The sequence below is a fragment of the Eucyclogobius newberryi genome, unplaced genomic scaffold (genome assembly GCF_026437365.1).
Source record: "Eucyclogobius newberryi isolate DKJ021-1_F unplaced genomic scaffold, fEucNew1.0.hap1 SCAF_13, whole genome shotgun sequence".
In the NCBI taxonomy this organism is placed as follows: Eukaryota; Metazoa; Chordata; class Actinopteri; order Gobiiformes; family Gobiidae; genus Eucyclogobius; species Eucyclogobius newberryi.
Window position 1 is genome coordinate 23,096,728 of NW_027315757.1, and position 106,553 is coordinate 23,203,280.

At 39.8% G+C, this 106,553-nt stretch overlaps 8 protein-coding genes across 15 annotated transcripts; 3 read left to right on the forward strand and 5 right to left on the reverse strand.

Moving 5' to 3' along the window:
• Positions 1–34,934: 34,934 nt before the first annotated feature.
• On the reverse strand, positions 34,935–37,746 carry ndufa4a (NDUFA4 mitochondrial complex associated a). The gene is made up of 4 exons (XM_072442162.1): positions 37,584–37,746; positions 35,531–35,619; positions 35,366–35,426; positions 34,935–35,191 (listed from the first exon to the last, which is right to left on the reverse strand). Exons 1-4 carry the CDS (start codon positions 37,623–37,625, stop codon positions 35,135–35,137), a joined length of 249 nt encoding a protein of 82 aa, XP_072298263.1. The 5' UTR covers positions 37,626–37,746; the 3' UTR covers positions 34,935–35,134.
• Positions 37,747–39,586: 1,840 nt separating this feature from the next.
• slc35b1 (solute carrier family 35 member B1) lies at positions 39,587–47,643 on the reverse strand. Its single transcript, XM_072442956.1, has 9 exons — positions 47,352–47,643; positions 45,958–46,052; positions 45,698–45,828; positions 45,589–45,619; positions 44,142–44,302; positions 42,912–43,038; positions 41,549–41,655; positions 40,890–41,043; positions 39,587–40,001 (listed from the first exon to the last, which is right to left on the reverse strand). Exons 1-9 carry the CDS (start codon positions 47,474–47,476, stop codon positions 39,955–39,957), a joined length of 978 nt encoding a protein of 325 aa, XP_072299057.1. The 5' UTR covers positions 47,477–47,643; the 3' UTR covers positions 39,587–39,954.
• Positions 47,644–48,630: 987 nt separating this feature from the next.
• fam117aa (family with sequence similarity 117 member Aa) lies at positions 48,631–63,179 on the reverse strand. 2 transcript variants are annotated; one of them, XM_072442957.1, is made up of 8 exons: positions 62,804–63,179; positions 58,239–58,384; positions 53,708–53,803; positions 52,874–52,987; positions 52,674–52,802; positions 51,427–51,661; positions 50,406–50,577; positions 48,631–49,685 (listed from the first exon to the last, which is right to left on the reverse strand). In XM_072442957.1, exons 1-8 carry the CDS (start codon positions 62,958–62,960, stop codon positions 49,472–49,474), a joined length of 1,263 nt encoding a protein of 420 aa, XP_072299058.1. In that variant the 5' UTR covers positions 62,961–63,179; the 3' UTR covers positions 48,631–49,471. The 2 variants fall into 2 exon arrangements, with proteins under 2 accessions (XP_072299058.1, XP_072299059.1); XM_072442958.1 differs by lacking the exons at positions 58,239–58,384; positions 62,804–63,179 and adding an exon at positions 54,465–54,823 and having other exon boundaries at positions 48,634–49,685.
• Positions 63,180–65,289: 2,110 nt separating this feature from the next.
• On the reverse strand, positions 65,290–79,889 carry rundc3aa (RUN domain containing 3Aa). Of its 2 annotated transcripts, none has more exons than XM_072442962.1 (11): positions 79,639–79,889; positions 72,778–72,893; positions 72,421–72,554; positions 72,004–72,089; positions 71,302–71,391; positions 70,186–70,266; positions 68,938–69,103; positions 68,055–68,212; positions 66,877–66,990; positions 66,692–66,792; positions 65,290–65,584 (listed from the first exon to the last, which is right to left on the reverse strand). In XM_072442962.1, the coding sequence occupies exons 1-11, from the start codon at positions 79,743–79,745 to the stop codon at positions 65,442–65,444; spliced, it is 1,296 nt and encodes a 431-aa protein (XP_072299063.1). In that variant the 5' UTR covers positions 79,746–79,889; the 3' UTR covers positions 65,290–65,441. The 2 variants fall into 2 exon arrangements, with proteins under 2 accessions (XP_072299063.1, XP_072299062.1); XM_072442961.1 differs by having other exon boundaries at positions 72,766–72,893.
• zwi (zwilling) lies at positions 74,602–78,029 on the forward strand. The gene is made up of 2 exons (XM_072442960.1): positions 74,602–75,451; positions 76,837–78,029. The coding sequence occupies exon 1, from the start codon at positions 75,058–75,060 to the stop codon at positions 75,304–75,306; it is 249 nt and encodes an 82-aa protein (XP_072299061.1). The 5' UTR covers positions 74,602–75,057; the 3' UTR covers positions 75,307–75,451; positions 76,837–78,029.
• Positions 79,890–81,164: 1,275 nt separating the features above from the next.
• On the forward strand, positions 81,165–84,031 carry rnf113a (ring finger protein 113A). Its single transcript, XM_072442971.1, has 10 exons — positions 81,165–81,312; positions 82,064–82,143; positions 82,219–82,314; positions 82,391–82,498; positions 82,601–82,710; positions 82,817–82,923; positions 83,016–83,105; positions 83,543–83,636; positions 83,710–83,816; positions 83,891–84,031. Exons 1-10 carry the CDS (start codon positions 81,204–81,206, stop codon positions 83,959–83,961), a joined length of 972 nt encoding a protein of 323 aa, XP_072299072.1. The 5' UTR covers positions 81,165–81,203; the 3' UTR covers positions 83,962–84,031.
• On the reverse strand, positions 84,030–90,922 carry strada (STE20 related adaptor alpha). 4 transcript variants are annotated; one of them, XM_072442966.1, is made up of 13 exons: positions 90,764–90,913; positions 90,385–90,445; positions 90,210–90,267; positions 89,445–89,473; positions 88,282–88,384; positions 87,286–87,407; positions 87,048–87,156; positions 86,860–86,983; positions 86,291–86,462; positions 86,048–86,152; positions 85,712–85,962; positions 85,602–85,644; positions 84,030–85,057 (listed from the first exon to the last, which is right to left on the reverse strand). In XM_072442966.1, the coding sequence occupies exons 2-13, from the start codon at positions 90,394–90,396 to the stop codon at positions 84,902–84,904; spliced, it is 1,284 nt and encodes a 427-aa protein (XP_072299067.1). In that variant the 5' UTR covers positions 90,397–90,445; positions 90,764–90,913; the 3' UTR covers positions 84,030–84,901. The 4 variants fall into 4 exon arrangements, with proteins under 4 accessions (XP_072299067.1, XP_072299071.1, XP_072299069.1 ...); XM_072442970.1 differs by lacking the exon at positions 89,445–89,473 and having other exon boundaries at positions 90,764–90,881; XM_072442968.1 differs by lacking the exons at positions 89,445–89,473; positions 90,210–90,267 and having other exon boundaries at positions 90,764–90,922.
• ddx42 (DEAD (Asp-Glu-Ala-Asp) box helicase 42) lies at positions 90,918–104,717 on the forward strand. Of its 3 annotated transcripts, none has more exons than XM_072442963.1 (18): positions 90,918–91,012; positions 91,846–92,061; positions 92,139–92,289; positions 92,384–92,442; positions 92,620–92,656; positions 93,302–93,454; positions 93,535–93,639; positions 93,727–93,846; positions 93,943–94,119; positions 94,743–94,871; positions 94,948–95,047; positions 95,125–95,172; positions 95,253–95,350; positions 95,654–95,930; positions 101,775–102,001; positions 102,079–102,197; positions 102,285–102,384; positions 102,731–104,717. In XM_072442963.1, exons 1-18 carry the CDS (start codon positions 90,951–90,953, stop codon positions 103,316–103,318), a joined length of 2,766 nt encoding a protein of 921 aa, XP_072299064.1. In that variant the 5' UTR covers positions 90,918–90,950; the 3' UTR covers positions 103,319–104,717. The 3 variants fall into 3 exon arrangements, with proteins under 3 accessions (XP_072299064.1, XP_072299065.1, XP_072299066.1); XM_072442964.1 differs by having other exon boundaries at positions 90,923–91,012; positions 91,844–92,061; positions 102,079–102,189; positions 102,271–102,384; XM_072442965.1 differs by lacking the exons at positions 90,918–91,012; positions 91,846–92,061; positions 92,620–92,656 and having other exon boundaries at positions 102,079–102,189; positions 102,271–102,384.
• The last annotated feature ends 1,836 nt before the right edge of the window (positions 104,718–106,553 follow it).

Sequence of the window (106,553 nt, forward strand, 5' to 3'; positions counted from 1 at the left end):
AGCCAACGTTTAATCGTTATTTCCAATAGGATGGACTGTTCATAACAGATTGTCAGAATGTATTCAGAATCTTTTTAGGCTTTTGTCTGCTATTTAATTGAATTCAGCTGATTTCTGGTTGAAAAATGTGATGATGTGTGGAGGAAGAATGCATGGTGTCTAAGGTATTTTTAAGCAAAGAAAATATCTGTAATTGAATAAATAAGAGACAGATAATGAAGGCCAGACAGTGGAACATTGCACTCCTCCATGAAAATTGAATAGGGCACCTTTTAAATGTACTGTATGGGCTAAATATCACTTGTTCACTGTAATTTTGAGGATGCCGAGTAACACGCATTTTAGTGGGACCTTTATGTAGTGTGTAGATTGTATGTAGAGAATCTTTTAACCAGGTTAGACATACACGTGAGTTGCAAACATATGCATTCACCGTTTGAGGAGATGGAGAGGCTGAGGTGGTATATGATTGAGGCTGAGATGAATTCTTCCTGTTTGAAATTATTCTACAACGTTGTATTTTCATAATATTTAGCAATAGTTGTGGCTGTGATGCGCTACATTGTATTGGTGTGCTCATATTGTTGCCTATATTTGTGTGTGGGAGTGCAATTTCAGGTTTAATTAAACTTTCTCTAGTTTCTCTCAGCATGTTCCCACAGGGTTCTGCTTCCTCCCGACCACATGCTTATTTATTTATAATTGCATTTAACTTTACTACAGCTTAGTGGTGGCTAAGCACAGTGGCAGACCCGGAGTCAGGCTGGATTGTCACTATGAACCCTTCTAGTCTTGCGCTATTCATATCACATAGGATGGAAGATGATAACGGTGGGGGGCGGCTTAAGGGAGACCGTGGGGGGTGGATTGTGTTTAAATGCATTCAGACACCTCTGTACCATCTTCTCCTTGTGCAAGTAAAACCCGCCTGACTCCTCATCCCCGTTATTTAAGATTTATGTTACAACAGCGTGAAAATCCAAACAGTTGCACCCAACAGAGAGCGTGTACACACCTTGGACTTATATAAAGACAGTGTGCGAGCGAGCGATGGGCACGGATTGGCAGCCTCGCTTCCATTCGTCTACCCCAGGGCTGCTGTGGCTACAGAAGTGTCTTACTACCAAGTGTCAAGTGATTATTAACTACCGCGGCTTTAAGTGGCTTGTCAAGCGTGTTAAACATAATACAAATGTTAGTATTGTGATTATTTTCCGAAAAGGGAGAGAGAAACAGGACTTTCGTTATATCGTCATAGTAAAAAAGGATTCAAACACTTCAAAAATGTGTAAAGCAAATAAAGTATAGTTCTAGAGGAACCGAAATCGACGTTGTCATATGGTGGCAAGCAGTTATTGTTCGACCTCTCACTGACCTGTATGAGCATCGACCAGAGTTATACACAAAGGATCATTTTGCCCAAGAAAGTTTTACCTGCAAAGTGTTTGAACAGCATCAAGTTTGCCTGCAGCACAAGGCACCTCCAGAGATCAGACATCACAAAGGAGAAAAGTACTCGAGTGTCAAACCAACTTCCCTCTATTGAAGTGCCAAATTCTGTTTATCTTTCTCATTTGCTTTGCCTGAAAAGGATCCCAGCAGACAACCTTTTGGATCGGCATCACAGCCAATCTCGACAGTTCATCCAGCACCTTTTGTTAAGAGTTGGACAGATGTGGTGTGCGAATCTTCAAAAACAAAATCGCATTATTTTTTATGGGGTTGCAAATCACCACGATCCCCCTCCCCGCATACGGCTGCTACCCACGAGCCATGACACAATATCTGCATGTCTTCCCACTCGGATCAGCGGTGTCTTCTCAGAGCTAATTAAGACTGAAGCATCAAGATCTTAATCGTGTTACAGCAAATCTTTTCACATTGTCAGCCCAGTGCATCTCCAAATCTGTGCAAAGCCACTGTACCCCTATTTATAACCATTGTCATTTTAATTGCCTGTTACGTTACTTCCTGTATGTGCTCGCAATGACCCACTTTATTTTTCCTACACAAAACAAAGTATGGCAGTAGTTCTTTGTTTGGGGATAGCACTGGGAAGAGAATGGCACTAGTGTCATTGTGATGTTTAAAAAGTACTAATTCATAGTCAATGCATGGGTTCTTTTTTTTACTTTAAAACAGGACAGTTTTGGAAAAAAGATTTCTCTCTCTTTCTCGGTATGGCATAAAATACAACTACAGTAGGTGGCGGTAATGTAACACTTCTGGGACAATTAGTTAAGCGAAAGTTAAATCTAGGGAGGGGGCAGATGAGACTGGGTCCGTCGTTAAAGATACAAAAGCGCCACACAAGAGGGAGTCGTTGTAAAAGATACATACGCTCAGCACAGACGGTCAAACATGGGAAAGAATCAATCGAAAAGCGATGTGTCCATCCCGGAGACGCCTGTCATGCTGACAATGTCAAATAAATATGGGAAAGAGTGTCTGGAGTGTCTGCCAGTGTGTGGTCCAATAGATTTGGTTTCGCTAAGCACGGACAAAATGTATGATTCATATCAGCAAAAATGTGAAATTGAATTAATAGAATTCAAAGCTTAATGATTAAAACTGTAAAAAATGGATGAAATTTTTTTTTCGTATCTAGTTTACTCACACAAAAACTGTACCTTCAGTAAAACATTGTTGTATCTAATATATGAACAAGTAAGAAATGTTTCAGATATGAAGGTCCCAAATACCGGGTCTATGACATTTTTTTGACATTTTTACACATCAAATACCTTACAAATGAAAACATGACGACATTGTTGTCTTACTTTTATGTGTGTAAACTACACAAGACATTTCAAATATCTCTAAAATAAAGATTTCTTCCTATTCACGAGCAGTATCTCGTCTTAAGTATGTTTATTTGATTTTAACATATTTTACATACATTTGTTATGTTTATATATTGTCACTGTTGTTACTTTGCAAATATGTCTTTTCCCTGTTGTGGCAAAATAACTGTTGATAATAAACTACCACTGGTGGAAATTGCGTTCTTGTAAATAAATGTGAAATGTCTGGTCTCTTTTTGAAAACCACAGCTGAGTAAATCTCAATCCCTGAATATTGTGGTTCAAGCCTGACTCGGAGCTGTGTTCACAAGTGCAGCTTTCCTCTTCTCGTCAGTGTTGTGATCTGGCCTGCAGCTCGGCGCCTCGGTCCCAGTGGACATGCAGCTCTAAACAGGCCGGTCTGAAGTGATTATGTGAGAGCCGTGTGAGAGATGCCTTCAGGGCAGCGGGGAAATCTGACGTTCCTGTGTGGACCTTAGTGAAGAGGAAGAGAGAGTCCGACCGACAGTCACGTGTGAGGCAGGATCCGAGCAGACAAGTGCTGGACAGGTGCATCGGTTTTTGCTGTGAAACGAAATGACTGAAGATGCATGTTAACTGAGCGAAAATACAAAACACACAGGTCAAAGGTCAGGGCGTGCTCTGGGACAGTTATCCATTTGCTTAATTTCTGTGAACGTTGGTTAATCTGCCTCTCTATTATTGACTATTGACATGGTTTGTAAAAAAAAAAATTGTCAAGTATAAGTAGCACATACAAAAATCAACAATAAGTTTTGAAGTACACTTTTAATTTTTTAATTTTTTTCAATACTTAAAGAGTAAATATTTCACAGATATTTTGAGAACTGTTAAAGTTTAAATGTTGTACTGCTGCTCTCAAATGTAGTGACGTAAAAGAAAAAAGGATCCACTGTAGAGATGATTTATAAGTACTGATACCTCTAATTACTTTTCCATTTGTACTTCCCACCACTGTATTATCAAAATTACAATTTGTCCACACCATGACTGAAGGTGATGAAGAAGAATAAAGATGAGCTCCAAAGATGAGTGCAGACTGCAAAAGCCGGTTTTCCCAGAAGATGCAAAGCCAAAGATGAGTGCTTACAATTTTCACAAAAATAGCTTCATTATTTTCTTTCTCCCCCATTTTTTTGTATTAACAAATGACTCAAAGATTTTAAAAGAATCTAATTTAATCCTGGAGCCGTCTGTGATGCCCACTATTCAGCAAGGTCCTACTTTGCAGAACTGAAATACTTAATACACATTATTAAGACCTTCTGTAAGTAAACTCTGAAACTGACATTACTAACAAAATTACTGAATCAGACAGGAAACTCTTACCTTTTTATTTTGTGTTGTTGTGTATAAGTCTATTACTGCGTTACTGGCTCGTGTAAGACTTTCAGCTGACTCATAAATCTATGTTACATTACGTTCAATGTAACAGTCATTGTTGAAGCACTGTTTTAGGTGAATTCAAATAGAGACATAACCCTGGTCATTTTGTTTTGGCTGAAAAGGCTGTTACGAACTTTCACTACGGAAAGCCAAATGGGTCAAAAATGTCTTTATTTTTATTTATTTTTTAGAATATAGAACAAAAAATAACAACATATTAATAATAATACTAGTAGTACAAATAAGAATAAGAATAAAAATGAAAATAAGAATAAAAAAAGAATAAAAAAAAGAATAAAAATAAGAATAAAAATAAGAATAAAAATAAGAATAAAAATAAGAATAAAAATAAAGAATAAAAATAAAGATAAATAGAGGAATAAGATTTTTAAAAATAATATTAATAAGAGAGTGGCATCAAAAAGAGAGCATATTAAGTCCAAAATTACTTTGTCCCATTTTGTCCTTTTTTTTTTTTTTTAATTGTCTGGCCAGACATTTTTTTCCCTTTGTGTTTATGTCCGTTACAACATGAGTCCAGTCCTTAATCGTCAGAGCGGTTTGAGTCATCCATTTTTTTGTGAGGGCCTTCTTCCCAGCTGCCAGAAGTATGGTCCAAAGATAGCCGTCCCCTCTGTCCATGGAGGGGGTTTTGAGGCCCAAGAATATTATTCCGTAATTTAGTGGGATGGTGGTGTCAAAAATTACCCCCAAAATAGCTTAAATCCTGTTAAAAAGTCTCTCTTAAGACCATAGGATCTGGACCTGTGTGTATCTAAGAGTCATGCAGAGATTAATGGCACGTTTAATTATTATGTATTACCATTCTTTATTTGAAATGTGCAGCTCTGTTTGAAATGAGTCTTTCCTCTGCAATTAAAGGCATGCTTTGGAAGACTCGCAACATGAGGGATAAGGGAAGCTGCTGATAGTTAAAGGCCTAGAGAGATGTGTTAAAAAATATACAAATATATATCTTACAGTACATGGATTGAATCAAACTTAACACACAATGTAATTTAAACACAAGGCAGGAGAAAATAAAAATAAAGGAGTGATTCAGTTCATTTTATTTGAGCAATTTGAGTTAGCGCCAGTATTTTTAGCGCTCAAAATAGAGTGGGACAAAGTATAATCGTATGTACTGCTATATCGCCTTTCAAGTGACATTTACAAACAGGCATTTTTCTTTTTCGTCTGGTTTTACACTTTGTTGAATTAGTAATGATGAATAGGCGTACACACTGCATTTGTAAACACTGCAATTTGTCCTGTTGAGAACACAATGAAGAATGATTTAACCTGTTATTGCCGAAAGCCACACGTTTTATAGGGAATCAAATATGGGTTAAACATAATGTCATTGTAAATACTTTGATATCTGACATGTTTTACAAATCCTTGAAGCCTCTTGCCTCAGTGAACCAGCTCGAGCACGTAGCTGACATGAAAGACGTGGTTTTGCATCAAGATGTCAGGGGTGAGCACTTCTGTAAAATTTGACTGACTAAAAAAGGCTCATTTGCCTCCGGCGATGACATGGACAGGAATATTTGCATAGTAAAGGGGAGTACAGAAGCTACTGTGTTTGGCTGGGGTTTCTGTAAAATTACAAATGTATTTGATTGGAAACGCTGCATCAGGTCAAAGGAAAATGTATTTCTCTTTCCTAGAATACAATGTTCAGATGATCATACAAAGAAAAGCTTTCGACTTTCTAGTGAATTGTTAAAGATGCATATGTATTATGTATATGTATATGTGACCTTTTATGGTGGAGGGTCCGCCACCTGCTTGTGTCCTTCAGGGTTGTCAGAAGCATTGAAGATCAGATACTAAACAATACTAAAACTAATATTGAAACTAGATACACATTTGATCAAGTAACGATTAAAAAAAAAAAAAGAATGAAATCATATAAGTAGGAAAAAACTGTTTTCGAATGATCTTGAGCTTTATTATTTATTATTTAACTAGTAAAAAAACACAAAGTTGAATAAAGAAATAATTATTATTGTGTTGCAAATTGTCTATTGTCTTTGACCCTGATTAAAAAGAAAAGAGCATTTTTTTCTGGTATTTATTGCTGAAGAAATACTTTTTATACAGAACAGGTATTTTTTCAAACGTTCTAACCTACAACACGGCCTGGTGGCGTCACCTGCTGGTTTCCATGAAGATAGGTATACTTAAAGCTATACTGTGGAACATGCAGAACAAAGCAATAGCAAACTCCACGCCTGAAAAGTTACATAGTGCGCATTTACAAAAGGTAAATATAGGTCATGTTTGCTCAATAATTCTATACAAAAGCCAAATGTCAACTGAAAAGCTTATGATATTTTCAAAAATCACTTCAACAATGCGACCAATGTATGAAGTTTATTATGTTCGCGTTCAAACGTGAGCAAAAAATCAATCATTGCCTGCAAAAAAGGAAAATGTGGTGTGTGGTGACCTCTAAAGGGCAAAGTCAAAACACAAGAAGACGCATTCATGAACAAGGCCACAACCTCAACTCAAACTGGTGATAAGAAGTATTAATAAGACGTAATATGACCATTTAGGATACGACGTACGTGAAAATGGTAGCGATGTGTGCAGCGGTGATTCATTACACTGTCCTATTGTTCCCAAGCGTGGATCATTGCGGTCTTTGGAGTTCTACAGTCATTAACTCCCACTGCAGCAGCCCTTGAAAGCCGTCTTTCAAGGGTCTGACAAGCTCGGCTCAGTCTCCAACACATTTTATATTCAGCACAAGGACATGAAAACCAAGCGTATGCCACAGGTCAGAGGCATGATAGAAAAGCGTTTATGTCTGTCGTTGTTATTTATGCGGTTATCTGAGGTTATCCATGAGATTTGCACAACTTATGTCTTTCTCTTCATCAAATAATATAGAAATGAAACGTTTTTTGTTTAAATATCTCTTTCTCACGCTCTTCTAGTCCTCAAAAATCACATTTCGCCATGTTTTTCTTGAACTCTCGGCAGGTTGGCGAGTCTTTGAGCAATTTAAACCGTCTAAAATATCAAATGTACACAACAAAAATGCATTATTAGCCTCTCCACACATCTGACCCACAACTTGGAGTTTCGTTTAGTGTATAATTTATTTGCCAAGGACCATGTCGAAACACATTAAACACTTCTTAGCTCCATGGAGACAAGAAGGTAGAGGTCACTCCGCTGGAAATGTTGCATCGTACACTTAAACTGTAGTACTTTACAAAACAGTAATAATATGATATGAAGATCAAAATAGCATGGTAACTATTTAAGCAGAAATACTTAGCTGGTAATTATGAGACATGTCTGTCTTTGTCCTTTTTATATCATTAATTACCCTTTTTCCCAGTTGCCATACTATTTTCACCCGCCGCAACACTATATTTCATTGGTCGTCTTGTTTTTTCCAATCTAATTAATTAGTGATAACTTTAATTTTTCATCTTTTATTATGTGTTGCATAATAAAAACCTGTCCTGTATCTGTCCTCGCATGTTGTATAAAATGAGCTTGTACTTTCTTCCATTGAAATGACAACAACTGTTGTATTATTAATCTAACCTGGTACACTCTATTTCTTTTTTATATTTTGTACACTGTCCCTGCTTTTTGTATTCGGAACTGTATTATTTGTGTTTGATCGGTGAAAGAAAATTTATTTTAATGGCAAAAAATTGTCCTAATTTTTCCGCAAGGACTTTTGAAAAACAACCGAGTCCGTTTTCCTGACAGAGCAGCTGCAGCGCGACCTCAAAGCTACAGGTCGTATTCTTCCCTCTCCTCCGTTCGCGCAAATGAGACTGCCTTTGGTCATTAGCGAAACCCGCGTTTACAAAACACAGAAAAACCAGGAGGCCATTAAAGATGCCATCGACTTTTTAATTAAGTCTTATAAAGGAGCCATCAGCGCGAGGGAGGTAATGTACGGCACCGAAAGCCAATTCAAATCCAGTGTTCTTTAACTGATCTGTTCTCATTTCACAGTATTAGGGAAGGTCTCGAACGCTTAACATCTCAAAGCCGTCGTGGCTCCCATCATGCCCCATAATCCAATCTCCATTTTATACTGCCCCTTTTTGTGCATTAATCAGCCTAAAGGAACTCGGAAATGAGGTTTATGCGGTTAGTTTAAAGTAGTTTGAATTAATAAGGGTTACGCCGGAGTCATCAAGGCCTAAATTCGCCACTTAAAAGACGATAAAGCGACATATTGACTGTGTTACTGTGAGTGTGAATGGCAGATGGAGGAAATGTTGCCGTGTTACAGGTAAGAAACTGTAGTAGATAGAGCACACATGTTGAATCTATGTAAGCAGTTGTTGATTTTGCAAGCTGGTGCGGTTTTGTCTACGGATAAGTGCACGCCCTACGGTTACACATCAATAACTTCTACCACATGCAGTACTTTGCTTTCCATTTAACAAAATAAAATCCTATGTTGTGCTAAATTGTAAACACTTGGTTTAACTGCCTTATGCCACTTGATCGATGTAATCCTGAATCTTGATTTGTCAAACAGTTTACATATGACTTCCTTTGAAACCTTTTCTACATTGGTGTCGCAGGGATTTTACGACTTCCAAACACCTTCATCATTCACCTCCAATACAAATTAGAAGTTTGTGTTGCATATATTCTATTATTTCAACATTCTCCAAGGCAACAGGCACCAAATCCAAGCTTTCAAATGAAAAAAAAAGACGATTTTCCGGACTATAAGTTGCACTGGAGTATAAGTCGCACCAGCCAAAAATGCATAATAGAGAAGAAAAAAACATGTATAAGTCGCACTGGAGTATGAAATGCGGTTGCAAGTGTGAAAATAACAAATAATATCACATATAAGTCGCTCCGGAGTATAAGTATATAAGTATAAATATAAGTACAAGTCGCACCCCGGCCAAAACTATGAAAAAAGGTGTGACTTATAGTTGGGAAAATACGGTAATCCATCCAACAATTAAATAAACGAATGAAAATGTGACAGCTCTGCCTGGAATGTTGCACAATATGGTATAAATCTAGCTTTTTCATTCATTCAAGCGTTTTTATTGCCCAAAACAAAAAAAAACAAAAAAATGTCTTTGGTGCCATCGTCCCGTGAGTTTTGCGATGCACTAAAATGATAAAATTGCCATGGAAAATGTTTCGGACCCCCCCCCACATGAAACGTACATACCAAAAGTGCCCCTTGAAACACATTGTGCCTTGTAATAACCATGACAGAAAGGATAAGTGTGTAATTACGACGGAGTATAAGGGCCAACCAAGAAAAAAAAAATGCGCTGCACTACGAGAATAAAGTCATTAATTAATGAGAAAAAAGACGTTAATTAATGAGAAAAAAGTCGAAGTCAGAAAAAAGTTGTAAATTAACGACTATAAACTCATTAAATAATGAGAAAAAAGTCATTAAATAACGAGAAAAAAGTCAATAATTAATGAGAAAAAAGTCGTTAATTAATGAGAATAAAGTCGAAATTTTTCGTATTAAGTCAAAATCAAACCATCGTGGGAGACGACAATCACCTGAGATGGTTCCAGAGCTTTATATTCCATCGGAGGATAAACAAAACAGTGCTGTTTCTACATTTGATGTTGATGATTCTTTCACTCTGAATAGTTCAGATTATGCTGAGAGTCTTTCTCTTTTAAATGCAAACAACTCTGACCTGGAGATTGCATTTGGCCCAGACCAAACTTACAATGAGGATTCTCTCAGCGACACAGTCGTTTACCAGCCTGATACAATGCCACCACTCAGTCCACAAGGCATCATTCCAGAGATAACTGTGGTCTCAAACCAAGCAAACAGCTTCAGTGACATGATAGGGGCTTTTTCAGACGATAATATGCTTAACAAAACAATAAAAATGAGGAGAAGGGCAGTGGTACAGGTTTACTTAAAGATGTCTATACTAGCTTCTGGGGAGAGTTTTATGAACGGTGTACCCTGGGAACCACATACAAAGTTTCTTAGACATGACTTTACTGAAGTAACATGGAAGGCTATTGGTAGGATCTTTGTGAAGGGGTTTCAAGATTGTGGATACCTGCCTCTTAAACTTGCCCCTCCTTTTCTTGAGGAAATGCTTTTCGGGGAGATTTACAGTGACCTGAAGACAAGTTTTCTCCGGCTTTTCAGCTCACATGAACCGGAAATAATCAGCAAAGCACTTGTTAAGTTTGATTCTGTGGAAGCTGATGAGATAATAAATCTTCTCGCCAACTACGAATGCCGCAAACATATCAGCCCTGAAACCCTACCGGAAATATTGCTTGAGTTGGCGCACAAAGAAATTATTCAAAAACCAAAGTTTGTCATTGACTGTTGGCGGAACGTTTCACAGCCACATATGTTTGCACTGGACCCTGAGCGGCTGAAAACAATGTAAAGTGAGTCGAAGCCTACTACAAAAAGAGTAACAGAAAAGTTAACTTTTCCGGACAGCATGACACCAAAAGAAGCAGAAGTGGCACGATACTTAAAAAAATATGTGAAGGAACTTAATGAAGAAAGACTAGAGAAATTTCTGAGGTTTTGTACAGGATCTGACTTGCTGGTATCTAGTTGTATTATGGTAGAGTTTGTTGTTCAAACTGCATTTACCCGCAGACCAATCGGCCGTACCTGTGCATCCCTTTTGCATTTGCCTGACAGCTATGACAACTTCCCAGACTTCCGCAGTGAGTTCAATTCTATCCTTGATGCTAATATCTGGATAATGGATATTGTTTAGACATGGCCATGTTATTTTTTCACTGTTCAGTTGGCTAATTATTATAGACCGTATTTTCAATTATAGGCTGCTTTAATGTTTATGTATTTTATTTTATTTTTATAACAATTGTTTAATACATATCTCGTTTTACATTTTCACATTTTATTCAAACAGTTACACCAAGTGTTCAAAAAGTGGAGTGTGTTCAAACCAAGTGTCTTTGCATTGCCTCTGGTTGGCTGCCTTACTTGTGTCTGTTCAAAGTCACACATTTGCAGCAGTTTGCACTGTTCATAAAACATTGAGCAATAAATTCAAAGTTGAAAAAAACAAAACAAACAAAAACATTTTGTTTTCTATATTTGTTTCAAAATGCACACTTGATAACACCCTGTGCACTTGCCCCATAATGAATATAAACAGTATGTCCAACAGTTTCATTTCTTAAATGGATGTAAAGTTCTGCAGCTGTGGACCCATCCACTGGAGCATCCCAACCATTTTTATCCATGAGGACAGTACAGAGTTCAAAGATGGTTGGATCACATGGATACTGCCCTTTAGGCGTGCACTCTTCTTTGCATATCACTACCTCTTCTGGTATGACTGGCTGCAACCTGTCCTCACCCCCATGAAGTTGTGGCATGGTGTACATGAGCACTGGTCTTCCTCCAAGCACCTCAAAGCCAGGTCTTGTCATTATGCGGTGTGAGTTCCAGGTTCTTACCACACCATCCACTTCATCCTAAATACAAAATTGAGACAGGTTTAAATAACAATGTGTCAATTCAAATTTTACAGTAGACCATGTGAGAAATATCGAATAAAAAGAGAACGGCTTTTGTTTCTTCCCCGCTTCCTGCATTTTAATAAAAATACGTGTATGACTTTCTTTGTGTTTCCATTCTAGTCCAAATACCCCTTTATTTGCAGGAGGGGGGGAAGAAACAAAAGCAGTTCTCTTTAGCTTTTTTAATATTTCTCTACATTGTTGGCTGATTTAGGGATCTAGTCCTCTCTTTCGCCACAGATTCTCACTTTTCTGGTTACCGAGGTCACACGGTGAATCCCCTTTTCTTGAGCCTTCTTTGGCCATTTAAAAAGAAACTTAGCTTGGTGCTTGTGTATAAAAGTTGTACGCGATAGTCACTGCGTTGCAAAAAGCGCACATTTGTGATTGCGTGCTTGGAGAGTTTACGCACTCGCAAACCACCTCCACAAGGTCACCGAACAGCCAACTTGAAACCTTGTGAATGTAAAAGTGATCTCCAAGTGAGCATGCAAAAGTTATAGTGCCTGTCGCGCACCTAGCCAACCTGTGTCAGACTCTCCGCTGCACCTTGGTCCCGTGCGTGTGTGTGTGTGTGTGTGTGCGCGCTTTTTCATGGGAGTAACACGTTACTTTTAAAAGCTATAGCCAACACTGATAATTGCCTACCTGTATAATGTTGAGAAAAGAAAGCTGTGCCAAGTTTTTGTCCACAAAGTCACCAGTGAAATGTCCATCTTCTTTTAGAGTTTGAAAGATGTCCATCCAAAACTGAATGCATTGTTTACGCAGGATTCCCCACCAAGACTCTATTTGTTGATTGGCGGTGCTGCATCCATAGATGAACCTTTGATCTCCAGCATATGCATCGGTGTGGTTTCTCCGCAGGAAACGTTGCATGTCTCGGACATGTGCATTTTCTGTACCTGGATCTGCCCGGAGCCTCTGCGGACACCCCCCAACGCGAGTCACGGTGTTGATATAATAATCCGCAATTACCTTTGGATTGCTGTTGGTAACGTACGCTTCCATCCACATAATGTGGCGGCTGAAGCCATCAATACAGCCATTTATAGCAATGCCGTACGGCTTCAGTTTATCGTATGAATCCAAATGCCACAATGCGTTTGGCCCTTACACTGTACCGTCTACGCCGAAGACGCCATCTTCTTCGCAAATCCACTCCATTTGGATCCAAAATTCCCAGCAAAATCCGCACAGTTTCTTGTTATACAACAAATCCTCTCTGGATAGCTCTGTGGTGTAACCACCGATAGCCCTGTAGCCGACCACTTCCAGTCAGTTCCTCCTCCACAAAATAAGCGATTTCTTCTAAATTCGTTTGGTTCTTCCGACGAAACAAACCCAAACGGCTGCAATGTCGCTTCAAAGTCCTTAAACTGATGATATGGTGGTGAATATGTGCTAGAAGGCACAGTATTTCACCGTGCGTAAACCCTAGTTGAAAGTATACCTGCACAAAATGTTCGATATTCTCCATAACGTAAGAGAGGTACCACTGACTGGCTTCATTTAAAATTTCGACTTTATTCTCGTTAATTAACGAGAAAAAAAGTCATTATTTAATGACTTTTTTTCTCATTAATTAACAACTTTTTTTCTCATTAATTAACGACTTTTTTTCTCATTAATTAACGACTTTTTTCTCATTAATTAATGACTTTATTCTCGTAGTGCAGCGCTTTTTTTTTTCTTGCGTATGTAATCAAACAAAACCAATTCAATTTGTAATACTAGTTTTACCAAATGTATCTCCTTGACCTGAAAAGAGTTCACAAACTTCGCCTCTCAATCTTTCAAAGTTTCATGATCTGGCCGGAGCGTCGAGAGCAGACTTCAGTCCGAGTGAGTCCTTTGAATCCCGCTCTAAAGAAACCTGGAGAATTTGGAGGTCCTTCACTCCTCGGCCACACGGGGCAGGACACACTGACCCAAAAACAGGAGTTATGATGAGCAGAAAGAAGCCCAGCATTATATTTACGTCATTTTCCGGCAGATGTTAGTCTAGTGCCCTCTGCTGGCTTTTTTCACTGAAGCCCGAGACACAAATAAGTTATAACACATGAATGAAATAGTAAACTAACTCTGAAAACTAAGTAATTGAGGTAAAAATGCAGCAGGCGGATAAAGTTCGAGGTGGAAGCGCTGAACGACTGGCGATAGGTGCGGATGTGTTTTTGTGACAATTTTTATAAAAAGTGAAGCCGAACTACATTGTTATCAGAGTGTCAGCAGCTGTCCCGCACCTTCACGACAGATTTGAGACAGGTTGCACTAACGTTGTTGAAGGAGAGACTGTGACTTCACTGTGGAAAAGTTTGGTGAATAAACATGACCTTAATCCACATTAAATGACAGGAGTGTGAAGGAAAAAGGTAACTTGAAAACCACTGGAATTTTTTACCTAATTTGGTGGGTTTAATGACAAAGACTTAAACTGACACATGTAAATTCAATTATCTGGGTAATTATCTGAATAAGGAGAACTTGTGTTGATTGTGTTGGATTTACGTTTTTACCCTTTTGTGTTGTAAAAACTTGTTTTGAACGTAGCTCACCACAGTCCCGCTCACCTAAAATTGACATTCCAATAGAATTTTTGATGTGAAAACAGCTTTCTGGGGGGTAATCAGCGAGGAACATAATATTTACGCATTTCAGATTTTTAAATACGTTTTATTTTCATTTTTATTACTAAACTGTGGTTAGTTTTCGCTCTGCCTTTAAATTCATCATAACTTTTTCAAAAAGTCTATGGGAAAAATTGAAGCAGAATGTACTTGCAGAACCCTATAAATAGAATCCTATAAAAATGACATGGGATTTTAGATGCTCACTCTGTTCTCGTTTGCTTTAAATTGGGTATTTGTTTTTGTGATTTGTGTGCTGACATATTTTTGTCCTTGAAATAGAGGCCTTGATCTCAATGGGTTCTTATAAAGGTTAATAAAGGTTAATAAATTACCCTGCACTACATCTGTAAATTCAACTGTAAATTTTGTGTGCATAGAAAGCCTATTATTTATTTTATTTTTATCCTATAGCAGATTTAAATTGTTTTTTTTTTTCTTTTTGATTCATATAGGTTGTTTTATCATTGTTCATTGTTTTATGTTGCACCAAATCGCCAGAACAAGTTCCTATGTTTGTGAATTCTGTTCATTAGCAATGGCAATAAACCTTTTCTGATTCTGATTCTAAATTAATAAATACAAATCCGTGGGTGTTTCGATACCCGATCCCGTCAGATCTCAGAAGCTAAGCAGAGTTGAGCCTGGTTAAAACTTGTATGGGAGAAGAGGGGGGGCAGAGCTGTAGAACTAACTGCTGTTGTGTCATTGGACATGACACTTCCTCCACCTTGTGTCCATGTACACTGTGTGAATGAAGTGTGTTTGTGCAAACGAATGTGTTACAATGAATGGAAATAAACCCATGGCTACAATCCAGCATGTATTATGTTGATCATGTTCCTCTCAAACAAACAAACAAGCAAACAAAATATATATAATAATCACTCTGAAACCCAGACACAGTAGCTGGTCACCTTATAATGAGCTTGTTTTTCCTTGTTTTCTGGAAAAATGCGATTCACACAAATAACCTGTAGATCACTGGTCTCCTTCCTGTTACTCTTTAATGAATGCTAATACACTCTCGCCATGTAAATACAGATTTATGACATGCATCACTTTGCATATGATCCACATGTATGTGGGTTACTATGTAGAATGCATCATTTTCAAAAGCATAAATTTGCAAACTCGCTCATGACTTTTTACCTCTCTGCTTCTAATTAATTGTATTTTTTTAATTTTATTTATTTATTTTTGCAAAACACTGTGCAATTACTATGCAAATTACATGCGCAGCGCTGTGATAGCTACGTGGTGCTTTTAACCTGAAACCAAGAACATTGTTGATGTGTTTAAAGAGACGTAGAGGTTCCTTTTTGAACAATTTGTGTTCCCATCAAAGACTTCCAAGTTATTATCTCTAACCAATTGCGAAAAAGGCCCAAGAAAGAAGGTAATGAGGTTAGCAATATAAATCAGTGCACAAGAAACTCTATTATTGGTAAAGTAATGGCGAACGACGTTGTTTGTAAGCTTCAGCTGTTTGCCTAATTGCAGATCTACTAGCAACATTGCTTCTCATTTAAATATGCAAATTTGATGCGGGCCGACAGAGCTGTTCTTGGCAATGCTTGTGTTTGCCTGCAGCGGGAGCGAGGAAAAAAAAGCGTGGCAAGAGGAAGACGGAGAAAAGATAAACAAACAGATGGAAGCTGAAATGGAAAAAGGGAGATGGTTTAAGGAGAAGTGATGAGCTGAAACACAAGGATGACGCCGGGGTGAAGTGGAGCCCCGGTCGGTGGCAACAAGAGGGCGAAACGCTAATGCCAAAATGGAGCTGGTGCCAAAAGCCAAACAAAGAGGAGGCGTTCGAGGAGCAGTTGATAGATAGGTAAAGTGGTTAGAGCTGTCACCTCACAGCTACACGGGGTCCACATACTCCAGACGAAGATCCCGGCTGAGATCGGGAGATGGATCCTTTCACGCTGCACTGCTGGTGTTACAGTTCGAACTGAAGAATGGGTCCAGCAAATCCAGCAAATCCAGCCTCAGGGCCCGGTCACCTTCTGGTGCCGAGAGTCAAGACCAAACACATTCCAGTTCTATGGGCAAAGGTCTGGAATAGCCTTCCTGAGGTTGTGTTTAAATCTAGGCTAAAGACTGTTTTGTTTAGCCGTGCATATGACTGAGACACTTTGGTTTTTACTATTCTAAATACTATTTAAATGTATGTTTTTGTTGATTTATTGTGATTTATATGGTATTGTGTTTTTGACATCGTAAAGCACTTTTAATTGCACTTGTGTACAAATTGCGCTCTACAAATAACAATGTATTGATTGGTTGATTGATTGATTGATAATAGAACTAGTAGAACATTTGAACATTTATGCCATTTTTTTATCATTCTGAACATATTTCAACTGCATATGATCGTGAAGTGATAATATTAGTGGCTTTTCCTCACACAAAGACTACAATAAAGACAATGCTGCAGGATATAACCCACAAATATACTGCAGAAATACGACAATTATATTTTTGTGACTGACCAAAGTTTGGCCCATCCTTGTTTGCTGGGATTTGTATGAAGTAGCTTACAGATTTTTATTCAAATTTGCAATGAATAATCCATTTATTTGGAAGAACTAGATCCCAAAACAGTAATAACTACATCCAATAAAATCACACATTTCTTGAAATATAAACCCTCTACATGGATAATATTGCTGTTTGGTCCGCTACAGAAAAAATGGTTTTAATGGGAAAGAATCATACAGTCATAGTGTCATAGATTTCTCTTTTAGTTTTAATTTTTGTGAGTTTCTTTCTTGTGTTTGCAGAGCTGCTGAACAAAAAGCAAAAATGTAGGAACAGATCTTGAATAAACTGTAACAAATGACTGGTTGTCAAGCTATTTTCCTTCACTATATAGATGATTTATTAAACAATTATTCTTCAATGACTTTCTTTCTTTCTTTCTTTCTTTGTTTTTCTTTCCAAATTAAGAAAACATTGTGTTGACATAAGACTAGTGTAGAGCATTGATGGATGACTACGTCACAATCATTTATGTCATTCATGATAAAAACCGCCTGTAAAGAATCTTGGGATATTTTTTTTACAGCAATTTAACATTTTTTAAATAAATTGGAGCAAGTTTGTATCAATTACGTCTTTTAGCTAAAGTAAAGCCTTTTTCAAACCGACCACACCGACTTTGAAAGGAGTATTCATGCTTTCATCAGCTCAAGAATAGACTATTGCAGTGCACTTTATGTCGATGTCTCCCAGTCTGCCCTCAGCCGCCTTCAGCTTGTACAGAACGCATCATAACCAACACACCCAGACGTCACCCGAGTTCTTTTTGCTCTCCATTGGCTTCCCGTTTTTTTAGAATAGATTTTAAAATTATACTTTTCGTTTTTAAACCTCTAAATAGAAAAGTCCCCAGAGCCAGACTCAAACACTGGGGGGATCTAGGCTTCTCTGTCGCTGGTCCCAGACTCTGGAACAAATTGCCCCCGGACATGTGCCCCCCGACATGTGCCCCCCGACATGTGCCCCCGACATATGCCCCCCGACATGTGCCCCCGACATGTGCCCCCGACATATGCCCCCCGACATGTGCCCCCGACATGCGCCCCCGACATGCGCCCCCGACATGCACCATCACAGAATTTAACCTTTTTAAATCTAGGCTTAAAACGTATTTATTCAAACTGGCTTTTAACACACTTCATCTTGTACAATTTGTTTTTACCTAGTTTTATGTTTCCTTTTGCTTTGATTTTTATTGTGAAGCACTTTGGTCACTTTGAGGGTTGTAAAGGGCTCTACAAATAATGATTGATTGATTGATTGATTGATTGAATAAATACTCAGTAAGTCACACGATCGCTGCGGGCCCACCAGGGAGATACCGGTGGGTTGAACCAGTTTGCTCTCGGACAGGTGCGCGTGTCCTCAGGGTCCATTCCCGCTGCTTTCAAGGACTCGCGCAGCCTCCGCAATCTACTCCGAGGAGCACAGATGTTCCCGAGCCAGAGACGGTAATGTGCTGGCATTAGCGGCACGGCGTGTTACTAATTCACACGGACAGGTAGAGACGGGAGGAGCATTTCCCCAGTGCTTTGGCTGCTCCGAGACGGTCATGTCATGAGCTCGCACACAAACCAGGAACAGGCTGAAGATCTAGATGAGCGTAAAGTACTTGAATCTTGTGTACCGTATTTTCCGGAGTATAAGTCGCACCGGAGTATGAATCGCATCAGCCAAAAAATGCATAATAGAGAAGAAAAAACGTATATAAGTTGCACTGGAGTATGAAATGCGGTTGCAAGTGTGAAAATAACAAATAATATCACATATAAGTCACTCCGGAGTATAAGTATATAAGTATAGATATAATTATAAGTTACACCCCGGCCAAAACTATGAAAAAATATATGAACCTGAATTTCTGATGTTTTGACTTGATTTTATTACTTGATACCATTTACGCAATGTTTCTTATTTGCTTCAATACATGTAGAGCTACATTTTGGGCAAATTACCACATCCACAAATGTATTTTTATCTTCAAAGCAAAATTAGAAATGTCACAAAATTGGTGAAGAATTCTGTGTAAGCATAAGCAATTTAAAGGTGCGCTATGTAATGTTTCTGTCCGTCTCCGTGGTAGATATTGCATTGAACATTCCGCACCATAGCACTAATAGCGACTGTACCCAATTTTGTTCATGTATTACAGTATAATCTGTTTTGCCACATGTACGATACATCTGAGTGAAAAGGAGTCCATTTTGTGCTCTCTGCATCTAATTATAGAGCATTTCTTTTCACTCTGGGCTCAAAGTGTTATGAAAGGTACTTAATAAACTCATTGTAGTAATTATTAGGAAGCTCAAAAGGCATTAGGTAACTGAGTAATACATGTGCGCCGCTGTAAAAGAGTTTAATATGAATTAGCTCTGTTTTTCCTGTTTTTGAGACACGTAAAATCGGGTACAGCGCCTTCAGCATTTGTCTGTCCCGCATTTTTATCAAAAACTTGTGTTTTTGTTGCTTGGAATTACATTTACCAATGTGCATTCTCCACAGATTTCTTATGCCACAGTTGAACATTCCAAGCAAAAGCAATAACACCTCCAAACAGACATAAAGCCAGCGTACTCTCCATCAGAAATGTTACATATACATATAACCTTGTCAAAACTACTCTATAATAGATTTTTGCAGCGCTCTGGCTCTAGAGTCCACAACGAGAGAGCAGAAGGGATTAAAGCCGGACATGGTTTGATCTTCGTTTTCCCACCGAGAGACAGTAAACAGCAGAACATGTCAACGCGGGAACAGGTAGAAAAGAAAAGGGCCAGAGTTCAGACTAACCGCCTGGAAATATTGTCGAGAGAAACGCGCACACGAGAAGGGATTTTTGAGTCTCCGTTCGTGACGATGAGCAGCAATCTTCACAGCTGATTATATCAATCACAGCGTGCGATGATACAACAAATAAGTGAGTCAGCCGAGTCCCAGGCCATGAATATACATTAGCTTGAGAAATCATCCACAGCCTGCTTTAGAGGCACCACTCCGGGGCTTATTCTGTTCAAATTTACCGCACAGATAATAAAGCAAGAAAATAATGAGCTGCGTCAACAATGAATGAAAGATAAATAGCGGAGTGAATGAAGACACCGCCTAAGTGTGTTTAAAATGATGTGCAAAAGAATGTTAATCTCACAGCACAATGCAGTGAGTGGAGATTTGATGCATGTTTGCCCAAGATGGACAGATGTTGTGTCATTTTCAGTTACTCTTCATCCGGATTTGGCTTATCTGGAATTTAGGACAGTTTGTGACACTTGGAGATCAATATTGAGTGTCTGCGTGATGTCACGCAGGCACTATATGTGAGAGGGAGAGAGAGTGAGAGAGTGAGAGAGTGAGAGAGAGTGTGAGAGAGAGTGAGAGTGAGAGTGAGAGAGACTTTATTCTTTAGGCTTTAGATCACTCATTTACATATTAAAAATAACATTGATTCAAACAAAAATGGACTGTTAGTATTTCTTGATGTTGATCTAGGACAATCGCGGGATGCAGGATTTCAGCTCTGATGTAAGCTCTGGAATGGTGTGTGTCTGACCCCTGAGTTGTTGACCCCTTGCAGAGTCCCAGATGCTGATGTCACCGTGAAAAGACCTGAAAGAGTTATAAAACAGGATCTGAACCATAATTGTGTTTAGAGTTTAATCAGTGTATGCCACACAATGCTAACATAGCCTGGAAGCTAACACATTTTGAATGGCTGTCATTATTATTATTACCATCACCAGGAAGTCAGGTAAAATTTTGAAAAGTATTGTACTAAATAAGTCCAGGTTCCTCTATGGCATTGTTCACCTGCTTACTGGGCTTGCCCAATTGGTCACTTAGATCAAGTTCCATCGTGGCATTGGCTGGCTCCTCTGTGTCATGGACATGAGCCTGTGAAGTACTTGATCTGTTTTCACTTGTTACAGAGGTTTGACCACGATCTCGAGAGAGAAAGAGAGAGAGGGAGGGAGTGAGAGAGAGGGGGAGAAGGAGGGAGTGAGAGGGAGATGGGGGGAGAGGGAGAGACGCAGACAATTTTTTTTTTTTTTTTTTAAGTTGATCTGAAAATAACTTCTGGTCCAAAAGCACAGGATTGATTCCTTTTAATGGGGCAAATGTAATGTCAGTCAGACGATGCTGCTGTTCCTGGTATTTTACAGTGGTAAACAGAAGAATTATGTCTGTGAGCAATGACATGTGCGTCATTGGAGTCTCAATCTTTCAAAAAAACACAGTAAGTGCAGGGCAGTGATGGGCTGGCAAAGGAGAACAGAAATCTTTCCAAGCACTTGTATCTCAAACGCAGGACACATTGAATATGCTTCTCTCAAAAATACATCTTTGTGTAAGATAATTACAACATGGTGAAAGCTCTTGAAAGTCTATATTGCATAATATTGCTTTTAGGATGGCTTTACTATCCAGGCCAGTTTTCTCATTCTACTGCAAACAGAGAAATTCAGTCCGGCACTGTTTGAATGTAATTTCAAGGCAGTAGAACAAATCTTACTTCCAAATTCAGGAAGTCTTGTCAATCAATCACAGCAGTACGGCAAAAAGTCCATGTGATGTAGAAGCTATTCTCATATTTTTCATTTTTCCTTTTGATTTAAGAAAATCAGATGCTGAAAATGCTCTACATGGAGTACATGCCTAACTCTGCGCACACACACACACACAGGGCCGGCCCAAGCCTTCAGGGGGCCCTAAGCGAAAACATTTTTGGGGGCCCCTCACCACGTCATCAGATTCAGTTTTATTGCCATTGTCAGTAAACAATTCACATATGGGAATTTATTCAACGCAAACAAAGTTCACCAAAACTCCAGGGCATCCGTTTGCCAGTTAGTTTATTCTCAGCACCTCACAAGCTCAAATATTGATAACTTAAATCCCACAATGCAACTTGGTATTCCGCTGACATCACCTCTACTCCCTGTACAAATAACACACGTCCCAGATATGTTTTTGGGCGTATTTGTGGGCGTTAAGGGTCTTCAGCCACATTAGCACATTAGTTTAAATTAATGAACAGGGGGGGCCTGGGGGCCCTCCCCCAGAGATTTTCAGACCTTTTTTGGGTCTTCTGCTGCATTTTAATGTGGTCCAGCCGGCTAAAGTAAGAGTAAAATGTTGAGGTTGTAATGCTATAAAATGATGATGTGATGAAACTGTGCCAGGAGAAAATGACTAAAGCCAGTTATTAATACATTAGTGTACTTAATTACTCAATACAATATTGGCTATGAAAAATAATTATGGTCAAATTGATTCATTTTAACTGAAAATGTAAAAGTAATAGTTATCCTTACTAATTTATCTTTTACAGCTCCCAACTGTTCCTGCTTGCCAAAGTGACAAAACAAGTTATATTAAATTAAACAAATGGCATAAGCATTGCTTGATTAACAATTAACACTGATAAAACAGTGCAAACATGTTATTCCCAGAGAATGAACAGAACTAAAAGTGAAGGTCCAAACCTTGCTATAGTGAAGAGACTGCGTTTCTGCAACTTTGCCACTTTTATATAAAAATATATAGTATTATTCTATAACAGACGTAATCATAATATGTCTGGTTATTTTTCACTATCAATTTATTATAATTTATAACAAATAGTCTAATGGTGCTTTTTAAATAAATTGAAATGTTTTATTGCTCTATTAAAAGTGAATTACAATATAAATGTTCTGATCAGAACACCACACACTGGACTCCTGCACCTTTACGTTCCTCTCATTGCACTTTAAGAAGTCAAAGTAAAACAGACATCACGAGTCACGATTGATCTCACACATGGTGATGTGAGAGAGAGCAAACTCAAACCGCTCATCTCTAACTGAGGCTTGAAAGCAGCCCGGGACAGGGGCCCGGGACAGGGGCCGCACACTGTTCACTCCAAAGTCTCACATCAGAGGTTCTGGACGAGACGGCGCTCGTCCGGACCGGCTCTCCGCCTCTTAGTGACCGAGGCATAGACGCCCCTCACCGGCCTCACCTGCAGCTCACACGGGCTGGTGTAAATGTTAAGCTTATTATCTTTCATTCAGACACATATTATGCGCGGGGCAGAGCTCTCGTCGCCTCCAGCCTGAGCGAACTAACGTGACAGACTCGTGTTGTTTCAAACAGCAGCATTAACCGTCTCTTTGTAAGAGAAGTTCAATACCTGGAGAGTGTTGTTGAGTTTGCAGTTTCTTTACATTGTCAAGAAGTTTCTTCTTTCGTTTTTCGGCATCGGGGGGGATATATTCCTCTGGACATGAGGACCACGTTGTGTTGTGTTTATGTTTTGCTCTCGTTCTGCTCGCGCACAATGAAGTTGCCCAATCAGCGCAGGTTTGGTGCCTTGGTTGCCAGATTGTCATTACAAATAAATGCGGTTTGTGCGTTATATGTTCCCGCTGTGTGCGCTGCCGCGCCAGCAGCACTACTACACTAGTGGTGCACGCTGCGCTTGCACTTCTCATACGACGGGTTGCCAGATTGGGGGCCCTATTAACGCCTCGGGGCCCTACGCGGCTGCTTAGTTCGCTTATAGGTTGGGCCGGCCCTGCACACACACACACACACACACACACACACCGGCACACACACACACCGGCACACACACACACACACACACACACACCGGCACACACACACACACACCGGCACACACACACACACACACAGGCACACACACACATACACACACAGACACACCGGCACACACACAAACACTCACACGCAGACACACACGCGCACACATAGGCAAACACACACACCTACACACACACACGCACACATCTACATACACGCACACACACACACGCACAGACACATCTACACACAAACGCACGCACACATACACACACACGCGGACACATACACACACACGCAGACACATACACACACACACACACGCACAGACACACCTACACACAAACGCACGCACACATACACACACACACACACACACACGCAGACACACACACAAACACCTACACGCAAACACACACACACACACACACATCTTGAGACTCCCAGTGGCTTGATACCCAGTGGATTACTGTATCTATATATACTATAATACTGTATGTTTACAGTACTGTATCTCAATGTTAACAGACATTAGGAGCCTGACTATGTGATCAATGCAATCTCGCTGTACTTCTGGCGAATACAAACACATTCACATGAATTGCACATGGATTTACAGTAAAATATGAACCTGAGGGTATGTTAATTCGATTTGATCAGTTGCAGAGAGTTCATTATAAGCCTTAAACCTGCTGTGTGGGCTCAATGTGAAAAACTGCATTTGTAATTCAACAGCAAAAGAGACACTTTAACTGGTATTTAATAAGGAATATAATATATGAGAGGTGATCGTGCTACTACTTATTTTGGCAGTGATATACACCTATTTTAAGTAATCTATTGATCTTACACTTTTATAGGTGAGAATATTTTTTTTTTCCCCTTTATAGACCTGATTCTGAGTAAACATCCGCATTTAGACCTGTTTTAGGTTTAATTATTGTCATTTTAGAGCATGTTTAAGGCTTGTATAGTTCTGCGCAGGTCTGTGATCATTTGAGGCTTCTCTGGCCTAGTATCAGCTGTAAAATGTATGCGACGCTGTCTGTCTGTCTGTCAGAGCGCTCCCCGCCATATTTGAGGAAAATGTCCCTCACTCTCTCTGTTAGAGGAGGCCTAATCCCATTGCTGCTTATTACCTTCATTTATCTCCAGTTTTATCATTACCAGTGGGTGATTGACAGTCCCGCAAGATATTTTTGGCAAGGTCCTCAGTTTTTTACTCAAGAAAAGCGTGAAGCTATTCCTTGTCAGCACCTACACCTTCTGATCATCTGTTATCTCTGCAGTAAACATATTTGATTTTTGATTAAGTGCAAATGTGGTTTTCACGCATTCAAAGACAACGACAGGCAAAGCATTGTGTATTTACTGTCATATAAAAAATGACCCTACATTTTTGGATTAAAAGGGTTTAAAGCAATGGGAAGATATGGATGAAGCAAGGGTCTGAAACGTCATGTAAAATGTACTTTTTCTTTTCTTTTTTCTAACGTTTCTAACTGCTGCCTACAGGGTGCGCCAGAATCACGCTGTGGCAGGTTTATTGACCGAAGATACAGAAACCGCTTTGTTATTCTTTAGCCTATGCTTAGATATGTCTACGATTTGGTTGAGACCTGATCTATCCCAAGTTTAGTTTAGTTTATTTAAGATTAAACTGATTTAAGTCCTGGTTATGAATTGGTTCGGTTCAGTCAAACCTTATCAGGAATATGTTTTATTTTGTCCTAATTATTTTCTAATGAATGAGCATTTAGCATCACTAAATCTTCTTGATCAAGAAACTATAAATGTCACTATAACATCCCAATTTAAATTTAAATTAAGAGAAACATGAGGTGTAATGCTGCCAGCAACGCCTTGATGGGTCCTGGACCAAGAATCTATGGCGATCTCTACAGACCAACTGCAGAAACACACTTTACTTATGTATTTTATCTGTATTTTATTATTCTTACAGGATTTGTCCAGCACTGAGGCATACGCTTCCTCCATGACGACTTGACAAAGTGAAGAAGTGAAGAAGCGTCAGAGACAGACTGAATTTCGATTATGGGCTTGAAATGTGATTGGTTGAGAGGGAAAAGTGGAAAGTTATAATTAGCTGAAGAGCAAGGATTTATGACTACGTATGTTCACAACATTATACAATATAATATGTAATAAATCAACAAAATGAGTGCTGCAGGATTGTACGAAGCAAATCACCATGTTTTTGTTTTCAGGTTCCCATTACCTCGTTCATCTTAATTCGCATTTCCCTTAATCAAAAATGCCTTCCACTTGCCTCTTTGAAAGCCTCTTTTAATCCAGTCTACAATCCATACGCCTGTTAAATCTGTGCCCTGTGTGTGGCAGAAGAATGAGTCGATTGGCTGTACACTGTCACTAATTAGACTTAGTGCATTGCCTTGTTTTGCATTACATTGTCATCAACAGAATGAATTAGAACAGTATGGCAAAAAATAACTACTACTACAATTACTTTTGTCATTTTAAATAATTGCGTTTTTTTATTCGAGGGAAACAAATATAAACTGCAAGGATGTCAAAGCCGGTGACATATGACATACGGTTTATCGTGCACGGGGAATTCATTTGTACCCGAGTTGTAATGGAAGCGTGGCTTTTACAAACCCGAATGTACACGCTTTGATTAGCAAACTATAACTCTCACCATAATCGCGGCGCGCACTCGAAACATCTGTTCGGATCACTTCCATTGGTCCTGAGGGGCCTCTTCGCTGTCGTCTGTGAACGCTTCGGCAGAACGATAAGGAACCTTTTGTGATCTATGGACCGCAGTCGAAGGGTCACGTCGAAAAAAAACCTGGGCTCTGGGGCCCATCACTGCTGACCTTTACTTCATCATTTCAGTGATAAATCAATTTCTGCTTGTAAGGAGCCACCAGGATCTCATTAAGGATGTTTATAACGGCTTAAGTCACCCACTCCACTCTAGTCCTGCCTATTAACCTGTGGCTCACTGGTTTATTACTGCGCTCCGGTTCAACTGAATGACTGAATTTAACTCACCGGAAAATGAGTTTTATTGTTGTTATCGGGTAAATTATTCTCCTGTTTCCAAATTGAGCATTGTGTTGTGATATCAGCTTGTGCCTATAAGTGCAATAACTGGTATTTGCGTTTATTATATAATTTCCCCAAAGGTACGTTCAGACACACAGTAATGGACCGTTTCCTTTTTGCAGTGCATAGTAGACAATAATTATAATTGTAGAGGAAGCGCAGCCTGTTTTATGTCATAAGAAAATCAAAGTCTATTCTCGCAGTGGCTATCGATTTCAATAAGAGACGGTTGTAAAATGTGATATTGGCCTGGAAACAAGTGGATTGTTATTGCCGCTTTTAAACTGTGAGATTAAAAATGAATTAGTACGGGGACATTAAGTTGTATAGTAGTCGATTAGTTACAGTATTTTGTTAAAAGACTGTGAATTTGCATTTGGAGGAGAAATAAACTAAAAATCAGTCATGAAAATGTTGAAAAAGGCCCGTCTCATTCATACCAATGCATTTTACCATTATTAATCACCACAGTTGTGTAAATATGGTCTCGCCTTGTGTTTTGGCCCTGTTTTTGTACAAAGAGTTGTACATTTGCTCACAGCTGAGACAGACAGAACTCTCCCATTATGACCAAACATGAAATGAATCCATTGGGACCCATTGTTTTTGCCAAATAATCAAGGCATTTTCATTCATGACTCAAGCCGCTCGGAAATCTTGAGGCCTCATGCCCAGTTTGTGTAGAGAAGTCGTGATGAAACAAAGGGTGATAACGGGCAGCGCAAAAGCAGTTGGCGGCTCAATGGGATCTTTGTTCAGCTGCGTCACTGAGACCAATATGGCCACTCCAAAATTAAATCTGCCGACACGTCTCCGGCAGCGAAGTGTCTGTCAATATTTGGGGAAAACGTCACTGGACTGTTTTTTTTTTTTTATTCTTGCAACGTGTCACATTTATTGACTTCACGACAACTAGTGCGAGTTGTTTGTCACGATCATTGATTCCCAAAGAATTGAGTTTATGACAAAAAGTACATTTTGTAACGCTTTAGTGAGGAAAAAGAGATGTTTTTGATCTAAAATACAGATATAGTAAATGATAATACATTGGTTTATGGGCTATTGTTATTACGTAAACAGTTTTTGTGGTTGCAGTGGACAGCCTCTGTGTTTTGAGGTGCCCAAAATTGCGGTGTAAGGACTTCGAATCAATACAACAAATGTCATGTAATTATTTTGATTTATTTGTTCAGTATTTCTTTATTTTGAGTTCATGTAAAAAGATTTAGCGGTGCATTTTTCATCAACAGAGACAGAGATATTATAGACTGTGTATGTCAGCAGTGCATTTCCTCATACAAGCTGGAGGTATTTGAGGTTAATTTAATATTTATGCAGTGGCATTTTATGATTGAAATATTGCCTTTTACAGTATGTTATGAATAGGATTTGAATCATGTTATTTATCACTTAGCTTCTATGGCACATACATTTAATGTCATGTTATTCAGCTATTCCCTGTTGGACTGCAAAGGTATATATATATATATATATATATATATATATATATATATATATATATATATATATATATATTAGTATATCTAGTAGTATATTAGTATATCTACTAAGCACAAAAGCTGTGTAACAAACATGTAAATTGAAATGTATTGTATGGAATGTGTATTCAGAACGATAATACCAATTATATTTGGAAGGTAATTGAAAATAGTGATCCAAATATCCAATATTTCAAATGTTTGCAGTAGAATTAGAGTAATGGCCGACATTGACACGACCTTAATCAATGCCATGTCTATTGGTTCATCTTTACAACCTAAACGTGGGTGTGATTTGGACTGCCAGCCTCTCACCGCGGTATTGTTTTCTTGTTTGTGCAGCGGAGATGAGTCTCGTTCCCGCTCCCGTCAGCTGTTGGCAGAGGGGCGAGCGGGCGGTCCGTCCTGTGGCGATACCCCAGGTCCTTTTCGGTTTGAAGTTTAATGATGCCAGCTGCCAGCTCCACCAGGCTGCGAACGCTAACGAGCTGGCACCCGCGCGGACTGGGCCACAGCACCTGCAAATGTAGCACACGTTCGAGGGGCGGGTCTCCGGCGGGGCTGTCGGGCCCGCCGCGCACTCAGGACAGCACCACGAGGCCCGCGTCTCTTTGAAGAACGCCCCGATTTCCATATTTCATTGCGCACTGCTCACTGACAAGGCCTAGCCAGATGTTCTATTTTCAGCTATTTAAATTTTGACCTGCTTTTCCACCATGACTGTGATGAGAAAAAAATAAAAAAAATAAAGGGAATCCAGACAGATGCCAACACTGACGGGAACCAGATCTGACACATCTTGTAAATTATGTTATGTCTTCCCGTCGTCGAAGCGTTAGGACAAGAATTGCGCCTTTACCGCCGCTCTTGAACTTCAAACATGTGCCTGACGGTGTAATGGCGCCTGGCAGAAGGGCGCTTTAATCAGATGCGAGGCTTGTTTTTTGGGATCCAAGCTGTAGACCTTGTATTTATGATGCATTGTCTCGCAGCTTCCGGCGCTCAATGGGCTCCTAACTGAGTGATGCATGCCCCGGGAACGCCACATAAAGCACCCCGCCGCCGCACTGTCCCTGAGACTTCGCCCGTGATTCATTCGGGCGGTATTCCTCTCGAAACGCCTGTTAAATTGCCACGATCCAACTCAATCTCTCATGCAAAAATACATCGACAACCGTGACCTTTTTGTGCTTCTGCCGCAAATGGCACTTGTCATGGCGAGCGAGCCGGCTCAAGGATCAATGTGAGTTTGTGGGGAGGGAACTTTTCCGACAACTCTTTTCTTCTTGGTCGAGTGTGTCAGTCCATGTCCAAAAATATAATATATATATATATATATATATATATATATATATATATATATATATATATATATATGCCTTGAAGAATGAGACAGGAACCACGTTTGAGAGTGGTCCAAAATAGTTATTTAACTATAACATGAGTAGATACATTTTAATTTTTGTTCATTGTAAACTGCAATTTTGATCTAAAACAGATAAACAATAGAACCAGATCCATTGATTTATTGTTCAAAGTGACAGAAATGGTAAGCTCCGCCTCTTCCATGTGACATTTCACCGTAACCAGCCGCAGATTGTCATTTACGTGTTTCTATTTATTTAAAAGTGGCTGAGTGACATTTTACTCTACATGTATCATCTAGAGTCTTAATTTTTTCAAATAATTCAAATTAAGTTCAGGGATGTAGGCGGAGATAGGGGGTAGGTGACAGCATGTATTTTCTGAGCACTCGAGCCTCAGTTGCAGGACAATACAAGATCACTCAAACATGTACAAAAATATCTAAATACAAGTTAATGAGGAAACAATGCTGTAACAAGGGTGAAATGTCAATAAAGATTTAGCATTATATTTCCAATTTAATGGTTCACAACTAAAATGCTTCCAGCAAGTACAAACACATAAACTAGAAAAGGGAAAAGTAGATATTTTTCCGTTGAAATGTGATAAACAACGATGGTATGTATTTTCTTTTTCAATACACCCACATTAAAGCAGTGCAGTCATAAAAGGCACATAGGCACATATAGAAAATGCAAATCTAATAATCATAATCGTGCATGTATCTTAACGATATCTCCTGAATAGCTAATCTGTTCCTGTGCTGATTTAAACGTAACATATGTCCCTTAAAGCTGCCGAGCACGGGTTTAAAGTCGCTAACATCACTTGTGGGGAAAAGCTGTTCGATAAAACGGCTGCAGAGATAGCTAGAATTTCACAAATGATTAAAAGCAATAAATCTGGGGAGCTAAATGTCACCCGTACCGCTGCATAATCACTACTGCTGAAGTTTCAAGGTCACGGGGATAAAATTAAAATGTAATATAAAGTATGAGAAAGGAGAGGCGGGCCACGGAGCTGGGCAGGATACACCACATGATTCAGAAAAGCATCATTACCACCTGCCTACATTATCGGGTCTGTGCTGTTATTATCATAATCGCTCGTCCTCAAATGGTAAATAAAGTAAATAATATTCAAGTAGAAGTGGTTACGGGTCCAAGAAAAGTAATAACGAAAGATTAACTGTCACGACAATCCTTTTGATTTGTAATTTGATTTTGAAGGCAATGTTGGAAGGACAAAACCTCAATTAGTGCATATAATCTGGTATTTTCAAAGGATTGATCACAAAACGTAGAACAAGTAAGTTATATCCGGGAGGAGGTGCGCAACAAATACAAATACTCAAGTAGCCTATTCAAGTATGATATGTCATGAGCAAATGGGGATCTTAATAAACTAAACTAAAGTAGAAGTAAAATAAATTAAGATACGTTCGGGAGCAGGACCACGCCCCTTCCTGCAGCTACACTAGTTAAGCATCCAGATCACATACACCTGTGTTCATGACGTCGTGCCCCTCCCTCCCACCCTCGTTTAATTTATCTCCTAGATGGGGTATAAAGGCCCGGGAGCCTACAGCCCTCATTGCCAGAAGCCCCAAAACTGCATCCATTTCTGTTCATTTGTGTTCATCTTTCTCGTATGTCAATAAACACTTTGCGTCGTAGCTGGGGTTTTGTTCCTTATTAGTGAAAGTGTTAGAATCAGGATCAGAAAAAGGTTTATTGCCATTGTCATTGAACAAAGTTTGCAAACATAGGAACTGTTTCAGAGTTAAGATGCAACATAAAACAATGAATAGTAATAGCAAAGTCTATCAAATAAAATAAGGCATGCCTAAATTAAGAATTTACTAATAAAATAAACTTATGTACACAGATATTTACACAAAAATGTACAGATGGTCGGAAATAGTGCAGAAAGTGAACACTACGTGAACAGTTTTGGTTGAATAGTTGTTAAAGTGAAGTTAAAAAGTGTTCATGAGTCAAACGGCAGACGGAAAGAAACTGTTCTTGTGGCGGGAGGTTCTGGTCCAGATGGACCGTAGCCTCCTGCCTGAGGGGAGTGGCCTCCTGCCTGAGGGGAGTGGCCTCCTGCCTAAGGGGAGTAGCTCAAATAGTCCGTGTCCAGGGTGAGATAAGATAAGATAAGCCTTTATTTGTCCACAGAATGGGACAAGGCTCGGCTGTGATCCGATCTGCTCGTCCCAGAGTCCTGGAGACGTACAGGTGCTGCAGAGATGAAAGTCTGCAGCCCATCACCTTCTCAACAGAAATCAGAAAGGGTTTATTGCTATTGTCAATGAACAGAATTCCAAAACATATAAACTTGTCTTGGTGCAAAATAAAACAATGAGCAATTAATAAGTCAAAATTGAAGCAACTTAAATCTACTATGGGAAAAAACTGACAATAAGCTATAAGATAAAAACTAAGAATAAAAATCAAAAATAGGCTCAATATGTACACAATAGGTTTAATATGTATACATATGCGCTGTAGTCTCTGTTTGTCCCTGGCTGTGGCTCCAGCGTACCACACGGTGATGGAGGAGGTGAGGATGGACTCAATGATGGTCATGTAAAACTGCACCATCAGCTCCGCTGTCAGCTTGGCTTTCCTCATCTGCTGCAGGAAGTACATCCTCTGCTGGTCCTTCTTGAGCGAGTACTTCTGCAAATGCACATGACATAATAAAATATGTTGAATATGGATTACCTGTGCATGACTTATTGAAAATGACCTTTACTCCGTAATATATTGTAAAAGCAGAGTTATATTACTTACATTATGAAAGGCATTTTGTTGAATGTCTAAGGAAACGGCAGAGACACAACAACAGACAATTTTATCTACGGAGAGACATTGTTGGATGTGTTTTCTCTATCGTGGTGCATTATCGCCGTGAGAGGAAGCCACTAAGTGGGACAAAGGACAAAGAGTTACTTCTGATGTTATTCACTAATGGATAAAGTACAAGCCTTTTTTATGTGCGTCCTCAAACTTGAATATACAGTAATGGCAGAAAAGGGGCAAATAACACGCAAAAAAACTACAAACCAGATCTCATTACGATTCCTTTTAGTTTGATTAGAAAACATCTGATAACTTAATATTCAAACGTGTCGAGGACCTACTCTTTCACTCTGTGCTCAATGCGTTTTGTCTGTTTCAATAGTGCAGCATCATCTATACTGTCCTATTTGACCTTTGCCACGACCTTAACAAGTCAATTTGCAGCAGTAGCAGCAATCACCCCACGCCTCCCATCATTTCCCCCCTCATTATTTCAGCATGGTACCTTTGCATTGAGGCTGGGAGGGGCCTGGGGTCAAAGGTGTGACGGAGGAGGCTAAAGTTGCAGGCCAGATTGGCTTTACGGTGGCTGTTAGCTATGTGTCCCTGGACAGTTTAACTCTGGAGGCCCTCGCCGTCCATCAGAAAATAACCTGCAGTTGCCACTTGGAACCAGGGCTGGAATTGGAACATAAAACTAAAATGTGACAAGCCTCAAAGTAGCATCATTTTTGACACATGCTAGTGTACGTGATATTATAATTGTGGATTTGTCATATTTGTAAAATATTATATACATAGAAACTGATGTTGTGTCAAATATGCAGCATGTGTTTTGAAGTGATGCAAAAAAGATGTAAAGTTCAATTGAAATGGAGCTTGAGAGATTCAACTTTGTCTGAAAACTTAAATCAACCCTTGGCTAAATCAATCAATGGCTAAAATACATTGAGCCCTTCTAGTGACTGCCATTTGTCTTTTTGCATTATAGACAACCCTCTTAAAAACAAAAAAAACATACTTTTTGAACACAATTAAACATTTTATTCTTCCTGATGCATAAATCACAAAAAGCGAGCACAGCTTGATCTGAGAAGTTAAGAAGTTGTTTTTATTTCTGTTTTTTGAGTTACAAAACCAACAAGAGTTGAGTGAAAAGGCTTGTTCTTGATCAAAAAATTAGGTAGAAAGTCCCTGGGAAGAATAAACAGTACACTGTAAACAGAGATTTTCACATTCAGTTAAGAGTGTGGAGTGGTGCTACTTCATTGATTCAGAAAAAAGTGTAATAGACAGAAATGTTCTGCCCCTAAAACCCAGCTGTAAATGCCTTTGGCCTTATACATCCAAGCTTTATGTTTACAGTGATATTTCATGACAGTAGCTTCCTCTTCTGCAAACTGTCGTGGCTCAATTGACTCCAAATACTGCAAAAAAGACTCTGTAAAGCAGGCATTGACAAAGCTGTTTGATGTTTGTTGTTCAAAGTAAAAACAGTGATAAGATGTCACAGGGGTGCTTACAAAAAGGCCCACATTGATACACTTACAGGCTTATATTGTAGCTAATTTTGAGTTCTGCAGGTAGGAAATGTAGACAAGCAATGCACTCCGGTTCGAGAAAGGTTGCTGAAGATGTGCGCTTCTGTTCAAATAGGACGGTCTCCTTGACATTTGCAGCACTGCATCGGCTGCTCATCCTGTCACATTCCTCCGAGCGGCACAAGGGACGCCGCGCACTGTTGACATTTACAAGACTATCTGTGAGAGAGCAATTGTATTCTGTAAGAAGAAACATCACCCATTGTCTTTGTCCTGGAGGCGTGACAAAAGCTGCCAATTATGGACTTATTAATAGTCATAAAGAAAAGCAAAAGGGACAGGTTTATGTTAAGGAGCGCATTGCAACTGTGGCCAGATGAAAGTTAATTGGTGTTACAAGCCGCACAGTGTAAGATTCATGGTAGCGGCGCCTGCATTACTCCATAGAGGTGGTAAGTTCAAACCAAACGTTTTTTTAGAACATTTTCCATGGAAATAGACTTGGTTTTTTTGCCATTCTGTCAAATGTTGGGAGGCAAAGCAAGAACATGGTGGCAGATCCTTCAACGGAAAAGTTATGAGTAAAGTTTGCGGGGAAACAAGCACCTTCAGAGTGTTTTCAAGCTGTTCTGGTACTACAAAACACCTGCAATTAAGTAATTTAGTTTATTGAAGTGCTTTTTTTGGTTGAAATCTTACACAATGGGGATTTAAGTTAAACCAGCACGAACCAAGTTGTACAAACACACCACCTTCCACTGGATAATTTCAAGCTCACCACAAAAAAACACCCCAAAAGTTTGCCCTCATAAGAAGTAGAGGCAATCCACTTTAAAAATAAATAATTGGTGATTATGATCTTGATAAACATAAGGTTTTAGTTGATGTTGCTTATAACTGAACATATTTGTATGATCATGAGTGGGTTATGTACATTTTTTAAAATTGGTTTGAGGAATGATGAAGTAGCCAATCAAAAAAAAAACAAGACTTGAATAGTGGCAGGGAGGGAGATTAGAGTGGAGAAAGGTCATAAACAATCAAGATGCAAATGTAAAACACAAAGAGATGTTCAAGCAAGGGTAAAATATGTGTGGTGAATGGCTAAAATAAATAAATGCAAACATGGTGCAAATTAAGAGAGGTCACAACTTTATTGACAATCTCCCAAATAAAAATGGTAAGAGACAAAACATCAACGAGGTTAAATGACCTTAAATTAAATAAACATTTGTGCGGATGAGCCTGGATGAATTCCTGTGCGGATTTGCTTTTGGGAGCTGTGAATGTTGTTCGCTCATGTTTTATCCCAAGTTTTAGTTGAGATGAAATGATTTAGAAGTCAGGGCGGTTCTTCTCCAGCTTATCGTAGTCCATGTTGACAGCATAAAACTAAAAAAAAAGACAAACAACAATTTTCAAAATGATACGCAAGATAATCAATGCGCTTCGAAAAGGAAATCAGATTTGTATCGGTTTAACAAGATTACGTCATGCGATCAATCTAACTCGAGCACAACTAATCCACTCAAACTTTGGCAAAGGTACATGGATTACAAAACACACCTTGTACTTGTAATTCGGGCTCAGTTTATTCCAGGGCTCTGGGTTGTTGTTGCGGTCCCAGCTGAAGGATAGGGAAAAGGTCAATGATTTAAAGCGAAATAGCCAAGCTGCTACGTTCATGTTATGGTATAATTCATCAGAAAAACAACTGTTTCAGACCATTACCTGACGTCTGGGTTTCTCAAGGCCAAACGAGCCAGGTACATCATGGACATGGCCGTACCACCGCCGATGAAGAAGAACAGGGGGATGAGCTGGGGAGAAAGAAAAAAACTCGAGCAAATCACTATCAAACTCCAGACAAACAGAAATGAGTAAAGCGTGCAGAAACAACCCTTGACTTAATTCATCTTTGCACTAGAGGCAGTTCAACTGGCATAAAACGCAATTCCAGTCAAACGCATAGCAACATGTCATTAAATTATCATAGTAAATTTGGTGAGACTGTATCGATATTGCGGGCTTCTGTATGGATATATCGGATGTTTTTTGATACATTTTACCAAAGTAGTTTGTAAGTGTTACAGTTTTAATGCTAGTTTAGAGAAGGAAACTTTTAAGCAATTAATTTGACCTACGATTTTTAAGATTAAAACGGGTGCATTTCATATCACGCCGTAGCAGGTGGTGGATTAACAAAGAAATACTGCTGTTATAATGTATTTGCTATAGTGATATACTGCAATATATACTGAGCAATACTTGGTTTACCGCCAAGAGTACTTTGTGTATATTTAACGTAAATGTTTTGTGACAGAGCAACCCATTATCTCTAAAAAGAAAATAAACTTGTTCATACAAAACATTTGACATTTATTTTAAGATTACATTTTTTTAAATTCTATATTAAGTTTGAGCAGGTTGTCTGTCAAAAAAATAAATACTTAGGAAAAAATATTGCCTTGCCCCAAGTGGAGGAGTTCAAGTATCTCGAAGTCTTGTTCACGAGTGAGGGAAGGATGGAGCGTGAGATCGACAGGCGGATCGGTGCAGCGGCTGCAGTGATGCAGTCGCTGCATCGGACTGTTGTGGTGAAGAGGGAGCTGAGCCGAAAGACAAAGCTCTCTATTTACCGGTCGGTCTACGTTCCTACCCTCACCTATGGTCATGAGCTTTGGGTAGTGACCGAAAGAACAAGATCGCGGATACAAGCGGTCGAAATGAGTTTCCTCCGCCGTGTGGCTGGGCGCTCCCTTAGAGATAAGGTGAGGAGCTCGGAGTAGAGCCGCTGCTCCTCCACGTCGAGAGGAGCCAGCTGAGGTGGCTCGGGCATCTGTTCCGGATGCCTCCTGGGCGCCTCCCTCGGGAGGTGTTTCAGGCATGTCCCACCGGGAAGAGGCCCCGGGGAAGACCCAGGACACGCTGGAGAGACTATGTCTCTCGGCTGGCCTGGGAACGCCTCGGGATCCCCCCGGAGGAGTTAGAGGAAGTGTCTGGGGAGAAGGAAGTCTGGGAGTCCCTGCTCAGACTGCTGCCCCCGCGACCCGGCCCCGGATAAAGCGGCAGAAGATGGATGGATGGATGGAAAAAATATTGCATATTGCAGAATCTCATGTGCATATCAATCATCACATCAAAATCATGATGTGATGATTGATAAAGTGTATTATCGCATCACGAGCCATGTATCGTGTATCAAATTGCAATTCCCAGACCTGTTGAGCAATATTTATCATCAAATTAGTAACATTTTTATATTATTGTATTGAATGTGTGATGACTTTGTGTTTCTCCCTTTATCTGTGCCTTTTACATTTGAATAGTCGTAAAAAAAAAAGTAAAAATACAGAATGTAGACAATATAGCGTTGAACAAATAAATATGCACTTTGCCACTTTAATACTTTATTTTATACTAAGAATATAAAGCATATTTGTGAAAACGCATAGCAGCTGACAGCTAGCATAACCAGACAAGCTACTGACCTTACGTCAATAATCATTTATTGTGTCCTCAAATGACTTCAAAATACAAACTAAGAGCAATACATCATCACGTAACAATAGTGCACCGTATTTCGTAATTTTGTTCTCCTTCTATGGATAACAAAACACTGATAATAGCAGATACACGTTGGCAAAGTCAGTGCGGTCAAAGTGGGACCAGGATCACTGCCAACTAGTGATGCTATGCTAAGTTAGCCACAAACATGTTACAGATAGTGAGGAGTGAACGCAAGTGTACGCAGATTTCACTGAAGTATTCCTCTTGTACTTACAGCTGGGTGATTTTTCAATTGTTTCCGGACCAAAGCCAGCATTTTGACTTGTCTTGGAGTCGGCTTTATCGGAATTTGTACAGAAATAAAAGGATTACCGAACGCCGAGCCAAAAGCTTCGCAGTTTAACTGAGGAAACGAGCGGAAGAAGGAGGCTAAAGAAGCACATTTAGGACGCTAACCAGACCGCCTGATGAACCAATATATAGAGGTAAAAACTTTAGAAAATACATCGACAAAATTATTATAAACACATCAACGCATAACAGATCCCTTGTTTTTTTGCTTGAGTCAGATTTTGATTTAAATATGGAATTGTGCTGCTTCAGTTCTTCTGTGAAAATATTTTTAATCTGGCAAATATTTGAATGCCAAATTTTCACAATAACAAATTATGTGGCACAAGCATGTTACAGATAGAGTAGTGTTTAACTTGTAAAGGAGGCAGCTCGAGGCTGAATTATGTTAATTTAAGTATTTTTCATTCAAAGGATGAAAAAAAAGAAGTATCTAAAAGTAAACTTTGTGGTAAAATATGTGATATATTTTAAGTTAAAATTAGAAACTATTGTGGGCTCAACATTTGTATTTGTCCAGTAAAACCTACAAATCACCTTCAAATAAACAAACAAATCATGTAAAATGCTATGTAAAAAAAAAAAAAGGTGAATATAGACTAGTGGATTCACTCTGTTACTGCATCCAACAGATCAGTTTCTGGATGCAAAACAATTTCCTCCAGCTGAACTCAGACAAGACTGAAATCATCGTCTTTGGCCCACAGAAACAAAGAGAAAGTGTTAGTGGTCATCTCCAGACTCTCGCTCTAAAACCTACAAATCAAGTTAGAAATCTGGGAGTAATAATGGACTCATACTTGAATTTTAACACCCACGTCAAATCAATAACATCAGCAGCTTTTTACCATCTAAAAACATTGCTAAAACCAAAGATATAGTGTCTAAATCAAACTTGGAGAGACTTATCCATGCGTCTGTCTCCAGTAGATTAGACTACTGTTCTGTAGTGTACTATGGTCTTTTATTTAGATTCCCTCATGCTTTGGCACATCTGAACCAAGGCTAAAGCAGCCTATAAGTGTGCATTTTAAAGTTAGTCAAAATATCAGTTAAACTGGGTGTGGGTCTTCTGAAGACATAACACAATTGCATATAATAGGCTTCACCATGTTACAGCGTTTCCCCATAATTAGTTTAGTTGTATTTTGATTGAGACTCAGAAAATATCTATTTTTACCTATCCACTACCTTCACCCACTTCTCTGACCATACTGGGGACTCCTGGTCATATATTTAAGGTTCTAAAATCAACAACAAACACTAACAAAAATAGTGGCACTTCACGATACAAGTTTTGCAGTTTTGAACAGGAAGTCAATCTGTTTCTATGATTAAACCGTTTCAGATCAATATGTTAGTTAGTTTTATTTGAAACAGGGACAGTGCACAATATACATTAACCTTATGAGGAGAGATGCATTTTACCAGATTGTAGCTGGTGTGCTGAGCTCCACCTCTAGTCCCTGGGCAGCTTATGTTAAGTCTGACTGAAGAGCCTGATGTACATGTTTATTGCGGTTTACTTTGAACAAAATTTAAGTCCGAGCCTCCCTGCTTAGACAGCTGCCTCTGAGACCCAGCCTCAGATAAAGCAGATGACACACTGTATGTATGGAAGATCTAATGATTCATATGTTGTATTATAGTACCAAATACCCAGAGTGTTTTTGTTGTTGTTGCTAATTTGCCAATTACGATTCAAACTGTGATTTCAATTTGATTGCAAAAACTTGAAGCACTACCTGGGTATCAACATCAACAGCCACTGTTTATGAATCTCTGCACTTATCCAACAAAATACTGCAATGACGGAGAATAAGCAGCATGTTAACACACTCGGGCTTAAACCACGCCTCAGCTAATCGAAATAACATCTTTTCACCTTGATTAGAAAGAAATGTGTAAATGACACAGTAGGCAACATACAGTATCTGTTTGTATTTTTATAAATGAAACGTAAAGGACGGTTCTAAACAAGTTACAACATGATTGCCATGAAACATTTGTAAATCATCCACTGTAGGCCTCTAGGTACATTCATGAGTTAAATGCTGGGAATGTTTTTAGGCCATATATTGGGTTTAATATTCACTTTACGGAGATGAACTGGTAGAAAAAATAAGTTCAACATGTAAAGTATCTTCAGTTTTGTTATGCAGCCGACACAAACATATACGGTAGTTACTGTATTTCTAATAATGTTACTGGCTGTAAGTAAAAGTCCTTTCAGCCGCAGCTGAACACAGCAGTAGTGGATTCTGCACAGAGCTAAAATCAGGCTGTTGAGGGCTTCAAAGCTTCTTGGGACCCTTGCCAAATTTAGCATCCAATCCGAGACCTGAAACAAAATACAAATAATATTGAGAAACGAAACAAAAAGGAAAGTAGGCAAGAAAACTTTAGTTTGCATTTTGTACAAATCAGTCGGTATCTGGTATTTTTCACTGAATCCCCTCAAGCTACATTCACAATGCACAACTGCCAAGCAACTTTAGTGTGAACCAAGCAGAGACATCATTCTTTGTTAAAACAAACACTGTAAGTAACTGTCCCAGTTTACAAAGGTTGAGCTGAAACTCTATGTACTAAGGCCACTAATCCTCAGACCAACCTAGAAGAGTAATGTGTATAAAACTATTTGTGTGTGCGTAAAATTTTATTCATGTTCTGTTGGCGATGGATTTCTTATGTTTTTTTTTTCTGTTCTTTAGCTAAATAATTGTTATTTGCAGTCCTGAAGCCTATATTACAAAGCTGGGTGAAGTATAATTAAACAGTGTGTATATTTCATCTAGGAATGACCTGTAGATGTATATAAATATATTTTTTCTTTAGAAATCTGCTTGCATTGATATAGAAGAGTTGCTTATACACGCTGCACTTTTCCTTTGGCTCATAACAGGTGGATTCTTGTCTCCGATTGGTCATAGAGTTGTCTTATCGTGTTAAGAAACGTAACCTTGTCCGGGGCAGGTTGTGAGTTCAGGCTGCGAGTTTAGTGCATATTGCCATAAAAATCGTTAATTTCCCTCTTAATCTAAGTAGCTTTGTTGTACCAGCCTCTGAAGTTCATGTTCTTGTTCTGGACACAGCAAACTGCACGTATAACTGTGATATTCAGAAGGTATTTGTGACAGCGGCTTCACTCTGCATTTTGGTGCACAGGAGTCACCGGCACATTCAGGCCCAAACACACACACACTGTAAATATGAAGTCACGTCTCACCTAAGAAGACCAGGACGGTGCCAACCCACTGCGTGGAGGTCAAGACGTTTCCAAACAGGAGGACGGAGCCGAGGATGGTAAAGAACTTCCGTGTGGTGGTCACGATGGAGCAGGTGAGAGGGCCAAAGTACACCACCGTCATGAAGATGAATGTCTGAAAGAATATCAAGTCGATATTAAGAAGAGTCCTTCAGTAGTAGTAGAAAGTGACAGTAGAGTTCATTTTGGTGCGTGAACAAGAATGAACTAAAAGCGTTGAGCTGGTATCTCAATGTTCAAAGATAAAAGGCAAAAAGCTCAGAGAAGCTTTGTGTTTATGTACCAACAAAAAAAACAAGCAGTGAATAGGCCCAGATAGAACTTTGTAAAGGCTATACTGCCACCTTCTGGGCACTCAATAATAAGGATGCAATTTTCCAAAAAAGTGAATAAAGTGTTACGTTTGTCTTTTTTTTGTTTTGTTTTTGAGATATGTATTTACATTTGGGGCTATATTGGGACTTAAACTAAATCCAAATCAGGTCTAGACCAACCAATTTCACTAAAACAAGACTTTCCCCATCTTACATGTCCCCTAGCCAGACTTGGAAACCATTTGAAGATAATTCTAAACGTCAAAACTAAAACCCTAAATGGCAAGTTGACTGGGCACTACTCACCTGACCCAAAGCACTGGTCAGCCCAAAGAGAAGAATATTGTAGATGATGCTCGGGTGGCGTTCTGTGAAGCTCAAAAAGTCCCACACCTCGCCGGTCCACAGCACAGCTACAGGCAAATAAAAAAACAGCAGATCTTTCACTCAATCTATTCCTTAACATTTATGTGTGAAGTTTATTTAGGAGTTTAGCGGGTAAATAGCATCACCATGTGGCCAAACATGTAAACACAGCTTCTCCTACAAAGCCTCCAACAGAATAATCAAAGACGCCTGGTACACTTTTTGGGACATAAAAATAAAACAAGTGTAAAAAGTTTGACTTATGTGCAACTTTGTAAATTAAAAGAGCATTTAAAAGACTTGCAGGAGGAGAGCGCATACAAGAGATAGGAGGCTCAGGCAATTAAAGTCTCACGCTAAAAGTCTCAGTTCTTATATTGGCTTTGACCTGTTGATCTTTATCTCTGCGCCCATTAGTGCGCAGCCTCGGAAAGCGGCTCATTATATCACATTTGTTTTATGTCCCTTGCTCTTTAGTGCCTTATCCTCACACACCAACACTTTGAGCTTTTGCTTTCCTTATCTCCAACAATAACATTGAACACTTTGCCTTAACTGAATTAATGAGAACTTGCCTCCTGAGCGCCTTTAAGGGGCTTTGAACACTGTTGCTTTGCATTTCTTGACTATGTTTTGTTGTCGTCAGCAGCAGCAGCGTCGCAGTATTCATTTACTCTCTCTTTATGGCCAGTTACTGTTTGAAAAGTTAAGTTTGTTGAGGCAACAAGCTAACATGCCAACTTACAGAACATAATTGTGTTTATGCCAGTGTTAAACTTCATCTCCCTCACAATTTGAATGTGCAGATTTTACCTAAGGGCAGCTGCAGTTTGTCTTTGCTTAATTGCCATGGAAAATTCACAAAAAAATGCTAATCCACGTAATGTAATATAAATGTACTTGTAAAGACAGTGGAAAACTACCGGTATATTAAAATTACGTTTAATTTAATTTCCGTATACTGTGTTATAAATCGTTGCAATGTTCTAATTAGTCTACCTGCTGTAAGATCCATCACAATTTACTTCTTAAAATGTTATATCTTAAATGTGTGAATTATTCAGAGCCAAGCAGTGTGAATTCTAATAATTAGTTCATATGAGCTGGTGCAAAAACATATTCATTCATCACTTTGGCAGTGCATTTCCATCTCAAGGTGAAATGGCTCATTAATGTTCATTTCCTCGGCTCTGGCGGCAGCTGTAATCTCTGATGTTGTTGGTTGGATGGAGAGACTTCCAGTTGTACCTGGCACTGTTCGGTTTCATTTGTGCGTTAGGCTAAGGGGGGGGCGTGGACGTACCTAGTCCAAGCACCAGAGTGGACCACAGATTTATATTCAGCATCATGTAGTTGGCAGTGGTTTGGAATCGGGCCTTCATGTGATCCTGGGCCACTCCGGTCAGACCGTCCAGCGTCAGAGAGACCAGCTGAGGAAAACCACAAAGGAGCATTAGGCCAGTAGAGCAGTCAGGTCCTGTATGTACACCATGATGACAGTACGGCGTGTGCAATAAAAAGACATTAAGATAATATTGTCAATGTGGTTTTGATATAAATATGCTAAATTTGACTATTGAGTGTATCGTTTGTAGTGAAAAATGCAAAAAAAAAAGTGGATTAAAAGAAGGGTATAAATCAAGGGTATAAAGTAAAAAGATATTTCTGCACTGATAATTAAAACTCAAAATAATACATTTACAGACATGTTATAACACATGCTACTTTACTTTATTTTATTATTATTTTATTTTTATCTTTATCTTTATATTTAATTTATTTATTTTTCCTCCATTCCCTATTAAGATATGAGAGGAGTTTTGTTAATAAGAATTTTTTGTTTTGTTTATAAGAGTTCTTCTATCAAGAGTGTTTTTTTTTTAAACTTCCTATAAGTTATCTGTCCTTTCCCCCTGTATCTACTGCGTTATAACAACGAAATTTCCCCACATGTGGACAATAAAGGATTATCTTATCTCTTATAATATCGTCTGACTATTGTTAATAGGACGCGCCAATTAAGTCATTATCCCCAAAGTGGCATTGTAAGCCTGATTATTGATTATTATGATGATGAAGATAATGACGTCCATGATACAGTACACTACAAAGGCTGAACAACAATAAGGCAAGTAACTATAAACTCTCTAGGTTAGAAAGTACTTTTAATTCCCTGCTTCACTTCTCTGTTTGAAGAAGCTGTGCTAAAGGTGTGTACAAGCCCTCTTGTGATGTGCCAAAGGCTTTTTGAGAGCAAAAACTAGTTTGACAGTTAAATTCCTACTTCCTCCTTTCACTGTTTGAGATGAAAAGGGAATATATTATCTTATAACTTGTCTGAGCTTGTTATTATCATGGCAATGCTCAAATCACACGCGAGTAATACATGAATCCATAACGCCAAGGCTAAGGTCTCCAAAATAGTTCATAACGCCCACACAAGATCGCTTATATGACCTTGTAAACTCACGTCAAGAATGTAACTTGTGACAGAAACAAAGGGCAAAGTAAAAAAATGTATAATAATTCTTACCAGTAGAATTTCTCCGAAGCCAAAAGCATGGTCGTCTTCCATAGCGGCGCTCTTGTTGGGTTTGTAGAGAAACAGTGCCACACCGGCCACGATCAGCAGCACACACAGATACTTGGCAAGGGGATATCTCTTCCTCAGTATCGTCACTCCGAGAATCATGACTGCAAGATAAAACAACCATCAGACCCGTGACAATATAATTATGTCCTTCTATGCTAAGTTAAATTCACCGAGATTATATTTGAACAAGCGCTATTCATGGCTAATCAGTTTATTGATTAATTACCATCATGGGCTTAAGGAAAATAATTAATTGTTATACTGTAGGGAACATGATCCAATGTGAAAGACAAATGGTATGTGACAGACAAATAATAATAGTAATTTGGTGATGAAATACTATAGTATGTGGTAATAGTGTGTAATATGTCCTGGGAACATGTGGCCTCTTTTCAAACATGACACACAGGAACACATACACTCTGATAATGTTCAAATCTAAGCTAAAAACAGTTTTGTTGAACTGTGCATATGACTGAAAGGATTTTCTTTGCACTCTTCTCTTTCATGTCTTAAACAGTTTTGTAATTTGAATGCATTTTTTTCCTGTTGTGTGAAGCACTTTGAACGGCCTTGTGTAGGAAATGTGCTCTACAAATAAACTTGCCTTGCCTAGAAGGGCCCGTTGTACAAATAATACTATTTGCTCAGATAACTGCAATTATTTACAAGCAACATTTATATAACGAGAAAAATGAGTTTACGGTCAGTTTTTTGCTGTTATGTAGTTATACCGTCTTTTATTATTTTGTATATTTTATATTGTTTTATTAGTTTTTATTTGGTTTGTAAGCATTTGTTTATTTTTTGTCTATTTTTAATGAAATTTTGCTTGTCCTTGTTTTGCACTCGGTGCAGCATTTTGGAGACTTTGTGTTGGTAAAATGTGCAATACAAATAAAGTGGGATTATATTAGATATTATCAGTGGCAATTTAGAGAAATATCTAGAATGTTTTGTGAAAACAGTTTTTTACTCTCAGATCAAGGGCAAAATGACCAGACATCCATCCATTTTCTACCGCTTGTTCCCTATCATGAAATGAAACATTTGCGGTACAGAAATAACTGATGGTGAACATTACAATTGCCACACAAAATATGGCCTTGTTTCAGGCTTTTTAAGTTGCACCTGCATAGCCTCCACCGTCAGTGTTTCAGCTGCTCTAGACGTTAATGAGAGTTGCAAGTGCACGCAAATTATATCACACATTTTGAATTTCATACTCCTAAAATTTAAAGAACAATTTATCATGAGTGATACAATGTGGCACAGCCCTACTGAGCTCTGCCTTCTCCTTCTGGGCACAATGGCCTTGAGAAATATAGCATACATAACAGGATTCATTAATTCAGATAATATGCAATGTCAAATGTCCAAAATTTACCTGGAATAGGTTTACAAGATTTCCCCAGCACCTAAAATAATGACAAAGTTGTATATTCTTTATTCTATTCACCAATAGTAATTCTAACATAATAAGCATGCAGACTCACCTGTGTGGGGTAGTTGACAAACTGGAGGGCGGAGTTACTGGACACCATGGCTCCGACATAGGACAGGGAGCACAGTCCATAGAGCCAGTTTTTAGTCAGATCAGGCTTGGGCCCTTCAAATAACTGGATTACTGTTAAAGAGTGAGAGAATGATCAGTGGGGAATAATGACAACAATTTAAATCTTAAACTTGATGATGATATTAATTTGGATATAATGCACTTTCAAACAATAACAGAAATTACAAAAGGGAAACTCACATATTTTAGCAAATATAGCACTGATGATGCATTGGATGAATACTAAAGTTCGGGCAAATTTGAATTTTTCTCCGTGGCCATAGTCTCCTCTTGTACTGAAAGAAGATAAATCAAGAAATAAAATGTTAATTGCCGTTTCAGATTACATCACAACATTGTGCAGGGCAGGCCTATAATATAATAAGATTTGGACAGAAACAACATGTGAAAAAGAATAAATACCCAGCAGATACTAAGCTATACTAAATCTAGAATCAAAACCATACACTCATTTGAGCAGGCATTGAAACTGAAAAAGTTGGACATTGAATAGTTTGATCAGGATAGATAAACAGAATTGGCCAAGCTGCATTCCTTAGAAAAATAGTTTGAACACAAGCTCTCCTATCTACTAAATTCTACATCTGAAAACTACCAGCTGCAGGAGGATGCAAAACATAATCCAGGAAGTGCTACAGTATTATTTTGTTGGGGCCCCTTCTTCCTTTAAATATATGCTTGCAATATACACCATAATCACCATTTATGCTGTTATTTACACAGTAAATAGCTGGGTAATTGCCTTAAAAGGCAATATTGACACGCATTACAAACATAAAGACAAACCACTGAGCCACCTTAAATCCATGTTTGTCATTATATTGAGTGTTGTTAAGAGAGGATGTTAAATGTTCCAGAGGTAAACTTTTAAGGGTGTGGCATGATCAGACTTTACTCCTTTTGAAAAGGATCAAAAGAAGACCATTTCAATCTGGTTCAACAGTGACTTATCTTAATAGCATCACATTATTTGATGCCATTTTTAATGTGCAAGTCAAGTACAAAGAAAGCCTATCACAAATTATTACTACTCAGTCTTATCGTTCAATAAATAAAAAATGAAACAATATTTTTGGTGGGCTTTTATTGATGATTAACAACATTGATTAACTAGCATTATCCTGTTTTCGCATTTGGAAATATGTTTTTTGTGACAGACCTAGTGCAAAGTTGACAAAGGGAAAGGCCATTTCATATTCAATGGACACAATGAACTTTAGGTTTGTAAAATAACTCACACATGTTTTATAGGTCCATCATTAACTAGCACTACAGCCAACTCAATAATAATATAAACATTATGTAACGTTGAATAGGATTTGGAAATGCAATATCACATTTCCCTTATGCAACTGGAAACAACATACCATAAGGGTCAACCTCTGTCGCTGAAGCGCAATAACCGGCTTAGGAAGAGCACTGACATTTACAATTCACTTCTTAAAACTTGACATGAATGCTGATTTAGACAGAGACAAAAGAAAGAACAGAGAAACAACTTAAAATGATGTCAATGCTTGGGACAGGGCCGACGACAAAACCGCAGCATCTGGCACAAAACTACGCGCACTTACATAGTCTCCTGAAGGATCCCGTAGTAAAAGTAACAGACAAACACCCCGAGAAAGCATATGATGAAGCGTATCCTCATATTGTCCCACATGGAGGCGTGTTTGCCGGCTCCTTTGCCCGCTGCCATGTCGTCCACCAGCACGGACACCGATGCACTGCTGCAGCTGCTCCCGGCGGCGCCACGGGCACCGACGTCCCGCTCCACTATCGCCGCTGCGGTGACGAGCCCGGAAGAAGTGCTCGTATTTCAGTGTAGTCCTTTTGCCCCGGTGGGATTCCTCCTTTTGCACAAACCTAGTATCTATTATTTTCGTGTACAATCTTGCCACGGGAGAGGCAAAGTGCAACTAAAAGCCGGCATGTTTTATACGCACGCGCTTTGTTTATTGTTATTTCGTTGGCAATGTGTGCATGGCAAAAAGTTCTGCAGGCCAAAGTGAAAGAGGTAAAAGCTTTGCCGAGTATGTGTGCATTCAGTCTAAATTTATCATATCCCCCACATCTTATCATTAAAATAAATAAAGAAATGTCGTCATATCAAGAGTTCCTTTGTAGCTCTAGGCGCAAACGCCAGATGGCATTGGTGGTTAGGTTTCAGCTTTTACGCACAATGATATTCGTTCTACGTGCAAATACATGAGTTATGACATGTAGTAAGCAATATTTAATTGTTATTACTGATATATATCCCTTTTCTATTTGTTTAAGCGTTTTATTGTACTGGCAATTGTGAAGTCAGCTAGTTTGAAAACGATGGGTCTTCTTATGTGGATGTCGCGTTTTTATTGACGTATACACATGTGGACCGTTTCCATTGGTCCATGCAGGGATTTAACAGCAGTTTACAGCCAGTCGCACGCCAGATATAGATAGAAGGGTGTAACTTAAACTTTAAAACTCAACATCCACGTGTCGTAGCGCTGCTAATCAACAGAGGACAAGAAGACCCACGAGAATGGCTCTCATTAGTTTCAATATAATGATAGAATGTCAACCATGTGATAAGGAAATTATCAAGCACCTAAAACATAGAAGGAAAGCTGTAACCTCTTATTTCTATTTCTAGTCATGTCAACCTTTCTGGGAAGAAATAAGAGTATGGATAAGTTTGTACTCAAAACCAATAGATAATAAAGCCTAAAATGTCCTTTTAAATACATTGTGCTTTTCCTTTTTTTTTCTTCTTTTTTTTTAAACTAACATGTCCCCAATGATTGTCCCAGAGACTTCACAAATGTTCAGTGCAGATTTACTCCTCATTTTAATTACAAATAACATAATGAGGGTAAATCAGACAGCAGAGGCCCAAACTACAGTGTCAGGTTCACACACAAAAAAAACAGCCATTTGTTTATAATCCCAAAGGTTCAGATTTTAGGGCCCAAAATGGCACAATCTCTTGGTGGAAGATAGAAAAGTTAATACCACCAGAAATCGTATCCACAAAACCTGAACTGTACCGTTCATGAGGTCAAACAGGAGCCTTGTGCCTGTGTTATGACTCATACCTGCCTTACATTACAACAGAACTTCAAAATATACATTTGGTTGGATTGATAGCAACATTTAAATCTAACAGATTAAAAATAACAAAACATTTGCAGAAACAGAAACTTAAAAAAAAAACATCTTAATTAAAACCTGTAATTTACAGGGTTTAAGTGCTTTTTTAATAAAATAAAAATGTCAATAAAAATGAATGTTCAAACCTGAAATACATTTTAATCTTATTTTTTGTAAGAGCAAACTGAAGCATTGTGGAAATTTTTTTTATTTATTATTTTTTTGCAAAGGAAATAAACATGAAAACCATATCCCTCTGAAGGGTTTAACTCAGACTTCTCAGCACCATCTCAGGGCTAACTTACTTCAATGACTACTAGTTTTGCAGTCTTTTCTAGTGGCGTGTCTAAATGAAATTGTGACATTACTAAAAGTTAAGTGCTGGTGAAGGTCAGCTCACATTCAGTACTTTTTGCAGTTGTTAAAACAACGGTAAAGCATCTCCAGTTTGATTCTACAATGAACCAAAATGTTAAAACATATCAAGATCAAGTATGTGGGATTTCCATTTGTCTCCATGACATCAGGACCAGTTCGAAAGTGTATGTTCTGCTTGCCATCACTGCGTGCCCAGGTGCCTTGTGGGAGATGCTTGTCCGGGACATCCAGTGACAGGAGACACAGAGAGTCCCCTGAAGAGGAGGTCCATGGAGGGCAGCAGGGGTTTGAGGAGGCTGACGGGGCAGAACGCAGAGCCTCCGTGTGGGGTGAAGTTCACTTTATTGAGGTCTGGACAGGAAGGTGTGAGAAGAGGCTCGTCTAGAGTGCAAGACCTAGGGGTAAAATAAAATGAATTATGTTTTAAGGCCACAGCAGACAAATTCAATTTCTCTTTTATAATCTAAATGGCTTTGCTTCTATGCTCAAGGTACAAAATTAAACCACAATCCACAAGTAAATTTTAAATGTACTGAAAATAATTTATAAGCCCATAAATCACCATCTTATACAGAAGGGCTGCAACAATTGATCGACTAATCTTGAGCAATCGACTATAAAAAATAAGTGTAGACGTATTTTGATCATTGTTATCTGGACGAAAGAGTCTAAAACACATGCAAAAAGACCTTTCATGACAAAGACAGTGGCATTATTAAAATCAAAATGTCAATAAAGGATAACCAATTCTCAACAGTCTCATCCCCATTTCTCTCTGCATTGTCCTGTCTAATAAATCCTACGGGCCAAAAAATGAATAAATAAATACATATTCTCCATCCAGCAGCTTTCAGTCACCATATTTCAACCTTCATTTGGTTAAAAATGAATTCAAAACAGCTCAATATACAATAGAAAGAATTGCTTGACTGGTCCTAATCAAAACTACTAAAATAACCGTTATTTGCTGCCCTGGACTAAATACTTTTATCACCATATAATCTACATGGTTTTGCTCAAAAGTAAATTGAAAATGTATTGAAATCATCATACACAGTCTGAAAAGAACAAAAACCTGTGCAAATAAAACAGCGCGTGTCCCGGTGTGTCCTTACATTGGGTCCACGCACACTCCTTCTCGCTCGCAGCCCTCGGGAGGCTCTCGCTGATGGGAGTACGTTCTGTTGGGGCGAGGAGCGGAGGAGCACTGCTGGAGCAGGGGAGGGCTGAGCGCAAACGAGGGGAGAGCTGACGAGGAGGAGCACAACGCACCGCAGTCCACCGAGACTACGATATGAAACACAGGAAATGTATTGTGAAAAAAACAAACATCAGCAAATGCAATACACGAATCACAAGAAAAAACAGGAATCCGAATATCACAATAACGGCATTAAATGTGAACAATCCAAATTTAGTCGTATTTTCATAATTCACTTCTCAGCATTCTTTGTTAGCAATTTGAGGAAGTTACATTTCTGCTTCACTTCATTTGAATGAAAAAATACTGAACTGTAGTGTAATTGGCGTTGGTGGTAGTTGAAAGAGGGGAAATCGATCCCGTTTCCCACCAGTGTTGCTGTGCCCTTGTGCCAGACCATTCCCGGGTCTACAGGGGTGCAAAGAAACCTCATTTACAAGTGTTTGCGCAGTATTTTAGGTGTGTTAATTACTGAGAGTATCAACTTTGCACCCTCAGTTTGGTCTAGACCCGGTTCTGGGCAAGACACTTAAATCATTGTGTCAGAATGAATATAGAGGTGGGACAATGTTGCAAAAGTAAGATCATATCGGGAACGTTGTTTTGAAGATATGCAATATTTGTATCTTGAGTATATTTTTTTTTTAGTAAAAATGTTACAAAAAGGGCTGATTAAAAATGAAAAATGTTGTAAACCTTCAAATGAGGTGAAATTCCTAAATGTTTGTGGGTGTGAACTCTAAAGACATTTCATATTTATCTTATTAACCTCAACTATGTTTAAAGGCATGTTTGAACAAATTTCTGTTAGACTGACATATCATATGACTACCTGGATACAAATATTCAGATGGTGCAAATATGAGTAAGGCCAATCCAGTATTATTAAAGCACTAGTTTGTCAAACATTCTGTGCATCAAAGTTTTGGACGCACCCGTCTCTCCCATGTGGCAGGGCGACTGTGATGAGGACAGCAGGCAGGCGTCCATGTGGCAGGGCGAGCTGGAGGGCGACAGGAGCGACGGGTGGAGCGCACAGGGCGACTGGGACGGAGACAGGAGGGCGGGATCCAGGGGGCCCGGGGAAGGCTCACTCTGAGAACCACTGCTACACCTCTGCACCGGAGCAGGGGCGCGATGGCCGTCTGGGATGTCCAAAATCTGGGATATCTGTACGTGAACACAACAGCGGGCTAAGAGAACCTATAATCGTACTAGAGCAATACAGGACAGACTTATGACATAATACTGTAACAAACACATTTTAATAAATCCAACTATAGTACAGTTACGCAAGAGAGAACACGTGCAGAAATTTGGCTTTTCTGTAAATAAAATCACTGTTGATGGAAGGAAGACAGTGTGCAGGAGATATGCTCTTTCTAACATCACACATGTTAGAAACCAACAGCTGCAAAAAGAGTCAATTGAAACTTACAACCCTAAACTGTGAAGTTTTTTTTGCCTCCATAGCATGTTCAACAATATTACATTAAACACATATCCACAGAAACAAGCCAGTTACAGGTCAGATCTGTGGACAAGCTACCAAGATCTCAGTAAATACCTGCTGTTGTTTTTTTGAGTAAAATAAACACCTGCGATTGAATTAATGCTACACAGATATGTTTAATTCCATATTGTGGCCTATTCCAGGCAAAGCAATAACCTTTGCACAGAGACAAGCAGATGGTGAACCTCCAACCAGGAAAATTGCACAGTGAACCATTAAGGGACACATATTATGCCTTATTTGTATTGACATTAGCCTTTAAACATGCTCTTGAGTCCCATTAGTTTGGCATTTCATCTCATATTGAGGAGATTCAGAACAGAGTGTTTTTGACGCTCGGAGGGGAGAGGTCTTTCTAACCAGGATGGATCAAACTAGCGTGAATGAAGCTAAATTCTACTCCGGGTATGTTTTTCATGTGGGAACAATGTTAGAACATGGTTAAAAGCTCAAAAAAGTATAGAATTTTGCATAATATGTGTCCTTAAAGTTGTCAATTTTATAATGATTTTTTCCCTTTGAAGCAACAAATTCACATTTTTGGTATCACAATATGTTGTTTTAACTCATAATAGAATGGTTTTCGGTAAACTATTCTCTGATAAGCATTACTACTACTATTGTCAAGTTCTCATTCACTAAAATAAAGCGGGTGGAAGTGACTCTAACCTCGTGTTCTTCGTCGTCGTCATCATCAGGTTTCTCCGACACGAAAACCTCTTCGAGCTCCAGGTTAAGGCCTTCAACACTGCGACGCAAACGAGTAGCGATTCTGTTCAGGGGGATCATTGGCATCGTCTGGAAAAACAAAGACACATTGTTCTCAATCTCCCCACAGTGATATTTAAGGTTGATCTGTGTGGCTTTACCTGTGTGACGCCCGCGACATGTCCCGCTGGCAGAGGCGGGTGCGAGAGCTCATATCCCAGCGATGGAGCGCCATGACGGGAGCGTTTCTGCAGCTGGTGCCTCAACTTGGCCACCTGAGGGCAAAATGACATTATCAACACAAGAAAATCTAATAGTATAAGAGTTTTAGTTTTTTTAATCAGAGTTTTTTAAAATAATAATCTTTTTTTAAATTTTTTTTATTATACTTATGCGCCTAATCTATTTCTGTACCTAATATATGTTGCAACACTGCAATTTCCCCATTGTGGGACAAATAAAGGTTATCTTATCTTATTTTATCTTATCTAAAATCCATCAAATAATGCTTTTAGTTTGTTTGAAATGCAATAAAGCAGAAGTGATACATAATAATGAATAAAAATGAATGTACAGAATATTGTGGAGGAGGTCAGGTCAAAATTCTATGGGGAAATTTGACTTTTTATTGTCATAATGCAGCTATTTTAGCCTGATTTATGGTTAATATATCTATAATTACTGGACACATTTGCATGAAAAAAAAACTTGTTATTTGATGACTGTCAAAGCAAAATGTGGTGCCACAGTGAAATGAGCGTTAGCCAAGGTTAAAAAGGCAGGTTTGTGGACGATAGACACAACACAAGCTCGTGCAATAATAATCCTGTCCAAAATGATGCATGTTCTGTTTTGAATATGTTGTAATTGATGTCATTAAAAACTTCGCCCTTCTCATTCTGGAACATAAATGCAACCAATGTCTTTCTTTGCCCTAAACTGCGATGCTTTGAGGGTCTCAGGGTGTGTTTGTTAGGACACGCAGCAACACTTGCCTCTCGGAGATGCTCTGCACTTCCCCAAGACGCAGATCTTTTGTGTCCGCTCGCACTCCTCCTGCCTCGAGTTTCTTCTGTCCAGGAACTTGGCGTCTGGGAAAAGGTTTGAAAAAGTGAATGAAAACAACCAATAATCTTGAAATTGCACCTTCGTGTAGTCGTTGCTTTTTAATTGTAGTCTATATACTCAATATTTAGTGTTAGCAAACCTTAAAAATAACAAAAGATAAACAACTTTGACGTATCTTCTAAGAGAAAAAGCAGCTTTCAAATGTATTTCAATGCAATTTCCGGCTCAATTTCTAGCCCTCATCAAAATGTATTGTATGTGTAATTAAATATGGCTCATTCAAATCATATAAAGTTCAAACCACTTGAAACACACACACACTATTCTTTTTGACAGTAAAAGTCAAACCCACAGCTGTCTGTTGACACCTGCCTCACAACAGCTGTGCAGCGACCCGCCAACAGTCACCCTTACACAATGTACACGCTATAAAAACATCCAAACCACACGGTTATAAAAAAAAGAAAACGTGTCACCTCGTTGCACATGCAAGAAAAAAAAACAATGTTATTCACAAATTCACAGATTGCAGCAGACTATTTGAACCGGCCGATTCAGACTCAACTGCAAACCCCCCATACAATTATCTGTAATCTCAGCGCTCGCGACTCGCTATAAACGCAACAGTTGTATATCGTCCTTCCCCGAAAACAAACCAAAACGCGTGCGTCATTCACAGCGTACCGACTTCTTGACACGGACTCTTGATCTTCTCACATTCGGAGCCTGGTCAGCCGCTTCCGACGGCTGTTTCAACGCAAAACTTTGAGGATTCATCGTCGACATTGAGTTAATTCCGCAAAGCCTGACGCAAAATAAAAACGGCCCTTCTTTTGTTCAGGTCGCTCCACACAAAGTCAGATCTTCTCCGGCTCGTTCTAGTACTACCGCTTTCTGCTAGTAACTCCACGCCGTATCATTCTGCTCTGTAAGCACTCATTTATTTCTTTTAAAACCGCATTATTGTCCCGATGCAGCGTCCGGTCCGTCTATTGCCTGGCAGGATAGCTCTGAGTGTGGCATCAGTTATAAAAGTGACATGGGTGTAGAGTTACGACTGGCAACCCCCCTACTGTCCAGCGCCATGCACCCTCCTGAATTCTGAACGGGGATCATGAGACACGCGGCTATAAAAAGCATCAAAAGGTTGCAGAGCGTTTGGCTAGTGTTTCGGACAGGCAGCTTGTCCTATTAACGTTCCTGTCTGGTAAAAAGTACATAATATTGTCAACAAGGAGTTAAAGTGAAACCGATGGGCCGTCGGTGCAGATTTATGAGCCACGCGCAGACTGTGAATAGGTAATCTACAGCAAGTACGAAGTTATAACATGAACAGATTAATTGAATTAGAGTATGTTTATATTGAGGTGACCGAAAACATGCCTCGAGCCAGAATGAAATACAAGTCACTACATCTTCTTGGACAACATGGAGTCATGCTGAGCTCAAGTTTGTGGAGTGATTAGTGGTGTATCTTTGGAAGCAACTGTCAAATACGACGAGTAATAACAAGATTATGGCGCGATTGTATGATTTTGAAGGCCTTATTGACACAGGTAAAAAAGATTACACCGTCGATGTACTACGGGGGCTAAATCTGGAGGACGACGTGATTAGTGAGAAACTTTTTTTGTGATTCTACAATGTTCTGGCTTTAGACCGGAGTTGTTTTTTTTAAATATGCAAAATTAGAACGTCTAGTTAGTATAACAAAAACCGCTAAGAAGCAATATTTTTCATTCCATTATTTTTTTGTGAGCTAACTGAACCATAACAAATACATTTTCAGGCATCATTTGGCACATTTATGGCGCACAATTACAAACGGGATACAGAAATGGATCAGAATCGCAAAAATATGTCAAGAAGAGAGGAAATTCTTGCATGCAGCTGACCAGCAGAACAATAGCGTTATTAAAATATCAAAGTTAAGGAACTAAGGTTAAAAATCTGTTTCACGGTGAGGATAAAACTCAATGATAAATGATTGTTGTATCAGGAAAGTCAAAATAAATCGCAGTTTACATTTTTACCTATTTATAGATGAGTGGCTTTCCTTTATTTGGAACGTGTTTGACCAACTTTGGAAGGTCACTCACATCAATTCTGATCACAACATTCACAAATCTCTTGCGTTAAGTGGGACGTTTTTTTTTTTCGTCAGGAAGGAAGAAACTAATCATTCAACCAGAGTCCCCAGAGTTCGACAACACTCTTTATAAATCTTTTTGGGACTTGAGGTGAGCTTGAGAAAGTCGAGTGGCATCCCCCCGATAAGAATGAAGTCGTAAATTGCAAAATAATGCGGACGTATGGCAGGGGGTGGAGGCGTGTGTGTGTGTGCGTGGCCGCGGGGGGATGGGACGCCCCAGCATAATGAGGTCACGAAGGGTCTCGGCACAATGGATGCCAAGGGGGTTCAAACTGTGTCAGGAGGAGACGGAGAGGAAGCTTGGTGCTGCTTGGCGAGGAGGGTGGTTGTGCTGCACCAGTTTTCCGGGATATATACAGTCGCTCGCGGGGGGTGCAACAAAAGTTTGGCAAGAACAAACAAAACCCCAGCCATTTCTAGCTCAGCAACGTGGAAACACCGAGCACCTGCACAGCCCACTTAGCCCACCAGCTGTCTTTTTACAAACGCGACAAAACGATGTGTGTTTGATGAGAAATGTGTTTTCCGCCAGCTGCAATTAGCGTTGTCATGATGTGAAATGTTTGATTATTGTGAGAAGAAACATCACGGTTTAACGATTATTCACGATTACTGACCGCAAACGGCAGTAAAACACTTAATTTTCTCTCATTCAAATGGTTTAATAGATCACAATTCCTCTAGTTTGTGACCAAAATAAACAGCCCGATATAAAAGCTTTTCAAGTTAAGGTTTACTGTTGTGTAGAACAGATTGAATAGAAATAACTGATTTTTTGCTTCTAAAATGGTCACGATTATCATCTTTTAATTTGTACGATTATATTGGGACCTGAATAATTATAATGATTATTGAAAAAACAAATAATCTGGACATCTTTGGCAGCAATAAAGATGTAAATTCAGCAATTATCAAAGGCCAATTCATTTTGCAACATCTAGAATCTTCTTTTACGCTCATTCAATGCTGTTGGGATTAAAACACTACGAGGATGAGAGACAGTTGCTTACATTTACTGTAAGATTTTTGATAACACTAGATGACTAATGGTCCAGCTCGTATTTTAAGTACAAGCTTTTAATTATGAAAAACTATTGCTACAAGCCTTTCAGCCATTGAACGACATCTGGAAACAACAGAGCAACACTAAAACATACGACACAACCCACATTTTATATAACGAGTGTGTGATTCGAGGGTGTAACTTTGGCTTCAGTATTGGGCGGGGTGGAATAACTTGTTTCTTTATTACTGAGGGGTCTGTATAGAGATGTCCCGATATCATATTCTAGTGTTTATCGATTATTGTGAGAAAAAACATCACGATTTAACAATTATTCACCATTGTCGAGACTGTGACCAAACAACAATCAAATATAAAATTTTCTTTCGTTCCCGTGGTCTGACGTGTATGAAATATGCATGAAAAATAAATGTGACAAAGTAAATGTGACATAAACAGACAGGTAAAAAAGTTATTAACATTATAGTAGTCAGTATTTGGGACTAAAAATACTTAATTTTGGTTCTAAAATTGTCATGGTTATTATTTTGTGATTCTTAGGATTATATTATGACCTGAATAATCACGATTATCGATTAACCAAATAATTGCGACATCCCTAGTCCCAAAGAGGTCCCATAAATGATGCCTATAATAATAACTTTTTCCACTTTATGGTTGCACAATCATGAAAAAAACAAAACATAAATACAATTATTTGGGTCATAATTGAAACCATGATTATTTGAAACAATTATTTATGCACGGTCAAAAGTTAACCATAAAGCTTTTGTTATTGTGTGGAGCAATCATCTGCAATCACAGTTGTTTTATCATTATTGCCCTGTTATAGTCTAATCCAAATAAATACAAGCGGAAAATGAGTAGAAAGGCATCTGACTTAACTTAATGTCAAATAGTAACACGCAAATCCGGCACTTTTACGTCACCAAACACAGTTATAAATGTGGTTGTATTTGTTTATTCATTCATTCATTTATTCATTTATTTATTTCTAAACATGTCGATAAATGAGATAAATCCAGTAGATAAAAATGTGTATCCATTTAAAAAAGTGATAAAGTAATAATGTAATAAGAAGAATAATAACGTGGGAATATACACAATCTAGCCATATTCTTTAGATTATAAAACAGATGGATTGAATTATATCATGTTTTGAATTTGTGCCACAGTTTTATTCCATTCATTGTTACGCTTTTGTCTTGTTTTTCATATTGTTGTTCAACCGGTTTTTACAAAATTATCCGGTGATAATTCATCTGTATCATATTTCACTTACCTGTGTGGCTTTATCGTTGGCGCAGGTAACGGTCATGCTCTCCGCCTCTTTGGGCCACTGTCCTTGCAGATACGGCCCCACGATGGTGTCTAGCGATAACGTCCGGCGAATGGTCGGCTTTGGCGGACGAGCGGCGGTCCGGTCGGCTTTTGGAAGAAATGCGTAAGAAGTTAAAATGTCGCTGTGGAAGTGATATTTAGATTGGGCCAGGTTAATTATGTCTCTCGTATTTGGAGAGCAGAGGTTGAGCAGCGCTAGTTAGTTAAATGAGTCCCAGGCCTCGCGCGCAGCGGTTTTCAATTTGGCCCCACGTAATCTCTGGCAGGTGTGGACGGTGCGTTTATGACCGGCAGAAAAACAACAACTAAACAACAGAGGATTCATTTACATTGAAACTGAAGTAGATAACGCAATAACATTGTCAGTCGTTCACATTTTTGTCTTTTTTTTCTTGTCTGAAGAAAGTAGATCACTCAAATGTTCTGTTTACATGCCATTTTACTCATCTGGCAACTCCAGAATTCTATTAATTATCAAATATTTGGAGCATGTTATCGTAACCAGTGAGACCAACACTTCTTCTTTTTTAAAGTTTTAAATTTCAGATGTGTAAAAGGGAAACAAACTGGATGGAAACATAGAAAACATTGTTCTACGGCAGAGAAAACCTGACTAAACTGGAGCTGAACCAGGTCTAGTCCTAACACACCTCCAGGTCAAAACCAGGACTAAAGGTGCGGTCACGCTTGTCGATATTTGGTCCTAAATTGAGCCCATTTTAGCCCTCAGATCAGACGATCCATTCTTAATGTATTTTATTTGATTTACCGGTAACTAAAATCACTAGTAATTGAGCAAATGCAAGATGGAGAATTTAAGAATTGAAGTAACATTTAAGACAAATCAATGAATCCCCATGGAGACAAGCAGTTGAAGTGGTTGAAGCCAGCTGCTAATAATAAAGCAAAAGCAGCATGCTGTCATCAGGGTGGATGTGCAAATATATAAAGCATGCACATGGGAGCCTCATGCTAGGGCTGGGCACTATGTCACAGCTTCAGTCACCGGGTAGATCATGGGGGTTTAGTCCACTTTTAGTCCTGATGTAGACCAAGGTTTGTCCTGGTTCAGACCCTGTTTAGTCCTGGATCAGAACCTGTTTAGGCCTGGTTTAGACCCTGTTTAGTCCTGGTTTGGACCCGTTTTTTAGTCCTGGTTTAGACCCTGTTCAGTCCTGGTTTAGACCCTGTTTAGTCCTGGTTCAGACCATGTTTAGTCCTGGTTTAGACCCTGTTTAGCCCTGGTTTAGACCCTGTTTAGTCCTGGTTCAGACCATGTTTAGTCCTGGTTTAGACCCTGTTTAGCCCTGGTTTAGACCCTGGTTTAGACCCTGTTTAGTCCTGGTTTAGACCCCGTTTAGCCCTGGTTTAGACCCTGTTTAGTCCTGGTTCAGACCTTGTTTAGTCCTGGTTTAGACCCTGTTTAGTCCTGGTTCAGACCCGGTTTTTAGTCCTGGTTTAGACCCTGTTCAGTCCTGGTTTAGACCCTGTTTAGCCCTGGTTCAGACCCTGTTTAGTACTGGTTCAGACCCTGTTTAGTCCTGGTTTAGACCCTGTTTAGTCCTGGTTTAGACCCTGTTTAATCCTGGTTTAGACCCTGTTTAGTCCTGGTTTAGACCCTGTTTAGTCCTGGTTTAGACCCTGTTTAGTCCTGGTTTAGACCCTGTTTAATCCTGGTTTAGACCCTGTTTAGTCCTGGTTCAGACCCGGTTTTTAGTCCTGGTTTAGACCCTGTTTAGTCCTGGTTTAGACCCTGTTTAGTCCTGGTTTAGACCCTGTTTAGTCCTGGTTTAGACCCTGTTTAGTCCTGGTTTAGACCCTGTTTAGTCCTGGTTTAGACCCTGTTTAATCCTGGTTTAGACCCTGTTTAGTCCTGGTTCAGACCCGGTTTTTAGTCCTGGTTTAGACCCTGTTCAGTCCTGGTTTAGACCCTGTTTAGCCCTGGTTCAGACCCTGTTTAGTACTGGTTCAGACCCTGTTTAGTCCTGGTTTAGACCCTGTTTAGTCCTGGTTTAGACCCTGTTTAGTCCTGGTTTAGACCCGGTTTTTAGTCCTGGTTTAGACCCGGTTTTTAGTCCTGGTTTAGACCCTGTTTAGTCCTGGTTCAGACCCTGTTCAGTCCTGGTTTAGACCCTGTTTAGCCCTGGTTTAGACCCTGTTTAGTACTGGTTCAGACCCTGTTTAGTCCTGGTTTAGACCCTGTTTAGTCCTGGTTTAGACCCTGTTTAGTCCTGGTTTAGACCCTGTTTAATCCTGGTTTAGACCCTGTTTAGTCCTGGTTTAGACCCGGTTTTTAGTCCTGGTTCAGACCCGGTTTTTAGTCCTGGTTTAGACCCTGTTTAGTCCTGGTTTAGACCCTGTTTAATCCTGGTTTAGACCCGGTTTTTAATCCTGGTTTAGACCCTGTTTAGCCCTGGTTTAGATCTAGTTCAGGCAAAACTAATTTAGCCAAGTTTTATCTACTTAATTGTTATTTTTGTTCTTCATTTAAACCTGTTGTCAGAGTCGGGTAGACTTTGTACTCAAGTAAGAGTAAAAAGGTATTTGGAGTAACTATTACCGGTACTCAAGTAAGAGTAACTTTAAGAGTAAATGCCTGGACGTGACATCTGATTTATAATTTTAAGTTTATGTACAAAAATAAGACAAACTAAATCACATCTGAAGGAGCAGTGCAAGAAACACAAACATTCAAATCATTTCATATTGAAGCTTTTGTCATTTGTAGATTTACTCAGAGTGAGAAGAGGAACCAACACTTTTGACTCAAGTGAGAGTATTGTTACTGCATTAAAAATATGACTCAAGTAGGAGTGAAATAATAGTGTTAAAAAATGACTCCAAGAAGTACAATTTCCTGAAATGTAACTCACGTGCAATGTAACTGAGTGAATGTAACCGAGTACTACCCACTTTTTGACCACCTTAAACATGCATTTCTATGGTGAAATAAGCCACCAAACTGCATTGCACTATTAAACACACCGACTGCATGTTATTTTTTACCCTATCGCCTCAAAGTTTAGAGAACAACGGTGAGAGGAGACAAGAGCCGGAGCGGGACTGAAGCATGCAGCGCCGCAGATCCCACGGGTCAGAGAGCAGAGGGGCGACTGGGCGTCCAAATAACATTATGATAACAGTGTTGTGTTTCAGACATAGCGGCTTTATTGTTGATTTAACACTTTCAAACCACAATGTAGGCAGGGTGCTCCCAAGTCAGGTCGAGATAGAGACTCCAAGTGCTCCGGCCACCAACCCTGACTTTGTTTTTGTAGAACTAGAAGTCTTTTATCTTGTAATAATACATTTAGGACGCCGCGTGAAATGGTTTGAACAGTATATTCGGTCAAGCATCTTTATACGACCATTCAAATCCAAAGAATGAGGCAGAGCACCAAGATAATTCAGTCATCCTCAGTTACTACAGTTAAGCGAGTGCAGTTTACGCTCGAGGTAAATCGCGTTTTTTTATCACAATCAATATGTTACAATGCTTTGCCTCGTGAAGATGTTATTCATTGTAAAACAAATATCTTGTCAATATGCAATCTATTTCTGACTTTTTTCTTTTTTCTGATACTGCGGCCCTGGCTTGTTCGGGTTTGTGTGATTAAGCAAGGCCTAAAACTACTGCCAAATGCTCTCTCCAAACTGCTTTTTTAAGGAGTTGCCCAATGATAATTTACAATCATAACATATTTTCACCAAGAGTCATATATTACTATTGGATGGGATTGGACGTTTATTTGTCCATAAATTGTAAGGACTTCACAGCTTGTTAAAATGCTTGGTATAACTTTATAACTACAGTTGTATGTTTGTGGTTATGTTTTACATAACATATAACATAGAGACATATTATGCAAAAATCTACTTTCCTGAACGTTGAACCGTGTTATTACGCTGTTCCTTATCATTACTTTGTACAAAAATGTTGAGTCATGCCAGTTTGAGTAAGCCTGTATTGCTGTCATGCTTCAGTGCTTGGAAAATTTCCATTCTTATGTGCCCCCTATCCCCGCCAACAAACATAAAAAACATAAAAAAAAATATAGAAAATAACTCCACCTCATACATGTAAGGTTGAGAAATGTTGCTATTTTCCAAAAATCATCAAAAACACAAAGGCTAAATGAAAATCCACTGCTTGCTAGAATGAAGCGCAACTGTGAGGAGGCGGGGCTTATCAACTTTTTAACAGGAAGTCAATCCTTCAATTTCGATTTTTTGGCCGCTTTAGATCAGTTTTGCAGTTTACAATGAACAAAATGTAAAACAATCATCTACATACGTTATAGTTGAATACGAAGTACTAAAAAAAACGCATAATATACCCTCTTTAAATAACTTTTTACATAGTCCTGTACCATTATAAGAGGAAGATAGCGTGTTTTATTACATTGTGCATGGATTAATAAAGATAACATCAAGCATGTGCATTAGTCAAACATGTAATTCAACTACTATTTATGTGTATGTCGGTGTGTGCATGTATTTACTTACCAGTTTTGACCTCGGTCCTCCCCAGCAGCAGAGCCGGGCTTCTGTGCAGCTGATACGGGACGGTGGCTTTCATGGGCTGCATGGAGCTCCCACCACCAGCACCTCCACCACCAGCACCACCAGCACCACGGGGCAATCCTCCACTTCTGCCCGACATCCCACTCCCTCTGCACCGCTTGGACAAACACAATCTCCGCTTCTTCTTTTCCCACAATCCGCGTCGTTTCGGTGGAGCGAGCACGCGCAATAATCAATATTTCCACAATCAATCCATCTTTTACCCCTTGTTTGTTGCTGCAGGCCTGATTCTACAAATTGTTTTCTGTATATTGATAATTACACATGCATAACTTTTCCTTTCCCCCGCAGTTTGCACGGGACAACGCCGAGAGCGCACGAGAATACGTTTTTGCGAGATTGCGAGCAAAAAAAACACGCAACTCCGTCAAAAAGTGTCAACACACGAGCTCAGCCACAACTTGTAAAACTCTCTGGTGAATGATGGTGAGACTGGGCCGTGTTAAAGAGTTAAAGAGCCCAGATCTGCTCATTGGCTCCTGCAGAATACAACTCCGCACGCATTGGGCGCAGGGGCCATCTGTCTTTAAAAGGAAAGGCCCCCCTCCCAAAAAATGTGTCGTTCCCACCCACTTTGGTCCCGTTTATTTCTCTTTTCTGCAGAGGAACAGGGGCATCACAGCCTCACTCTGCAGGGCCCTTTCACCTCCCCCCTCTTTATGAACCAGGAGCAGAAACATGAGTTATCAGAGCGCACGTTTGAATTGTGAGAACACTTTATGTATTTGTACTGCTGCTCGTTTGGTCCATGCTGTATACTTTGCATTGTTCAGTTCCTTATTTTGTGCACACCCTTTATTCAGTTATAGTTTATATGTTACTATTATTATTCATTGTTTTATGTTGCACCATGTAGTATTAATTTCTAAATGTTCCTTTTCAGATTCCTACCAGCCGCTGCAAACTATAAGCCCAATACTACTGTTAGAATAGCAAAAATATATATAGTATAGCTCAATTTAGCCTAGAAATATAAAACCATAATATTACTGTTAAAGGCCATGACATAAAACTGAAAGTAATGTTGAAACTAGGGATCCAACTGACAATTATTTTTAGTTTTATTATACATTCGGATTTATAAGATACATTCTTAACCAAATAAATGTGGTAATAAGTTGACTGAAAGTTTCTAAATATATAATATAATTAATAATTAAGTGAAATGTTGTATAAAAGAATTCTGTCCATATTATTTATTTTAATTTTGATTTAATAATGGCGCTGTAACAAAAAAAGTCATGTATTTTAGCTTAAATTCCAATTAATCACGATTACCAACCAAATACAATTACGATTATTTCGACTAGTCATAATTGTTCTGATTAATCGTCGCAGCCCTTGTTGAAACTTAATTGCGCCATTGATATTATTCAAAGATAATTATTCTTGTTTTCACGAGGCAAAGGTACTCTACTTAGAAAATAAATGTGCTGTTTCTATTAAGTATTTCCTTTTTGCTCAGATTACAGTGGCCCGGGATGAATTTCATATAACTTAATAGTAAAAATATTGCTTTAATTTAATCTTGAAGAAGCCCTATTTGAACACTATACTTTTATATCTCATATTATACTATTTATTGTTAACTTAGTTTTGGTTGTATAGATGAACCATCCATTTCCACTGCACAGCCCCATAATCTACATTACTGACCCACAAACCCCATGTCACACAACCCAGTGGGCGTAATGGCACATACTGTTGAAGTGACAGCTGTATTAACACATTGTACATGTTTTAGGGTGTGTTCATAATTACATATCAACCGCATCAACATTGTGATAACACTGAATACAATAAACTAATCCTGGAAAAGAACAGGACCAAACCAGGTCTACATTTGGACTAGCTCGAACCAAGACCCAACTAGGACTATGGTGGGTCACTGTAATATCATAGACCACACTTACTGTATTTGCCTCATAGTTTTACACTTGCTGTTGTACCGTTTCACCACCAGATGGAGCCAAAGCCTGTAACCGATGCGACTACTGTACAAATCCCTCACAGACAAATGGAAAAGGCTGTTTATTGCAACACAAAACAACCCAAGACTCCGGGATTAACATGAGCAATAATAAATAAATCATTTAACATTTTTTCCCAAACAAAAAGCTGCAAACCCTTGACCAGTCAGATGAGAAACCATGCTACAGAATGTGTGTGTGCAAATGTAACGTGTGTTTGCTTGTTTTTTACCATCTTTGCAAATCGTTCCAATTGCAAGTCAAGTTACACTGCAGATGATATATCACTAAAACATTTCTGTCAAAGCTTATAATAAAAAGATGCGTCGGAAAATGGGAGTGCGTTTGTATTACGCATGTTGACTGGAAGAAATCAGTGTGGATACCTGTAAATAATACAAAAAGTCATAGATCTTTTTAAGCCCAAATCTGACTTATTTCTTGTGTTAAAAAACAAAAGTAAAAAAAGAACAAAAAAGAGGCGGTAAAGTAACTCTCCCGTTGTCAAGGAGATGGGGTGAAGGCAGGGTTTTGGTCAGGTGGTTGGTCGACGCAGCATCACCAGGCGAACAGGACAGGGACAGCGCCCCCTAGCTGGGAGACGGGGCGGGACTGGGCTCGGTGCTGATGTTAACCAGACATTCACTGGACTTGAGGCTGGCCAGCGACTTGGAGCTTGGCAACGAGACCAAAGAACCACATAGGCCCATCATGGAGGGGGTGTCGTCTTTTCCTATGGGGGAAATGCACGATTAATGCAGTGCGCGCATAGTTTTCTGCTGCCCACTTCAGATCTCATACACGCGGACAAGCTGCCTTTGTGCGGACGTGGACATATGAACATGTGCATGGGAGGGCAGCCTCTATAGAGCGATTATGCCGCCGAGCAGAGAGGAGGACGTCTGCTCATGCAAAAACTGTGGAACTAAATGATTGAACGCTAAATCCAGCTACAGTGAACGGACAGGCGTGCGGTTTGTGCTCGTCCCAAAGCTGGAGTCTGGACAGAGGCTGCACAAGAATGTCAAAGGAGAAATAAAAAGAAAGTCCTCACATATCGAGAGTTATTGTTATGTTATCTTTATTGACCAATGTCGATTTGTTTTTTAGATTCCAGCGCAGTGAGTGAACTATAAACAGCAATTAGAGCCAATTTTGCTGATCATTTTAACCAAATTATATGATATGTGATTACTGTAACTCAATTATCTATAGTGTGCACTGTTTAAAGCTGCAGTACATGAAAAGACATTTAAAATAGCAAGAACTTTAGGACCCTTTCTCACTGACAAAAGTGTTCCCACAAAGCTTCACGTATACCGTATTTTCCGGACTATAAGTCGCACTTTTTTCATAGTTTTGGCCGAGGTGCGACTTATACTTATATCTATATTTATATACTTATAAATATACTCCGGAGCGACTTATTTGTGATATTATTTGTTATTTTCACACTTGCAACCGCATTTCATACTCCAGTGCAACTTATATACGTTTTTTTCTTCTCTATTATGCATTTTTTGGCTTGTGCGACTTATACTCTGGTGCAAGTTATAGTCCGGAAAATGCGGTATCTTTTTGTCGAATAAAACATATCTGTCTATCCAGGAGCTTTAAGTTTACACATAGATTAACAAAACATTTCCATTGTAAACTACGCTAAAATGCCCATCTACGCTGTTGTACAATAAAGTACTATTGGTGACTCACTACTCGAGCACTGAAAAACACACATACAGCTTTTGTCGAATGTAGTGGTTTCTCCCACTCAAAGAGCAGTTGCATAATACGATCAGAGCAAACTCACTCGATATCTGCAGCATAATAAAGCGCACGTTACCCGCTGAGTTCCATCCGGTGTCTCCGTTCTGTCTCCCGTCATTCCTCTGCGAATCTAAACTCAAGTCGGTCGAAAGCTGGTCCAAACTGTGAAAACTCCTCCTGAACGAAAAAACACAAACGAAACAGAAAACATCAGATTTGTTGTTAAAATGCAGTGTTGCTCTCTGCGTTGTGGGGATTTACCTGCGGAAAAGCTTGACGTGGCTCTGGTTGTTTGCGACCGTGGACCACTGGTTGACCAAAGGGATTGACAGGTCTTTACTGAGATGAGCAGCGTCGCAGGGCATCAGGGACGAGCTGCGGGAAATACAATAGGAATGTCTTTTTAAAATTTGATACATACAACAACAAATAAATAATACAAAATAATAATAATAATAATAAAATAAAAATAAAAATAAAATAGTAATAGAAAAAAATATATCACAATAGTACATACAAAAATAAAAACAATAAAATGAAGGCACAACAAGTCTTGAATATTCTAATTATAACTTTATAGAATAGTAAGTGGTTTCTCTTCTATCAAATAATGAACCGTTTTGACGCTACTTACGTAAGAATCCAGAGGAATTATTCTGGGTTTAAGTCGTTTAGTCAATTATTTGGTTGATGGCATCATAGTTAGGGATGAAACGATATTAAACTTTAGTGTTACAATTATTGGGGGGGAAAGCAATGATTATTCACAATTATTTGGGACTGTGACCAAACAAAAGCGAAATCTTAAATTTTCTTTAATTTCCGCTTCTTTTGCTTCTAAAATTGTCACGATTCTTATTTTTTGGTCCCTAATCTGAGTTGACCAACATTTAATTTATTAGGATTGTTAAGCAAGAGTTAGCTTGAGAATGAATTGTGAAATTACTCTTCCTTTTTACATCCGAATATACAACTTAGTTGTACTCTTCTCGTCCTGTCAGTGCACTTTGGGTCAAATAAACATGTCTGATCATAGAGAGAGTTTCAAAAGCTTTTGCAAATTCCATCAAGACCAAAGATTACAGTTACACTTACAGCCCTAAAGTGTATCGAGAAAAGAAAAATCGGATTACGACTTAAAACCCGAGACATCTACCTCGCCTGATTCCTTCTTATAATTGCTGGTACTCTTTCCTTTTACTTTTCCTAATCCAGGTACAATCATAAGTAAAACACAATCATAAATCCAGCGTTTGTACAATAATACAGCTGATCATGGAGGTTTGATGATCCCCGAAACAACTAGGAGAACCAAAGAACTTAAATCCATGGTCGGATCATACATTTTTGTTGTATAAATTCTTGGAGGTGTGATGATGTATGTGTATGTGAAGCAGATAGTCAGGCTTGGATTGAGTGTGTGCACGGTGAGTCCTCACAGCTGGGCCTGTAGCTCCAGGATGACGGCCTCCAGCTCCTTCTTCTCCGTTTGGCTCTGCAGCGTCAGCTCGTCCACCGTTGCCCTCAGGCGCTTGTTATCTCCCTCCGCGTTCTTTAACTGGGATTCTCTGAGCCTCACGAGCTCCTCCAGGTAACCCTGAAAACATTACGTTACATTACACAGGTTAGAACATCATCAGATCGTGCGAGGGCCGTTTGTACAAGCGCCAAGTAGGACTGAACCAGATGTATTGGTGATATTGTGAGTAAATGTTTCTCTGGTTAATATGGCTCGATGGTGACACACAAACCATCAAAGTGTGTTTAAATCAGTGCTGCAACTAACCAATATTTTAGTAGTCAACAGTTACTTATGGCAGCAATTATCTATATCGTAAATTGAGGCTTTTAAACATGTATTTATCCCCAGATTGAGGTAAAAAAATGGTCTGACTAAAGGTGTCCAGATAGAGACCATTTACAAAAAAAAAGAAGTGTATTATTAATAAAAATCACACATTTTTCATTATTCTTTGCCATTTGGATTAAACAATTCTGCCATTGTCGTGATGCAACTTCTCCTGTCGATCAACGATTGTTAAAATAGTCAACAGTTATTTTAGTAGTAGTTTGGTCGTGATTATCCTGATTAATTGTTGCAGCCCTAGTTTAAATCTATTCAAATGTATGAATGAACGACTAGAGGAATCGCCCAATCACAGTGAAGCGTGCAACTTCAGAACCAGGCGGCTTTAGTGAGCATTTAGATAAAGATAATATGTAAAATAATAATAGGGGGGTACATGGATCGTGATGAAAACACAATTTTGATCCAGGCTCGACATATCCCTGTATCATAGATGAGTAATGAATGAGATTTACCTTCTGCGCGTAGACGATCTTAAACCTTTGTTCCATCTTGCGGCACTTGTTGCTCCAGCTCTCCTCGTCGGTGACCAGGGGGATGTACGGGTGCTCCGGGACGCTCTCCTCGCTGTTGCTGCTGTCCACGCTGCGCCGGTCCTCCTCGTCGCTCAGGTAGTCGTAACTGAAAAGCGTGACAATACTGTTGGACGAGAGCTGCGTTCACACTTTAGGTTTTGCATAAACGTGACCCGGACACGCCTAAATCTGATGAGAATCTGATCTTTTGCAAAGCGACTGCGCATTAATCTGACTTCTACTGCGACAGGTGCCACATTTTTGTTTTTATTTGAATGGAAAAAACAGGAATTAAACAGCAGTGAAGCTAGAAAGTGCAAATAAAATGACGTTTTAAACTGAATTGGTTTTGTGCACCTTGACAAAAGAAAGAAAGAACAAACATTTGCCTATTAAAGAAGACAAAAGATAAAGATGACAGGCTTGTATTGACAAATGGTGCATGCTCAATATAGACTGTCTCATTATGTGACAACAGCACGACCCCAGGGATTATTCTGTCATGTTCTGCACATCAGGACACTGGTCGCAATGTGAACCGCCTCTAAAAAAAGAATCGCTAGAGCGTCATGACCTGCAATGTAGTGGTCTATGTAGTCTATGTCTGCCACACTACTGTTAATCAGCTTTTCATCATTCATGCTCTGCCGGTATTATTCATATTTTTAGACCAGTCAATTTTGATCAGTTTGCATTTTATGAAATGACAACAATTAAAAAGTGAATACAAAAGAAAATGTACAGTATATAATAAATATCAATGACCGCTCACTGAAGGACTGACGCTAACGCTGTACAAAAGTGTTCAGATAAAATAACAGTCTGTGCCAGTGGTACTCAAACTGGGGGTCGAGGGGCATGAAATGGGGGTCGTGAGATGTACAGTAATTTAAAAATGATGACACGTACTGTATTTAATGTGTTTTTTTTAATGGATATCAGTATGTTTTAGAGATATTAGGTCAAATAACACAAAATGCCACTCAAATAAATCTGATTTTAAATGTTTTACAACTTTAAAGCAACAATTATAATGAATTAGTGGGCGTAATCGGTAACATGTTCTTTGGGGGGTCCCGGCCTGGGGAGTTTGGGAACCCTATACTCGCAGCTCTGTCTTCACACCTCAACGTCACAATTCAAAATGCTGTTTTGCCTAACAAACGCACGATAAAGATTGTGACAAACCTCTGCGTGAACTTCAGGTACGGAGTGTAATCAATCACAGCCGGAGCTTTGCCGTCCAGAGCCTCCCCTTTTAGACAAAAACTGAAAAAGACAGAAATGACAAATGAAGCCTGCGTAAATTCAGCCTGGAAGACATAACTCCATCCATCTACGTCAAGTCCACCATGGAAGGACCCCTCTCCCCAGCGCCATCATCGCACTCAAGCGGGCGCCCGCCTGTCCGTCTGTGAGAGTCAGATCCCTCACTTCACCATGGACTCTCCCAGGTTTCTGCGCTCATCCCAAAGAGGTTATGCAGTTTTTCCTGGCCAAAGAAGGAGGGTGAAAGGTCAGGGGGCGTCTGCACCATGGCCCTCGCACCTGCTCCTCATCCCCAATCAACGCTCTCAAGTGACTCCTCCCCGCTCCCAATCAGCACCAGGCGGTCACATTTAAGCCCTCAGGCTGATGGCTCGGCCGCTCAGACCGTACTGCGACCCACCACCTCCCCAGCTCCTCCTCTACATTCCCCTCATCCTCTACCTTCTCTTAACATCTACCACCACCAGTCTCCAGGCTCCGGGGGGAGACATCTAATACAAATAGATCATGGAGTGCCCATGATTGCAACGTCTTCCGCCGGGGTCTGAGCGCCAAATAACTCTTGAATAAAGCTTGCTAAACAGTCCATTCTCGTGGTCTCTTTGTCTCTCCAGGGTGAAATGTAGTTATCCAACACACACACAAACAATATTATTAGACCAACCAGAAGACAGATAATACAAAGCATTTTTCTATCTATTATTTATGGTAAACAGTTTTGTTTACATTTTTAAGATGCACTATGTCACTTTTCTGGTGACATTAAACTCATTTATCTTGTATTATTTAATTGCAAATATTGTTAGTGCCTTGAAGCGGGGTCGCCTCTCCACAGATCCGACCCGTGACTTGATCTGGGGGCGTTACCTGCTTGTAGCTCACCTTTAAATAATGTGAGATATCTGAGTAAAGAACGGCGTCCGGGATGCAATGTTCTACGACTTACTCGAAATGAACAGCGTGACGATTTTTTGAAGGAAACTGAAGAATAGAAGACGGACAAGGAAACACGGATAAGCAGGAAACACTCGTCACCTGAAGTCGATAGCACTCAGTCCGATGAGCATCCCTGTCAGGACGGTGGACTCCTCCCTCAGCATTATGGCTCCATCGTCATAAAACCTCCTGTCAGTGGAAAGGCCATTATCAGGTCATAGTTTAAGACGGAGGGGCCGGGACAAGTCTTTGGACACGTAGCCATTTTTGACAGAAAAGCCACACGTAATCAACGTAACAATCATGCAAGTGTGATTGACTACTACTACTTTTAACGCATTTGTTAGAAAAAAAAAAAATAATGACACTTGTTTGTGACACAGATATGACTCAACTAGACAATAACATGTTTTAGGTTTTAAACAACGGACTTATTAGAGTGTAAAGTCGACACATGTAGGCAGTAGTGTACCATATTTTCCGCACCATAGGGAGCACTGGATTATAAGGCGCACTGTCAATGAATGGTCTATTTTCTATCACTTTTCACATATAAGGCGCACCGGACTATAAGGTGCATTAAGCGTTACAAAACAGTCAGGTAAGTCAGTCAGTTGATTAATGCATTAATGCAGTATGCGCGGAAAGTGGCCAGTTGCTGCGAGATATTCATTAATCCATATATAAGGCAAACTGGCTTATAAGGTGCGCTGTCATTTTTTGAGAAAATTAAAGGCTTTTAAGTGCGCCTTATAGTCCGGAAGTTTATCTGAATGAAAGACATGTCATTGAAAGGGTGACCTGGTGGTTCTGGTGTCCTTCAGGGCAGTGGACACATATTCAGACAGACGCTTCTCCATCAGCGCCACTCGGATCCACGCCCGGCCCTATGAAGGGAACAATAGCAATATAAATATAAATAAATGCGCAACAAAGATTCACAGACCAATACAAACGGCTTTGTAATTTATTGAGCTATTGAATTAAAAAAAAATATTGTCCAATTAATTCAACTTTTGATTTAAGAACCTTTAAGAACCTTTCTGAGCAAATAATTAAACATATTATTATATTATTAAAATTATTATTATTAGTAGCAAATAGGTGAGGTTTACACAATTTAAAAAGTTATTTTCTGAGCTGATTCATTTTAAAATAATTTCAATCATCAATCAATCCAAATGTCTCTTTCAACAATCATTTCAACACAAAACTTGCCTTTGCTCGTGACGTGCTGATGTTCTCGATATTTTCGATGCTGGCGATGCAGTTGTTTTGCACTTTACTGCACGCCAGCCGAATATACTCCCAGAAGCTGCGCTGTCCATCTGAGCTGAACCAGCTTCCTGAGCCTGGTCCAAGGAAAGAAAAATAAAAGATTAATTTCTGCCCTGACAGCAGCTCACACCATTAGAGTGCATCCACAGCAGGTAGATGATAACTATGCTATGCTGCATTTATACTCTATTCAAAAGTCATATTTTAATACGCAAACAAGATATTTATAATGAGAGGCACACAGACATATAATCAGTAGGTCTGTCCATCAGCTCTGCATGTTACCTGCTGTGTTACCTTTGAAGCGGTGGCTCAAGATGTGCTCTAAAATAGCAGCAAAGTTAATGAACTCCTCAGATGAGTCATCTATGGGCTCTGCTGTGTACTTCTCCAGGAGAGTCTTTACAGAGAATCTGAAATAAAGACAAAACAGATTATTTTTTACAACATTTGAAAGCTTTTAGCTTTGTAGAGTTTTCCCTATAGAAAAGCAGACAAATACTACTGTATTTGAACCCTATAGTACAATGGCAGGCAGAGCCTTTTGGGAACCATGCCATCTTATCACACTGAGGTCACCCCAATTGTCCTGTGTGAGGCACAATGTGTCCCTTTAGGCCTGCTATCATGGAGACAATACAAGTGCCTTTGTGCACGTTGAGTTTCCAGGTCCCGTTGGGTCTTGTCTCTTTGAGGGGCCGCGGCTTCAAAGAATGAGCGTTCAGTGCACTCACACTCATCTATACATTGTGGCGAGATATATTTAGGGCTGACCCTGCCTGACATTCAGTTTGGCTTTTGACCCGCGAGTTGTCACTGCTGCATAGAGGGGATTATGCAGTGTGCATGATAGGAGCCGGGATCCAGGCACGGGCTGACTGCCTCTGCTACAATGGGCAACACCAGCATCACAGAGGGAAAGACTGCCCTGGCTGTGGGCAGCACGTCTATCTCCAGGGGAAAGACGGCTGTGTCTCTGGGTAACTCCTCCATCTTCAGGGGAGTGACTACCACCTCTATGGGAGACTCAACCATCGCGAGGCAAAAGACGACTGTGGCTCTGGGACGGGCAAGCTTCAGCCGAGGAACTACCACCACATCGTTCCGCAAGGCTCTCACGGGAAGGCGCAAGAACACCTAAATGGACAGCAGCCCCGGGACGCCTAAAGCAACAAAGCAGTCCAAAAAAGACTCTAGCAATGAGAGGCAAACCACATTCTCGACAAGTAAAACCTCCTTCACCAAAGGCAGGTTTTTGATTTTGAGGACTAGGTACGTCTTCTCCTGGGGCAAATACTCGATCACCTGGAGCCGCACCACCGTAACTTTAGGCATCTGTGGTTTGTCGGTGACCAGTACCTCCATCACGCGAGGAGAGAACACCACCTCTCTCATCACTGTGACCCTCTCCTACAGGACCAAGTCTGTTACTGTGTTCAAAACTACCTTCATCAGGGGCACCGAAAAACACAGCAACATCTACTGGAACGTTCACACTTGAATTTAGCACAGGGTCAGAAGCCAAGGATCTCTTATTTTGTTCTATATTAGCAGGTCAGTAGCACAAGATGTATAGAAAAATCAGCTGTTATGGTTAAAACCGCTGTGTGTGACAGTGAAATTGTGATTGTGATGGGTTTGCAACAAGAATGAGCTGTGTACAGACATGCAGAGCGTGTTATGCAAATGAGACAGTGGCGAGAGAATGGTTTATGTCGACTTGGCTGGGAGGGGGAACCAGAACCAACGAAGCAGGAGACACAAGAGAGTCCGCACATTTATGTACAGGCACTGCATTAAAGCCTTTTTGATACAGAATATGTATGCAAGCAAATAATATACATGGATAACTCATAAGTCTCCCAATGTTGAACAACAAAATGACTGTGAAAGATGTTGTAACAGTGCTCATAAAAGTAACTTGTCTAAAACGTCCTGGTTTTGATTGGTCTGTATGCTATTTATTATGCACTACAGATAATAGGAGACCATTTATAGAGGGCACTAATAGAGACACTGATTCACACCCATTCTGCAGAACTAAGTCATGCACAAATCAAAGTGCCATCAATGCATTGCATAAAGGGGAAATACTACATAAAAACACACATAAGACTTTTTGATCGAATGACAACGAGCGCAATATAAGCTTTAGCCCGGAACAAAGTCTAACAATCAGAGGCTACAGAGAACAATGGCTGAGATGACATAGCCTCCTTTTCCAACAATGTGTCCTTCACCGTCCAGTGTCGTCGTGGAGATGGGACAATCGCACCACTGTCCCGGTCCGCCCAGAGAGGCTGTGGCCACCTACGGCTGCCTCTGTCCATTCACAGCAGACAGGGGTGGTATGTGGCCTTCCAGAGCCCACGTCCGCTCGCTCAACGAAGGCATTATGCACCACGGGGGTCGCTCTATCCACCCTTAGCATTCTGGTCGGCTGGACTGTGCGCCGGGTTACTATTACCCACGGAGGCTTCCAGAGCAGGGCGTGCTGCATGCGTGTGCGATGCTTCGCTTTGAGTGAGCCCCGATCCCCACTAACAAATCTGGGTCAGGTAGACGCGCTGCTCCCTAATGGGCAACACCAGCTTCACCGAGGGGAAGACGGCCTTAACTCTGGGCAATTCCACCATCCAGAGGGGCAAGACCAAACTGAACATGGGCAACTCCTCCATCACCCGGGGAAAAAAACTGACATCGCTGGGGTCCTCCACCATCGCCAGCGGCAAGACCAAGATCTCCCTGGGCGGTGCGTCGTTCAGCCGGGGAACCACCACCACGTCTTTTCGGAAAGCCTTCTTTCCAAAACGCAAGACGGTCTAGATGAGAAGGGACCTCATCTCAGGGCAGGGGCACTAAATGTCTCAAGAAAACCGCACCACTACAAGGAATCTGGACCAAACACTGGATTAACTTTACTCTGGGAACTTTGACTTTTGGGGCAAGGTTGGATTTATCAGGAAAACAGGTCAGTAGTGTGTCATTTTGCTTGCATTTGGCTCCGTGTTGTGGTTACTGTTAACTATTTGGCAAGTTCATCAATAAGCTCCTTGGGACAAACGTAAGCAAGCATGGACGATAGAGACGCATTAAATATTTCCCACAAGTTACATTTAAATTGGACTCCCTTTCAAAGACGTTTAAATTGCACAACTTTTAGGACTGTCCAGCTGTTTGCAGAATATGGCGTTCCCCTCCATTAGCGTACCGCTCATTATGCTCTCCACAACTTCTTCTTCATGTGCAAGCACTTCAAATTATGAGAGCGACTGCAAGGCCTCTTTTGACACGACAAAGTGGTGCCATTTAATCTTAAGAAGGCGTGCAGCTGCAGCTAAACGAACTGGGCTGCTTTGATGTGTGGGGAAAGATTGCTAGCGTGCCTCTCATGCAAATGTATGGAGTAGAATAAGAATAAACATGCCCATGGTACGATATGACACTGAAAAACAACTGCAAGACTCTTCGGGACAAGCTTTCTTTTGTGCCCCCCCTCGCTCTCACCCTGGACCACTGCCAAGCCCACTTCGAGCTTTGTTTGGCAGCCTTTGTTCTGCTTTGACACCCAGCTACTACTGTACATTCCCAGGTTTTTTGATCTAAAACAAACTGCCTCTCACACCTCAAAGTCGCTTTTCCAATTTGTCAACCGGCGGCCTGTACCGACATAACCAGCAGGACGAGATGACACACGGATGTCCGCACGAAATACTGTCTTAACTCGTGTGAACATCTTCATTGCAGTTTTGGGGGCTTGTACTAAATTGGTCCAAATCTGATTGTTGTGTTTGTATTTCAGTTAAATAAGGATCACAGTTTGGCCCGGTATGCTTCAGTGCTGGAGAAGTTCTTTTCTATTATTCATCATTGTACCTGCTTGAGTAAAATGTCAAGGGAAGTGTTTAATGGTCTGAGGAGGTGCAAAGGAATAAGTGGAGGGAAAGAGAATAACAATGGGAAAATATAAAGGCCTATGAATTGCAGGTTTGATGCCAAATGGCTATGATAATATTGTAAAACGCAAACATCGCCATTTCAAATAGAGATTCTTCAATGAATACAGAAAGGTAGAGCATTTTGTACTATTTATTTGAACAGATCTCACCTTGAAACTACTTGAAGCAACTCAAACAAAACCTTTTTCGATTTTGATATGAACATGAACACAAAAAAGTGAAGTTTGCCACACTTAACAACAAACTTGTATGGACTGCAAATTCATGTCCGGATTAATAACATGCGGTTAGTTTAGTGTCAAAAACAGGAACACTCTCCAACAACATCCTCTTTCTTTTTACAGTAATATTGAGCAATAACTTACCAGATGTACATAACCTATTTATTTCTTTTTAGGTTCCCCAAGGCTACGCCGCCGCAACACCCGGAAAGAGTTCTTTAACAATGCCGAACAGCAAATTGCCCAAATGCCTCGCACTAATTCACATCATATTGACAAATACAGCAAAGCTTCAGTCTTTTGTGTTGCCAAAAAAACTTGTTGCTAGTGGCAACTGTGCAGCAGATGACCAACAGCCAACTATTGAGTGATTTATCTTCAGATTTACGGTGCAATGTTGGAATGTTTGGAAATTTGGAAATGTAAAATTTGTTCAAAACGTGGGTTCAAAGCCTGTAATTTGCTTAATGTGACTGTTCCCTGTGACGGTGCTATTGTTTTATTATTATTATTATTATTCACAATGTTTATGCATCCTGCTGTACATGTCCCCACCAAAAGACTGTTTTACGATCACGCTAACAAAGCAAGTTATTCAGCAAGTTTAGTTCAGTAACAGTAGGCCATTAATTAACGAGAATCAAATGAGTCTTTGTAACACTTGCAAGCAAAATTATATGCATAAATCCATTAAAAACCTGCAATAAAGAAGCAGAAACCTTCCCAACAAGGCAACTAAGCCGACACCTGCTTGTTGCCAGATTGTTACAGTTTAGCTGGCAACGAGATGTGAACTTTCTAAAACCCAGAAAGAGATTTCCTTTGTAAAAATTAAATGTCTGAAAAATGTTTGTTAAGACGTCTAGTGTGGGTGTAGATATAGTGTATGCATGCATTATGGGAATTAAAAAGGCTTGGTCTGATCCACTAACAAACCTCTAATATCAGCTTAGCCAGACAGGAATATAAAAACGCTGTGTCTCCAAATCCTGCTGAACATATTTAAATAAAACAATTGCCAAATCAACCATGTCTACAGCAACACAACAACGAGAGGAGACGCACCGCTGGCAACGAGCTTTCCTTCCATTAATTCATGTAGTTTGTTCATATAAGAAAGTGGAAAGAAAATGTAAGTAAAGCAGTTTGATATTTTAGTTTTGTCTTTGTCGTTCGTGTTAGTCAATAAAATGCCTGTAAACTATTAAAATAGTCTCATCCAATTGGCCAGGTTGAAGTGAACAATTGTCATTTTGTGCATGTTGTAATCTTATTTATGTCAACGTCGACTGTGATATTTTTTTTTATCAGCATGCCCTTGTGTGTTTGCTCTGCATGTGTCAGAATAAAAACTCCTGCTTGATTGTGAGTCACGTTGTTGTCTATCGCGAACAAAACGCATTTACTGTGTTCGTTTGTCAATACGGGCTTTACGACACACCGAATTATTCCATGGTTGGACAGCGACGCAATTTGTGGCTTGGATCAATTTGCAATTCCTCAGTAATGCTGTAGTAAATCCCACAAGAATGCAGTCAAACCATCAAGGCAACGCTATAACTCTCCACTAGACCTAAACTCAATGTACATCACCGCAATAAAATGTATGTCATCACGCAAACTTTTGAGACGTGGAGCTGTAAGTGTAAGAGGGAATAAGACTTCATATGCCACAAAAAGGATTATGCAATGGAAGTGAAATATGGACATGACAAAACACAAAGAATCATTTAGTTTCAATCAAATCATATTTTTTTCCACTTGTCTAAAATAAAGCCCTGAATAGTACACTTTCCCCCAAATGTGTGTGTGTGTGTTTTCCTGATAAGCATTGCAATTAGATTTGGGATTTATGTTTAAATAGTAGACTTAGTACTTTTTATAGTTCACATTACTTCAATGATTGCAGTTGTTGCCATTTGCTATTTATGACTATTTAGCGATATAGGCTAACCAGCATTAATTAACTAAATAATAAAGGGCAAATGAATGATAAAGCATATTTTTTGTCTCAAATTACAAATATTTCTCTTCACAACCCTTCAATAATATGTAGAGTTGGCCAAAGTAAATGAAGCCTTGTAAAAACATGACTGGCCTAGTACAGTTGTAGGGTAAGTAAGTTGTAATTCATAATCACATACCAATCAATACTAAAACTATTATCAAAACTAGATCTGCAGTATAAATGAGAAAGTATCGATACTGAAAAAAATCCTGAACAGTTTAAGAACGATCTTGAGCTTAATCTAAACCATACCAATAAAACCAAAATTATTATTAGGTTTTGAGCCTTTTCTTTAGTAAATCAAGTCAGCCATTTTTGTATCTGAGTGACAACACTATAGCTGTAATCATTTAATTTTTATAACCAGAATTAATCATATTTGATTCACTCATTAAGAGGCTGTGATTACAACACCTCATTTGTTCTCGTCCGATAAATAAATAGAGGTCTTTATGGGTCTTCAAATCAAGGAAAACCAGAATACATTATGTCCAGCTCTGATCGGCGGAGTGAATGAAGGGACTGTATGTCTTTGCTGTCCATCACTGCCCTGTCCTGTGCAGAGGGGACACTGGAGGGGCAGGGAGACCTTGAGCTGCACTGAACGCCCTTGTCCCACTGTGAGATGGAGAGGAAATCAAGGCACTGTATTGTGGGATAGGTGTGCTACTGCTACAATAAAACAATCAACACAAACATATATAATTCATTTTCTGATCAAGTGGCAATACGTAAATGGACAGTCATATTGTACATTCCTATTTAATACAATCAGGAAAGCATCTATATGACAACAATTCTTCCTCTCTGGGTTTTTGACCAATGTGCTGTGCTCGTTTGGCCTAAAGGAATGCCAATTATCAATTACAATAGTCTAATTGCTCGCTGTTCGTCTGTAAAATGAATGAATGAATGGTTCCGGGGTGCACGGGCATGTTGGCGGATGATGCCCGTGTCGTGATGTCTCTACCTGCACACCGTGATGAGGTTTTTCCGCTCCACGCAGACGCTCCGCGCAGACGCCTTTTTGGACGTCAAACCCATAGCCATTGCTGTGTGAACGCCGCCCGACTCCATGCATCGGCACGGGGAATTCGCGGGGGATCCGTGCCCGGGCCGGGACCCCTCCCTGCGCGGCTCGGTGTCCTCCAAACACCCGGTGTCCTCCGCGGATGCTGACGGGCGGAGGAGAGCTGCGGCGGCGGCGGCTTCTCGGAGGAGCGGCGGCAGCGGCGGAAAAGAGGGATGCACGCGATCCGGTTCGCCCCTCCACAATAAATGCACTCCAATTTAGCACTTTGAATGCACGTTTTGACTCGTTTTGATCATTGGCACACGAAAAGGCAATATACATATCTCCTAAACCCTTAAGTATATTAACTAAGACTGAATAATTACAAAGGATTTGTTCATTATTAATTAAAGTATATATGACAGGTTAGACAACACATTTCACTAAAGCGTAGTGAAAACAATTGTATTTCAGATTTTACCAAACATTTCGCCCATATAGCTCCAGTTTGACGTTTTTTGTAAAGTTTATAATTGTACTTCCTGGTTAGACATAGGCAGCAAATAATACACAGAAAGAGGTCATTTTACAACCGTTACCTTGCAACCATACTGAAAAAAATGTACACAATAATCCCAATAGTTGAATGATGAACAGCCTTATTTTGAATAATCTTCTTCTTCTTCTTCTTCTTCTTCTTCTTCTTCTTCTTCTTCTTCTTCTTCTTCTTCTTCTTCTTCTTCTTCTTCTTCTTCTTCTTCTTCGGTGTTTTATGGCGGCTGGTACTTTATTTGGTACTTAATTCTTTAGGCTTAAATTAGACCGCCTATACTTCAGACTTTATTCTTCAGACTTTATTCTTCAGACTTTATTCCATCCATCCATCCATCCATCCAGTTTCTTCCACTTATCCGGGACCGGTTCGTAGGGGCAGCAGTCTAAGCAAGGACTCCCAGACTTCCTCCCCCCAGACACTTCTTCCAACTCCTCATCCAGAGGCGTTCCTAGGCCAGCCGAGAGACATAGTCCCTCCAGCGTGTCCTGGCCTCTTCCAGGTGGGACATGCCCGAAACACCTCCCCAGGGAGGCGCCCAGGAGGCATCCGGAACAGATGCCCGAGCCACCTCAGCTGGCTCCTCTCGACATGGAGGAGCAGCGGCTCTACTCCGAGCTCCCGGCGGAGGAAACTCATTTCGACCGCTCAGACTTTATTCTTTAGACTTTATTACCCACCCAACCCAAACCCCCTTCATTTTAAATTGTCTCTGAATACCATTATGTTTCACTTCACGTTTGTCGCCCATATTTTAAAGGCTTTATGAAGTTTAATTTACATTCTGACACAACAGCTGGCACATTTTCAGATCATAAACAATACATTACATCCTAGTCACAGAAGATAAAACGTTTCATATCTTTATTTATTCATTTAATGTATTTATTTATTTTTAAGGTATTTTTATCAGCTCCAGTACGCTAGATGGCGCTGTTTCTCTTTTGATTGTTTTTCATGCTAAACAAAGATGGCGGACTCTGAAGAGCCAAAAGCTGGATCATGCACTTTTTTGTTCAAAAAATCAACCAAGAAATTCTCTGGGCGAAAGCGAAAGGCGAGCGACAGCGAAAAAGAAGGTATAAGAAAGTATTTTACCTTTTACGTGTAGCTTTGTGTCTAAACATACGCGCACGTCATTTCTCCTCCAGCAATGGCTTTTCCCCGATAATCACTCAGGATCTATAATATTGTGCATGTTCATACGGATCATGTTCAGTATTATGTCGTATGATGTGATCTATATCTAGTAATTGTCAAGATAATGTGAAGATTCTGCTGTATGTTTGTGTCCGTGTCAGTCTCCCTCTTGTGGTGAGTTCGATGCCACTCAGTCGAAAGTAGTCCTGCAACGATTAATCAGAAAAAATCGTGTCTTTTCAAAATAATCGTTGTCGTATTTAGATAATTGCAATCGTAAACTGGACTATACAAACTCTAAAACACACAACACCTTTTATAACAAAGACGGCAGCTTTATCACAGCAATATATTTAAAAAAAGGCAATATTCTGTATGTGGTTTGGAGCAAAGTTCAGACTTAGGAGGAAGAAATTGGGCTATTTGTTGTCTTAAATGACAATGTTAAATGTCTTGTTTTTTGCTCCTGAAAACAATTATGAAGACATGTTTTATTTTGCTTTTGAACAATCAAGTTTATATTGCCCAGCCCTAGTTAAAAGTGCAAATTATTGTTTGACTAGTCTCCAAATCCAATGTTTCTTGCATCCCTGTCTGAAAAAAGTAATTTGTGACCGTCTTTTTGGCATTAACACAGTGATATTGCAGTCGAGTCTCACTGACGTCATGATTGTATATTTGTGTATTCAGTGGGCAGTAGTGATGACGAGGAGAGCGCAGTGATCAGAAGAAACAGAAAAGAGGGCAAAGCCAACCCCATGATTCAAATGGTAAGCTGTAATAATGCGTTGTCCTGCTGCGATTAAATGTACTTTGTATTTACTGGGATATATCACTCTGTCCAGACAAAAAAAGTTGAGAAAAAAACCGTCGCGTCCAGTGACAGCGATGAGGAGAAAGAGGGAAAAGTCACAGTCGCCTACAAGTCCACACGATCAATAGTGGGTATTGACTATTTATTATTATTAATAATTATACTTGGCATTGTTTGAGTGTTGTTTTTTATTTTTTTTAAAGAAACCAGAAGGACCTGGCGACATGGGAGCAACTGCAACATATCAACTGGACACCGAGCGAGATAACGACGCGCAAGCCATTTTTGAAAGAAGTCAGAAAATTCAAGAGGTGAGAGTCAGATTTAATTTAATTACACGTGGCGAGCTGGGTGTAGTGTTTCAGGTTTTGCCTACTTTCAAATAAATATACGGGTATATTCCTCTTTAACAGGAAATAGCTGGCAAAGAAGATGACAAAATCTACCGCGGAATTAACAATTACCAGAAATTCATCAAACCAAAAGACACAACCATGGGAAATGCATCCTCTGGAATGGTCAGGCAAGTGAAACTAGTTTTTATTAGTGATTGTAAGACCCTCCTTGTTCTCTAAAGCACGCTGTTTTGTGCGTGATATTTGCTTTACAAATGAATTTATTTGTTACAGGAAAGGGCCAATTCGGGCTCCTGAACATCTAAGGGCGACGGTCAGGTGGGATTACCAGCCGGACATTTGCAAGGACTACAAAGAGACTGGCTTCTGCGGCTTTGGAGGTGCGTGCGCGTTAAACAATCTTACATTTAAATGCTTCAATAGTCATTCTAAAATCGTTATTGTTACTAATATTCCCTTTTGGCTCGCTCAGACAGCTGCAAGTTCCTCCACGATCGCTCGGACTACAAGCACGGATGGCAAATTGAGAGGGAACTGGAAGAGGGCAGATATGGGGCCAACGGTGAGTAAAATAGTGGTGGAAGCGTTTTTGTAAAGGTGGTGACACGCAGTACAAACGTATTGAAGTAACATTTTAAGTACTTTTAGAGTAAAAAAGGACTGATTTTTGAGAATTATTGAGGAGTCAAGTGTACTATAGTTGTTTTTGTTTGTTCAATGTTGGCACGTTAAATCAAACTATGAATGTGCTAAAAATAACCCGCCATTTCAGTCACTCGAACGGTTAAGGAAAGTATGTTGTAACTTTCAATCCCGTTCAAAAATGTAGACGAGTAGAAAGTGCAGATCCCTGCTCTCAAGTAAAAAAAAAGTAATAAGTGTCCATTGTAATTTATTCCATTTTAAGGCATTTGTACTCGTTTACTTTCCACCCCTGGAGTCAATATGTCACACTTTGGTTTGTTTTAAATATGTTAATTGTTAGTGTTTGTATTGCAGAGGAGGAAAACTATGAGGTGAGCAGTGGGGACGAAGATATCCCATTCAAATGCTTCATCTGCAGAGAGTCCTTCAAGAAACCCATTGTCACAAAGTAAATATATTCTTAAACGTTTTCACGTACCGTCTACATTACAACGCGTTCATTTTTACCATGCGTTTTCCAGATGCAAGCACTACTTTTGTGAAACCTGCGCTCTTCAGCATTACCGCAAGTCCAAGCGCTGCTACGTGTGCAATACTCAGACCAACGGAGTCTTCAATCCAGCAAAAGGTAACAAAAGAGTCGTACGGTAATATATAAAAGCACGTGAAACTGACATGTTTTTTTGTCCCTTTTTATTCCAGAGCTGATGGCGAAGATGGAAAAACACAATGCAGCTTTAGCAGACCAACCTCCATCAGAAGAGGAAGACTAAACCCGCCTCCTGCCGTCTTTGTTTTGTGTCTGTGTAAACTTTGAATAAACATTTTAGATAGTTAACCATATTTGTGTCACACCTTCAATATGACAATATTTATTACACACACCGCTTTGCTCTCACTTTCAGTTACATGCAGCCAGACAAAACAAGCACCGAAAGAACATTCACAATAAAATAACATCAAGTCCAAATTTATATCCAAGGAAAAGCACTTTAAAGTAGATATGGTTTTTGTCAGATGTTCGGTCCGTATTTAGCACTGGGCCACATCCTGATCTTTAGTTTGGCTCTGGTTGTTGAAGCTTTGTCCTGTTTTTTTCCCCTTTACCTGTTTATCCCTGTCTTTTGTTTTATTATGATCAATACAAATCACCTTAACCTTAAACAAGTTTGTGTCATCGAGGCCCATTTAGTCAAAAACTGTGTGAATGAAATGTAATATTGGCTAAATAACCGTGAATAATAAAGCCAAAGGTTTAGTTAACAGTCTGAGAAAGAGTCCTAGTCTCTGGACAAACTGCAGAAAAGCTGAAAACGACCCGTGTCCGCTGCAGGGGCCAGTGTGAGACCCTTTGTGATCTGACGGTCTAGACAAGAGGTAGAGTGTCCTTGGAGTTTGCAGTAGCAGCGTCCCACTCGTCAGTTTGGGACTGAAACCTGGATTTATCTTTTTTTTTTGGTTACGTGGGCTCGTGCGAGTATAATCTGAACACGGGTGATGCAGGGGACAGGGCAGAGGCCATCAGTGCAAGTCCTGTGCATTAAGAGCTGAAGCGTCGTGCAAGAGGCAAACTGGCTGCTGGCTTTAACTCATCAAACAGCAACTCCTTTACATTTGAACTATTTACAACAAAACTTTTACAAAAACATATTCTCCTGCTTGTCAAATGTTCATCAGTAACATATGGGTGCGGTCCCACTGTAATGTCCTTTGTCAGAAATCCCAGTCGTCCACATCCAGGTGACCGAGGCCAGACTCCAGACTGGCCAGAGCCGAGCAGGAGTCCTGCGGCTGCGACAGCTCATAACTTGTGATGGGCATCACAGGCCGCAGCAGCTCAGGGAGCGCCTCCGAGGGACGCCGCTTGATCTGAGGGGGAAAAACAGCATTTATTTCAAGGCAAGAGAAAGTGCCTCTAAAACAGTCAACACGATTTTTCTTGGTTTTGTCTCTGTTTTAACATTCTTCTTTTACGGTCCAAGTTTTTACTTTGACAGAGTTTAACTAATACATTAGGGTATGAACAGATTTGTTTTAATATAAATAAAATAAATAAAAACTTTGTGTCTATTGTGTCAAAAAGTGTATTAAATCAAAAGTCAAAATATTATCAACTTTGCAGCCATATCACAATTATTTCCAATATTGTGCAGTTGTAGTGTATACTACAAACTTTAATATGTTGATGTCAAGTCCTGATTTTTTTTGTACATAAAATATATTTGGATTTCTACACAGAATTGTATTTATACATTGTATAATTATTAGTAAATGTGATAATAAGGTAAACTGAACATACAGCAGGAAAGAACCACAAAAAGAACTACATTATACCATTTGCCGTATCAAGTATTGACATCTGAGCACTACGTAGGTTTGCTATGATCCCAGAAGGGGAAAGCTTTGTACCAACCTGTTTAAAGAAAGGATGTCCTAACAGAGTTGTGGCAGATGGCCTGGAGGAAGAAAGACATTTTTAGAATCATATCTTTACTGTGTTTCTAAGAGACCTCAGTGTCAAACCTTTTTTGTGGGTCTCGCTGTAAACACATCTCCACAAAAGCGTGGAAGTGAGGGGAAAACGTGCGGTTATAGGGATGTCCCGCTGAAGTGGAGCCATGGTCTCCGTTTGAGTGCCTCACCCCGGCTCCAGGACCTTCGCAGATCCCAGAGTCGGCCCCCGAGCGGGACGGCTTCAAGGACAGCTCCTCAGGGGGGATTGTGGTGGTGTCCAACAAACATGGCACTGTGCCATTCAGTTTTTCTAACAGCATCTAGGAGTCACAACAATACAAACGTAAAATAAGGACAACATTTACCTTTTACCTGGTATATGCTCGAAACTGCAGTATTTCTTACCTGTGTAGGAGGCATGTCTTTAAAGGGAACATGTCCATTGGCTAGTTCACATGCCGTGATGCCCAGGCTGTAAATGTCTGACCGGGAGTCATAACCCTCAAGGTTCTGTAATGAAATCAATATAAAAATATGCAACTATAACTATAGTATAGGCCATTTAGAATATTGTGATGCCACGCGTGAACCAAGCCCACTCGATACAGTATATTCTGGCTATCTTTGCAGGACATATCTGTACAATACCTGCTGTAGCACTTCGGGACTGAGCCAGGGCAGGACCTTTATACTGTACTGAGGGAAGTCGTGGACCACTCTGACCCTTTGTCCATGACGGATCAGGCTGAAAATACTGCGCAGGCCGGACATGCAGACCTGTCCATCTGCTGAGATCAGCACATGACTCGCTTTCACACTCCTACACAAACGACAGCTTGAATTAACAACACTGTCATAGCGTCGGTAACCAGTCAAGTCACATTTTCATTTACTTATCAATTAATTTCGAGCAAAATATACATGTCACAAACATAAAACAAAAGGGCCATAGGCACATCCAACAAAGAATTGAATTTCTTATTTGTGCTCGAAAAGGAATGGGAAGAAAAAGGCTTATTGAATCCCACCCTTTGTAGTCGTGTGAATTTCTACTGAATAAGGATCAATGCTGAAGACCATTTTTGCCAATGACACAATAGCTCTAAAATTATGATAATCCCAATCAAACTTGCCTGAATATATGCAGAAAAATAAATGAATGATATATTTGTTACTGCGACAGGCCTGTCAATAAAAAAGGGACAGTTTGCACTCACCTGTGGACATATCCCATGTGGTGGATATATTCTAGGGCTTTGAGCATCCCCAATAAAATATATGCAATAGTCAACTCTCCCATGCCATCGTTGAAGTGGGAGCAGATGAGGTCCCTTGCTGACCCTGAGAATAATAAAATCAAGGTAAATATAAATATCAAAATAATGAGATATTGCTGCAGTTTTACCATAAGCCATGAAGGGAGTGATGACCCACAACTCATTTTCTGCGATAAAAATACTCTTGTAAGGGAGAATACTGGGATGGTGGAACAACTTTGACACATGCAGTTCCGCCTGTTGGACAGAAAAATTACAGTTTTGGCCATCCTACTATGAAAGCAGTTCAATTCGCTTTCATGTAATAACATGAGAAGATGAGAAAAGACAGAAAACTCTCAGTGGAGGATGTCATTCGATGCACACCTGCAGGTATGTGACCATGTCATTGGTGCAGGACTCCAGGTCGATGCGTCGTATGGCCACATGCTCTCCAGTCGGTCTGTACCGAGCCAGGTTCACGGTCATCAGCTGATCCAGACCCTGGCCTTAAACCCAAAACATCTATTTAAACAACCTCATTAAAGCATTTACAACAATACAAAGTTGTTCCAACATGAATTATGATTTGTACGATAGAAATGTATTTATGTCTTGAGGGAAAGGTGGAAACCACTAAAAAACACCTTAGACTGTGGTATATAAATACAAGTTGCTTGTGATATATTTTTATGCCTGGCTGGTCTTCAGACAGCACTATATAAGTTATTAGGCAGTTTCTAAAAATTCGGTTTCTTTCAATTTTATAATTATAGATTATGATTTATGTTGCATAAACACTGAATAAGTTATTGTATGATCAACCCAGTTTGGGCTGGGCGATTTAAAATGAATCATCAATTACATTTTAATTTTATCTCATTATGAAATAAATGAATAAATCTTCTTTTACATAAACTATATAGACTTAATAATTGCCAATAAACACAAATAATCATTCATTCATTCATTCATTTTTGAGTCTAAGTTCTGCTCAAACCCACATGCTTTTACTGACCTCTCGATTAAAAAGTCCCAGGCTGATCATTGACGATTAGAAACGACTGAATCTCAATCTCAATTAAACTTGGATTAAATGCACAGCCTAAAATCAGGTATTTCAAGTACTTATACCAGTACCTCGTAAGTGTGGTTTACTAACTCGACCCTTTAACATTCTGCTGCACACAGCTCATTCACTTTTTTCAATTTGAATTACTTGATGTTAAAATCCAGATAACACTCTTGCTTGAACAATGGCTTTCTTGTTCCTCTTTTACATGACTAACAAATAGATATAATTGTATGGGCACAATTGATATTAAGAACAACATCATGTTCTTTTGTTGCACAGTGACAGTCAGAGGTAGGTGGGAGTGTTACCGATGACAGTGAGGGGCTCGTAGGCGCTGTTGTCGGGAAGGAAGCAGCCCATTGTGTCCCGGCACGGCAGCGAGGTCAAACTCTCCGCACTGTCTTCATGGGCCTGGGAAAGACACACACGAGCGGCGTGAAGGAAGAGGATTACTGTGGTAGTACCAGAATTAATGTTTTAGTTACTCTTTTTGTTTTGTTATTGTTTCCATTTTTATTCATCTTTATTTAACCAGGTAAAAAACCTCTTGAAACCTCTTTTCAAGGGTGACCTGGGGCATTGTATCTCAAGGCAACAGTCATAAAATCAGAACTCTACAGTAAATATGTTTATTTATCAATATCAAATCAGCATGTTTATACGATACACATTTGTGATTAATAGTGTTTATAGTGAGGACTCCCGAGTCTAAATGATGGAAATGACAAATAATTGGCAGTAAATGCAAAATTAAGGATGTCGCATGACTATCTGATCTGTTTCCATGGTGACTGTAGGCAGGATGTGAATGAGAGCTTAAAGCCTCAGATGGCCTCAGTCAAGTGTCAGGTTACCGGTAGTCACATTTTTTTTGCACAAGTCTCATGCTCTGGCAGCTATCATTTCTAAGATCCGATCAAATGGCTCTTTATGGACTGCCATTTTGATCCGATACAGAAAAGGATGGCCATGCATTGCTAAAGCTGTTCACAAACAGTTTATCCATCTGCATCCACCGGCCTGCAAAGATGCACAGAGACACAGGAGACTGTCAAAAGAACAGCAGCTGTCACCATCGGCAAAACCAACATAAAACAACACCAAATGTCTGAGAGAACTAAACCCTTTTAGAACAAAGCAAGATTTTATCTGCACTAGTAAAGCAGCTACAGTGTACAAGAGTGTTATCGTGAAAGGCTAACAGTAGAACTCAAAGGAATCTGCTAAAAATGTGCACATTTTTGGAGCCTGGATTTATAATTTATTCAATGCATTGACTGTACTCTGTCCCAGTCCGCTGGAGTGAGGTGAGTGGCTTTCTGAATGGGTCAGTGTCATGGAATGATTGCTCATGCATGCATTTAGTGCAGAGCCTTTAGTGACACTGGTCTGTGCGCACACACATGCTCGCACGCACACACACAAAGGCAGGTTGAACGTGGAGATGCAGTGACAGGAGTACCACACTTACTTTCCTGTGAGAGAGTCCCTGAGCTTGCTCTGGGGCAGAGAAATGATGTCAATGACATAAAGACATGAACAAAAGAGAAGAGGGTCCGTTTTCTCAGCAGCTCATGGGTCGGCTGTCTACAGGCCAGAGTGGGTCAACATTATATGATAAACGATAACAACCTACAGAATTATACAATATTTGGTACAGCAACAAAACTGCTAAATAAAAAGCAAGATATGTCTGACTCAGATATGCTGGGTGTTCTTTGATTTGGATGAAATGCAATGCGCATGAAGCAAGCATGCAGCACTGTGACAGCCAAAAAAATGGAGCCATTTAAGAAGAAATGTACTTTGACCACAATAGCTTAAGCAATAGCAAATTATTATTTCAGGCATAAATGTTATTAATTTCTATTGAAAAATAGCTTAAACAAGAAAACATTCTGTTAAACCAGCAACGAGCCTGCCCCTGTCCAGGGTGTACCCCATCTAAGGCCCAAACTCACTGGGATAGGCTCTAGTCACCGTGACCCCTAATGGGAACAAGCGGTAGAAAATGAATCAATAAATGAATAAAAACATCTTCCCAAAAAGTAGCTCAAACGATTCATAAAAAGTCCACACAAGCCCCTAGCATGCACCTTAACCAGCCTGAAAATAGAACTGATGCTTTGATAAAAGCAAAGTAGAGCTATGACCAAAAAAAACAAAAATGAATAAGGTGATTCACTTAATTGAGGTTTCTAGCTAAAATAGCCTGATTTTGGCTTTGTGTTCTCACCTCCAAAAAACTCCAAATCCCACAGGCTTTCCACACTCAATTTTTCAGTAACCCAGCGCTGACAAAGACAAATCAGATGCATGAAGGAGAAAAGAGAAATATAGGATAAAAGAAGAGAAGATTAAAAGAAAGGCATAAGCAACAGAACAAAAAGTGCAAACGAAAATTAACTTACAAGAAACGACATTGAATCCTCTTGTATTTGTAACTGTATAACGTTGAAACCCACGAGGCGACTATATTCATGAAAAAGAAACAGATGGCACCATATATTATAAAAATCAAGTTAAGGCCACTGAGAGTAAATCAAACAAAAGCATCATATTGAAGAATGTTCCAGATGAAATATCCCCTACAAAAAAAAATGCTTTAACAGACAGATAGATTTGGAACATTTGTCTAAAACAGGTGTAAGAACAGCTGATAGCCTTAACGTTAAAAGCTGGTTTAATTGAATAGTTGCTGTTGCTAAGCCTCGCTAATGGCTCGCTAACGTGCAAAACCGTTAGCCAAGTCCTGTTATAACAATGAAGATCACCGAGATTTACAAGTACCTGTTCTCTTTTGAGATAACAACAGCTGAACAAACAGAATTGCATTTCCAGAGGGTTTACTTGACAAACGCATCTTTCTCATAGAGGCGCTTTGTTGACATCTTCCCTCCTCGTTGGTAAAAAATACAGCTCCGTTTGCGTCGCACAAAATGTACGTGCCACGCCCACACTCGGTTAGCGCGTTTTGATGACGTATGCGACCGCCATCATCGCAGAAAATACAGAAACTGCTCTCGCCGCGAGAAAAAGGTTTATTTTCATCATTATCTCTAATCGTGTCAACAAATATATTATGTACAAACGTATAGACGCAGACATGACCCTAGATCCCACCAAATAGCAGTTTTCTAGCTGTGTGTCGATGAGACAGCTTCACCCGAGTCTCGTTTGCGGCCTTGAAGCTAATGCTAAAGCTATAATATTCTAGAAAATGTTATCAAAAGATATTCCATTGTTTAGGAAGCTAAAGTTACTCAATAATTTCTTATTACAATCTTTTCAATAGAATAATGTTTTACTCTACATCACATCGGCTATTTTGCTTCTATAAAGTAAATGCACTGGTTGCTTAGGCTGTTTATTTGTTACACATAATGTACATGTCAGTTACACTACTACAACCACTTGTATACATTAACAACTTAACGTACACAACTTCAATTATTATTACCATGGTACAGTAGTTTTTTGTTTGGTATATACCATATGTTACCACCTGTTTGGTTGTTAAAAAGTGAGATTTATATAGAAAACATGATCATAACTTTTTTTCCTCGCAAAATAATCAAGACCTTTGGGTGTGCTGGCTTTCAGTGTTGTATCATAATGTTACTGCTTGCTATTTTGATTGGGAATGTGCTTCCTGTTTGATACAAAATGAAAATCATATGGTGTTATTGCAGTTATTATCTCTATGAGCCTAAATTATAGTCCGTCTTTTTCCCGCCATATTCATCATCATAGCATAGCAAGTTTGCACCCCAGTAATGTATGACTAATAAGAAAGACTTCATTTACTTTCAATGCACCTATGTGACTTTCTGTGACAAATTTGCTGTACAATTCTACTTTTTTTTTAAGAGCACAATGAACTGGAACAAGGGCGGCCAAGGTGGCAAGCGAGGGTTTGGGTTTGGAGGATTTGTCCTTGGAGGGAAAAAAGATGAACCTCCTGTTCCACCAAAGACTCACACCACATTTGGAGGCTCGGGATCTAGTGGAGCATATGGCAAGAATCAGCAGATGCCATCGTTCTACAAAATAGGAACTAAACGAGCCAACTTTGATGAAGAAAATGCGTAAGTACCAGTTTATTCACTTCAATTTTAGATGAGAGGAATCTGAATGCCAGTTGGTCTCCTATTTTATATTTAAGGTATTTTGAAGATGATGAAGAGGATGCCAGCAACAATGTGGATCTGCCGTATATCCCAGCAGAGAACTCGCCCACACGGCAGCAGATGAAGTCTGGCAGGGGTTCTGACAGCGAAGATGACCCTTTGGATGCCTTTATGGCAGAAGTTGAGGTGATAAGAGAGAAAGAAACTAAATATATTCTAATAATGAGCTGTTTGTATTGTCTTGATGATAAATATGTTTTTGTTAATATTTTTGTTGTAGAGCCAAGCTGCAAGAGATATGAAGATATTGGAGGAAAAAGAGAAAGAGAATCCTGACAAGTAAGACATTTTTGTGCAAATTAGTTTATTATATAGAAAGCAGTTTGTGTGCCTTTTTTATTTATCCTGTATTTGACCGAATCAGGTAAGTTAATTGCTTTTTGTAGGGGTAAGGGGGCTGATGTGGGTGTGTGAACAAGCCGCAGGGAAGTTTTTTTTCTCCGCTTCTCTTTTCAGGGGTATTCGCGATGACATTGAAGAGGAGGATGAACAAGTGAGTGAGCCCTCCGCAGTTCATAGTCTGAAAGTATTATTGCCACCAAGGGAGGTCTCTATATCATGTATTTTTACCTTGTTATTTCTCCAGGTTGCATTGCCATCAACTATTTTGCATATCAAATAATTCATATGCTCTTTGTATTAAAGTTGAGGTATCATGTTCTCAACTAGTGCAAAGAGTAAGCAGGCATTTAAAAAGTTACCTGTGGTTCTAACTTTTTCCTGACTCTCAAATCCTTATTCCCATTCCTAGTTTATATCCATGCATTTTTGGAAACATGCAGAGCTTTAGAGCTGCTATTTCAGACGACTCTCATTCCAAAACACAACATTGCAACGGAACAGACTAATCTGGGGTTGTAATCAATAAAGTGTTGTATAATTAGATGCAGATGACACACAGTGGTCTGATTTTGACCAAAAGGTGCTTGCTGCTTTTACAATAAACTCTGTGGGGAAAAAAACTAAATGTACTCTTTTAATAAGAACAAATATATCAGATAATGCTACTTTTAGCAGCATATATTGAGTTTTGGATAAAACATTTTTGTGAGATTGGCCTTGCAGCTGCTGTTTTAGTTTTTGGCAACTTTTGTTATAATGATTTCTGCTGTAACACAATTAACTCTGCTCTCTGCAGGAAGCTTATTTCCGTTACATGGCAGAGAATCCAACCGCAGGGCTGACCCTGGAGGAAGAGGAGGAAAACATTGACTATGACAGTGATGGAAACCCAATTCCTTCAACCACAAAGAAAATCATCTTGCCCCTTCCACCGATTGACCATTCGGAGGTACAGCTAATCAATGAAGAGTGAACAAGCAAGTGTAGTACATGTGAACGTGTTTTATTGACATACAATTGTATCAACAGATCGATTATCCTCCCTTTGAGAAAAACTTTTATCAAGAACACGAGGAGCTTAGTAGCCTGACTGGAACACAGGTTGTAGAGCTCAGGCAAAAACTGAATTTGAGGGTAAGTAAATAATCAATATTTCAGTTTTCAAAGATGTTTCTTGTGATGTTTTTTTTTTCTCCAATTGTGCACTGTTGTTTTTTTAAGGTTTCTGGGGCAGCTCCTCCAAAGACAGGTACTAGCTTTGCCCATTTTAGCTTTGACGAACAGCTGATGCACCAAATCCGCAAATCTGAATACACAAAACCAACACCAATTCAGTGCCAGGTATTACAATTGTTTGTGTGAAAATATGCTAACAGTAGTCATATAATACTGATCAAACAATGCTTTCTCTCCCTCTCAATTGTGTCATTTACGAAGGGTGTACCCATTGCTTTATCTGGCCGCGACATGATTGGTATTGCAAAAACTGGTAGTGGAAAAACGGCAGCTTTTATTTGGCCAATGTTGGTTCATATTATGGACCAGAAGGAGCTAGAGACAGGAGATGGTCCCATTGCAGTCATCGTCTGCCCAACAAGAGAGCTTTGTCAGCAGGTAAGTTACAAAGTATGGGAGTAACCCTGTCAAGGTAACAAGTGTCAAAGTGAGCCCTTTTTCCTAAATGAACCATGTCTAACAGCCTAACTTGAGTTGCAATTATGGTAGTAGTGCAATAAACACTGTGGTATCAATAATGAGTACTAGCCTCATTCATTAGTCACTAAGATAAGATCAAAGAACTTACAAACCCACAAAGTCAAAATTCCAGTGCTGCAACACACAGTTCAAGAGCAGCAGGAGAATAGATTCATGCAATAAAAACAAGATAAATAACTTTTAAATAGTCTTAAATCTAACAGTGTGCAGCTAGAGCAAAAGAAGACTCTATACGACAATCTACAACAGCGTGCATTTAATCATACAACAATAAAAGAAAAAGATAAATACAATAAATATTGAGCTCCAAAAAGTTAATAAGGACATGGCTAAATAAAATTCAGTTCTGTCAACTGGACAAAAGTTTTACGACGTTTCCACAATCATCTGAGTAGCTTTGAAATATTATGGTGACATTTATTATCATCACAGTCCAAATGGAAGTACTTTTTCTTTATTTTATGCTTCTTAAAGTATGAAAAGTATTTAAAAAATCTACCGTAATATAAATTTTCCTCCAGATTCATGCCGAGTGTAAGCGTTTTGGGAAAGCCTACTCGTTGCGATCAGTGGCGGTTTATGGAGGAGGAAGCATGTGGGAGCAGTCCAAGGCGCTTCAGGAAGGGGCAGAAATAGTTGTATGCACTCCGGTAAGAAACTACTTGTCTAATTTATGTTGTTTGTTTGTCACAGTAACAATAACCACTTTATTTTCATGTCAAATAGGGTCGTTTGATTGATCATGTTAAGAAGAAGGCCACATCTCTTCAGAGAGTCACATATCTGGTGTTTGACGAGGCCGATCGCATGTTTGATATGGGCTTTGGTACGTTTTTACTTTAACAGCTAACCAATATTTATGTTGTGTGAATTACTTTATTTTTGTGCCTTTTTTATTTTTAGAATACCAAGTTAGATCTATTGCCAGCCATGTGCGCCCAGACAGACAAAGTAAGATTTTTTTCCTCTCTGTTAAAAGTCTATTTTTATTGCAGTGACGATAAATACTATTTTTGTTTGGTCTTTCACAGCCCTTCTGTTCAGTGCAACTTTTCGAAAGAAGATAGAGAGACTGGCCAGAGACATCCTGCTAGATCCTATTCGTGTTGTGCAAGGAGACATTGGAGAGGTAAGAATTTAATACACTTTTCATAAAACAAGACCTTAAAATAACGAGGATAAATATTTAAATGTTTTAACATAATGGCCCAAGACGCAGGTGATACGTTCAAATTAACATTTTTATGGTTCTCCCGATAACGATAACCTGATGATATTTCGGTTGTCCATCAAAAACGTTGCCTTAACTTTAAACTTTAAAGTGATTGGACTCATTTTCTTATTAGAGATGATATTATGAGATTTTTTGACATCCTATTATAGACAGTTCACTACCAACATCTAAATCTCACCTGTATTTTTTCTGTTTTAGGCTAATGAGGATGTTACTCAAGTGGTGGAGATGCTGCCCACTCCCTCTGATAAGTGGAACTGGCTGACACGGAGGCTGGTTGAGTTCACGTCCTCGGGCTCAGTCCTCATTTTCGTCACAAAGAAGGCAAACTCTGACGAACTGGCCACAAACCTGACCCAGGAGGGCTACAGCCTGGGCCTGCTTCACGGAGACATGGACCAGAGTGAGAGGAACAAGGTCATATCTGACTTTAAGAAGAGGAATCTGCCTGTTCTGGTAGCCACTGATGTAGCAGGTGAGCACACTGATTTAAAGAATAGATTTTTTTGTACACAGTTTTAGGTGTATATATATACAATCCATCCTTTTTTGTATATCACATTAAAAAAACAAATAATATCAAAGCTTAAAATGGAACCTATAAAACACAAACACTATAGAAACATCCAGTCGAATCCACTTTATATCTATAGCACATTTTATTTTAACAACAAAAGCTGTTTTTAAACAACAAAAGCTCTTTTCCAAAGTGCTGCACACAGTAAAATAAAACCGAGTCAACACTGTAAATAAACTATAAAAAAAGTTAAAAATTGTTTAAAAATAGGTTAAAAATTGTTTACCTCACCTTAAAGGTTGAATGGACGATTTTTTTGGCCCAAATCTGAGTCTTATTTCCTCGTGGCGTGGACTGCCAATTAGTCTTGCCACGTATCAATCATAAAACGCACCTACCGCTCACCTGCAGCCGCGTGTGGCTCGTCCCCCGAGAGCAGCAAGGTCCTGCGTGTCTAAGCGCATTGATCTATCATAATATAGTTCCCTCAGTGTACGGGACAAAATTAAGACGGAGAAAGACTGTTCGAGTTGACTCATAAGAGACGGAAATCTACGGGAGACAAGAGATGCGATGCGATCCGTCGCGCTAATAAACAAACGCGCGTGTGTGTTGTATCAGTCTGCACCGGGGAGTGCGCATGCGCACTTTCGCCTGTGTTCTCAAATCGCCGAAAAATCATCCATTGCGCCTTTAAATGACCAGATTTTAGTGTGATAATCTTAGTTTCAGAAGCCCTCTTATCCTACATGCATGAAGTATTGCTGGTTCACAAATAGTCTCACAATATTACTCTCATCAAATTAAATTCCATTCCTGCCACCTGCTTAAAGGTACCACGACTTCATCAATAGACAGTGATGATTTGCCTAATCAGTCAATAATGTGGTTCTGTGTCGGTGTAATCCCTCATTCGTCCAGGCGTGTTCCATAGTAGAAAAAGCTTCAGTTGTAGTCATCTGGACTCAGTTTGAAAAAATAGACGTTTCGACTCTCATCCAAGAGTCATTGTCAATAACAGAATTTAGGTCGAGAACTCCGATATTAATACTGTTCTGTGGTAAGACCCGCCCATTGGGAGGAGCCTTCCTGAAGTAGAAAGAGTTGTTTGTTTCAACAGAAACTCCCCCTTGTATCTACCGAGCTAGCCTATTCAGAATCTTAATGGGCTATTAGAAACCTCTTTGTCTTTGTGAGACCCTGGCTCAACCACCCTGAGTACCTGATTAGCATCTGAATGTCCTTTACCTTTCCAGGGGTTCAGAATCCCATTATAAATAACAGGAAGATGAAACCTAAGCCCTCCATTTCTGTTTAAAGAAGGTCTTTCTTTTTTAACAAAAATAGCTTCCTTGACTCCTCTTTCAAACCATCTTTTCTCCCTGCTTAAAACCTTCACCTCACCGTCTTCAAACGAGTGATTAGAGGCTTCAAGATGGAGATGCACGGCGCTCTGAGGTCCTGAACTAGTATTTCTTCTGTGCTGATAAAGCCTCTTGTGTAGAGGCTGTTTCGTCTCACCTATGTAACGTTCTTTACAACTTTCTTCACTGCATTGGATCGAATAAACTACATTGCTCTGTTTTTGAGTCGGCAACTTGTCCTTTGGGTGAACCAGTTTTTGTCTTAAAGTGTTTCCTGGTTTAAAATAAACAGGGACTTCGTGTTGTCTAAAAAATTCTCTGCAGTTTTTCCGACAGGCCAGACACATAAGGGATAGAAACACCCTTCCTTCTCTGTTCAGTTTCCCTTTTGTCCTGCTTCTTGGTTCTCTTCACTCTGTTGAGAGCCCAAGCGGGGTAACCACAGGCTGAGAGGGCATTTCGGACATGTTTTTCCTCTTTCTTCTTGCCCTCTGAGCTGGTGGGCACACCTTGAGCTCTGTGTTGTAAGGTTCTGATCACCCCCAGCTTGTGCTGTAGTGGGTGGTTGGAACCAAAGAGCAGATACTGGTCCGTGTGTGTAGGTTTCCTATATACTTCTATTTGGAGTTTCCCGTCCTCTCCTCTGATCGTGGAACAATCAAGAAAGGCCAAGCGATTCTCCTTAGCGTCTTCTCTTGTAAACCTAATATGTGGGTCCACCGCATTGATGTGATCAGAGAAGGTTTTCAGCTCTTGTTTCTTGATTGTTACAAAAGTATCATCGACATAGCGGAGCCACAGTTTTGGAGCTATGCCTGAGAATGAGGACAGTGCCTTCTTCTCAAAGTGCTCCATGTACAGGTTGGCCACTATGGGAGAGACGGGCGAGCCCATGGCACAGCCATGAATCTGTCTGTAAAATTGTCCCCGGAATTGAAAGTAAGTGGTGTTCAGACAGATGTCCAACAGTTTACATATGTGTTCAGGTGTCAGTTTGGTCCTTTCCTGTAGGGTGCTGTCTTCCTGCAGTCTGATCCTCACTGCTGCTACTGCATCAGTGGTCGGGATGCAGGTGAACAGGGACACAACATCATATGAAACCATGAGGTCATCTGGGTCCAGTTGGAGATGTTTCACTTTATCCACAAAGTTGTGCGTGTTTTCCACATGATGTTCCGAATTCCCCACAAGCGGAGCCAATATAGTTGTTAAATGCTTGGCCACATTGTAGGTGATGGAATCTGTGCTGCACACTATGGGTCTGAGTGGAACCTACTTTTTGTGTATTTTTGGAAGGCCATAAATGCAAGGCATGGCTTCACCAGGATACAGTCTGTAATACAGAGGCCGGTCTATCGCTTCCTCTTTTTCCAGCCTTTGTAAACAGTCTATCACTTTCTTCTTGTAGCCACTGGTCGGATCTCTTTTCAAGCGCTCGTATGTGGTCGTGTCCTCGAGGAGGGTGTGGACTTTGGCTTCGTAATCAGCTGCGTTGAGAATCACAGTGCAACGTCCCTTGTCTGCTGGGAGGATGTTGATGCTATGATCTTTTTCCAGTGCTGAAAGTGCTTTCCTCTCTTCAGCTGTGATATTTGAAGGCGGTGGTTTGGCACTCTTCAGGGTCGCTGTGACACGTAACCTCAGGTCTGTAGCCTCCGATTCAGTCATTTTGTTGTTCCTAATTGCAGTTTCAGTGGCTGTGATGTAGTCCTCTGTAGGGATGTGTTTAGAGGTGACAGAAAAGTTGAGACCTTTAGAGAGCACCTCCTTTTCTGCCTGTGTCAGAACACGATCTGATAGGTTCTTAATCCAATTGTTTTTGCTGGTCGCTAATTTGTCTGTCTCAGTCCTAATGTCTAGCTCGACCTCACCTGCATTCTTTTTGTTCAAAAGAATGTTGAACTTCTTGATTTGGCGTTCTTTGCTCTTCCTGTGCTGTGCTTCTTGTGCTGTCTGTGTAAAATCCAGCACTCTTTTGAAAGCTTCTTCAGGGAGTATGCTGGTTAATTTCTCCTGTAAAGTTCCTGTTCTGCCTTTCAATTTATCAATTCTGACGTTGTTTTCCTGGATCCTTTCACTGAGCATCTGCATAAGGCTCCTTCTCCAAATCTTCTCTGCTCTGTGTCCTCTGACCGGTGATTTGATCTGCAGGCTCTTCGGGATCATGTTGTTTTGTCTGCATCTAAGATTGAACCTGCTCTCTGCTCTCTAAAGGTCTCAACTTTTCTGTCACCTCTAAACACATCCCTACAGAGGACTACATCACAGCCACTGAAACTGCAATTAGGAACAACAAAATGACTGAATCGGAGGCTACAGACCTGAGGTTACGTGTCACAGCGACCCTGAAGAGTGCCAAACCACCGCCTTCAAATATCACAGCTGAAGAGAGGAAAGCACTTTCAGCACTGGAAAAAGATCATAGCATCAACATCCTCCCAGCAGACAAGGGACGTTGCACTGTGATTCTCAACGCAGCTGATTACGAAGCCAAAGTCCACACCCTCCTCGAGGACACGACCACATACGAACGCTTGAAAAGAGATCCGACCAGTGGCTACAAGAAGAAAGTGATAGACTGTTTACAAAGGCTGGAAAAAGAGGAAGCGATAGACCGGCCTCTGTATTACAGACTGTATCCTGGTGAAGCCATGCCTTGCATTTATGGCCTTCCAAAAATACACAAAAAGGAGGTTCCACTCAGACCCATAGTGTGCAGCACAGATTCCATCACCTACAATGTGGCCAAGCATTTAACAACTATATTGGCTCCGCTTGTGGGGAATTCGGAACATCATGTGGAAAACACGCACAACTTTGTGGATAAAGTGAAACATCTCCAACTGGACCCAGATGACCTCATGGTTTCATATGATGTTGTGTCCCTGTTCACCTGCATCCCGACCACTGATGCAGTAGCAGCAGTGAGGATCAGACTGCAGGAAGACAGCACCCTACAGGAAAGGACCAAACTGACACCTGAACACATATGTAAACTGTTGGACATCTGTCTGAACACCACTTACTTTCAATTCCGGGGACAATTTTACAGACAGATTCATGGCTGTGCCATGGGCTCGCCCGTCTCTCCCATAGTGGCCAACCTGTACATGGAGCACTTTGAGAAGAAGGCACTGTCCTCATTCTCAGGCATAGCTCCAAAACTGTGGCTCCGCTATGTCGATGATACTTTTGTAACAATCAAGAAACAAGAGCTGGAAACCTTCTCTGATCACATCAATGCGGTGGACCCACATATTAGGTTTACAAGAGAAGACGCTAAGGAGAATCGCTTGGCCTTTCTTGATTGTTCCACGATCAGAGGAGAGGACGGGAAACTCCAAATAGAAGTATATAGGAAACCTACACACACGGACCAGTATCTGCTCTTTGGCTCCAACCACCCACTACAGCACAAGCTGGGGGTGATCAGAACCTTACAACACAGAGCTCAAGGTGTGCCCACCAGCTCAGAGGGCAAGAAGAAAGAGGAAAAACATGTCCGAAATGCCCTCTCAGCCTGTGGTTACCCCGCTTGGGCTCTCAACAGAGTGAAGAGAACCAAGAAGCAGGACAAAAGGGAAACTGAACAGAGAAGGAAGGGTGTTTCTATCCCTTATGTGTCTGGCCTGTCGGAAAAACTGCAGAGAATTTTTTAGACAACACGAAGTCCCTGTTTATTTTAAACCAGGAAACACTTTAAGACAAAAACTGGTTCACCCAAAGGACAAGTTGCCGACTCAAAAACAGAGCAATGTAGTTTATTCGATCCAATGCAGTGAAGAAAGTTGTAAAGAACGTTACATAGGTGAGACGAAACAGCCTCTACACAAGAGGCTTTATCAGCACAGAAGAAATACTAGTTCAGGACCTCAGAGTGCCGTGCATCTCCATCTTGAAGCCTCTAATCACTCGTTTGAAGACGGTGAGGTGAAGGTTTTAAGCAGGGAGAAAAGATGGTTTGAAAGAGGAGTCAAGGAAGCTATTTTTGTTAAAAAAGAAAGACCTTCTTTAAACAGAAATGGAGGGCTTAGGTTTCATCTTCCTGTTATTTATAATGGGATTCTGAACCCCTGGAAAGGTAAAGGACATTCAGATGCTAATCAGGTACTCAGGGTGGTTGAGCCAGGGTCTCACAAAGACAAAGAGGTTTTTAACAGCCCATTAAGATTCTGAATAGGCTAGCTCGGTAGATACAAGGGGGAGTTTCTGTTGAAACAAACAACTCTTTCTACTTCAGGAAGGCTCCTCCCAATGGGCGGGTCTTACCACAGAACAGTATTAATATCGGAGTTCTCGACCTAAATTCTGTTATTGACAATGACTCTTGGATGAGAGTCGAAACGTCTATTTTTTCAAACTGAGTCCAGATGACTACAACTGAAGCTTTTTCTACAATGTGGTTCTGTATTAACCGAGGTCGTTCTCTTGTGTGCAGCCCGTGGTCTTGATATCCCATCTATTCGGACGGTGGTGAACTACGACGTGGCGCGCGACATCGACACACACACGCACAGAATCGGTCGAACGGGGCGTGCAGGAGAGAAGGGCGTGGCTTACACTCTCCTCACCAACAAAGACACGTCATTTGCCGGTGACCTCGTACGAAATCTGGAGGGAGCAAATCAGGCTGTCTCGAGGGAGCTGATGGATTTAGCCATGCAGGTAAGAGTTAAAACAGCCTGTGTCTTCATTTAATATGTTTTTGCATAATTGCTTATTTATTTTTACATACATTTTAGAATTCTTGGTTCAGAAAGTCCAGATTCAAGGGTGGGAAAGGGAAGAAGTTGAACATTGGTGGAGGCGGTCTGGGTTACAAAGAAAGACCGGGCCTCGGAGCTGACAGCTCAGTAAGTTTGTTAAAAAATAATAAATAATTAATGAAGAAAGAAAATGTGAATATTAATTAAATGTTTCTATGTTCTTTTCAGGGTGGTGGTGGTAGCAGCAGCAGTATCATGTCTTCAAGTAGTTATGAAAGCTACAGCAAACCAACTACAGGAGCTATGGGAGATCGAATTGCTGCAATGAAACAAGCTTTCAATGTATGTACTTACCAAATCAATATTCAATACTAGTCAAACCATTATTTCAATTGTACATAGAGATGATAAAAAAATAACACATTATCAACCAAATAAAGGTTGAAATATGGTGACTGATGGCATCTAAATAGAACATATTTACAAAGAAATGGTTTAATTTTTGCATCTTTGTTTGTAAAAGGGCTTTTTGTATACGTTTAGAGTCTGTCGAGTCCAGATAACAACTACTATTATTTTTTAGTTTTCACAATTTATCGATTTAATTGTTGCAGCCCTAATACGTACAATTCTTTTGCTGATCAAAGCTTTATACATTTTGTTCTCTTTCCTCTCTTCCCTTTTTTAGGCTCAGTACAAGAGTCACTTTGTTGCTGCCACCGGTAATGCCCCAAAGCTCAGCTCAAGGTCCAGCAGCACCTCCGGCTGGACCAGCGCCGGCAGCCTCAGCTCTATTCCCACAGAAGCCGCCAGCAGCCCAAAGATGTCCGGCTTCACCAGCGCTGGAACCCTCAGCTCCGTCCCCAGCATTCAGCCTAGCGTCCAGCCGAGCCCCCAGCCTCTTTACCCGCCGGCGCTGCCTCCGCCCAAGGACAGCTCCCGGGACAGTTCCCGAGACAGACACGGGGACGACCGCGGGCGCCATGGAGACGACCGGGGCCGGCACAGCGACAGTCACCACCGCCACAGTGACAGAGGCCACAGTGACGATCGCCACGGAGGCAGGGATCGCCACGGAGACCGGGACCGCCATAGCAGCAGCAGTAGCAGCAGTAGTAGTAGCCGTCATAGCGACAGTCGGCATAGTGACAGTCGTAATGGAGACGGGAGCAGGAGGGACAGGGAGGAGAGGAGAAGTGACAGAGATGAAGACAGGGATGATGGGTTTGCCGTTCCTGATCCGCCCAAAAAAAGAAAGAGCAGGTGGGACCTCTAATACAGGAAGTGCAGCTGTGAATAAAGAGCAACACGGAAGGCGAATCGGTTGTATTAACGTGGTTTTATCGAGTTGGAGGGCAGGTTTGAATTAGATGGTATTATTTTTTTCCAGAACAATTAAACAAATCATCTCATAATTGCATGTATTATCTGTTCTAGCTCTGCAATTTACCAGGGGTCACATTTATAAAGCGTTGCGTGCGTGGCTTTCCGTGTCTGTTATCTATAAAAAGACAAAATAACATGGAAATGAGCAGAAAATTGCCCCAAAAATCTGCTTTGCGTTTTGTCCATAGGTAGATTTTTAGTAACATTTCTCTACAGAGTTTTATAAATGAAACTCTTTAGAGAAGTAGCCGTCTTCCACAATATTGTCAAAATACTTGTGTTTAGAAGTAACAGAATCTTTATAGTTTAACATCGAGCTGGAGGACAGGTCAGAATCCAATCAAATTTGACATTTAACTGTCCAAATGCAGATGTTTTGACCCGATTCATGGTTAATATCTCTGATTACTGGGCCTCTCCCCAAAAACTGACACACAGTTTAATTTTGACCATTTCTTTAGAAAATTGTGCCATTATTCAACCCTAACCATGTGATTGTTGTCAGTTGAATGCCGTTAATGTAGCCAATCCCTAAAAAATAGCAACATTTGTGGATCATTCATTTAGATATTTCTTGAATCAAGCCGCGGCGCCAAGTAAATAGCAGGATTAAATTACAACAAAATTCATGCATTTGTGGATTTTCTGTCTTGGATAACTGCAAACTACAAAAAAAAAATACTGGTGTGTGTGTATATATAAATAGCATGAAAAAATAGCATCTGACTGATCAAACGCTGCCCTCCATCTTGGTTTTTTTAACACCTCTTTGTACGTTGTGAATGCAGCCTTTAGGGGGCTCTTAGAAGAGTTAATACAAAACATGCAAAATCATGGGCAGCTTTGAGTCAACAGAGCGAGCCCAGACATGTGGACTTGAACACATCACTCCAGGGCTAATCCACGTTCGATCAACACGCGTAGAGCAGTCGCTGTACATACTCCATTCAAACCGTTGTCGCCGTAGAAATAACAGGACTAAGCTATATAAACGTCAGTCAATAGTATTAGGATGTTGTCGTGTCTGTTTTGATTGAGGACCTGAGAGTGCGTGTTTCATCTTATAAATTCCCACATGTAAATTAACTTCTGTGATGCTTCATGAGGACTGCATTTAACAAGAAACGCCTGCATCTTTTGTCATTGTGTGTTCACGTTTTAGTAACGTGCCTTTTCCTGGCATTTAGTGTTGATTATTTAGCGTGCTTATTAAGTTGTTTGTTTAAAAAAATAAAAGATTATGTGTATCATCAGCACATTGAAGTTTTGATTAAAAATAATAATTTTGCTTTGGCTTTATTCTGTTTTAAATCTACAAAAAGTAGAAAAGTGTTAAGACGTCCTGGACTACGACAAAGACACTTGTTGAATTATGATACATTTTGTACATTTTACCCTACTAGTTTTAACAATGTGGCGCAGTTCTTTTTTTCTGACCAACATGATTTGTAACGCCTAAGTAATTTCAACTACACTCTTCTCTGTACAATTGTGGCATTGTTCTGCAGTGCACATAGACTTTGTGCCATGGATTTAGATTGTAATATACATTGTTCTTTTCACTTTGTGCACTGTGAATTGCCTATTTATATAAACAAAAATGACGGTCCAGTCTAATAATTTAATAAAGAGCAGCTGAAGGAGAACTATATCGTGTGGGTCAGTGTTTCCCAAACAGGGGTGCAATAATACGCGAGCTCTTACAAGGAAGTACAAGAGGTTTCAGATGTAAGAAGGTAGAAGAGAAAGTATTTGGGGGGGGAAATGGCTTTGTGGTACATTTTAAACCATCAAGAATATATTGGGCATCATGTTAAAAAAAATAAGAAAACTGCAATAATACAACTATAAACAGGTTTTTTTGCCTGGCACTAAAGTCGGGGGGCACTCAAAGGGTGAGAAAGCTTTGGGGGTTCTCGAGACAAAGAAGGTTGGGAACCAGTGGTTCTCAAACTGTGGGGCGTGGATTCCCCTGCAGTTTAAACATTTGCTGAATTTCAAGTACCGGTAAATTGAATCCACATTTTTGTCCTCCTTTGGGTTAGTCTTTTTATAACCTGTGTATAGTTTGTGTAGTCTGATTTTAGACCTGTTATAAACCTGGTTTAGATCTGGTGGTACTCAGGAAGCCAAATAGTTTCAGTTGGAGGCTATACAAAATTATTTCTGTGGAGAAAAATTTAAAAAAAATCTTGTTCAGTTGAAACAGTCAGCAGGTTTTACATAGTTCTAAAACCATATCAGAAAATATCAGATGGTAAGGTCGTAAGGCTAAATAAAGAATACTCAACTACTCTTGACCAGTGACCATTTAGGCCAGTAGTTTATTGATATTCACCTACACTAGAGAGAAAATTACTTGAGGTAGTGTGTTTTACTGAATGTAGACACTTAAACTGCCATGTTTATTACACCGACCAACTGAGCAGCACTAAAACTACAGTTTTTGGTGTGTGGAGAAAGATAGCAGCGATACTGTTATGCTGCATATGATGTCTTGGGGCCATGCATATGTTTGGGATTTATTTTTTAATTAAAATATATTCACTTACAAAACAAAATACACATCAATGTAAATATATATTTGATGAATCAACAAGCCAGTAAATAAACATGTTAATTTCTGCCAGGAAAATAAAATAAAAGGAAAAAGAGATCATCATCTTAGTGCATTTGAGGCTTTAAGTAAAATGTCTACACTATCAGATTATATTAGTGGTATTGAAATAACAATGATAGAAATCAATGTATCAGAAATTATTGAAATCATCACATAAAACCAAGTTTAGTTGGAAATAATATTCAAAGAATGTAGATAACTATTTCTAATAATAGTAGCAACTTGAACTGGGGTTTATAGTTCAGGAATTTGTTTTTGTGGATCTGAAAAAATATGTACATTTTGACTATATGTTAAATTGGTTTACGATGAAAGTAGGTGGTCATCATTTGTATACAAATTAATTTAATTTGTTCAGAATTAAAAAAAAAAAATACAAAAAATTCCAGTTTTGTCAAAACAGTTGAGAATGTGGAGTCAAAGGGATCGATATCCAAATCATGGCACAACTAATTCTACTAAGTACTATAATATAAAAGGTAGCAATAATTAAAGCATTCAGATG

Bases quoted from the DNA above. Each gene is read 5' to 3' on its own strand.
- zwi (XM_072442960.1), top strand. From the start codon at position 75,058: ATGGGCAACACCAGCTTCACCGAGGGGAAGACGGCCTTAACTCTGGGC.
- ndufa4a (XM_072442162.1), bottom strand. From the start codon at position 37,625: ATGCTGGCTTTGGTCCGGAAACAATTGAAAAATCACCCAGCT. The intron at 35,620-37,583 runs GTAAGTACAAGA...CTTTCTCCCCAG, and splicing joins AATTGAAAAATCACCCAGCT to CTCATCCCCCTGTTCTTCTT. The intron at 35,427-35,530 runs GTAATGGTCTGA...CCTATCCTTCAG, and splicing joins TTGAGAAACCCAGACGTCAG to CTGGGACCGCAACAACAACC.
- rnf113a (XM_072442971.1), top strand. From the start codon at position 81,204: ATGGCGGACTCTGAAGAGCCAAAAGCTGGATCATGCACTTTTTTGTTC. The intron at 82,315-82,390 runs GTGGGTATTGAC...TTTTTTTTAAAG, and splicing joins ACAAGTCCACACGATCAATA to AAACCAGAAGGACCTGGCGA. The intron at 83,637-83,709 runs GTAAATATATTC...TGCGTTTTCCAG, and splicing joins AAGAAACCCATTGTCACAAA to ATGCAAGCACTACTTTTGTG.
- ddx42 (XM_072442963.1), top strand. From the start codon at position 90,951: ATGACGTATGCGACCGCCATCATCGCAGAAAATACAGAAACTGCTCTC. The intron at 92,443-92,619 runs GTAAGACATTTT...TTCTCTTTTCAG, and splicing joins GAGAAAGAGAATCCTGACAA to GGGTATTCGCGATGACATTG. The intron at 102,198-102,284 runs GTTAAAAAATAA...TGGTGGTGGTAG, and splicing joins GCTGACAGCTCAGTAAGTTT to CAGCAGCAGTATCATGTCTT.
- rundc3aa (XM_072442961.1), bottom strand. From the start codon at position 79,745: ATGGAGTCGGGCGGCGTTCACACAGCAATGGCTATGGGTTTGACGTCC. The intron at 72,555-72,765 runs GTAACATGCAGA...TCCTTGGACCAG, and splicing joins CTTCAAAGGTAACACAGCAG to GCTCAGGAAGCTGGTTCAGC. The intron at 69,104-70,185 runs GTTTGTCACAAT...CACGCTTTTCAG, and splicing joins TACCTGAAGTTCACGCAGAG to TTACGACTACCTGAGCGACG.
- strada (XM_072442966.1), bottom strand. The intron at 87,408-88,281 runs GTAACACTCCCA...TTTGGGTTTAAG, and splicing joins CGAGCCCCTCACTGTCATCG to GCCAGGGTCTGGATCAGCTG. The intron at 85,058-85,601 runs GTTGGTACAAAG...TTTCCCCCTCAG, and splicing joins GACATCCTTTCTTTAAACAG to ATCAAGCGGCGTCCCTCGGA.
- fam117aa (XM_072442957.1), bottom strand. From the start codon at position 62,960: ATGTCGGGCAGAAGTGGAGGATTGCCCCGTGGTGCTGGTGGTGCTGGT. The intron at 52,988-53,707 runs GCAAGTGTTGCT...TTTTGCCCTCAG, and splicing joins GTGCAGAGCATCTCCGAGAG to GTGGCCAAGTTGAGGCACCA. The intron at 51,662-52,673 runs GTTAGAGTCACT...GTTCACGTACAG, and splicing joins ACGACGACGAAGAACACGAG to ATATCCCAGATTTTGGACAT.
- slc35b1 (XM_072442956.1), bottom strand. From the start codon at position 47,476: ATGGCAGCGGGCAAAGGAGCCGGCAAACACGCCTCCATGTGGGACAAT. The intron at 45,829-45,957 runs GTGAGTTTCCCT...ACTCTTTAACAG, and splicing joins TGCTATATTTGCTAAAATAT to TAATCCAGTTATTTGAAGGG. The intron at 44,303-45,588 runs GTAAATTTTGGA...TTTATCTTGCAG, and splicing joins ATCTTGTAAACCTATTCCAG to TCATGATTCTCGGAGTGACG.